Source organism: Hirundo rustica, chromosome 26 (assembly GCF_015227805.2).
Source record: "Hirundo rustica isolate bHirRus1 chromosome 26, bHirRus1.pri.v3, whole genome shotgun sequence".
Taxonomy (NCBI): Eukaryota; Metazoa; Chordata; class Aves; order Passeriformes; family Hirundinidae; genus Hirundo; species Hirundo rustica.
The window spans coordinates 604239-736877 of NC_053475.1; the positions used below are offsets into that span (position 1 = coordinate 604239).

Consider the following 132639-nt stretch of genomic DNA (forward strand, 5'->3'; position numbering starts at 1 on the left):
TTACTAATATTTCCCCTAATAATAATAACAACAATGGAATTAAGACGGGAGAAGCTCATTTGCTGTATTCCCATCCATAAATTCAGCAGGTTCTACCTTTAAGCTGATTTATTTCCTGGCCTTCAATATCTTCCCCTGCAAAACCTCCAGATTCTTGACCTCTGACAGTTGAAATTTCCCTAATTTGCAGCTCATGTTTAATCACGAGCAGCTAATTTTAGCACTTGGCCTTGGCCTGGTGGCTGAGAAGCAGAAACAGCTTTGAAGAGGAAAAAAAAATAACATTTTTATTTTTATTTTAGCTCAACGGACACAGCTGGGCTGAGGCAAAGGAGGTTTGAGGCCACAAACCTCTTCTTCATGCCTGAAAGAGAAAAATTCAATTTAAACACAGCTCAGGAGAAGGTCTGAATAAAAGTTAATGATGTCAAACACAATTTGAGGAAAAGTAGCCTGGAAATAATGGGGATATGAACAAGGAGTGGGAGGGTGCCATGAGGCAAAGGAGATGCCAGAACCTAATTGTTCTGGAGGATTCTGTATTTTATTAATTAGGAAATATCTGAATATATATATATATATATGTATGTATGTATGTATGTATATATATGTATATTCCTTCAAAGACTTCCCTTGAATACCTGAATATTTGGATTTTACACTGTAAAAGCTGAAGACCCCAAGGTAAAATATCAAACAGGACCCCAGACCCCCAAATTTGGTGTTTCTGGTTTCTTTACCATCACTTCACAAGCCACTGCAGGACAAGGAAACTTTGATACTTTTAACAGTGACATTTTAATCGCTGTGGTTTTATAAAAAGGTAGAACGAGGCAAGATATTATTTAAAAATGCACATTATAAACTTCAAAATATATTGTTGAAAAGGCTGACACAGCTCAGAGTACCCCAATTACGAAACATCTGGAATAATTCAAATTAAAGCACAGGTTCCACAAGGTGCTGAGTTAACTTACCTTAAAAAGCCTCATTTTATGTGAGTTAACTGGGGAGGAGGAGGCTCTCTGGAGAGATAATAGTTTAGGAATTTGTGTCTATTTACAAAAAATAAACAGCTCAATAAATTCCTCGTAAGGAGACATTCCGGTAAGATTCACTCCACATTCCTTTCTTTGAACAGCTTGACTGAAAAGGAAAAAAGGAAAAAAAAAATTCCTTTTCTTTTTCTTTTTTTTTTTGGTTTTTTTTGGTTTTTTTTCAGGAGTTTGGAGAAAAATCCCTTCCCGTGCCACTCCTGGACGAGTTTCAGGATAATTTCAGAATGATCAGATGGGAATTGGGGGAATAAAGCAAGGAACAAAATCCCGACTTAATTATATCCCCGCGCACCTCTGCGGCTCCCCGGGCTCCCGAGGGGCTGGTGGCGGCGGTGACATTTCCACCTGCCCCATGACTAATTTAGGAAAAGGAAAAGCCGGCCAAAAAGTTATTTTTGGCCACGACGGTGACGGCAGCGCACGGGGCCAGCGAGGGAGAGGGACAGGTGCAGGGCCAGAGTGTGACACGGGGGTGGAATGAGCCCCCAAAAATGTGACATTGTCCCTAAAACGGGACATTGTAGGGAGGAAATTCCCCCCAAAAATGTGAGACCGGGGGGTTGGATCCTCCCCCCAAAAAATGAGGCTTTAGAGGGTGGGAACTGCACAAAATGTGGCTGAACACCACCCCCGAAATTGTGATAAATGAGGGTTGGTGGAAACCCTTCTAAAATGGGACGTTGTGGGGTTAAACCCCAAAAATGTGATACTGGGGGTTGAAACCCCCCCAAAGTGTGACATTGTGGGGTTAAACCCCAAAAATGTGACACTGGGGGTTGAGACCCCCCCCCCAAGTGTGACATCAGGGGGTTAAACCCCCCAAAAATGTGACACTGGGGGTTGAGACTTTCCAAAATGTGACACTGTGGGGACTCAACCCCCCCAAATGTCACACTGGGGGGGGTTGAACCCCTTTAAAATATGACATTGGGAGGGTTGAAACCTCCCAAAATGTAACATTTGGGGGTTAAACCCCTCTAAAAGATGACATTGAGAGGTTGAAACTGCCCAAAATGCAACACTGCGGGGCTGAACCCCCCCAAAAGTTGCATTATGAACCCTTCCCCAAATGTTAAACCCCTCCAAAATGTAACATTTGGGGTTTGAAACCCCTCTAAAATGTAGTATTAGGAGGTTAAACCCGTCTAAAATATGACATTGAGGGGTTGAAACTGCCCAAAAGGAAACACTGCGGGGCTGAACCCCCCCAAAAATGAAACACTGGGGGGGTTGAAACCCCCCTAAAATGTGACATTGGGGATTAAACCCCCCACAAAATATGACATTGAGGGGGTTGAACACCCCTAAAATGTGGTGCTATTGGGTTGAATTCCCCCAAAAATGTAACATTTGGGGTTTGAAACCCCTCTAAAATGTAGTATTAGGAGGTTAAACCTGTCTAAAATATGACATTGAGGGGTTGAAACTGCCCAAAAATGGAACGTTGGGGGGGTTGAAACTCCCCAAAAATGTAACATTGGGGGGGTTGAACATCCCTAAAATGTGACATTGGGGATTAAACCCCCCACAAAATATGACATTAGGGGGGCTGAACCCCCCCTAAAATGTAATATTAGGGAGTTAAACCCCTCTAAAAGATGACATTGAGAGGCTGAAGCTGCCCAAAAGGAAACACCGTGGGGCTAAACCCCTCCAAAAAAGGAACATTGGGGGGGTTGAAACTCCCCTAAAATGTGACATTGGGGGGATGAAACCCCTCTAAAATGTTCCATTGGGGGTTGAACCCCCCCCAGGATGTGCCTCGGGAGGGTTTGGCCGAATCCCTCCGAAAAAGTGACATTGAGGCTTGGCCGGACCTGCCCAAAACGTGACATCGCGGCTCATGATGGTCACAGGGCTCCTCCGGGGCGGGGACACGGCCCTATAAATCCGCCCCGAAAGCGCCTTTTCCTCAATGAAAGGCTCGGGGAGGAAGAGCAGGATCCGGGGAGGAAGGGGATAGGGACAAGCGGGGGTTTTGTTCCGCTCAAAAGTTCTTTCAGCCTTCCCAATTTTTTTTTTTTTTTTTTTTTTTTTTTCCCCCTAACCCTCCTCTCTCCTCGCCACATTCCGGCTCAAGGGGCGACTCGGCAAAATGAAATATATTATAGGCATCGGAGGGTAAGTCCCCGCTATAATCTGGGATATTTTATGGTTTTTCCTGGTTTAATTTTTTGTACGGGAGATGGGGAATTATTTGTCTGGGCTATGAGAAAGTAATCGGGATACAGGGTTTGAGGGATGATGCAACTCGCTGAGTGTTAATTCGTGATGCTTCAATACGGAGAGCTCCGCAGGGTGCCACACACTTTTATATATCCTTTAATATTTAATGTAACATGTACTTTTATTTTATATATCCTTTTATATATTTTTATATGATTAAAAGGACGGATGCTGCTCTACAGAGTTTTGCAGGTCAGCAGATCCTTTCAGACTTATCTATATTTTAGATACATTTTGTGTATATTTTACATGCTTATTTGTGTAATATACATGTTTATATTTACACGTTTGTATATTTTTAGAGATTCTTTTATCCATAGTTTTTATGTATCCTTTTATAGGGTTAACAGGAGGGATGCTGAGATGGCAAAAACCCTCTCAAGTAAATTTAGAGGCCAGATAGACCAAACAAAATTATTTTAAAATTTTCTCTGAAAGACGAAGAGGGGGGGAAATCCCGTTTCTAATAAAATGGGGTGCTGGTGTATAAAGGGCACTGATTTTCATCTTAAAAAGCGGGATTTAAAGTGTGTTTGTGCTGGGACGGGGTGAAAAGTGTGGCGGGAGAGTTCCGGAAATGGAACAGTGAAGGGCAATATGGGTTATTGGAGTGATAATATATAAATAACATGCGGCCGAAGGATTTATACAGCCTCGGGGAAAAAAAAGGAGGAATAAGACGAGTGAGAGGAAAATTATTCAGGGCTTTTACATTAAGCGGGTTGTGAGGCGTATGAGGGACCGGCCGTGGCGGCTCCGTGCTCCCCTCAGGAGCCCGCGGCTGTGAGGGACCGGCCGTGGCGGCTCTGTGCTTCCCTCAGGAGCCCGCGGCTGTGAGGGACCGGCCGTGGCGGCTCCGTGCTTCCCTCAGGAGCCTGCGGCTGTGAGGGACCGGCCGTGGCGGCTCCGTGCTCCCTTCAGGAGACGGCGGCTGTGAGGGACCGGCCGTGGCGGCTCCGTGCTTCCCTCAGGAGCCCGCGGCTGTGAGGGACTGGCCGTGGCGGCCATGGCGGCCCCGCGCGCTCCCCTCAGCGCCGCCGCTGCTGGCGCGCGCGGGAACCGGAGCGGCCGTTATTACACGCGGCGCTGGGAAGGGGCGGGACCGGCACGTGGGGCGGCTACAGCCAATCAGCAGCCGGGGAAGGGGCGGGGCTGGGGTGTGTCCGCAGCCAATCGGCGGCCGGCGCTGGAGGGGCGGGAAATTCAAACGGGCGGGGTTGGGGTCCCTCAGGGTCAGCGCCCGGGGTCCCTCAGGGTCAGCGCCCGGGGTCCCTCAGGGGCTCCCGTTCCCTCAGGGGCTCCCGCTGCCGCTCGAAGTTCCGATCCCTCAGGGCTCGGCTCCTTCAGCGGTGTCTGTCCCGCCGGGGGTCCCAGAAGCTCCCAGACCCGGTTCTAATGCGGTTCTTTCACTTCTGTCTCGCCCTTCTCCGTGCAGGGTCACCAATGGTGGCAAAACCACCTTGACCAACAGGCTCGTCAAGGCGCTGCCCAACTGCTGCGTGGTCCATCAGGACGATTTCTTCAAGGTGAGTCCCCTCTTCCTTGCAGTGTTAATTGTACATGCAGGGCAAGTCAGTTTTGACACCTTAGGAGCCACAAGCTTCCTGGTTTTGTGGGGTTTTTTTAATATATATATATATATATATATATATATAATTTTTTAAACGACTGGACAGGTGGGGAGTTCCTGACCTTTACAAATGCCACAGGAGCTTGACATGACCCAGCTCAAAGCGGTCACAGCAAAGCCACCTTTAAGTGTTAACAACAGATTTAAATTTAGTACTGATTTCAGGCAGGGGTGATTTACTGTGCTCTGCATGAATGATTTTCTCCATATTGGGATTTCCCACGTTATTTTATTAAACTAAGAATGAGACTGCTAAACGATGCTTTAGAATTTAATAAATATGGAAAGGGGGTTTTATGGGGGAGCATTGATAGATCTGTATCAGAACCTGATCAAAATATTGCAGAGATTAATGCAGAAGACCTTCACTGCCTTCTGCCTGGGGTGCAGAATGTTCCTAAACCCTGCCCCATTTCGGGGGAATGATGATATCCCTGGGTCCCACCACACATGGAAGTCCAAGAGATGCAGGAATGGGTTGGAGCAGTCGTGGCTCATCCCCAAAACGTGAAGTGCTCCAGCCCCAGCATCGTGTGCTCAGTCTGTCCTGCCCAGATTTGATCACTTAGGAGCCCTTGGGGGAGGAATTCTGTTCGATTTTTTCTATAAAAATCTGTAACTTCTCTTCGGAGCGAAGGGCAGCATGAGGAAAGTGGTAACTGAGCAACCAAAGTGCTGCTGTGCCCACCTGCATTTTTATTAGAGGAGTTCAAATACCTATTCTTTAAAAAAAAAAAAACAACATTCCAGCACTTATTTAACTGCATCTACACTTTGAAATTCCTACCTATTGATTTATAAACAACGCCCTGTAGTATTTTGCCAGCTAACAAACAACGCGTCAAGCGATCAGCGTTAGAAGTCTTTATCCAGAGTGGTTTGAGTGAGCCAAGGGAACTTTCCAGAGCTCTTGGGGTTGGGGAGAGCTGGGAATGTGAATGTTCCTGCAGCCCCAGGGGTGGTTGTGTGTTGCAGTAGTGGCCAGGTGCCGATGGCATCGGAGGGAACTGATCCCGCTGAGGTTGCAGCAATGTTTTATTGCTCACTATATTTCAGCCACAAGATCAAATAGAAGTCGGGGAAGACGGCTTTAAACAATGGGATGGTAAGAGCAGTGTTCCCTATAGGATGCAGTAATGTATATTCTTTTCCTAAGTATTTATTTTTTTTTTTCATTATTAAAAGCTTTAACAGTAAATTTCTGTAATTGTAACTCTACCGAGCTCCATCTGTTTTATACTTTCGAGCCCGTGGTGTTTGATGGTGTTTGATGGTGTCCCTTTTTCCCCACCCACCCCCTTTCTCCTGACTAGTGTTGGATTCCTTGGATATGGAGGCAATGGTGAGCACAGTGCGGGCCTGGATTGAGAACCCAGTGAAGTTTGCCCGTTCGCACGGGGTGAATGTCACACCTGGCTCTAGGGAGCCAACCTCCCAAGATATCCATGTCTTGGTCATTGAAGGCTTCCTGCTTTATAATTACAAGTAAGGTTTGGAGAACTCTTCATGGTTTGCCAGGGAAGGTCATTAAATCCCTCGTGCCGGAGCTAAAAAAAGTCCTTTTTACTAATTCCCCCTTCCTGCCGTGTTCTGAATTCTCTCCCCAGAGAGTTTTCTGCTGTGAAATGTAAAATTAACTCCAAAAATGAAGAAGTGAGGGGAATTTAATGTTCTGATTTAGGACTCAGCCTTGAACTCCAGGGGAGTTTCAGAGCAGGATTTTTGCTGGCAGAGGGGTGCAGGCTTCCCCTCATCCCCCCAGCTTGCTGAGAACAATAATCCATTCGCTGCCTGGAATCTCCCCTGGAACTGAGGAGCAGTTCTCTCCCCTGCTTGTTTAACACTGACTGCCCTGAGCTTACTGAGAGGAGCAGAGACAACTCCCTGGCTTTTTGTGGAGGAACATGGAATCCCAGAATGGTTTGGAAGGGACCTTAGAGCCCTTCCAGCTCCAAGCCCCTGCCATGGGCAGGAACAACTTCCCACAAGGCAAAAATGCTCCCAGTCCCATCCAGCCTGGCCTCGGGCACTGCCGTGAACATGAGCTGAGGAGTTGCCATGTCCCAGATTTTGCTGCAAACTGATTTTGGAATGCTCTGGGAAGAGCCAGGGTTCCCAGCCTGATCCTCCACAGATCCCCTGTGATCCCCCTCAGGACCAGTGGCAGGTGTTTGGGTGGGGAAAGTCCCTGCTTGGGCCATTCTGACCTTCAGAAGGAAGTTTTGAGTTAAGGAACCCGTGAGGGAAGCACTTACCCTTGGGTTGTCCTCGACAGACACAAATCCCGCAGAGGCAGAGAGGTTTTTGCGGTGTCTGGGGTGACTTGATGCTTTTTTCCTGTCGCTAAAAGCGAGGTGTCCACGTTGTGTCCTTGTCCCCTCCCCAGACCTCTGATGGAGCTGTTCGACCTTCGCTACTACCTGGCAGTGCCCTACGACGAGTGCAAGAGGAGGAGGAGGTGAGAACATTCCTGGTGGGACCAGGAATCCCAGCCCTTCCCTCTGGTCCTTTACTTTCCTCTTAGCCCTGGGATCGTGGAATGCTTGGGTTTGGAAGGGCTTAAAGGTCATCTCCTCCCACCCCATGCCGTGGGCAGGGACACCTTCCCCTTCCCCAGGCTGCTCCGGCCCGGCCTTGGACGCTGCCAGGGATGGGAATTGGCAGTTTTGGGATGCACTGGTGTCCTGAGCGGGATTAGAGTGGAGGATTTAATACAAGGGGAAGGAAAGGAGTTTGATGTGGTGAACTTGGAGCCACAGCGGGGGGCTGGAGGAGACCTCTGAGGTGGAGCCCAGCCCTGACCACGTCCCCGAGCGCCACATCCATTGTTCCCAAACGCAGGGATGGGGACTCCACCACGCCCTGGGCAGCCTCTGCCCGTCCTTTCCAATCCTTTCCATGGGAAATTGGGTTTTTTTTTGTCCTCACGCCCCACCTAAACCCTCCTGACATTCCTTTTCCACGCCGTTATTGCCAGTACACGGAATTACACCGTCCCCGACCCCCCGGGCCTCTTCGACGGCCACGTGTGGCCCATGTACCTCAAACACAGGAAGGAGATGGAGGACTCCGGAGTGGATGTGGGTACGTCTTTTCCCCAAACACAAATCCTTCAGCCCTGGAGTGGGAATTTAAGGAATTGGGTGATTTCATTCGAGGCAACTTCCACTGTGGTGATGGAGGGTGCTATTTTTACTCCCAAGTTGTAATCCTGGCCTACTTCGGATAAATACAGGCAGTTTTAGAGCTAAGAAGTTATTCCCTTTGCTTTGTACTCTTAAGGACTTAAGAGGGGATAAAAAAAAAAAATTAAAAAGAAGGAATTTATGATGGAACAAGGATTTCACAGTTGTGTTTTCGGGATGGCTCTGTTTTTCCAACAGGCAAACAGGTCGCCCTTTGGATCAGTAAAATACGCAATGTTTAAAAACTAATCTCCCAAAATCTTGTTCTGACTCCCCCTTTTTTCCCCCCAGTTTATTTAGACGGCCTGAAGTCGAGGGACGAGCTCTACAACCAAGTCTTTGAAGATATTCACAACAAGCTCTTAAACTGCTCATAGGTAACTAAACCCCAGAGGGGCTGGAACGCGAGGGGCTGTGCTGGGAGCAGCCTGGATCTCACCCTTTGTCCCTTCCTGCTTTCCAGGGTCTGGGAAGATCTGGAAGATCCGTGTACAGCGCGATGTAAATAATACTCGGGAGTGGGAACGGGGGGTTATTTGTGTGAACTCCTCTCCCGCTGCCCTTTGGCAAGTCCCTTCTGTATATAATTGAAAATTGAGGATAACTTATTCCCACCACGCGGACAGGATCGCCTCGGTGGGGTTTTTGTTGGGTTTTTTTTGTTTTGTTTTGTTTTTTGTAATTATTTTATATTGCACTGGCTTACAGAGATGTTGGAAACGGCATTTTTATAGCAGAGCTGTGCTGAGAAAACGAGAGAGCTCCTGCTTGGATGCCTCTGTAGACAGGAAGGCTTCGTGCAAGGCTTGTTTGTAACATCATCAGTTCAGTAAAATTCCACTTCAGTCTCCTTCTGAGGTCCTGATTTAATTCATCCCTCAGCTTTACTGCAATAAAAGTGGCTGTGAAGCTCGTCCAAAACACAACAGCCCCTTTTTCCTGCCTGTCTGAAATTCCAGCCCAGGGTGGCTTCAAGGCTCCCTCCGCGCGTCACTGGTGGGGTTTGGGAATTTAAATCCATGAGGTGAACCGGGGGCATTCCTCAGGGAATGGGACACGAAAACTACACTTCCCTAGGAACTATTTCAGGCATTAAAGCTAAAACACCATCCAAAATCCAGCCTGGGAGAGAGCAGTGCCATAAAAACCCGTACAAAACCCGGGGCTGAGCACCGGCAGCCTCAGGCGCTGAAATAACTGGGCTGGGGTTGGGGGTTCCCTTCCCAAGATTTCGGGGCCTGAGTTAGAAGCAGTGCTCTGGAAAAGCAGCTGCCACAGATTAATGAGGAGTCGCCCAAAAACCCAGAGGGGAGCCAGATCCATCTCCTTGTCCTCGTCTTACTCCAATGATTTTCCAGTTGTCCTGAGCAGGGCTGCCACAGCCAAAAAGAGCTCTGGCTCCTGCTGCCCACCCCTGGCTTCTTCCCCGGGCGATAAAAAGGGAAATTTCCTGGTGTGCAGCACCCAAGGAGCCTGGGGACACCCTGCTGTGAGCTGTCACCCCTGGTTCCTGCACGGAGCATTCCCCACAGCCCCGCTCCCTTCAGGAGCAGGAGATCCCTGTGGAGTTTCCCTGTGCCTTCAGGAGCAGGAGATCCCTGTGGAGTTTCCCTGTGCCTTCACGGCTTGGCTGAAGCCACACAAAAAGCCTCTGGGGTTTGTGAAGACTTATAAGGGAAAAGCCCTCGCTCCCATCTCCTGCCAAACTCTGGGAAGCAGAAATCGAAGCCTAAAAAAGGCATTTTGGTGTCTGTCTGCAGAGAAGGGAACGTCACGGGGTGGGGGCAGCTCCAGCTGCAAAGAGGGGCTGGAGCAGCGCCGGAATCCCCCCGGACAGCACCTCCCCTTCATTCCCAACACCGGTTCCTGCAGGCTTCAGCATTAGATTCATGAAATCATGAACCAAACCCCAAACTCTGCCTTTTTACCGCTGTTTTGGTTCCATTCCGTGCACCCACGTGGGTGAGATCCCCTGCTGCTCCGGGACAGTGCAGCTCCTCGGCCGGGGTGAATGACCAGTGACTTCCAAGAGCTTTTTGGGAGTGTGAAACCCAAACCCTGGGCACGAGGAGAATCCAGGGAGGTTTCTCACTATGTGAACTTTGCCCGGCTCGGGAACAGCCGGGATCATAGGACTTCCATACATCCTTTCACCCACCCTCCACCCAGATCCTCACCCCACGGCCTCCCCGGGACGGGACGCGCCGAGGGCTCCGGTGTCCCCTGGCCGCGGCCAGAGCCCGTGGCTGTGCTGGACACAGGGACAGCCCCGGGTCACGCCACCTCCCGTGGGAGCCAAGTGCCCTGGCAGGGAACAGCGGGGCAGATTAAATTATCAGCACATTCACGTGTCCCACGGGACGGGGGTGAAACCTGCACCTGTCGGAACGTCAGCAGGGACAGGGACACGGGGCACGGCCCCCGGGCCCCCCGATCCCCAGGGAGCCGCAGCAGAGCCACAAATCAATCCTAAATGGAGCAAATCCCCTGAGGCCGGAGCTGAGCTGGAGGTGAACCCCCCCCGGCAGCCGGGGGGAACGCCTGCCATCCACTGGGATTTGGCTGGTGATTCCCCCGGATCAAATTCAGCTGGGTCTGGGCTCCACGGAGCCACGGGCGGTTGGGAAGCCCTCGGTGCTCCCAGGGGAAATCTGCTCTGGTGCTCTCGGGAATGTGGCGCTTTGGGACCCGGCTCCCGCTGTCCCCAGGAGCGAGGGATCTCAGGCAGGAGGGGCTGGGGGCTCCCCCAGCCTGGGAACACCCCACAAACCGTCTCCAGACCTCCCTCCACACCCACGGCAAGCTCACCCGCCAGCACGGGGTCTCATGAGGAAAAAAACCACATCTCCCCTTCCAAACTGAGGAAATCCCATGGGATGGGGGCACAGTGGGAGAGCTGCCACCACGGGGCACATCCCTCTCCCCCTCCCAAGCCCTGTCCCGCCGTGGCAGGAGCCAAGGCAGCCGCCCCAGTACACTGAAACCTTTATTGTGGGAAAAGGGGGAGCCAGGGCTGGGACAGGGGGACAAGGGGCGCGGCACCCAGCGGGGACTGGGGGCCACAGCGGGGCTGCGGAGCGTGAGGCCACGCAGGGATCAGTCCTTGGTCCCAGCCCGTGCGTGGCTGCTGCTGCAGTGTAGAGAGGGGGGGGGCTCTGCCCACCGACCCCCCCGTGGGGCGCTGGGGCAGCTCGGGGACCCGGGTGAGGGGGGACGAAGGTCCCGGAGCGCGGCGACGAGGGAGCGCGGGGACACGAGCCGGGCGGGAGCCGCGGGCAGGAAGCCAAAGCCCGGGGTGGCGCAGCCCCAGCCCCTGGAGGTGGGAGCTCCAGCGAGGCACAGGCACCCCTGGCACAGCGGGGACGCAGCCCGGGGGTTAGCGGATGCTGCCCTCGCCCTCGCTGCTCTGCAGCTTCTCCCGCTCGATGGACCACACCAGCTCCTGCACAAACTTCATCTCCGAGGCCACCTGCTTGGCCAGGGCCTCGTAGTGGTTCTCCAGCTTGCGGTAGCGCCGCTTGAGCCCGTTGGCCGCCTGCACCACGCTCTTGGTCTCCTCCTGCGCCTGCTTCTTCAGCGCCTCCGTCTTCTGCAGCTCCTGCCGGATCTGCCGCAGGTCCTGGCTGATGCTCTCGTTCTCCTCTTTGTACCACGACTCTTTCTCCTCGTAGATGGACAGCAGCGCCTCGATGTCCTCCTGGAAGGACTTCTTGTTCCTCTCCAGCTCGCGGAGGCTCTCCTCGGCCGCGGCCACCTCCTCCATGACCTTGGAGAAGCGCTCGAAGTTGATGTAGGTGTTGTTGGGGGGCATGCTGGAGTGGGATTTGATGGTGTACTCCTTCAGGCGCGTGGTCTTCAGCCGGCGCCGCTCGGGCTTCTTGCAGCTGTCCTCGTTGCGGACGTTCCTCCTCTTGATCACCTGCGGCAGGGACAGTTGTGGCTGCGGCCCCCACAGGGCTGGGGGAGCAGCAGAGCCCCGGCCTCGGGGGCTCAGACACCCGGAAAATGCCGGTTCTTTAACTTCTCACCTTAATCCAAGGGTGCTCCAGGCTCTGGGCGATGGTCATTCGCTTCCTGCACACACAGCAAGGCTGGAATCAGGGCAGAGGCTTTGCTCCTCTTTCCCTGTTAAAGCCCTGGGAAAGCAGCTTGGATCCTGTGATCACCTCCAGGGTCTGGCTGGGCCTGGACAGACCCAGGCAGGAGCTGCACTCGGACCCTGACTCCCCAAACCACCTCCCAAAAGAAACACAGGCAGGGGATCCCGAGGGAACCTCCCGACCCCACCGCTCCTTCCCAAACCCTGAGCCCTGGGGGCCCGGCTCCAACCCTCCCAAACCCCAGTGGATCCTCAGGGAACCTCAGGGGGATCCCAGAATTCATACAGGAGAGAGGGAGCTGTACACAGCGGGCTGGGCAGGGGGGACGGTTCCCTCTCCCAGAGAACCCCCGGCTCTGCTCCCTGTCCCTCACTTGGGGTCCTTGACGAGCAGGCGGCGGATGAAGTCCTTGGCCAGCTCGCTGGTGTTGCTGAAATATTCCTCATCGAAGTCGTAGTTGACAGCAGAGATGTTGGTCAGGGTCTCCTGCTTTGTCTCCCCCAGGAACGGGGAGGCTCCGCTCAGCCTGAGGAAAGAGAGGGTTGGGACACCCCAAAAAGGCTCCAGCACGAGGTGGGGGGCTCATCCCGCAGCCCCATCCCCTCCAGAGCTGCCGTGTACTCACAGGATGTAGGTGATGACCCCGATGCTCCTGGAAGAGAGAGGCAGAGGAGGATGAAGTCACACACAGGGGGGATCCAGCAGCACGAGGGGACTGGCTGCTGGAGCTGTGGGAAGGGGCTCACGAGGGGAATCACTCACCACATGTCGGCCTCCAGCCCCAGGGGTTCGTAGTTCACAATTTCTGGGGCTTTAGTGGGGGGAAAGGGGAGAAAATGGGTTTGTTGTGGGGGAAGGAAGCCCAGCCCCATGGGCACATCCTGGCAGCAGCACCGGAGCACAGTGTGTCTCTCCAGGATTAATCCCAAGCTTTCAGCACCCTGAGCAGCCCCCAGGAACGCTCACCTACAAACTCCGGGGTCCCAAAGATATTCTTGAACTCGTTCCCAGCCTCGATCTTGTGGGCAATCCCGAAGTCGATGAGTTTGATGCGAGGGTTTGGCACGTTCTTGTCCAGCAGCATGATGTTCTCTGGCTGTGGGGGGGGAGGAGCTGGGTCTGTCCCTACACACCAGCCCGTGGGAGCTGCCCTGGGCTCCTCTTTCCAGAGGAGAGGATGAGTGCCTCAAGCTGGGAAAGACCCCAAGCACCAGCCCTACTGCACTGCAGGAGTGCACTGACCCCCACTCCTCAGTGCTGATTTCCAGACCCCACCTGGGGACTCATCCCTGCTCCATGGGCTGTCTGCAGCTCCCAGACCCCACCTGGGGGCTCATCCCTGCTCCATGGGCTGTCTGCAGCTCCCAGACCCCACCTGGGGGCTCATCCCTGCTCCATGGGCTGTCTGCAGCTCCCAGACCCCACCTGGGAGCTCATCCCTGCTCCATGGGCTGTCTGCAGCCCCCAGAGCTCACCTTCAGGTCGAAGTGGGCGATGCGCTTGGAGTGCAGGTAGTGCACCCCGTCCAGGATCTGCTTGAGGAACTGCGTGGCCTCCTCCTCGGTCAGGGACTCCTTCTCGGCCAGGAAATCGAAGAGCTCCCCTCCGGACACCAGCTCCAGGATGAGCACCACGTCGGTCTTGTTCTCGAAGATGTCGTGCAGGGTGATGATGTTGGGGTGCTGGATCTCGCGCAGGATGTCCACCTCGCGCTCGATCTCCTCGCGGCTCACGCCCCTGCGGCTGGACGACAGCCGCCGCTTCTTGATGAACTTGGCCGCGTACTCCAGGCCCGTCTTCCTCTCCCGGCACTTCCGGACGATGGCGAATTGGCCGCTGCGGGGTGAGGGCGGGAGAAGAGCTGCTGCAGGATGGGGGACTGCAGGGTGCGGGTTCTCTCCCCCAGGAATGCCGTGAGTTGGGATCCGCTGATGCCCCGGGATTTACAGCAGCCAGTGGGGCGGAAGGGAATTCCTCCCAGGAGGAATTCCTCCCAGGAATGTGGCGGCTGCCAAACGTCCCCGGGCCGTTTGGGTGCTGCTGTGATCAGCCAGGAGCCCCAGGAGCAAATCCCAGAGCCCAGTGGTCCCAGGAGACCCCAAAGCCCTGATGGAGAAGGCAGGAGGAGGGGGGAAATGCCTGAAATCAGAGTGACTGCTCCTGGACCCGAGAATCCTTTAAACCTTTGCACAACCCTGGGGTGCAGAGTGGGATCCATCCCTGGGATCCATCCATGGGCACCACGTCCCTCCCCACAACTCACAAACAACTACGCCCACAGACGGGCAGGAGAACCTGGAATAACCCCTGGAAGCTCCTCTGCTTTGAAAAAAAAAATTTAAAAACCCACTTAAGCGACCCAAAACCGTCTTTGCTGCCCAAGCGGCCGAGGAGGAGCCACGGTGTGGGGCTGACGCGGCAGAGGCAGCGCTGGAGGATCCCGAGGCAGCTCCCCCCGCTGCCGCCTCTGCATCCCGGCTGATTAAATCCCATCTGCCGGCTCTGAGTCACCCTGGATCCCTCCCACAGGCGCCGGGCCAGGCGCAGTCACCGAGGAGGGCCGGAAGCCGGAGCCGGACGGGAGCTCCAGCGGGAGCAACGTTAATTAATACTTTTTTTTTAAAATAATCTCTATTCCGCCAGAGGTGACTGACTCTGCACAGCCCCGATCCTGCTGCCTACAGAAAGGACACAGGGACAGCACAGGGGATCCAGCAGCCCGATCCACCGAAGCGCCCGGTTGCGGGTGCAGCCTCCCGAGAAGGGAGCGGGATGTTCCTCACCTGCCCAGCTCCTCCCCCATCTCATAGAAGTCCTCCACGCTCTCCTGGCGGAAGGTGGACATGGCTGCGGGGCCCTCTGGAGCGGGAGCCGCCCCGGTGCTGCCAGCGCTGGGTGTGGGGAGCAGCCGGGGATCAGCACCTGTGGCACCGGAAAAAAGGGGGGGCTGTGTCCCGGGAGCTGACACCAACTGCAGCACGGGGATCCCGAGTGCCCGGGCGATGCAGAGCCCCGGGCTGCGCGGTGCCGAGGCACGGGGATGTCCCCCGATGTCACCACACCCCAAAACCCGGGGGACACAGAAGGGGAGGTGGGCACAGCCTTTCCCTGCTCCGCAGGCCCCACACCCGCCGTGCCCGCAATGCTCCGCAACCCTTTCCCGGCTCACTTCGCCCCCATCCCAGCCCTCCACTGACCCTCCCTGCCCCGCAGCCCCTCACACAATCCCCGCACGTCCCTTTCCTGCCCCACAGCCCCTCCCCATCCCAATTCCCCAGAGCCCCTCTCACACCCGCAGCCCCCCAGTCCCTGCCCATCCCTGCCCTTCTCCATATCCCCCCATCCTAATCCCTACTCCTCCTTTTCCAGCCCCACGGCCCCTCCCAATCTCGATCCCACGCTGCCCCTCCCTGCCCCACAGACCCACAGCACACCCCCCCCCACAGGCCTCAACCCCCACACACCCCTTCCAGCGCCATCCCTCTCTCCCCACCCCACCCCCCCTCCCTCCATCACCCCTCTCCCACCCTCACAGCGCCTCGCCTCCCCTCCCGGTGCCACATCGCCCTTCACAGACCCCTCATTTACACCCGACCCCTCCCCGTTCCCAACCTGGGCCGCCGCCGCCCGCGTCGCCGCCGCCACATTCCACCACAGCAGGCCACGCCCCCTCCCACACGGGCCCCGCCCACGCCGCATGGAGCCCCGCCCACACCGCATCGGGCCCTCACAAACCCCGCCCGCTCCTGGCCACGCCCACATCGCCTCACGCGCGGGGCGGGCGGGGCCAAAGGTGAGCGCGCGCTGGCGGCGCCACCCCCTCAGCGCCACCACAGGGCGCCGCCCTCACCCTCAAAAATCAGCCCCCAAAGATTTCACTTTTCGTCACCATTTATCCAATTTTATTAATTCCAGTGGCACTAATACAGGCGGCGATGGGCACGACGGACAGTCACGCTGCAGCTACGGCATCCTCACCCCCTCACCATCTCTTCCCCCCCACCGTTTTCCTCGTCCTCCTTTTCCGGGCCATTCTGCAGCAGGTATTTTTCTTTTTTTTTTTTTTTTTGAATCAAATAAATACAGAATTGGGCAGATCTAGTGGAAATGTTTTAGTTACAATGGCAAAGATGAGTCATGTGCAACACAGAAACCTATAAGGCTTGCTTTTTTTTTTTTTTTTTTTTTGTCTTTTTGTTTCATTTCCTCATTTTGAAGTTCTCGAAAATCGCTATGAAACCCATTTAATTAACAAGATGGCGGGTCACAAAGCATCCACCCCCCCTGGGCGGCATGGGCGATAACGCTAATTTAATTAATTTTTTTTTTTTTCCTGTTCTCCCACAGAGTTCCATGAGTTTCATTAGAGTTTGTCCAGGAAGTTGTCGAGGGCGGGGATTCCTTCCTTCAGCCCTTTGCGTTTGCGGGTCTCGGCCACCACCTGGCACGGCCGGCTGGCGCTGTCGAAGGGATCCCCGGGCAGGATCTGCCAGTGGTCAAAGACGCACTGGGGGAAGGCCTGGCCCCCCGTGTTGGACCTCAAATCCGCTGTGAAACCTGCGAGGAACAAGAGAAAAAAAGGTGAGGTGGGAACAGGAGGGGTCGTAGTTCAATGTCGCTTCCATGGATAGACCAGAGGAAGCCAAAGCAGCTCCTGAGATCCAAACCAGTATGAGGGGAATGGAAAAAAGGCCCCAGGAAAAACTCGCAGCCCCTGGAGAGGGACTTTGGACAAGCACATGGAGGGACAGGACACAGGGAATGGCTTCTCACTGCCAGAGAGCAGGGATAGGTGGGATATTGGGAAGGAATTCCCGGCTGGGATGGAATTCCAGAGCAGCTGTGGCTGCCCCTGGATCCCTAGAGGTGTCCCAGGCCAGGCTGGAGCAGCCTGGGACAGTGGAAGCTGTCAGCTGTCCCGGCCCATGGCAGGGGTGGCACTGGAAGACTTTGAGAAGTCCCTTCCAACCCAGAATGTTCTGCAACCTCGGCCTCTTCTCCCAAGCAGCAAGTGTCAGGATGAGAGGAAACACCCCTAGGCTGTGCCAGGGGAGGGCTGGAGACCAGAATTTTCTCCTCCAGAGGGATGGTCAAGCACTGGCACAGCTGCCCAGAGCAGGGCTAGAGTCCCCATCCCTGGAGGGATCTCAAAGCCGTGTGCACGTGGCACTTGGGGACACGGTTCAGCCAACAGCTCATTTCAAGGATCTCTGGAGGTCCCTCCCAAGGCTCTCCCTTCCCAGCACAGCTCCAGGACTCACCAAAGGACTCGTTGACAGGCAGGTAGGCCTTGACCACGAACATGGGGGTCCCGGCCACCTGGGTCTCCTCAAACACGTGGCCACGCTTCCTGTTCAGCACCCCGTAGATGCCTCCCACCACCTGCTCCGGGCACTGCAAGGGAGAGCGGGGTCAGCGCCGCGCCCTCCTGCCGTGCCCCGCTCCCCTGAGCGCCGGCAGGGGCTGCTCACCTGGATCTCCACCAGGTAGATGGGCTCCATGAGGCGCGGCTGGGCGGTGAGCACGCAGGCGTAGAGGCAGCGCCGCGCCGTGGGGATGATCTGGCCGCCGCCGCGGTGGATGGCGTCGGCGTGCAGGGTCACGTCGTGCACGTCGAAACGCACGGCTCGCATGTTCTCCTCGCACAGCACGCCCTGCCCGGGGGCACAGCGGGGTCACACGCAGGCTCCCCGGACAAGGGGGCTGCTGCCTCGGCTCGCACGAGCTCCGTGGAAGCAGCTCCTTGAGCACAAAGTGCAAGGGCCTGCCCAGGAGCCACTGATGCTCGCTGAGAGATGAACCTTCAAACCTACAGAGGTTGGATTCTTGGAGGGCTTTCCCAAACTAAGGGCTCTGTGGAGCGCCTCTGCAGCATGCTCATGGTCAGCTCTGAGGTTCAAGCCTCGAGAGCTGTCACATGTTTATGGTGCTGAAAGCCAAGTGTGTTCGGCCAAGGGAAATGGGTTTTTTTTGTCCCAGTAATGTCATAGACATTGGTGGCTTGGAATCTCCTTCAGACTGAAACTAAGTGGTATAGAGAAAAATGAACCCTTCCTGGTGCCATTCCCAGTCTGTCAGCCTATCCTGCAATGCTCCGCTGTCTAATCCTGAAAATAACTGGAAGCCAAGGCCAGATCCCCAACAAGCCTCAATCCCTTCTGATTCCAACTGTGTTAATTCACCTGGACAGTCCAGATGTCGCATTTTGCTCCGTGAGAAGCACCAACAAAACAAGGCCATGCAGAGCACCAGATGCCACCCAGACCGAGACCCCATCACCACCCCTCACCTCCTTGGTGGCCCACTGGAAGCCAGCCACCACGCTGTCCTTGATCTCGTTGAGGTATTGCACTCCCTTGGTGATGTCGGTGAGGATGTTGGGGCCGGTGCCGTCGGGCCCGAAGCACCAGATCTTCCTGGCCTCGGTGACGTCCCACTCGTACTTCTCGGCCAGGTACCGCGCCCGCTGCTTCAGCTCCTGCCGCGCCGACACCTCGCCCTTGTCGATGTCCTCGGCCAGGCCGTCGGGGAAGGGCCGCGCCTTCATGTACAGCCGGTTGTGTTTGTTGGGGGACTTGGAAAGGCACATCACGTTGGACTCCTCACTGACCGTCTCGCGGTAGGACACCACGGGATCTGATTTCTGCGGGGACAGAAATGGGAATTCTGCGGTGTGAGGCACCAAACGCGGCCAAACCCTGAGCTCAGGCAGCGCTCGGCCTCTCTCTCTACCTTGATGGGGATGCAGGCGTGGTCCTCCTCCAGGTCCTTCAGGCAGATCTCCAGGTGCAGCTCCCCAGCGCCAGCGATGATGTGCTCCCCAGACTCCTCGATGATGCACTGGAAAACAGCAGGAACAGCGGGTCAGGCTTCAGAACGAGCCACAGCCACCAACACCAGCAACTCTCTACGGGATTTCTGTGTTCGACCCATGGAGCTACTTCTAGGTGCTCTCCCCACCGACCTGAGGGTGTCACAGCGCCAAGCCAGGGCGCAAGGCAGGGACCGACACTCCACAGAAAGGCTTTCCCAGGACTGGAGGCAGCACCCCTGGATCCATTCTGGCCGCTCACCTGCACCATGGGGTCAGACTTGGCCAGGCGCTTCAGCCCCTCCACCAGCTTGGGCAGGTCGGCCGGGTTCTTGGCCTCCACGGCCACGCGCACCACGGGGCTGACGCTGAACTTCATCACCCTCATGTTGTGAGCGTGCTCGAAGGTGGTGATGGTTCCGGTCTTCACGAGGAACTGGTCCACGCCCACCAGCCCCACGATGTTCCCACAAGGCACGTCCTCGATGGGCTCCACGTAGCGGCCCATCATGAGGATGGTCCTAAAGGGAAAGTTGGGTTAGTGAGGTTGGGAAGGAGAGGAGAGCACACTCGGCCCATAACCAAGCACCCTGACAGGCCTGAGACAGCAGCAGAACCCCAAACCTGAACCCTTCAACACCCCAGGCAGGACACACCTTTGAATTGGCTTCAGGTACAGATCCTCCTTCTTGCCAGGTGTGTAGTTTGGTCCCATGATTCTGACTTTCAAGCCAGTTGAGACGAGACCAGAGAAGACACGGCCAAAAGCGTAGAAACGTCCCTTGTCAGAGGTTGGCACCATTTTGGAGATGTACATCATCAGGGGGCCTTTGGGGTCACAGTTCTTAATGCCTGGGAGGGGGAGACAGACCAGCTCAGCCCAGAGCTATTGATGTATCTGGCAGCCACCCTAAAACCCAACTCAAGGCCTGCAGCCACTGTCCCACCCAAGGGCTTCTGTCAGGTCAAGAGGAAATGGAGAATGGCTTCCCACTGCCAGAGGGCAGAGATGGATGGGATATTGGGAAGGGATTGTTCCCTGGGAAGGAGGTGAGGCCCTGGCACAGGATCCCAGAGAAGCCCTGGATCCCTGGAAGCGTCCAAGGCCAGGCTGGACAGGGCTTGGAGCAGCCTGGGACAGTGGAAGGTGTCACTGCAGGGGATGGGGCTGGATGCACTTCAAGATCCCTTCCAACCCAAACTATTCTGTCATTCCATGGAAGATCACATCACCAAGAAACATTTTCAACAAATCCAAGTTCAGATGGACCCTCTGGCTACTCTGAGGTTACTCAACCAGCTCAATGCTCTGAACAGCGCTCTCAGAAACTAAAACCCTTTGACCCACGCTAGAAAAGCTACAGACTCGACTCCTGAGCCGTGCACGTGGAGAACAAACTGGCTGCAGGCGCGTTGGAGCCGAGGGCTGGCAGCAAAGCAGCAGCTCGTCCTACCTATGGCAGCCTCATCGTCGGGGGGGCCCTCGTAGAGCAGCTCGCAGCGATACTTCTGGGCTGTGACGGGGGAAGGCAGGTGGATGGTGATCATCTGCAGCAGGGCATCTCCAGCTGGCAGCCACCGCCTCATCACGGCCTGGGCAGAGCAGCAGGACCCCGTCAGAGTGTTCCCTACAGGGATTCGCCTCCCCGCCTCCCGAGCAGGTTTGATGTCAGCACAGCTGCTCCCCCAGAGGGCTCAGACCAGCCTCACCTTCAGCAGGGGTTTGCCCTCCTTGTCCTTGTCCTCGCTGTCCAGCTTGATGTCCAGTTTCTCAATCAGTTTTGCCGCCTCCTCCTTCTTGAAGTTCATGATGGCGTCGAAAACCTGCGACAAGAGCAGCCGTCGGCGGTGCTGCCGTGACCCAGTTTGGAGCAGCTGCACCACTGCGCCTGCAGAGAATTCCTGCCCCTCCCCAGCACCCAGCCTCCCTCCAGGAGACACAGCCCATCTGCCCCCAGAGCGGCCAGATGTGTCAGACAGCAGAATTTCTTCAATCAAACAAGTCAGGTCAAAGTGAAGAAATTTTCCATCATCACGCACGGAACACAAGCGCAGAGCAGGAGGCGCCGGCCAAGGAGGAACCCTGAGGAACTCACCTTGAAGATGGGGTCAAGGATGAGCTGGCAGAAGGTCCTGGGCAGTTTCTTTCCATCAGGGCTGGTAGCAGATTTGCTGAACTTGCCAGTAGCAGGGTCAAAGTATCTGCAGAGAGAAGGAAATTGGACAAATGTCCATGCTCAGGTCAGGTACAGACACACAGCTTGTTCTGCCTGCTCAGGGCACAGCCAAGGGCTGCTGAGGAAGAGCCATTTCTTGCTTTCCCCCTCATTCCAGCACTCAGCAAAATGTAATTAACTCCTGTTAAATCAAGCACAACCACACCCTTTATCCGTTCTCTGCAGCGTCAGGCTGCAGCCATGCGGAGCTGATCTGGAATTCCAACCACCACCATCCCCTCCTCACCTGTCTCCCCACAGCTTCTTCATCATGTCCTCAACTTTCTTGGCACGCTCGGCTGGGCTGAGCTGGGCATCTCCCTTGGCAGCAAACTTTGCCACGTACATCTCAGCAAACTGCTTGAGGGTGAAGGCCCAGCCGTGCAGGCCCGAGCCAAAGCCCACGGTCCCGAGCACCGGGTCAATCTGAGAGGGAACAGCAGAGCTGGGTCAACGGAGCAGCCCTCAGCCCCCTCCGTCACAAAACGGAGCTTCAGGACACTGAGATTCTGAAGTAGTTCTGTCCCAGTGCCCACCTCTGAGGTCTGGGCACAGGCACCACTTTAGCTTTGTACCACAGAACTGGGTTGGTTTTCCTCCACTCCAACCAGGTGTGGGCTCAGGTTCACGTGCAGGTAAGATTCCCATCTTTCCCAGAAGGACCAGGAAGGCACAGACACCTCCAGCATTGCAGTTCAGCACAAGCTTCCCCTCAGAACCTGTGGCCCACCACCCTGCTCCCTTCCCAGGGACCCAGCAAGAGCAGAGCAGGTGGGAAGGGACCTTAAAGACCACCTAATTCCACCCCTGCCATGAGCAGGGAACACCTTCCACCATCCCAGGGTGCTCCGAGCCCTGTCCAGCCTGGCCTTGGACACATCCAGAGACTGGGCAAGCACAGCTGCTCTGGGCAACAACCCCAGCCTTTATTTGCTCAGGGCCTTGAACAGGAAATTTAGGAGGGAGCCAGCAAGAGCCCCAAGCCAGCCCAACCCCGAGAGTTCAGGCACCTTTGAGATCCCCCTGTCCTCCACCTGGGATAAGGAACTTCCACCGAGGAGGGAGCTGCTCCCTCCCAGCGGAGCGGCTCAGCCCCAGCCCGGCTCTCACCATGATGTTGCCCATGGGGCCGCTCTCTCCCTCTCCGTAGGTGGAGATGATGACGTTGACGTTCTCCACGATGCGCTGGAAGGTCTGGTACAGCTCCTCTGGCTCCAGCTGCAGCTCCAGCAGCGCTCGGTCCATCTTGTTCATCATCAGCACGGGCTTGATCCTCTCGGCGATGGCCTGACGCAGCACAGTCTCTGTCTGCACGCACACGCCTGCCAAACACAGGATCAGTTAGGAATGAGTTATCCCCCGCTCCAAACTCCCCAAAATATGCTCCAGCTGCAGAAAACCTCACCAGAGACACAGTCCACCACGACCAGCGCACCGTCAGTGACTCGCAGAGCTGCAGTGACCTCTGAGGAGAAGTCGACGTGCCCAGGGGAGTCAATGAGGTTGATCAAGAAACCAGAACCATCCTTGCTCTGCTTGATGAAGGCCAAGTCATTCTCAGAGAGCTCATAAAACAGAGAAATGGCTCTGAAAGAAGAGAGGAGCTATTAAAACGATGACCTGTGCTATTCCTCCCTAAAGCTCAGGAACATTTTTCCCCCACACAAACAGCTGGAGGTGGCACCCAGTGCCCTGCTCTGGTTGACAGGGTTGATGACCTTGGAGATCTTTTCCAACTTAAATGCTGTGCTCCAGGATTTCCTGAAGTGTGTTCCTGGGAGGCCAGTGCGGGAGATAACAGGGGCACAAGCTACAATCTGCCCTTCCTAAACCATAACATCTTCCAGAAGCCTAATCTCCTCCAAATTCCTGCAGCTCTCCAGCACCCATTAAGGGTTCCATTCCCAAATGAGGGATTTAGGCTTTTCCTACTAATCCCAACCACATTCTCCACCCCTTTTCAGGCCACTCGGCACAGCCACCAGGAACATCCCCAGAGATGCTCCCAGGAGTCTCCGCATCCACAGGACATCCAACAATCCTGGTGCTGAACTGGGAGGGTGAAGCTCCTGCTTCCTCAGTGCCCACCAAGAAATTAACTCGATGACTGAGCAGAAGCCAATCAACGCTTTCTCCATCATTCCAGACCCTCAGCAGCACGAGATGAGCTTCTGGAGTAAACCAGAGCCCAACAGCATCTTCTCTCACCTCCTGGAGGAGTCCAATCCCCCCCAGAGCTCAGCCCAGGGAACGGCACTCACGTGGATTTGATGGTGATGCACCGCTCCTGCTCGTCCTTGCGGGTGTCGGTGAAGCGTGTCTCCCCGGCACGCGCCGAGGCGATGATCCCGGCCTTGCACACCAGGGAATCCGTCAGCGTGGATTTGCCGTGGTCCACGTGGGCGATCACGGACATGTTCCTGATGTTGGCCTTTTTGTCCATGATGGCCCGTATCTGGTCTACCGTGAAGTTCACCTTGAGGGAGAAGGGGGGGGACTCAGCGCACATGGAAAAAGCTCTGGCAATCCCGAGGAATCCCAATCTCCCATAAATACCTGCCATAACCGCCGCGACACCAACTCTGCGCGGGTGACAACACAACCCGCAGCAAGGGCACCGCAGCGGGGATACAGCACCAACCCTTCCTTCCTTCCCTGCCCCAACGTCCCTCAAACCGCGGTGTCAGCGGGTGCTGGGCGCAAAAAGCCTCCAAAACCGAGCCGGTGACAGCCCACACCGCAGCGTTACATAAGGCACGACCGGCACCGCAGCGCCCCGTGCCCGGCGCCACCAGCGCGCTGCCACATCAGCGCGGCCGCTCCCGCGGGGCCAACGGCAGCCCCGGTACCGACACCGGCGGGTGCTGCCGGCTCCAGGGGTGTCACGGCCGCGCGGGCCGGCCCCCTCTGGCCGCCCCACCCTCTCCCCGCAGCCGCGGCCCGGCCCGGCAGCACAGGCCGCAGCCGACGCCGTGTAACCGGCGGCGCTCGCGGAACCGCCATCCCCGGCCATACGGGAAGCGCGACGGCCGCTCGTCCCGCCGGCAGCGGCGGCGGGCGGCGGGGGCTCACCATGGTGGCGGATGGCGGCGGATGCTGCGGGGCGGGGGGGTCGCGGCAATGGCGGCGGCTCGGCCCTGTCTCGCTGGCGAGCGCAGAGCGGGCGGAAGAGAGCGCTGACGTCAGCCGGAGCGCACTTATAGGGCGGCGGCGCCGAGGGGCGGGGCCCGCGCCGAGCGCGTGCGCGCCCGCACCGCTCCGTCCCGCGGACTCTATAGTCGGGAGGCTGTTCCGCCTCGCCGGCACCACGTGGGTGTCACCGCGGCTGCACCGGGACTACAGCGAGGCGACACCGGGGGGACAGCGACCGGCAACGACAGCCCCGCCCGGGCTGCAGCGGGGGGAAAAGCCCGCCCCTGCGGCTGCCGGTGTGGGAAACGGCCCAGGGTAGCGGGGTCGGTGAGGCCGCCCTCGGAGCGGTATCGCCGAGCGGCGGGCGAGCACGGGAGCTCGGCCACTAGGAGAAGGCGGGAGGGCCGAGCCCGGGGGAGGCAGCGGTCCCGGGCACCGGTGGGTCCGGCCCGCCCCGCCCCGGTCCCGCAGGGTGCCCGCACTGCGCATGTCCCGGAGGAGGGGTGCTGCAGCGCCCCGTGCTGGCGGGGAGGAGCGCGGGGGCACCGGGACCGGCCTGACCCCCCCCAGCCGGTGTCACCGGAGCTGTCACGGAGCCGCAGAGCTCGGGCTTCGAGCCGTCCCTGTGCGCCCTCATCGGCGTTAGAAAGATGAAATCACGGAGTCGTGAAATGGTGTTGGTCGGAAGGGACATGGAGGAACACCCAGTGCCACCCCTGCCATGGGCAGGGACAAATTCCACTGTCCACGGTGCTCCAAACCCCGTCCAGCCTGGCCTTGGGCACTGTCAGGGATTCAGGGGCAGCCACAGCTGCTCTGGACACCCTGTGCCAGGGCCTGCCCACCCTCACAGCCAGGAATTCCATCCCAAAATCCCATCCATCCCTGCCCTCTGGCAGTGGCAAGCCATTCCCTGTGTCCCTCCATCCCTTATCCAAGGTCCCTCTCCATGTTTCTTGTGGGGTCCCTTCAGGTCCTGAAGGCCACAATGTGGTCACCCCAAAGCTTCACTTCTCCCGGCTGAACAATCCCAGTTCTCTCAGCCTTGATCCTCACATCACCTCACCGGCAGCTCCCAAATTCCCAGCACATTCCCAGCCTGCCTGTGTGAGGCAGGGACAGGCAGGACGGTGATGGAGCTACACCCAGGAGGGATTTGGGCCCAGCTCTCCCACCGTGACAGGATGAATTATCGGCCTTTGGGGTTTCCATAGCAATCCAGTGGATTTTTAGCACCAACCCTGGCTTTTGCCAGCCTAGAAGGGAAAACTGGGAAACCTGATTAACATCCTGCTCTTCCTGAGAAGCTGTTAATTGCCTTTTTGTTCAATTAGTACGTGGCGTTGTTGGCAAAGAGAGGAAAGTGCTGGAAAACCTCTCCCAGTTTCACCCCAAACACTGGAGTCACCCCAAAGATCATCCAGAACAACTCCTGGGCCTGCACAGACACCCAAAAAATCCCAGCCTGTCCCACAGCGCTGTCCAAAGGCTCCAGGAGCTCTGGCAGGGTTGGGGCCATTCCCATTCCCGGAGGAGCCTGGGCAGTGCCCAGCACCCTCAGAGGAAGAACCTTTCCCTGATCTCCATCCCAAATCCCTGGCACAACCCTTCCCTGGCTCCTGTCCCTGCTGCCAGAGCAGAGATCGCAACTGCCTATCGTGAGAAACCCGCAAACTACAATATAATTATTATTACTATAATTATATAAAAGGTGTTTTTACTAAGCAATGGGTTAAGTTGCAGAGGGGGATACAAACACTGACCAGGGTAGGAGGGCTGAGGGGTCCCTTGGACGTCGCTGCCACGGAGCAAATTTTGGCCAGGAGATTTCCCTTCCCTGGGAACGGGGGCACCGGGACCCATCCCCATCCCTATCCCATCCCCATCCCTCCTCTCTTAAAACACACAGCCTCCTCCGGGACCCCCTCACGGCTCCCCTCCTCACCGGGGACGGCCCGCAGGGCTCCGGGACGGCGGCGGAGTCTCGGGCCTAGCCCACCGGGCCCTGCCCTGCCCCGGGGCACCCACCTGCCGCCATCTTGGGGGCAGCACCCACCGCCTGCCCACTCACTCTCCCTCCCGCATTGCTCGCGGGGCCGCCTCCATCCCCGCCCCGGCCGCCGTTCCCCCGGTGCTCCCCCCGGTTTGAGCAGCGCGGCCCCTTTAAGGCTCCCGGGGAGGCGTGGCCTGGCGGGGCGTGGCTCCAGGGCGTGGCCGGGGCGCGGGGAGCGCGCGCGCCGATTGGGCGGTACTGGCGGCGCGGCCCCGCCCTTCCCCCCGGCGCGAGGGCGTCACGTGACTCGGCGGCGGCGCCCGGCGCGGTGGACGCTGGAGGCCCAAGATGGCGGCGGAGCTGGTGGAGGCGAAGGTGAGGGAAGCGGCGCCGCCGCCCCGCCCGCGGGGCCCGGCCGGCACCGGGCGGCTCCCGGCGCGAGGAGACGGCGGGGGGCGGCGCTGTGAACCGCGGGGGCGGTCCTCCGGGGCCGCCCTCTCCGATTTTTACCTCAGAGACTGCCCCGCCCCGGCCTCAGGGCCGCAGCCCCCGCCGGACCTCCCGGGGCCGAACCGACCCCCGGTGCTGCCTTTCTCCTCGGGGCTGCCCCCGCGCCGGCCGTCCCCCGCTAATTCCCGGGATTAAGGATCGCTGGTGCTGCCCCCGTGCCCCCCGCCGCGGGTCCCGCTGCCCGCTCCGGGGGTGGGGCGGCTCGGTGTGGAGCTGTCCGGCGGGCGGGGGTCGGGGGAGCCGCTGGGACGGGCACTGCCGGGGGCACGGGCGGCCCCAGGGCCCCTCCGGGATGAGGTGAAGCATATCCGTGCTTTGGGGGTTGTGTTTCCAAGGCGGTTTGTGCCTCGCTCCGGGACCGGGAGGTTTTCCCGTTCCCCTCGGGATCCCGGTTCTCTGGTGCCTGTGTGGGAGCCGGGGAGCGGCCGGTGCTGAGGGCGGTTAAGGAGCAACGGCGGCGGCCGGGGAGCGTTCCCTGGAAGTGTTCCCAAGGAAGTGATCCCTGGGAAGCGTTCCCCGCCCGCTGGAGCAGCTCCTCGGCAGGGATGAGGCTGGATGCCCGCAGGAATCCCAGCGGGAAAGGCTTTTTGGGGGGGGTGCTCTGCCCTCCCCCTGCAATTCCAGAGGGGAGAATGAGCTTCCCAGCCATCGTGGTCGCCCCAGAGGTTTTCCGTGGGGTCTGAGCCGTCCCACACGGAGGTTCCTGAGAGGAGGAACACCCAGGAGTGTCGGGAATCTCGGCAGTCCATGTGCTCTCTCCCTGCTCACACGAGCCCTCTGTTTGCTTTGTCTGGGGTTTCTTGTTGTGTTGCTGCTCAAATCTCATCATCCTGGCTGGGCCATAATTCCTTCAAAATGGAAACTCTGGGCTCCAGCTCCACTTCCCACTCTCAGGGTCCTGGGTGAGGTGCTCTAGGAGCGATTCCCACAGGAGGAATTCCTCTCTCCCGTGCTCTTGGGATGCCCTGGTGCCTCCTGCTGCTGTGCCTTGATGAATTTATCTTTCCAAATACCCCTTTTATCCTCAAATCCCTCGGGGAGAGCAACGCGCGCTCTCTCTCCATTTCGTAACACGGCTTAATGATCCTGGTGGGATTTGATCAGGCTTGATGATCTTGGAGGTCTTTTCCAACCTTAATGACCCTGATTCTGTTTTTTCTGTTGAAGAAAACTGAGGCACAAAGTGGATTTCTCCAGGGTTTCACAGGTGGTGTCTGGTGGAACAGCACCGTGAATCCAGAGCTCTGAAATCCTCACTTTCTGGCAATTAGACATCTTTTCTCTGCTCTCTAGTCATCAGTCCTTTTTTTCCCCTTATCAGGGATATTTTGGGACTCATCACGACTCCCAGAAGTTCTAACTGCAGACAGTGACATAACAGCTTTTGGGTTTTCAGATTAAATGACATATGTAAGGGAAAAGGAGAAAATCAAATGGCATTTTCTCTGTCATCTAATTCCCACACATCCAAAAGTGGCTGTGAAATGCTTCTGGAAACAGTTGTAGCTTTCTTAATTAAAAAAAATATAATCTGTAGCTGGTTTATTCGAGGAAATTATGTGATTGCTACACTATCTTTTATGCTTTCTTTTTAATTACTAATTCAAGAGTGGAGCAGAGGTTGGGGAAGATCTGCTGGACCTTTGCTGTTGGATTTTTTTGTTGTTGATTTCTTCTTGAATTCCCCACAAACCAGGAAGGATGTGGGGTGAATATGTGTGAACATCTACCAAGTTTATTTTCAGGGCAACTTGAATTTTCCAATGTACTTTATAAGCTGTTGTTTTGTTTTGTTTTGTTTTTGGTTTTTTTGCAATTTTAAGGCTGTTTGGTGTTTAGGGAGCTCAAATGCCAACATGGAGCTGTGGGTTTAACAGGAGGAATTCCTGGGTTCTGATGGGAGGTTGCCTTGTGGCCTTTGACTCTGCTGACAGTTACAGGCCTGAATTGCCGCAGAGAGGGAATTTTGGAAGACTGAGCTGGGTTTTGCTGCTTATCAGACACTGGAATTGATAATTCCAGTGTGACACCGAGGCAGCTCCTGGCTGGGATCACAGGGAAGTGCTTGCCTTTGTTCTCCAGGGAACACACTGCTCTCTTTAGTAACCTGAATATCCTTCCATGCTCTAAAATGTGTCGGTTTTTAAAGATCCCGTGGATGTAGGGAGGATTCTGGAGGGGTTTTCCCATCCAGAAATCCAGGGCTGGTGGCCCCAGTTCACCTCAGCCTCACCCAGCTCAGTGATTTTCTTCCTGACACCATTTGGGACGGAGTTTTCCACGTTTCTCTGGGAATTTTGGATGCCTCAGGCCGGTGAAGGAGTTCAGGAGCTCTTTCACCTGTGAGGCCTCTTGGTTTAGATCTTTGAGGTCGCTCCTGCTTCCAGCTGAGCTGTCTTGAGGATGCTTAGCATCTGTCAAAGTGATTTTTGAGTCATTTGATGACTGCGCCGGTGGTTTTGTCATTTAGGTGATATTTCAGTGGGCGATCTCTGCGTTTGTGGCACTCTGATAGGAAATGGGAACCAAAATCAGGTGACAGCAGCGGGTTTGGACAGTTTTGGGGTCTTTCTCTGAGGGGGAATTTTTAACATCTTGCCTTGTAGTTATAAAGTGAGAACTGAACCTTTGCCTTTTATAACTATGAGAACATCTTTTAATTTTTTATCCCCCAGAACATGGTGATGAGTTTCCGAGTCTCAGATCTTCAGATGTTGCTGGGTTTTGTTGGCAGGAGTAAAAGCGGACTAAAACACGAACTAGTGACCCGAGCTTTGCAGCTGGTCCAGTTTGACTGCAGCCCCGAGGTGTTCAAGAAGATCAAGGAGCTCTACGAGACTCGCTACAACAAGAAGGGCTCGGACGTGGCCGCGGCGCCGGCGCCGCACCGGGCGGAAGCTCTGCCCCTGCACTCGTCCTACGACCGCGGCAGCGCCGTGCCCCGGACTCTGCCCGCCACCAACATCGACTACCCTGCCCTCTACGGGAAATACCTGAACGGACTGGGCAGGTTGCCCCCCAAAGTGGCCAAGCCCGAGGTTCGCTTGGTGAAGCTGCCCTTTTACACCACCCTGGACGAGCTGTTGAAGCCGACAGAGTTGGGTGAGTTTCGGGGGGGGGGTTGTTCGTGACCCCCTCCTTTTCTTTCCAAGGTTTTCTTAAGCGCAGATTATCCAATAACGAGATGGCGCCCACGTTGTTTTTAGTTTTAGCCCGGTGACCAAATAGCCAAAGGTCTGCAATGTGGACCTTTTCACCCAGTTAGGGGAAAAAAAACCACCTAAAACCATGAAGAGGAAGGATTGAGCCTACACCCTAAGTTCCTCCATGTTGCCCTGCCCATATCACCAATATGGTAACGTTACTACATTACCCTAGTCTAAAGCCTTTAAATCTGTGTTTCCAGGGTTTCACCATTCTTGTTGATAAAATTCCCTGTGTTTTCTCTAAAGTCGTGTGGCAGGAGAGGCTGATGGATGCGGTGGTGAGACCTCTCCTCTCCCCACCTCTCTCTCCCCTCATGCTCAGGATTTACAGAGGAATATTTATCTCTGGGCTTGCCGGTGCTTAGAGGTGGCTGATAAAAGAGGGAGACAGAGAGAGAGAGAGCGCTGGGAAAGGGGGAATGGCTTTAAACTAAAAGAGGAGAGTTTGAGATGGGATATTGGGGAGCAGTTCTTCCCCGTGAGGGTGGGGAGGCCCTGGCACAGGGAAGGAGGAGCTGTGGCTGCCCTGGAAGTGTCCAAGGCCAGGTGGAAGGTGTCCCTGCCTGTGGGGTGGAATGGGATGATCCTTCAGGTCCCTCCCAATCCAAACCCTGTGCTCCTGGGATTTCCCTCACACTTGGAATGTGTTCGCTTTGGGATGTGACTCGGAAGCCCGCCTTGTTCAGTTCCTGTGGATTATGGAGCCACATTCGACACTAAGGCTGGTTTCCAGCAGGAAAAATCCCTGACCTGGAGCATCCTACGGATAAAAGAGGGTGGCAGCACCTCAAGCTGTATTTTTGACTGGGTTTTTTTGTGCTTGTCACGGTTATTTGTGTGTGGTGCTGTGTGTTTTGAGGGGTAACCAGTAAAACTGGAAGAAGAGCTTTTTCCCTGGGGCGTGGAGACCGACTTTTCATTATCTTAGTTTAGAGAAACAGAGAATGTTGTTAACTGATGGTAAATAGAATGTTCTGGTAGCGATTCAGCGTTGTGTTGTGTTCTGCTGAGTGTCTCATAAATTCATGTGGTAATGTCAGAATTCCCTACCAAATGATTCTACAGCTTGAGCTGGTCTGGCTTTGCTGAAAAGATATTTGTTGTGGCTTGGAGGAAAAAAAAATAGATGGAGATGTGATTGTGCAGAAGCAAAAAGAAAAAGGACTAATTAGTCAGATTTTATTTAATTTCTTCTTCATTTGAAGGCATTAATGCTGTGACAAAACAGCTGAGTGGTGACAGAGTCAAGCTCAAACATTATAATTGTGTGGGGAACGGTTTGTTCGGTGTTGAGTGTGTGTCAGTCAGCAATTCCAACGTGGGAATTTGAAGGAAAACAACTTTCCAAGAGGTGGAAGCATCCAGAGACAGAAGAGCCTGGATGCACTCGCTGGGATTACCAGATTTTGTTCCGAGTTGCCATTAAATCTCCCCTGCAGCAGCTCAGAACCGCGGGCTCATTAAACGCAGCCTCTGCCCGTGGTAGGTGACACCTCCCCTGGGCCAGCCTGGTCCCTGCGGGTTCCTGGCTGATTTTCCTGCTGTGGGAGAGGTTTCTGTGGAGCCAGGAGGAGCTGGGCACCAGCAGATGTTCAGGTCTCACACCTGATCGGGCGCTTGCACCTCCCAGCTTTTGGGTTTCTTTTCCGGCAGCGATTTGGTTTTTGTACAAAGCAAGAGCGAGCTGATATAAATGCAAAATAAACCATGGGCAGCTCCTCACTTTTCCTAATCGGGTTTGCTTTGTCTTTGTGCGGCTGAGCAATCAGCAGGACTGGGTTTATGGGCAGTTTCTTAATCAGAAAACGTTAAAATTACTTTTTGTTATTGTCCTTGTCAATCATCGCTTGCTAAAAATACCTCATGAAATGCTTTATTTTCTGCCGGCTGTTTTTGTCAGGAGATATTTGGACGGAAACTGGAATTAAACAAAAGTTGCGCGAGGATATCTTAATTCTTACTTTTTCAATTTATTTTTGCAAGCTCCATTTGCATTTTTAAAGCAGAAAAGGGACCAAAGGGAAGCACCTGGGGTGACTCATGTTGTCACCAGGTCTTCCAAGAGCTGCCGAGGTTTTATCCTTCCCTCATCTCCTCTTTTTCATACAAAAGTGCACTTTCCTACTTCTGCAATCCTCTTGGCTTTGAATAACCGTGCAATGGAAGTGAGGCAGAGCAAAACACCCAATTCTCGATAAATAATTTTTAAAAAAGCTGTTTTAGCACTTCCTCTTTGTGTTCCTCCCGTGACTTTCAGCAGCTCGGGGTCTGAGCTTTGCTTAGAGACGCAAAACTGAAAATAAAACATGTTTGGGTTGAAGTAAAGGTTGCAACAAAGTTTCCCACGTCTCAAGCTTCGTTTTCCCCGCATTAAATGCACTTGATCTTAAAATTATCAGCGTGAAAAGGCCACAGTTAATGCTGGGTTCTCGTTAAGCCTCTCTGAGGGTGAGCTGCTGTCCCACCCTCAAGGTCAGGGGGTTGGAAGTCCTGTTTTGTCTCTTCCAGCTGCTTTTTGTGTTGCTTTTTTATCATCTGAGCTAATCTTTTTTGTTGCTGGGTTTGTTTTCTTTCTTTTCCAGAACCCGCCTGCTCGCTCTGGTTGGTTTTGGGCTTTTGGGTCAGGCTCAGGTCTCCTCTTGGGCTTCTGGAGGATGTGGTCACACTGTGACACCACTGGTGGCGTGAACTGATGGCTCTTGAATTGTTTGAGGGGAGGAAAAATAATTAAAAAAAAAAAAAGAAAAAGAAAAATCAATTCCAAAGCCTGTGTTGGTTGTGCTGAACAGTGAGCAATAAATGAGCAAAGCTCTAATCAAAGCAGAATCACCGAAACAGGTGAAAACTGGAATTCCGGGGTGTGGGAGAAAACAAAACTTGTGGATAAACAGAGCGCAGCAATCACCTCGTGCTCAGAGCCGCTGTTCTCAGTTTGATGGACACTCTTCTTCTTCCCTCCTCAGTTCCACAGAATAATGAGAAGCTTCAGGAAAGTCCGTGCATTTTTGCATTAACACCAAGACAGGTGGAGCTGATCAGAAATTCCAGGTACTCCTCACTGGGTATTAACACTCGGAGAAAATGCAGCTGCATGATTCCCTAATTCCTCCGTGTTCCCTGCCTGTGGAAGCTTTTGTTCTCTGCAAGGAAGCGGGATTTGCGTGGAGACATCGGGCTGCTCCTCCTCGTGTAAAGCGAAGAGCTCTGGGGGGAGTGGGAGCTGCAAATTCACCCGTTCAGGTCCTTAGGTTTCGCTGGTGCTGCTCTAATCTCCCTCTGGAATGGTGCATTTGGGCAGGGATGAAATCATCATCGATGACCTAAATTCTCTGCCGAGCTGGTGGTGTGAGTGTCTGCAGCCTCTCCTTTGCGTGCCAGGTTCAAAAGGCACAGTTCGAGGCTGTTTGCATCTGAAAGGAAACTTCCTTGGTGGGGAGGAGGCTGCAGGAACTGCCCGAGGAAACATCTCGGGATTAGGATTTACCCTGACCTCTGTCAGATGCAACTTTTGAATCAAAACAAAGCCTCTCCTCAGAGGTGGCGGTGCAGGCAGGGAGGTTTCCTCTTGGTTGACCTGCTCCCTTCATGCAGAAAAATTCCTCCAAAAAAAAAAAAAAAAAAATTCAACATAAAACCTTTAAATATTTCTCTTTATCATAAAATAAAGAGACGGAGAAAGAATATCTTCTGGTTATTTTTCCCTCCTGGTGAAATATCCTTGTTGTGTCTTCTGTTGCTTTCCTGATTCCAGTTAAAATCCTGTCAGGAACAGCCCTGGTGGAGGTTGCAATATTCACAGTGGGGCCTTAATATTCATTCCCCTGGTTTGCACGAACAGCTTCAGCTGAATAATTAAACACAGAGAGTCTTGAACGACTGTCAGGTAAACCTGACCTTAAAACCCAGTTTTCATCAATTCTCACGAATCACCAGAAGGCACCCGAGCAGTTTTAAAAACCCAGAGAAAAGCTGTAGGTTGGTGCATCAGGAAAAAGAATAATAATTACAGGACCACTGGTATTTGCAGGGGGAATTGTACGATTTAAATAAAGTTCTGTGAGGTAATTTTTTTAAAGGTCTATTAAAAAATTTGGAACAGTTCTTGGAAAAAAAGAAAAAAAAATTTAAGTTCTTGAGTCTGGCAGCTGGTTTGGGTGATTTTTTTGGAGGGGTAGGGATTGTTTTTAGCATAATTAATTTGAAGTTTCTGTTCTTTCATTTACCAGGGAGTTGCAACCTGGTGTGAAATCGGTTCAGGTGGTGCTCAGGTAGGTCTGGGCTGGGCTCATTGAACATCAGGGGCAGAGCAGGGGAGGAGGGAATGTTCCAGCAAAACCCAGGAAGCTCCAACGTGGATTTCATGGCTCCAGAGAGAATTTCCAGTGAACCTTTTGTTCCTGGGCCTCTCAGGAGCATCTTAAACTCCGCTTTTGAACCACGAGCAGAAAGAGCAGCGTCCCACCTGGACGGGGTCTGCTGGGGGAGCAGGGATTGGGAAGGGGATTGGGAAGGGGCCTGTGGGAGCTGGGGGTGTGCAGAGTGTTGGGATATTATGGGATGTGTTCTTTGTGCCCAGAATCTGCTACACAGACACCAGTTCCCCTCAGGAGGATCAGTACCCTCCCAACATCGCCGTCAAGGTGAACCACAGCTACTGCTCCGTGCCGGTAAGGACAGGGAGGAAAATCTGGGGAAGCCGGGGGGAAAACTTGTGGAATTTGGAAGGAAATCGCTCTCCTGATGAATGCCAGACTATAGAAGTGCACTGCTTAGTTTAAAGCTATTTTTTTTTTAAATGGATTAGCCGTGTTGTTAATGAACTGTTCTGTATAAAGGCTCGATCCTGTTTATTTTGTGCTCCAGCACAATTCAGCTCCTTCCCCCCTTTCCTGAGTCCTGGGGCTGAGCGCTATTTAATGGAGCTGATCAACCTTGAGTAAAAAATAAGTAATCTGTGTTTGATCTTCCTGCCCTAGGGCTACTACCCCTCCAACAAACCCGGGGTGGAACCCAAGAGGCCCTGCAGGCCCATCAACCTCACCCACCTCATGTACCTGTCGGCGGCCACCAACCGCATCACGGTCACCTGGGGCAACTACGGCAAGGTGAGAGCCCAGCGAGCCCCCAGAGCTCCTCAGGCAGCCCTGGGGAGCAGCCTCCTCATCCTCCCCTCCCTCTCTCCCCAGAGCTACTCGGTGGGGCTGTACCTGGTGCGGCAGATGACCTCAGCAGAGCTGCTGCAGAGGTTGAAAACCATCGGCATCAAACACCCGGAGCTCTGCAAAGCGCTGGGTGAGTGGCTCGGGAGTGGGGGGCCTTAATCTGCAGGATTAAACACCACCATTCACACCTCTGCTTCCCTCCAGCTGTGTAAACCCCACTTTTTATCTGAACAGACTCGCTGAGCTGTGCGTGAGTCGTGGGAGGTCACCCCCAAACCCGTGGTTCTGGTGGCTCTGCGGCAGCTCTGTAGTTGGATTTAGGATTTGTGCCGGTGTCGTTGTGACTGGAAGGGCTTCATGCCTTCACCTGAGTCAGTATGAGCAGCACTGACCCCTCGGGATTTCCAAAGGAGATTTCTGGAGCGAGGGATCCTGGTGACAATGTCCTGCTGCCCCAAATCCCTGGGAGTCTTTGGGGTGGCAGTGGGACGTCACCAGCAGCACTTTGATATGCCTTGAGAGCTTCAGAGAAGAGATGGTCCCCAGAGATGCTTATCCCAAACCACTCAGGTAAATCCTCCTGGTATGAGGCACGTGTGTAAAACGTTACTGGAAATGAGGGGAAATTACCTTTCCAAGGTGGAATCTGACCTGGAGCTCACCAGTGTGGAGGATTCCCAGTTTTTTATATTGCTGGACAAAACCTTCTCGCTGTTTAGTTCTGCGTGGGAGAACTGATCTCGTGATCCTGACAGTCTTTAGAACTGTCCAGACCGTGGAAAACTTCCCAAGGATAAGAGACTGTCAGGGAATCCCAGGATGGCTTGGGTTGGAGGGACCTTAAAGCTCACCCAGTCCCACCCTGCCATGGCAGGGACACTTCCCACTGTCCCAGGCTGCTCCAAGCCCTGTCCAGGCTGGCCTGGGACACTGCCAGGGATCCAGGGGCACCCACAGCTGCTCTGGGCACCCTGTGCCAGGGCCTCCCCACCCTGCCAGAGTTTCTCCTGCCCATCTTAACCTCAATTTCCCCACTTCAAGCCATTCCCCCTTATCCTATCACTGCAGTTCCTGATGAAGAGCCCCTTTCCAGATCCCTGGAGCCCCTCCAGGGACTGGAACGCTGCTGGGAGTTCTCCACTGAACCTTCTCTTCTCCAGGCTGAACTTCCTCAGCCTGTCAGTCTTGGAGGTGGATTGTAGCTCACAGGGAAGGTGATGATGATTCCAGGTGTAGCCACCTGGATTTTGGGCAGGGATCAGTTGTATTTGGTGCCTTTAAATAAAACCAAATAAGAGCAGTGCCTCATTTCAGCTCCTTTGTGTTTTAGTGCTTGGAAGTTGTTTGGATGTCCAGAGCTGGCCAACCTGAGGAGCTGCTAAACTTTGCTTTTCTAGCTTTGGTCTGCTCTGCAAATAATTCCCTGTCACTGAAGCTGCCCTTTGACTTCAGTCACATCTCACTGCTGACTCATCCTCCTTTGCACAGAATTCTGTACGAGTTCGTACAGGAACATTGTCTGAGGACAGATCATGGCTCTGGATCCCAAATCCTGATAGGAGATCCTAGGAAATTCTCCTTCCCGTGTCTCCCAGTAATTGATGCACAGAGAAGGCTCTTACAAAGAACTTCGTAAAAAATTAAGCTTGGATGAAAAGACTCCTAATGTGAGGAAAACAAGCCCAAATCTTGCAATCTCCTGGGAATTTCACATCTGAGAAGTCACTCTCTAATTAAAGCTGGGTGTTGCAGAGCTGCGTGTAGCCTCATTGTCTGGAGACATCTTGTTATGATCTGAAAAGGTCAAAAGAAATGGTTGACTTGCTCCAAAGAAAAACAGTGATGGAAGTGTCAGAGGCAGCTGCAGACAGCAGTGGGAGCAGCAGCTCCTCCTCAGGACTTGGGGAGCAGTTCAAAGCTCGTTCTGTTGATGTTTGCACCTTGGTGTGGGACCTGCCCATCTGCTGCTTGCTTTGATTTCCCTGCTGCTCCTCTGGGTTTTCCTTTCAGGCTGCAGCAGCAGGGGCAGGATTCCTCCTTTCCTAACATCTGATTCTTCCCAGATCTGTGCTGGGTGGCTGCTGTGCTCTGAGCTCTCTGCCTGGGTACTTCTGGGCCTGTTGGTGGTTCCTGTGGAATGTTCTGGAATAAAGGAGGTGGCCAGCCTAGAGGCTGAGGAGTGGCAGCCCTGCAGTGCTGAGGGGAGGCTTGATAACCTGATGGGAAAAGGATGGGATGTGTTCTCCCTCTCGGTTTGACTGTTTGCTCACAACTGGAAGTGCCAGGGGGAGGCATTTCCCCTCATCCTGCTGCCACAGAGCTCAGGAGGGAATAAACCCCACCGTGCCCAGGCTGGAGCTGAATCCATGTGCTCATTCCCTCCCTGGCAGGGAAAATGATCCATACACACCCCAGGGCCGGGGTGAGCTGCTCCCCCTGTGCTGCACAGCGTTACCAAGGGCCGAGTTTTGTTAAATGTTGTGACCTCTGCTCTCCCTGCAGTGAAAGAGAAGCTACGCCTGGACCCGGACAGCGAAATCGCCACCACCGGTGTCCGAGTGTCCCTCATCTGTCCGGTGAGTCCCTGAGGCTGCTCATGGAACTGGAGACTGGGACTTAAAACCATCCACTGTCCACACCTTCCACTATCCCTTGGGCACTGCCAGGGATCCAGGGGCAGCCAGAGCTGCTCTGGGCACCCTGTGCCAGGGCCTGCCCGCCCTCCCAGCCAGGAATTCCTTCCCAATATTCCCTCTGGCAGTGGGAAGCCGTTCCCTGTGCCCTGTCCCTCTCCAGCTCTCCTGGAGCCCCTTTAGGCACTGGAATGCCCAAAGCTCTCCCAGTTTGCCCCAGAACCGAGGAGCTCCAGCTCTGCTTTACTCTTGGTTTTGTCAGGAGCCCAATCTGTACTCCCAAGGCAGCTTTGCAAACCCACAGGTGTTTTTCCTTGTGAGGGGATCCGGGGGCTCCCTGCCCGGGTGTCCTGGCTGACGCTCTGCTCTCTGGTCCCACAGCTGGTGAAGATGCGCCTGTCGGTGCCGTGCCGGGCCGAGACCTGCGCACACCTGCAGTGCTTTGATGCCGTCTTCTACCTACAGATGAATGAGAAAAAGCCCACATGGATGTGCCCTGTGTGTGACAAACCTGCCCCCTACGACCAGCTCATCATCGATGGGTGAGTCCTGCACCTCGCCGCCCTCTGCCCTTCCCCACTGGGTGCAGCATCCGGCTCTTGGTTGGAGTTCGCTTTTAAAACTATCGAGAGTTTATTCTTCTGGTGCATAATGCTCTGGTTTCAGCGTTTTGGTGTCTTAGAGAAACTGGGAATGTGCTGGGAGGGAGCAGGCTTGTGCTGCAGCACTTTTGGGGTGAGTTTGGAGGCAGCTTTGTTCCCCAAATTCTGGGAGCCTTTGGTGGGCTGGGACCACCGACAGTGGTTCCTGCCTGCTGGGAGGTGATCTCCACCCTTGTGGCTGTGGCTGGCCTCCAGTGCAGATCCCCTCAAGAGCAGGGAGCGTTTGGAGCGATGTTTGGGGTGCCTGCAGCTGCCCTGGCACAGGGAACTGAGCAGACCAGTCTGGTCCCAGCCTCAGCGAGGGTTCCTGCAGCGTCGCTGCTTTTGTGGGCCCTGGGCAGATGCAGGAGCTGCGGCTTTGCAGGCAGCCTGGAGCAGCCCCAGCACAGATAACCTGTTTGCTTTGTCCCCTGGCCAGCCCTGACAGGAAAATCCAGTTCCTTGGAGAGCTCTGGCAGGGGAGAGATGAAGGGGAAGCTGCGAGGGGTTGGGTTGTGGAGCCCCCACAGGTCCAGGCTGTCCCTGGGGAAGGCTCAGCAGACTTTTGTCCCTGCTCAGGGCTGGGGTTGATGCCAGTTCTGTTGGGTGAAGTCCTCCCCAGATTCCCTGGAAGTGAGAGAGGGAAGCTGGCACTCAGCTGAGTGCTGGGAGTCAAGAAAGAGCCAGAGGCTCCTGAGCAGGGAGGAAGGTGGTTGGTCAGGTCTGGGATCCTCAGGGATTTTTGAGAGCTGCAGCTCAGCGATTGCTGTGCTGGTGATGGGATTGGCTGTGGGAGCAATTCCTACAGGGGCTGGGGAAAGCTGAAACTCTCCCACTGGGGTGCCACAAAGTTTTCCCAACCTTGGAAGTCTTTCCACTAGAGTTCTCCTTCCTCCTGAAGGGAAATGCTCAAGTCCAGGAGGGGGCGAGGCCTGGCAGAGCAGCATTTCCAAATAAGCGGTGGGAGACAGGGAATAAAGAGGGAAGAAAGCCAGTCCCCAGTTTCTCTGGAATCACTCCAGCTGCATTTTCATGGTGCTCCTGTTGCAGGAATGTTCTTCTGGTGGCTACTGTGAGGATTTGGGAACTAACACTAGGAAGGAAGGGAAGTGCTGCTGGTTGGATGGCTGATTTCCTAACGCCAAATCCAAATTCCCTGTCTCACCTTTCGCTAAAGCCTGGCTGGGAATGTCCCAAGGGATGGGGCAGCAGCTGCCTGCCTGGAAGCAGTGCCTGGGAAACTGGGTGAAGAGGCAAAACTTTTAATTGCAGCTAATTAAGCTGGTAGTTGATGGTTTGGGCTCACGGACAGGAAGGGCTGGGATGGATTTGCACTGTCACAGCCTGCACTGGTTTTATGGGGAATGAAGTCAGTGGCTCCGAGGGCTGTCAGCTCAGGAGATTCCGTTTAAATCCGGGCTCGCTGCACACACCCTGCTGCTTGCCAGGAGTGTGACAGCTCCTCCTGTGCCCTCTGCAGGCTCCTGTCCAAGATCCTGACAGAATGTGAAGATGCAGATGAGATCGAGTACCTGGTGGATGGCTCCTGGTGCCCCATCCGAGCCGAGAAGGAGCGGAGCTGCAGCCCCCAGTGTCCAATCCTGGTTCTAGGTGAGTCTGCCTGGGGGGAATCACAGAATTCCAGGATGGCTTGGGTTGGAAGGGACCTGCAAGATCATCCAGTGCCATGGGCAGGGACTCCTTCCACTATCCCAGGCTGCTCCAAGCCCTGTCCAGCCTGGCCTTGGATACTTCCAGGGATCCAGAGGCAGGCACAGCTGTTCTGGGCACCCTGTGCCAGGGCCTCAGCACCCTCACAAGGAGGAATTTCTCCCCAGTATTCCCTCTGGCAGTGGGGAGCCACTCCCCGTGTCCTGTCCCTCCATCCCTTGTCCCAAGTCCCTCTCCAGCTCCCCTTTCGGCTCTGCCAGCGGCTCTGCAGTCTCCCTGCAGCCTTCCCTTGTCCAGGCTGCGCAGGCAGGAGTGTTGGGTCCTTCCTGAGCTGGACCAGGAGCGTTTTCATCTCCTGCTCCCCCGTGCCAGGTTCCTCGGACGTGAACGGGCTCCTGGCCGCTCCCAACGGCGCCGGCGAGAACGGCAAAGCCCCGGCCGATGTCGTGGATTTAACACTGGACAGCTCATCCTCGGAGGAGGACGAGGAGGAGGACGAGGAGGAGGATGATGACGATGAGGGACCCCAGCCCAAACGGCGCTGCTCTTACGAGAAAGGTTTAGTCTCTGCCTGCTGACTGCAGCCACGGCTCGGAATTCCCAACGGACAGACTTGAATACTCTGGTGCTTATTAAACTGGAGGAGGGGGAGAACGTCTTCTCCCACCTCATCTCCCTCCCTCCCTCATCTCCTGTGACTTTCCTATTCCGAATTACTCATTAAAACGAGAGAGAAAAAAAAGAGAAAAAAAAAAACCACAAAAGAAAACAAAAGAAAAAAAAACGACACAAACAAAACAAAAACCATTGAGCTGCTTCTTGGTTGGAAAACGACCCCACTCAGAGCCTGACCCTGAACTGGAGCCTGAAGTAAAGAAAGTGTCTTAAGCCAGGCAGGATCCTCCCTCACCTGGATCCCGGGATCGGGGGAGCTCCCCTGCACACCTCCAGGACACCCACCCCTGCATCTCCAAAGCCGTGTGCAGTTTGATCCTCTTGTTAATTAACCATTCCTTAATTAATCTAAAGGTTTTGCTGGACGTGTGAGTCCGGGGCGGGGCGGGAGGGGGGAGCGGGGAGGGCTCTGGGGGGGTTTGGGGGGGCGGGACGGGGGCAGGGGGTGCCGGGGGTGAGATGTCCGCTTGGAAGCGCACTGTTCTAGCTCGGAGCTCCAGCAGCTCTGCACCTCATGTAAAGAGACACGTTTGGAATTTTAACCTAATCCCGAGGGAAGTGTAGAGGTTTGTGCAGTAGTGACTCGTTTTAGTTGAGCAGAAGCCATGGGGGGGGCGGGGGGCGGGAGGGGGGGCTCGAACCACAGATCTGTTGTATTTTTGAAGTGCAATAACTTTGGTGTTTTTGAAGACTGACAAGGGCTGCGCATTCCCTTTTCGTTGAGGTTGGTTCTGGAGGCGGCGGCCGTGACCTGCAGGACACCCCTGGGCCTGGGGACACTGCCAGTGACCTGCAGGACACCCCCAGGCCTGGGGACAGTGACAGTGACCTGCAGGACACCCCTGGGCCTGGGGACACTGGCAGTGACCTGCAGGCCACCCCCAGGCCTGGGGACAGTGACAGTGACCTGCAGGCCACCCCTGGGCCTGGGGACAATGACAGTGACCTGCAGGACACTCCCAGGCTTGGGGACAATGACAGTGACCTGCAGGCCACCCCCAGGCCTGGGGACAGTGACAGTGACCTGCAGGCCACCCCCAGGCCTGGGGACAGTGACAGTGACCTGCAGGCCACCCCCAGGCCTGGGGACAGTGACAGTGACCTGCAGGACACCCCTGGGCCTGGGGACAGTGACCTGCAGGACACTCCCCAGGCCTGGGGACAATGACAGTGACCTGCAGGCCACCCCCAGGCCTAGGGACACTGGCGGTGACCTGCAGGCCACCCCCGCCCCTGGGCACACCTGGCACGTGAGCAGGAGCAGGGCAGGGGGATCCTTCCAGAAAATGCCGGGTGGGGGAATCTCAGTTTTTAGCCAACTACCTCGGTAACTCCAATTCAGGTTTCTTTGAGTCCCGAGCCCGTCGCGGGCGGGTGCGAGGGCAGGGCTCGGGCGCCGCCGCCGCCCCGGCCCCTCCACTTCTCTGTCCCAGCCTTTGGCCCCAGAGCCGAAGCTCCTCCTGTGCTCTTTGGTGGCAAAACGTTGTTGCTTTTGAGTTTGCGAAGCGTCACCTTTTGTTGACTTTGTCTTGGAGAGTTTCTGTCCCGGCTTTTGCTGTTCCCACTGGCTCCTCCCGGCTCTGGTTTGCTCTGGACCTCGCTGGCTTTTCCCCCTGGAGCTCAGGATCACCCCGGGAGGGAGCTGGCCCTGCCCCTGGGGTGAGTGAGGAGCGGGGGGCTGTCCCTGTGCCCGCTGCTGGCCTGAGACCCCCGAGGGTCTTGGTGTTGCTGGGCACTGCCAGACCCCAAACCCTCCTTCCTTCCTTGATCCCGCCACTCTGTGTCCCCAAACCCTCCTTCCTTCCTCAATCCCTCCCCTCTGAGTTCCCCCAAACCCTCCTTCCTTCCTCGATCTCCCTCCTCTGTGTCCCCAAACCCTCCTTCCTTCCTCGATCTCTCACCTCTGTGTCCTCAAACCCTCCTTCCTTCCTTGATCCCCCCCCTCTGGGCACCCCAAACCCTTCCTTCCCTCCTTCAGCCCCAGCTCTGGGCACCCCAAACCCTCCCTCCTCCCTCCATCCCTCACCCCAGCAGCCAGGGGAGCACAGACAGGGCTGTTGGTGCCTTTCCCAGCACTTCCCCCTCACTCCAGAAAATTCCACACCTGGCCATTCCCACCTGGAGGGAAAAGCCCCCGAGGTCCAGCCAGAGCCGCCCTAAATCCTCGTTGGCCACTTGCCCAAGAGCAAAGTCCCCTCTCCACGCTGAGGAGGGGTCCCCTGCCAGCTCGGGGGCTCCTCTCCCAAACCCCCCGTCTCCCAGGCGGGGTGGGGGTCCCTGAGCCCCTGTGGGAGGGGGATTCTCCCTCCCCTCCCCGCCTGGGCTTTGTCTCCAGAGCTGGAATGTGAAGGGGGTGAGGCTCAAGCCGCCCCCGTTCCCCAGGTGTGGCAGGGGGGACCCCGAGCAGCTCCCGGTCCCGTTCCCACGGGGACACGGCGCTGCCCGGCCCCAGGCTTTGCTCTTCCTTCTCTTTCCTGGCTGTAAGCAATATGTTTTCAGGTTGAAACCGGGGTGGGGGTGGGAAAAGGGGGATGAAAACAACTGAAAAATAAAAAAAATAATTAAAAAAAAAAAAAAAAAACACAACCCGGGTAGAGCTCCCAACTGAATTTTACTGTACAAAGTTCTGTGCTTGTGGCCCTGGCTGCACAGTAGCTTTAGAGTCCAGTTGTTTTCCTAATATTTTTATTCTAATTTAATTGCTTTTGAATTTTCCAGGCCAAGCAACTGTTTGGAAACACCATGCTTGTTTTAGTGCTTTCTGTTGGAGTTGGCCAGCTCTTCCTGTACATATGTTGGGTTTATTTTTTTTTTTCTTATATCCTGTTTTTTTTTTCTTCTTTGTTTTGTAAAGAGAAGAGAAAAAAAAAAAAAAAAAAAAAACAACGAAACAAACAAAAAAAAAAAAAAAGAAAATTATTTTTCTTTCCCTCAGTACACATTCTTCAAATTATAGTGTTTGTTAAATAAAATGAAAGATTTACATTTAATTCTGTGTTGGCTTGTTGGGATTTCTTATCCTGGGGTCTCCAGGCTCTTCTCCCAGGGCCTCCCATGGATCTTACCAGGGAAAATCTTCCCACAGGCCCTCCCCAATCTTCCTGGGGTCACCGGAGCTTCCCAGGATCTCCAGAGGGGCCCAGGATCACTCCCAGCTCACCCCAAAACGGGACCAGGGGATTTTCACGCACAGCAGCAGGGTCCTGGGGCAATCCCAGGATTTCCCTGGACATCCCAGGATCTCCAGGATCCCCCCAGATGGAGCCTGGAGGGTTCTGGGCCAGTCCTGGCCCCCTCCGGGTCCCCCCCGGCTTTTGGGGGGCAGCCGGACCCCCGGGCCCCTCCTCGGTGCCACTTTGAATTCCTCCACCTCCAGCGGATTAATCATTTTATTTATGAGGCTTAAGGGCCCAAATCCCGTTAAAGCCGGGGCTTTGCCAGATAAACAGCCCGCTTTGGGGGCAGCGCGTTTGTGAAAACACAATTAGCAAACCCTGTAATCTGCACTAATTACCGGCCCATGAGCGCCGGCACTTGCCGGCAGCACCTGCAGCTCGGGGGACGCGGGGATGAGCCGGGACACCGGGATGAGCCGGGACACCGGGATGAGCTGGGATACCGGGATGAGCCGGGACACCGGGATGAGCCGGGATACCGGGATGAGCAGGGACACCGGGATGAGCCGGGACACCGGGACGAGCCGGGACACCGGGACGAGCCGGGACACCGGGATGAGCCGGGATACCGGGATGAACCGGGACACCGGGATGAACCGGGACACCGGGATGAATCGGGACACCGGGATGAGCCGGGACACCGGGATGAGCCGGGACACCGGGATGAACCGGGACACCGGGATGAATCGGGACACCGGGATGAGCCGGGACACCGGGATGAACCGAGACACCGGGATGAACCGAGACACCGGGATGAGCAGGGACACCGGGATGAGCCGGGATACCGGGATGAGCCGGGACACCAGGATGAACCGGGATACCGGGATGAGCCGGGACACCGGGATGAGCCGGGACACCGGGATGAACCGGGACACCGGGACGAGCCGGGACACCGGGACGAGCCGGGATACCGGGATGAACCGGGATACCGGGATGAGCCGGGACACGGCGGCTGCGCCCCGGCGCCCACCCGGAGCCTCCTTCACCATCGAGTCCCTGCTGTCGGGGCGGGGGGACGCAGCCGCCCCCGGCCCGGAGCCCCCCGGCCGCAGCCCCCCGGCCGCCCCCCGGCCCCCGCCGGAGCCCGGGGACAAACCGGCCCAGTCCTACATCGCCCTCATCTCCACCGCCATCCTCTCCAGCCCTGAGAAGAAGCTGCTGCTCTCCGACATCTACCAGTGGATCATGGACAACTACCCCTACTTCAAGAACAAGGTGAAGGAGGGGCTGGGAGCATTTTCCGGGAATTTCCATTGATTTCCAGGGTTCGGGGAGAGCCGAGCCCGCGGCGCTGCTGTGGGGTGGGGACTGGGCTGAGGAAGTGGCTGAGCTCCGCTGAGCCCAATCCATGGGGAAATCCATTGGGAAATCCATCGGGAAATCCATGGGGAGATCCAGCCGTGGCGTCCAGCCCTCACTGCTGATGGGGTCGGTGTCTCCAGGCTCATTTTGGAGCCTGCCGCTGTTGGCTGTTCCCAATCCATCTGGAAAACGCCGGTGGCCGGAACGCGGGGCCGCTTTCTGCAGGGAGTGGGGTGGGCGCCATGGGGCGGGGGGTGGGCTCGGCCTGAGTGACCCCTCTAGGCCTGACTGACCCCTCTAGGCCTGACTGACCCCCTCAGGCCTGACTGACCCCTCAGGTCTGACTGACACCTCAGGCCTGCCTAACCCCTCAGATTTGACTGACCTGTCCAGGCCTGACTGACCCCTCTAGGCCCTACCTGACCCCTCTAGGCCCTGCCTGACCCCTCTAGGCCCTACCTGACCCCTCCCCTCAGGCCCTGCCTGACCCCTCAGGCCCTACCTGACCCCTCTAGGCCCTACCTGACCCCTCTAGGCCCTACCTGACCCCTCTAGGCCCTACCTGACCCCTCAGGCCCTACCTGACCCCTCAGGCCCTACCTGACCCCTCAGGCCCTACCTAACCCCTCTAGGCCCTACCTGACCCCTCAGACCCTACCTGACCCCTCAGGCCCTGCCTGACCCCTCATACCTGACTGACCCCTCAGGCCCTGCCTGACCCCTCATACCTGACTGACCCCTCTGGACACAGGAGAAGAGCTGGCGCAACAGCATCCGCCACAACCTGTCCCTTAACGAGTGCTTCGTCAAGGCCGGGCGCAGCGACAACGGCAAAGGTCACTTCTGGGCCATCCACCCCGCCAACCTGGAGGACTTCTCCAAGGGCGATTACCACCGGCGGCGAGCCCGGCGCCGCGTCCGCAGGTCCGGGGGGCTCCGGGGGGCTCCGGGGTGGATCACCAGGGAGGGCTTTGGGTCCCGGCAGCGCTGACCCCGTGCTCTGTTTCCCCTCGCAGGGTGAACGTCGGCTACTTCCACCCCTACGCCCTGTACGGCCTGGGCTGCTGCTGCCCCTGCTGCCCGCCGGCTCCCCCCGCGCCCGCCCTGGCCCTGCCCGGAGCCCCCCAGTGCCCCCCGCGCTGGGGCTGGGGGCGGCTCCCGGTGCCCTCCCGGGGCTCTGTGCCCCTCCTGCCCCGGCTCCCCTTCCTGTGACCCCCCTCCCCTGCCCCTCCCGGCAGCGTGGGGACAGCTCTGGGTGTGTCACCCGCTCCGGGTCACCCCGGGGTCCCCCCCGTCAGCGGCGCCCCAGGGTGGGGGCTCGTTCCTTGGGGTCTGCACGTCCCCAGCCCGTGTCCCCCACAGGACACCCCGGGGTGGCACCCAGAGCCCGCTGCACCCCCCTGGAGCAGCACTGGGGACCCCCCACCCTCCGCCTTCACTCCCACTGCGGGGAAACCGAGGCACGGCCCAAACCGGGGACTGAGCCCCCCTCCTCCTCCTCGGCACTCTCAGGCACATATGGGGCTTAAACCCTGCAGCGGCTGCCCCTGCCCTAATTATTCCCTTACTAATTGTCCCTGACGCCCCTAATGAAAATCGCGGCTCCCAGGTGTTAAGTGGCATTAGGGCGTCTCGCTAAGAAAGACGAGCCGGGCACTAAATCCCGGGATAAACCCCCCCAAATCCCGGCCCGCGCCCCCGAGCAAGGCAGCTTATGACACAAATTAATCCCCCTTTTTAGGGGGGGCAGCCGCGGGGACATCGGGATTTTGGGGGGGATTTTTTTTGTGGGGGATTTTTGTTGGGGGTGGGGAGGATTTTTTGGGGGGTGCGCCCCTCCCTGCTGCGGTTTGCGGTGCTCGCCCTGGGCTGGGGGGGGGGTTTTGGGGAGAGGAGGGGGGACACCCCCAAACTTGGCCCCGGAGGATCTTTAAACCGCCGCCATCTGTCCCCAAACGCGATTAGGGTCTTGAGACCCCCCCCCAAAGCGGCTTAATGGGGCCGGGGGCACTGGGGGGGCACTGGGGGGGCACTGGGCAGACTGGGGGGACCCCCCGGTGCTGAGCTGGGGGGGTGGGACACCCCCCGACCCCCCCGACCCCCCCTTTGCTCTTGCTGTGTAATGGGGGGAGGCTTTGTTCCGTCTGGGGAAACTGAGGCACGGCCGCAGCTTGAGCCTGGGCACCCCAAAATGGGGGGGAACAGCCCCAAAAATCTCTTTGTGCAGTCCCGGAGATCCCCAAAATAAGGGGAACCCTGGCCAAAAAAATCCCCAGGGCAGTTTAAAATAGGGGAAACTCCCCTCCCCCCCCGCAAAAAACCAAACCCAACAGTCCTGGACACCCCGAAATAGGGGAAAAAAATCCAAAATATTCCCTCACAACCTCAAAAATCCCCTGTGTAACCCTGGACATCCCTAAAATAGAGGAAATCCCCCCCAAAACCCCGGGGAAACCCCAGCCCCAAAAGCAGCAAAATAAAAACCCCCCAAAATCATTAAAACCCCACCAACGCCCCCCCAAAAATTTAGGGGGACACCCCCAAAAAGAGCCGGTGCCGTCCGTCCTCTCCTCCCCCAAGAAATCCAGTGGGTTCCGGGTGTATTTTTAATATATAGTTTATTTCTCTCTTTTTTTTTTTTTTTTTAATTTTTTTATTTTTATTTTAAAGCCCCCCCCCCCCCAAAGTGCAATTTTTATTATTTTAAATTTTTTTTGTCTTTTTGTCATCTTTTTTTTTTTTTTTTTTTCCTCATCTCCCCCCCCCCCGCTTTATAAAGAACTATCAAAGTTACAATCTATGGAATGTCTTTTCTGTGCTTTATTTATTTGTCTGTTTGTTTGAATATATTTCTTTATATTTTATTTTTTTTGTTGTTGCTTTCACTCTCTCTTCCTTTCCTCGCTCCTCTTCCTCCCCACCCACCCCCGTGAAAAATCCTCACCGAAACAAAACGAAAAATTTCGGAAAAAAAAAAAAAAAACCCACATAAAAACCGCTGCAACCTTTGCGAGTGCTTGAAGATAAAGAATCTCTTTAATAGATTATATAGAAAGACGCAGGAAAAAAAACAAAACAAAACAAAACGAAACGAAAAAAGGGAAAAAAAAAATGAAAATAAAATTAATATTTATAATAAAGTGGCCCCACCTCGAGCGTCCTTTGGGGTCCCCGGGCCGAGCTCGGTGTCCCCCCCGTCCCTGGGGACATTTCAGCTCTTGCTGTGTATATATATATATATATATAGATAGATATAGATAATTTTATTATATAAAACACAATTTAACGCAGCATTTTGCCCCATCCCCACCCCAACATTTCCGTCCCGTTTTTGCTCTTTTTTTTTTTGTTTTGTTTCTCTTGATCGTAAATTTTTTTTTTTTTTTTTCCCCTTGTCGTGAATCAAGGGAAAAAAAAAAAAAATTAGAAAATTTAGAGAGAGAAATTCAGGGGGTTTTGTCTCGGTTTATAATTAAATGGTTAAATTTTGGGGGGGGGGCCGGGGTTGGGGGGGGGGGGGGATGAAGGAGAATTTTGGGGTGGGGAGGGGGAATCAGCCCTTTCCTGTGGAAAAATGAGAATTCAAACCCCTCCTGCTCCGTCTGGAGGGCAGGACCCGCCCCGAGCCGATCTGGGGGAGAAAAACCCAAATTTGTGTCTTCCCCCAGCCCAGCAGGGGGTGAAGCCCCTCCCATGGCACCCCCAGACCCCAAAGCCAGGACTCAGCCCCCTAAACCTGGGCTGAGCCCCCCAAAACCCAGATTAATCCCAGAAATTTGAATTGAGAGACCCCCAAAACCCAAATTAATCCCATAAATTTGGATTGAGACCCCCAAAACCAGGATTAATCCCACAAATTTGAATTGAGACCCTCAAAACCTGGATTAACCCCACAAATTTGAACTGAGACCCCCAAAACCTGGATTAATCACCCAAATTTGAACTGAGACCCCCAAAACCTGGATTAATCACCCAAATTTGAACTGAGACCCCCAAAACCTGGATTAATCACCCAAATTTGTGCTGAGCCCCCCCCAAAACCCGGATTAATCCCACAAATTTGGGCTGAGCCCCCTCGGGACACTGGGAGTGGAGGGATGGGGGGAAAGGGGGGGGGGGGACACATAAATTTTTTCCTCTTTTAAATTAAAAAAAATTTTAAAAAAAATTTTTTTTTCCTCTCTATTTCCCCTGCTCGGCTTCGATCCAAATGTTGCTATTTAATCATTTATTATTATTAGCAATAACTTTAATTATTATCACTCTCTCTCTCTCCCTCTCTTTTCCCACCGTAACTCAGCACTTTCTTTGGCAACACTTTCATCCCGACCCGGGTTCAAAAAATAAAAGAAAATCCAAACCCCAACACCCCCCCCCCCTAAAATTAAATTAAAATTCATCAGAATAAAGACCAAAAAAAAAAAAATCTCGATGCTGAGCTACGGGTGAGGGATTTTGGGGCGGGGAGTTAAGGCGGCGGGACGGGGACAATCCTGGGGGATTTGGAGCTTTTTTTTTGGGTGTTATTTTATTTTATTTTTTTGCTTTCTTTTTAGTGCAAATTTCACCTTGTGCTAAAGTGTTGCCAGTGGGGGGGACGCGGGGACATCGCTGGGGGAATCCTGAGTCTGCTCCTCTCTCCTCTTCCTCCTTTGTGCTCTTTTTCCTTTGTATTTTGCCTTTTTTTCCTTCTTTCTTTCCTTGTTTTTTTCCTCCCTTTGTCCCCCCCCTCCCCAATTTATTCCTTCTTTTCTCAATTCCCCCCCTTTTTTTTCCCCTCCCTTTTTTCATTTCTCATTTTTCCTTCTCCCCCCTCTCTCCTTTCCCTTATTTTCCCTCTTTTATTTCTCCCCTCCAGTTTCCTTTCCCCCCCGTTTTTTTTTTTTCCTTCTTTTTTTAATCATTCCCCGGTTTTTTCCCTGCTTTTTCTTTTTTTTTTTCTTTTCCTTCCCCCACCTTTTTTCCCCCCCCCTTTTCTCTCCACACCTGGAAAATCCCACCCACTTCTGCTTCCCCAGAGCCCCCAAACCTCCCAAAATCCCTCCGGGATTGGGAAGGGGGAAGGAAAAGCAGCAGCTTGGGAAAATCCCAAGGGAAAATAAAATAAAAAAACCCCCAAAAAAACGGGACAAGAGGAGTCACCACAACCCGGAACCTCCACAAGTCTCTATTTACAAATCCACACGGAATTTTCTTTGCTTATTCCCAAAAAAAAAAAAAAAAAAAAATCATTTAAGCCAGTGCCGCCAGAGGTTCGGCCGTGCCCGGAGCCCCGAAATTCCAGCTGGGATCCGGCTCCTTCCCCCGGGGATTCGCTGCCCAGATCCCAAATCCCCTGCTCAGGGAGGGATCCCAGCGGACCCAGGGGATCTGGGATGTTCCTGCCCCTGGAGGGACGCAAACCCCTGGGAACGGCCGGAGCCCCGTGGGGCTGGGGTCCGGGACCCCTCCGGCCCCCGCCCAGGAATCCGCTGCCACATCCCTGGGGGGACCCAAATCCATGGGGAGCGCTGCAGAGCCCCACGGCAACGGGATCGGGGTGCCTCCAGCGCCGCCGGGGGGATCCCCTGCCCTGATCCCGATTTCTGAGCTCAGATCCCGATTCCCAGCCCTGATCCCGATTCCCTGCCCTGATCCCGATTCCCTGCCCTGATCCCGATTTCTGAGCTCAGATCCTGATTCCCTGCCCAGATCCCGATTCCCTGCCCAGATCCTGATTCCCTGCCCAGATCCTGATTCCCTGCCCAGATCTCAATTTCCCTCCCCAGATCCCAATTTCTTGTTCAGATCCCAATTTCCCAGCTCAGATCCCAATTTCTGAGCTCAGATCCCAATTTCCCAGCTCAGATCCCAATTTCTGAGCTCAGATCCTGATTCCCAGCCCAGATCCCAATTTCCCTCCCCAGATCCCAATTTCCCAGCTCAGATCCTGATTCCCAGCTCAGATCCCAATTTCCCTCCCCAGATCCCAATTTCCCAGCTCAGATCCCAATTTCCCAGCTCAGATCCTGATTCCCAGCTCAGATCCCAATTTCTGAGCTCAGATCCCAATTTCCCTCCCCAGATCCCAATTTCCCTCCCCAGATCCAATTCCCTGCCCCAGGATCCAAATCCACAGGGATCCCGACACCTCTGCACCGGCACTGGCTAAAAAAAAAATAAAAAATAATAATAAAAAAATTATTTCTACCAAAAAAAACCCACCCCCATAATCCCCAAACCAAACGAAAAACCTCCCCAAGGCTGCGGGGAGCAGCGAGCGAGCCACAGCCCCAGGATTCCTGCCTCAAATTCAAGCTTCCATGGATTTTAAAATTCTTTTTCTATTTAAAATTCCCGAGGGTCACAGAACCTAATTAGCATCTTCCTCCCATCCTCCAATCTCGCTTGGATTCTGCATCTATTTCTATTTTTTTCTAGTTTTTTTTCTTTTTTTTTTTTTTTCTTAAATATATATATATATATACACATTTTTTTTCTTACAAAAATAAATTTAGGCTTTTTTTTTTTTTAATAATATTTTTTTTTCTCCGTAGAAGTATTTTTTTTTAAGTTTTTTTTTTTTGACTTGTAAACATCTTGAATTTTGCTTTTTTTTCTTTTTAAATTAAGATAAAGTGAGCTCAAAGTACCCGTTCCATCGCAAAGTGCTAAGACTTCTTTGTTTTCTTTTTTTTTTATTATTATTATTATTTTTAAGCTTTTTTTTTTTTTTTTTGGAATTTTTTATTGCTTTTTTTTTTGTTTGTTTGTTTGTTTTTCTGCATTAAATAAACATCCATCTCTTCCCACAGCCCCACCACTCATCCCACCCCCAGCACACACTCCCCTCTCACTCCCTCTCCAAAATACATTCGGCCAAAACCTGCTCTTTGCTTTTTCTTTTCTTTTTGAAAGTAAAAACACCGGGGGGAAAAAAAAAAGAAAAGGAAAAAAAAAAAACAAAAACCAAACCAAACCAAACAAAAAAAATTAGAATTAAAAGGAAGAAAATCTAAAAAGTGCTTTGAAAATAAAAGGGCTTAAAATCTCTCTGTATTTTTTTTTTTTTTTACTATTTTTTTTTTCTTCTTTTTCTAGTATATATTTTTCTTCTTTTTTTAGCATTTAAAAATGTGCATTTTAGAAAACAGGTGACCAACTCAAAGGTGCCTTTTTTCCCCCCGAGGGTCGGGACCCGCCTCTCCAGCCATAGAGCATCTCTAGATAGATATATTTTTATATATATATATATATATATATATTTGAATTTTTGGGAATGGGGCTGAGGGGGGGCCAGGCTGCTCCCCCCCTTCCCAAAGGCCTCCTGCTCCTTTAGGGGAGACCCCAAAAAAACCTTTTTTTTTTTTTTGTTTTTTTTTCTGTCCAAAAAGGAAATTTGGAGGCGTTTTCGGGGCCGTGCTGGGCGGAGCTTGGTGGGGAGGGAAAAATAAAAAATTCCCTGTTGGATTGGGGTGGGGGGGAGAAGGAAAAATTCCCTGGGGTGAGGAAAAAACCAGTTCCTTGGGAGGGGATTTGGGAACCCCCAGCCCCAAATTCTGCCGGCAGCGGGGGCTGGGCTGACTCAGGCACTTCCCGGGCACTGCGGGGGGGGGACGGATGTGGGGACCTGGGAGGGACAGGGACGGACAGAGGGACGGACAGAGGGATGGACAGAGGGATGGACACGGGGATGGACAGAGGGACAGGGATGGACAGAGGGATGGACACGGGGATGGACAGAGGGACAGGGATGGACAGAGGGATGGACACGGGGATGGACACGGGGACAGGGACGGACACGGGGATGGACAGAGGGACAGGGACGGACAGAGGGATGGACACGGGGACACGGATGGACAGAGGGATGGACACGGGGATGGACACAGGGACGGACACAGGGACAGGGATGGACACGGGGATGGATGTGGGGACCTGGGAGGGACAGGGATGGACAGAGGGACGGACACAGGGACAGGGATGGACACAGGGATGGACAGAGGGACGGACACAGGGATGGACATGGGATGGACATGGGAGGGACAGGGATGGACAGAGGGATGGACAAAGGGTGGACAGAGGGATGGACACAGGGATGGACACAGGGATGGATAGGGATGGACACAGGGATGGACACAGGGATGGACACAGGGATGGATAGGGATGGACACAGGGATGGACAGAGGGATGGACAGAGGGATGGACACAGGGATGGGCACAGGGACGGACACACCAGCACGGGATCCATGGATGGCTGAGCCATCGCTGTGTCCATCCCTGTGCCCACCCCTGTGCCCACCCCTGTGCCCACCCCCGTGTCCCCATCTCCCGTGTCCCCATCTCCCGTGTCCCCAGCCCCGGGTGCCCGACACAAACCCTGCCGAACTGCTGCCCTCTCTCACATGATTTTTTTTTTTTTTTTTTAGGCAATTTCCAGCAATTTCCAGCAATTTTTTTTTTCCCCGGCCGCTCCCCACCCTGAGCCTTCGCTGCCCGACTGAGCCTCGCACGGGGCTGGGGGGAAACGGCCCCAAAATCCTGACCCCAATCTCCTGGGAAGGAGCTCCCGGCCCCCAAAATCCCAAAATCCCGCCCTGCCACACACAGCCCTTCCAACTCCTACCGCTCCTTTTACATTTTTTTTTTTCTATTTTTTCCTTTTTTTCTTTTTTTTTTCCTTAAATAGATCTCTCTCTGAAATAAGTATTTTTTTTCTTTTCTTTTTTTTTTTTTTTAAACACGTGTTTGGACACAAAATAAAGCTTTGGATTTACATGGAAGCTCTTTTCCATGCGACAGAGCCACTTTCCATCCCCACCTCGTGCTTCCCTAGCGTCCTTGCCTTTCCAAAAAAAGGTCCTTGGCTATGAGGGATCCTCAGGGGAGAGCCCCGCTTACGATGGGAAGATTGGAAAAACGTTAATATAATATCTCTCTTTTTTTTTTTTTTTTTTTGCCTTTTTTGTCGTCGTCGTCTTTTTTTTTTTTTTTCCTTAAAAAAAAGGGAGAGAAACATCTTTTAAAGAGAAAAATCAGAGGAAAAGTACTAACTAGATCTTGTGACTCGTTTTTTTTTTTTTCTGTTTTCAGGTGGTTGTTTCGTCGCTTGGGGGGTTGCTTGTATATATAATATAATTTCTTTTTTTTTTTTTGGTTTAGGAGAGTCCTTGCGCGTTACCCTCATCCGACCCTCCTGCTACATTCAATCCCGGCGCTTCGTTATTGGAATTCTCCTCAAAGTGCTGCTGCTGCTGCTGCTGCTGCTGCTCCTGCTCCGTGCCCTGCGCCGCATCCTCCGACTCCTGGCTCTCGGCTCCGGCCGCGTCCTCGGCGCTGCCCGTGGGCGTGGGCGGCATCGCCCCGGCCTCCCTCACCCTGGGCTTGCGGCCCCGCCGCGACGGGATCCCGTTGCATCCATCTTTTTTAAGGTGCCTGTGCAGGTGGTCGGAGCGGACGAAAGTCTTGCAGCAGCTGTCGCACTGGTACGGCCGCAGCCCCGTGTGCACCCGCATGTGGTTCTTCAAGTCGTAGTTGTGGGCGAAGGCGGCGCCGCACTGCTGGCACAGGTAGGGCTTCTCGCCCGTGTGCTTCCGCATGTGCACCTTCAGCTTGTCCTGCCTGCCGGAGAGAGCGCGGCGGCGTCAGGAGAGAGAGGGGCTGGCGGCAGGGGAGGAGGGGAACGGGGGCGTGGGGGGGGAATTGGGGCTGGGAGCGGCCGGTGTGGGGCTGGGAGAGGCCAGTGTGGGGCTGGGAGCAGCTGGTGTGGGGCTGGGCACAGCTGGTGTGGGGCTGGGAGCGGCCGGTGTGGGGCTGGGAGCGGCCGGTGTGGGGCTGGGCACAGCTGGTGTGGGGCTGGGAGCGGCCGGTGTGGGGCTGGGAGCAGCTGGTGTGGGGCTGGGAGTGGCCGGTGTGGGGCTGGGCACAGCTGGTGTGGGGCTGTGCACAGCTGGTGTGGGGCTGGGAGCGGCTGGTGTGGGGCTGTGCACAGCTGGTGTGGGGCTGGGCACAGCTGGTGTGGGGCTGGGCACAGCTGGTGTGGGGCTGGGCACAGCTGGTGCGGGGCTGGGCACAGCTGGTGTGGGGCTGGGCACAGCTGGTGTGGGGCTGGGAGCAGCTGGTGTGGGGCTGGGCACAGCTGGTGTGGGGCTGGGAGCAGCTGGTATGGGGCTGGGCGCTGCAACGGGGCTGGGCACAGCTGGTGTGGGGCTGGGAGCAGCTGGTGTGGGGCTGGGCATTACAACAGGGTGTGGGCACTGGAATGGTGCTGGGCACAGCTGGTGTGGGGCTGAGCACTGCTATGGGGCTGTACACAGCTGGTGTGGGGCACAACAGCACCTGGTGTGGGGCTGGACACCGAAACGGGGCTGGACTGCACCTGGTGTGGGGCTGGGCACTGGCATGGGGCACAGCAGCACCTGGTGTGGGGCTGAGCATCGCCCGGCGCAGGGTGTGAGGGTGGAGTCCCACACTGTCACATGTGGGGTCACACACTGCCCCACAGGGGGTCTGAGCAGGGTTATGGGGTCACACATTGCCCCATTTGGGGTCTGAGCAGGGTTATGGGGTCACACATTGCCCCACAGGGGTCTGAGCAGGGCTGTGGGGTCACACATTGCCCCATAAGGGGTCTGAGCAGGGTTATGGGGTCACACATTGCCCCATTTGGGGTCTGAGCAGGGCTGTGGGGTCACACATTGCCCCATTTGGGGTCTGAGCAGGGCTGTGGGGTCACACATTGCCCCATTTGGGGTCTGAGCAGGGTTATGGGGTCACACCCCGCCCAGCCCAGGGCTGACCACAGCTGTGGGGTCGCACGTGGCTCATTTGGGGCCACGTGAGCCGCAGCCATCGCTGCTTCCCGCAGGAAAATCCCGGCCCCGAGCACGGGGCCGGGCACTGGGAGCCCCTCCTGCCCTCCCCGACCCTTCCCAAGCGGATGGAACACTCAGATCCCGGCCCTGAACTCAGATCCCTTTGCCCACAGCATCCCAAAAAATCCCAAAAGCTCCAGGGAAGGATCGAAACCCCAAGGTCGTGTCCGGCTCCGAGGGGCACACACAAGAACGGGGCTCGTGAAATTAAAAACTGTCATTTTTTTGTAACCACCCGCTCTCTCCTTCCTCATCGGAGCTGCTGCTCCTCCTCCTGCGGCCGCGGAGGAACCAGGAAGAACCAGGGAGCAAAAATCCCTGGGAAGGGCCGGGCCGGGGCCGCACCCGGCCGGGAACACGCGGCTGGAGCAGCCCAAACGCCCTCCCGGAGCCGGCAGCCCGCGTCCAGCCCCGCCAGCGCCACGAGGAACGGCCGAGGGAGCTGGGATTCGGGGAAAGGAAAGCCAAGGAATAATAAAATCGGGGGGAAATGGAGCTCGGGGCACGGCAGGGAAGAGCGATGCCAAGGAGAGCTCCCGTTCCCTGTCCGGGCTTCTCCAGGCCCAAACCCTGCTGTGGGAGGAAGCTGGAGGATGGAATTTGGCTGGGATCTGGTGGTTTAGGAAAGCAGCTGGTTTTACAGGTGCCAGGCCCTCCTGGGAGCCAACAGGGAGCAGGGTCCAAATCCCAGGGAAAGGGAGCAGGGTCCAAATCCCACAGAACGGGAGCAGAAGGGAAAAGCGCTGAGGTGGCACGGCCCCACCAACTCCCCCTCCCCAAAAATCCCTGTGCCTCCGCTCCTCTCGCAGTGCCAGGGAACCCTGTGGCATTTCCAGGTCCTGCAGCGCCGTGGATCGTGCCCAGGGGGGTGGGATCGGTCGGGATCACTGTGGGATCGGTCGGGATCACTGTGGGATCACTGGGATCACTGTGGGATCGGTCGGGATCGCTGTGGGATCACTGTGGGATCACTGTGGGATCACTGGGATCACTGTGGGATCACTGTGGGATCACTGGGATCGCCATGGGGTCTGTGGGGATCACAATGGGATCACAGTGGGGTCACAATGGGATCACTGTGGGGTCACAATGGGATCACTGTGGGATCACTGTGGGGTCAGTGGGGATCACAGTGGGATCACGGGGATCGCTGTGGGGTCACCGTGGGGATCACCCCCGGCCCCGAGCAGGGAGGTGCCGCGTGGCAGGGCCGGGGGAGCGGGGCGGGAGGGAGGCAGCGAGGGCTGGCACCCTGCCCCTGCCATTATCTGCATTCCTCAGCTCTCCAACGTGGGCTGGGCGCGGCCGGGACCAGGGGAAGGGGCAGGACACGGCCTGCTGCCCACGGCCCGGCCCCTCCGGCTGCCCCGGGCACCCCACAGCGATCCCACAGCGATCCCACACGGAGCAGCCCCACGGGATGGAGCCCCCAAAGCACGAGGGGCCTGGAAGGGCCGGCCTGGGCTGTGGGAAATGGCACAGTGGGAATATCTGGGCAGGCAGCGAAAGGGAACAGGGAAAGGGAACAGGGAACAGGGAAAGGGAACAGGGAAAGGCACGGGAGCAGCCCTCAGGCCAGCAGGGAGCAGGCAGGGAACAGGCAGGGGAAGGGAAAGAGAAGGGAAAGGGAGCAAGGAAAGAAGGGAGAAGGTCCCAGGCCCAGCAAGGAGCAGGCAGGGAACAAGCAGAGGAAGGGAAAGAGAAGGGAAAGGAGCAGGGAAAGGGGAGGGAGCAGGCCCCAGGCCGGGACCCCTGCCCGGCACAGCCCCGGCGGGGGAGAGGAGGCGGCACCCGGCCGCGGACTGGAGTGAACCGGAGCAATCCAAACAATATCCCCTTTCTTTGGTGCTCCCGTGGCCCAGGCAAGGAGCAGAGCAGCCCTGATTAGGAACAGGGCCGTGGCAAACGCCCCCGGGAGCCGCGCCGGGGCTGCAGCGCTCGGTGTGCCAAGGACACGAGTGGGCTCCAGCCTCCTTCCAACCCAACCACCACCACCTCAGCCCAGCCACGGAGCCACTCCCAAACCATTCCCTGGCTCCAGCCTCCTTCCAACCCAACCTCAGCCCTGCCACGGAGCCATTCCTGAACCATTCCCTGGCTCCAAGCTCCTTCCAACCCAACCACCACCACCTCAGCCCTGCCACGGAGCCATTCCTGAACCATTCCCTGGCTCCAGCCTCCTTCCAACCCAACCTCAGCCCTGCCACGAAGCCATTCCCAAACCATTCCCCGGCTCCTGCCTTGGCCACGATGGAGGACCAAGAGCTGCAGCTGTTCCCCCATCACTTGGGGTTTCCAGCAGAGCTCAGGGCAGCGGGATGGCAGCGCTGGCCATGGAGCCAGGTGCCTTGAGATAGAGCTCAAGTGTCACACCCCCAAAACGCTCATCCCTCTGGAAAGCTTTGGCCTCCAGCCCCAACTCGCCTGTTAGGATGGAAGTGAGTTGAGCAGAGAGATAAAATCACTCAGGACCATCCTGAGGTGAGGGGAGGGCTGGATTTGTGCGCAGCTCCGGGTTTGTGTGAGCTCCCTGGATTTGCGTGAAACCCCCAGGTTCGTGTGAAACCCCCAGATTCGTGTGAACCCCCCGGGTTTGTGTGAACCCCCCGGGTTTGCGTGAACTCCCCGGGTTTGCGTGCAGCCCCCGTGCCCAGCCCGTACCTGGTGAATCGGACGTTGCAGATGTTGCACTCGTAGGGTTTCTCCCCGGTGTGGGTGCGGATGTGGCGCGGCAGCTTCCCGGCGCCCTGGATCACCTTCTCGCAGATGGGGCACTTCTGGAATGCTTTCGCCCTGATCTTCTTCTCCACCTTCTGGGACCAGGACGGGTACACGTCGCCCTCGCTGGAACTGCCGAAATATTTCAAGTAATAATCCATGACCCCGTCCTCGTCCTTGCGGTCGTCGTCGCCGAGCTGCTGCCGCCCCACCGAGCTGATCATCTGCTGGAGCAGGGTGCTGGCGGCCAGGTCATCCACCTCCCTGGCATCGTCCTCCGTCTCCGTGCCCGTGGGGATGAAGCTGGGCGAGTCCCCGGCTTCCTGCGGGTCCAGAGGGCCCCTGGGGGTTCCCCCCTCCTCTTCTCCGGGAGTGGCCAAGCCACGGCTGCTGTAATGTCCGTTCTGGGAAGGGGAGAACATCCCGCCGCTGACCGGCTCCTCGTCCTCGCGGTCCAGCCACATGGCCGGGTTGCTGTCGGGGTCACAGTCACTTGCCTTTGGTCTTTCGGTTGGGGTGGCTTGCGAGTAGAAGTCCAGGCCGTTGCAGTTCGACTCCTCCTCCTCCTCTTGGCCTCGGAAGTTCAGTCTCTGAAGGTCTCTCAACTCTGTGTTGGTCCACGGAAAGCTGCCTTGGTGGCCGTTCACGGGGTTGCTCTGGAAGAACTCCAGGTACTCTTTTGCTCTGAGATGGTTCCTCTGATCAATTTGATCTACTGTATCCATCTGGTCGTTTTTGGCCAGAATCTTCCTCTCCAGGAGATCCGTGCAGACATCCCTGACGGCCGGGATCTCCAGCAGCGTGGCGGCGTTGAGGATGTCGTTGACGTTGGAAGTGCTGACGGTGAGGGTCGCGGTGTAGGCGAACTCCAGCAGCGCCGACAGGGCGTCCGCACTCACAAAGTCTATCTCATACACGTTCTGCTGGTCCACCACTAACCCTGAGGTGAAGAGCTTCTTGAAGTACTGGCTGCACGCCGCCAGGACGGAGCGGTGGGTGGGGAACTCCTGGCCTTCCACCAGGATGACCACGTCGCACAGCAGCCCGTTGTTCCTCTGCTCGTTCAGGCTGCTGAGGATGTCGCTGCTGTGATCCGGGAACGGGATCCCTATGGGGCCGTCCACGCCACCCGCCATTCTTCCACGCTAAAGGCTGTGGGGAAGGAGGGGAAGGCCGTGAGTCAGAGCTTGGAGACATGGGGAGAATTCCCAAATTCCTCAGGGACGCGCCCGGCGGCACCAAGCGTGTCCCCTGCGCCTCTCCCATCGTCCTGCCCGGCCTGTGCTTACCTGGGGAGGAGGAGGAGGAGGAGGAGGAGGAGGAGGAGGAGGAGGAGGAGGAGGAGCAGAGCCCAGGTGCTCTCAAGTGAGAACAGCTGAATTAGCGCGGATCCGGGCCAGAGCAGCAAGCCTTGGCAGGGAGCTGGGATCACCCGGCCAGGCGGCGGCTGCAGCAGGCACAGCTGTGCCCAGCGTGGGGCTGCGGCGGCCTGAGGCTCCCCAGTGCATCCCAGTCCACCTCTGGGAGCTTTTCCCATTCCCACTCCCACTGGGAAGGTCCCTGGCTCACCGAGAGCGGCCAACACGACGATGTCATCGCCGGGAACACCGTTCCCATCACCCATCCCTGGCTGCCAGAACACCTGGAGAGGTGCAGGGCAGGGAATATCCTCTGGGAAGGGCAGGGAGAGGGGAGCCCCAAGCACCCCAAGCTCCTGCTGCAGGTGTTTGACAGAGCAGAGCCGATCCCTGCAGCCCGAGGCAGCTCCTGCTCCTTTCCCGGGAGGAAAGGACACCGGGATCACCAAGTGCCAGCGCCAGACCCGGATCTTGGACGGGTTCCAGCAGAAGCAGCAGCTCCTCCCAATGCCAAGGGTTTGTTTGGGACAAGATAAATAAATAAAGTCGCTTCTGACAGATCCACTTGACTCCAAAGGCTGGAAAAACCCAGAGGGAACCCCTCTGCTAGGAAAGGGGCACTGGGGCCCAGCTGCGAGCCTGATTCTCCCACAATCCCAGCCTTCTGATCCCCCAAAATTAGGAATAACATTTCCCTCCCGTCCACCTCAAGCAGCGAATCCACACGCTCCTTGAAGCAGCGATGCCTTTGCTGGAAAAATCAATGTAATTCCCCGCACCCCAAGCACCGGGGATCAGCAGGAGCCAAGAAATCCAGGCACAGAGCGATCCACAAAGCTGGAGCATCCAAATTCCCGATTTCCACACGGGGAAACTGAGGCACGGCGGGACGTGGCCTGTCCCACGCCACGGGGAGGGGGGGACGGATGAGTCAGGATGGATCCAGAACAGGAATAATTATCCAGGAAGCAACTGCCAGCCCCGGGTCCCAGCACGGAGCTGGAGCCCAGGTTGCACAACTCCGGCTTCCCCCACCCACCCCCGGCCTCCTCAGTAGTTTTCCATATTTACTTATTTTTGAAAAGTTTCGTTAGGCCCAGAAAATAAGTTTCACTTCGGCACCTTCCTGTTTTAGACAGAGAAAAGGCGGGAGGAGGCAGGTCTGAGGCTGTGGAAAAGCGATCTGGAGCAAATCCCTGGATAATCGACAGCGGGAGGAGAGCAGCGTTCAGCTCCCAGCAGGAACGGGATGAGGAGGGGGAGAAGGAGGAGGAGGAGGAGGAGGAGGAGGAGGGAGGATCCAGGGGAGCTGGATGTGCAGGGCAGGCACCGGTCCTGCCACCAAAACCAACCACCAAAGCCAGGTGACTTCCTGAGACAGCCGGGATCAACTCCAGAGCCAACTCCTGAGGGTTCGACCTTTAAGCCCTCATCTCAGGGATTTTGACATCAGGGAGGAAAGGGCTGTGTGGTGGCTCCAGGTGTGACCTTGGGCAAGGTCACCCCAGGCCAGCATCCCCAGCTGGGATCCAGGGAGCCTTTGGTGCCTCAGTTTCTCCCGTTCCCACCGGAGCAGCTCCAGAGCTCCCAAACCTCCCGATCAGCGCCGCCGCGCACAGCGAAGCGGATCCCACATCCCTGCCCCAAAAACGCCACCGGAGCTTCCCCCTCTCCCTCCTCTCCACAGGAGATGCTCTACAAAGCTTTCTTCTCCCCAAAACCAGCGAATCGGAGCTGCATGCAGCGTTTGGGAGCTCCGGATCCCGAGGGAGCCGTGTCCATCCCCGGCACAGCTCTGGGGACCACGGGGAGCAGCCGGAGCATCCAGGCAGGAGCACCCTGCCAGCCTGGGAATATCATCATCCCAACACTGTGGGAATATCCTCATCCATCCCGACACTGGGAATATCCTCATCCATCCCAACACTGGGAATATCCTCATCCATCCCAACAGTGTGGGAATATCCTCATCCATCCCGACACTGTGGGAATATCCTCATCCATCCCGACACTGTGGGAATATCCTCATCCATCCCGACACTGTGGGAATATCCTCATCCATCCCAACAGTGTGGGAATATCCTCATCCATCCCGACACTGTGGGAATATCCTCATCCATCCCGACACTGTGGGAATATCCTCATCCATCCCGACAGTGTGGGATTATCCCCATCCATCCCGACACTGGGAATATCCTCATCCATCCCGACAGTGTGGGAATATCCTCATCCATCCCGACAGTGTGGGAATATCCTCATCCATCCCGACAGTGTGGGATTATCCCCATCCATCCCGACAGTGTGGGATTATCCCCATCCATCCCGACAGTGTGGGAATGGCTGCAGGGTCACGGGACTGCCGAGGGCCGGCCCGGACACAACACAGCCTTTGTGTCCCGGCGTGGCCGAGGACGGCGGGGGGCAAAGGCGCTGTCCCGAGCCCCCCAGGAATGGATTCAGGGCCTGGATGCTCCAGCCACATCCAGAGATTTGAGTCCTTAAAACGTCACCCCCGTTCCCTTTCCGAAGGGCTGAACGGCCAAGGAATTATCAGCGGGAAAGGGAGGAGTGTTCCGAAGCATGGGTCTGGGAATTCGGGAACTTCCCGAGCCTTCGTAAGGTGAGAGACTCAAAAGAAATTACAAAAAAAACCCCAAATCGGCTGTTTCACCCCAAATCTTGGCAACAGGGCTCAATGCCACAAGGGAATGGGCAAAATCCACTTGGCAGTGTCCTGGAGCCTGGTGACAAGTGACAAACGGCGCTGGCACAGCCACAGCTCCCGGGTAAGGAACGGTCTGAAAGGGGGAGCTTCAACCACTTCAGCCGAAATTTCCCAGCAGCTCCATTCTCTCCCTGCCCGCCCGGCCACTCCTGAGGTGTGTCAGGTCCCTGTCCCACAGCGGGCGGCTCTGGAGCCGACACATTTCACCCCAAAAGCGGCTCTGGGGGAAATTTGGGAATGGCCCTCGCAGACACCTGAGGGGGAACCATCACACAGCCGGTGGGGAAGGAGGGAACAACTGCAGAGCTCTCCAGGTGATTTAGGAACATCATTTACAGCCCTGGTGCGGCACCCTGTGCAGCCCCAACCCCGCTCTGGGCGTTTCCAAAATCCCACAGAACACAAGGGAGCTGCGGCTCTGTCAGCCCGGCACGCACAGCCCGACTCCAGGCAGGAAAAATGTCATTTTCTGGGCGCTGAACGGGAGTCGGGGAAGTTCTCCACCTCCCTGAGCTGAGGTTCCACATCCAGCCGATTGCTGACGGCCTTTGGACGCTGCTGCCCAACGCTAAGATGGGATCACTGAGGCTGGAAAAGCCCTCCAGGATCACCGAGTCCCAGCTGTGCCCAATCCTCCCCTTGTCCCCAGCCCCGAGCTCTCAGTGTCACCTCCAGGCGTTCCCGGGACACCTGCAGGGGTGGGAACTCCGAACCTCCCTGGGCAGCCCCTGCCACCGTCTCATCATTCCTTTCACGGAGAACTTTTCCCAATATCCAACCTGAACCCGCCCTGGTACGAGTCAAGGCCGCTCCCTCTTGTCCCCTGGGAGCAGAAGCTGAGCTCCTGCCCTGTCAGGGAGGCACGCAGAGCCACAAGGTCACTCCTGAGCCTCCCCAGCTCCCTCAAGACATTTTTCCAGGCTCTTCCCAGCTCCTTTCCCTTCTCTGGGCTCACTCCAGCCCCTCCGTGTCCTTCCCACAGCGAGGGGCCACGCCAGGACACAGCACCCGAGCCGTGACCTCACCACTGCCCTTTTATTTTCCTTTTTTTTTTAAACTCGATTTCTCCTCCCTTTCCTCCCAGACCCCCCCAGCCCAAGAGCAGCACCCAGAGCTCAGTGAAACCCCGGAGCTTGTGCTTCCCTCAGCTCCATGTCACCCAATCCCTCTCCTCCAGGAGCTCTGGAATTTGACATTTACATTCAAATGAGACGACCACATCAAGATGGGATCACAACCAAAAGAGCTGACAAAACACCTCTTTAATTACCAGCTTTCCATAGAACCCCAGTGGGGTTTTTTGGGTTTTTTCTGTTTTTTTCCCTTCACTTCTTTGCCTTTAAATTCAGAGGAACCTGAGCAGTTTGGGAGGGCTCAGGTGGAAGAGCTCGCTCACACTTGGGGAAACAGGAACAAGCCAATGTCTTTTTTTTTCCTCCGTGCTCTAATCCGGAAAAGATCCCAAAACTCTTCCCAAGGGCAGGGGTTCCGCCCACTGCAGCAGCACAGGTGAGAACTTGAGCAACACCTGGCACCTGCTCCGGGCAGGAAGGGAGAACCAGCATCACCCCCTCCACGGAGCACGAGGCAAAATGGCTTCAGGGAACCCTGCGACCCACAGAGGAACGTTTCCTGGGAATGGCTGAGCTCCGGGAGATGGTGCAGAGCCTGGAGGAGGGAGAGGGACTTTGGACACGGGTATGGAGTGACAGGGTGGGACGGGAAATTGGGGTGGAATTCCCAGAGAAGCTGTGGCTGCCCCTGGATCCTTGGAAGTCACAGAATGTCTGGGTTGGAAGAGACCTTCAAGACCATCGAGTCCAACCCAAGTGTCCAAGGCCAGGCTGGAGCACCCTGGGACACTGGAGGACGTCCCTGCCCACGGCAGGAACGTTTAAGGTCCGTCCAACCCAAACCATTCCAGAATTTGGGACACTCAGCCTCCTGCTCAAGGTGCCCAAGGATCCCAAGCTGCTCCAGGATTTCTCAGAGCAAACACACGTGACCGAGGCAGGGCAGCCTCAGCAGCAGGGAAGAATTATTAAAATTATGGGGTTTTAGTACAAAAAATTAAACCAAAAAACACCCAGTGGAGGCTGCCCAAGGCCCGAAGGTGATCCCAGCATCCCCCCAGCACCACCCGCAGTGAATTTTCCCCTCACCTCTGTGTTTCAGGAGGGACCATCCCGGTCCTCGTGCGGGCGCAGGGCTGAGGCAGCGCCAGTGCTGCCAAGCCAGCCCAGGACAGGCCCCAGCAGGTCTCCCTCTGCCCAGGATCCACCCGAAACCCCGCCGAGGCCTCGGGACACGCACGGAGCAGCCGGGGAGGTGGGAAGGGGAGGCAGCGGGAGGTGCTCTGCCTGCCCCACAAACCCAACCGCTCCGCAGAGCCGTGGAAGAGTCAGCTGCTCCCAACGAGGAATGCGCTGCCGGGGCTTTAGGGCCAAAATATCCTGATTATTTGGGCCTGGAGAAGAGCTGGATGTTCCTGAGAGGAAGATCCTGCACATCGACAGGAGGAACTGCACGGTGGGGGGAAAAAAACCAAGATAAAAAAAAAAAACAACCCTCAGCACGCTTTTATTTTAAATAAAACTATGTTTGCAATGATGCAGTGGGAAGAAAGCCTTGGTCTTGAGAAGGCAACGGGAGCCATCAGTGGGAAAGAGTGAATTCCAGCTTTCTTCTGTCCTGACCGGACATCCCATCCGGGGTAACATGACCGAGATCATGCAGCCCTTGAAGTGAGGAGATGGGAGCAGAACCAGCGCCCCGCAAATATCCGTGGGCTGCTTTGGACAATCTGGCTCTGTTCTCCCAGCATCCATCCCCTCCAGCCCCTGCCCAGCCGGGGAAAAGCGACTGCAGCTCTGGGTTTGCGACATGAGGAATGAGACTGGAGCACACAAGGAGGGCTCAGACGGCTCCCAAAGAGGCTCCAGATGACACTCCTGACCAAACCCTGCTCCAGGGATTCCCCAGAGTGCTTGGATTGTTGTGGTCCTTCCAAAGATCAGAGCATCCCACTTCTCATAGGTGCTTTGGATGCTGGAATGCTGCTGCAAGAGCCCTGGAGACCTTCCAGGGACTAAAGGGGCTCCCGGAGACATGGGGAGGGACTTTGGACGGGGGGGAATGGATTCAAACTGAGAGGAGGTTTAGATGGGATATTGGGGAGGAATTCTTCCCTGCGAGGGTGGGGAGGGACTGGAATGGAATTCCAAGAGAAGCTGTGGCTGCTCCATCCCTGGCAGTGTCCCAGGCTGGGCTGGACGGGGCTTGGAGCAGCCTGGGACAGCGGGAGCTGTCCCTGCCCACGGCAGGGGTGGCACTGGATGGGCTTTGAGGTCCCTTCCAACCCAAACCTTGCTGGGATGAGTCAAAGTCTCAGGTTCAAGGTGAAGTGGAAGAACATCCGAGATGTTCCAGCAGCCTCCCCCCATCCCAGCCCAACCCACGTAACCAAAGCAGCCGGGCTGTCCTCGCCAGGTCCGACCTGCCAGGGAGGTTTTCCTCTCCCTGCTCGGCAAAGATGTGCCTGGGCAGCACAGGAAGCTCCAGCACAGCCAACCCCCCTCCTACGGCCCCTCCACACCAAGCAGCTGCTCTCCAAGGGAAAGGAAATCTGCCCCAAACCCTGCGGATTTGGGGAAATACATCCCTGAAATCCCAGAATCCCAGGCTGGTGTGGGGTGGGAGGGACCTCGAAGCTCGTCCCGTTCCATCCCATGGGCAGGGAAACCTCCCACTGTGCCAGGCTGCTCCAACCTGGCCTTGGACACTGCCAGGGATCCAGGGACAGCCACAGCTGCTCTGGGAATTCCATCCCAGGGCCTCCCCACTCTCACAGGGAGGAATTCCATCCCAGGGTATCCCCACCCTCACAGGGAGGAATTCCATCCCAGGGCCTCCCCACTCTCACAGGGAGGAATTCCATCCCAGGGTCTCTCCACTCTCACAGGGAGGAATTCCATCCCAGGGTCCCATCCATGGCTGCTCTCATTTTGAAGCCATTCCCCCTTCCCCTGGCACTCCAGGCCCTTGGGAAGAGAGGAGCCCAAGCTCCCCACGAGCCATTTACACCCAAAGCACCGCAGGATGCCAGGACACAGCGCCGAGGCTCAGCCAGGAACCCCACATCCCGCAGCTGCTGCCAGGGGAACTCTGGCAGGAGGAGCAATTGCTCCCACCGAAGTCTGGATGGGGGCACTGGATCTGAACATCCCTCAGACCCTCCAGGAGCATCCCGGGAACTTCAATGGAATAAAGATCCTTTAAAGCGGGAATCACGGAGGGACCACGATGGAGCAGAGACCACCCAGGGCAGAGGTCTGGGATTCCTCATCCTCACCGACACGGAGTTGTTGGGAACGCCGCTATGGAGCCACCAGGAAGAAAGGTGCTCGTTCCCCTTGGCTTTCCCAAACTGCCTGAATTCCAGTGGTTTTCGCACGCTGGCCCAGCTGTGGGATTGTTCCAGTGGAAGGACAGGCATCACCAAGGACCAGGCTCCCTCCGACTCATCCCCAAAGCCTGGGGAAGACCCTGCATCTCCCAGGAAGCCTGACAGCATTCCCAGAGACACGGCTCCCTCTCCAAGGATCCACTTCCACAGCCCAGGCAGACGAGGGATGCCCCAACGTCACACCCCGCAGCTCCCTGGGATGGGATTTCCTGGCAGGGCACGGCACAACTCCCGGGAAACTTCGGTTTCCAGCTGCTGGCCAAAGGCAGGACCCCGAGGAGCCAAACACCGGCGCTGTTCCGGAGGATCCCGAATCCGCACCGAGGCACGGAGCCTCCCTGAGCTGCCACCCTCATCCCTGACAGCACCAAACTCCCCTCGTGTTGCAAGGGGAGCCTGAACTGGTTCCTCCACCCAGCCCTCCTCGCCAATTCTCTCCTTTGTCGGCAGAGGCCGGATTTAATCCGGCAGGAATGCGCCTTGGTTTGAGTGTCCCACCCGAGCGCGAGGGGCGATTTGGGGGTGAGCGGCTCCTCCATCCCCAGCACTGTCGCTCTGCCTCAACGCTAAAGTCCGTGGCACCAACTGCGTGCGCTGGGATTGTCCCCGACAGCGCCGAGAGGTCACAGGAATTCCAGTGCACTGAGATGAAACAAACCTCGGACCGCTGAGAGCTGCTCCAAGACCCTCAACCCCTGCTCCAAAGCCGCCTCTGTTCCAGCAATTCCCGGGCCTCCCTCAATCCTCAGGCTAAGCTGAGCCCACCTGAGCTCAGCCCAGAGTCCGGACTCCCCGGCAGCGATGGGAACTCCCGGTTTTGCTGCTCAAACAAACGCTTTTCACCAAACCCAAGCGTGCCCACGCTGCTGCAGTCCTGCCCCTCCAACAGGTTTCACTCCCACGTGGCTCCTGGGGGAAAGCTGCCCGGTTCTGGGAGATTCTGGACAGCACCAGGCCACGGCTGAGCCAGCCACAGCTCTCCAAAATGCTTTAAAATCTCAGGAGTTACAAGGAAAAAAGGGGGGAAACTGCACAAACCACGGGGCTGTGCGTGCTCCAGTGCTGGCTGCAGGAGCAGCTCTCTCCCAGGGGGGTTCTTTTCCAACCTGGGAGCTTGGAGGCATCAGGATCCAGGCAGGATAAGCAGCTGCAATTCCAAAAAGGCAACGTGGGGCCCCTTTGCTAAGGGAGCGATTGAGGACTCGAAGCTTTAACTTCCAGCTGCTGCAGGTGGAGGACACTCAGAGCAGGTCACGCTTGGACACCCTTTGGAGGCCAAAGCCTGTCCCTAACTCCAGCCAAAATCCCCCCAAAGTCACTCCAGCATTTCCCTGAGAAAAGCCAGGCCCATCTGCCCCCTCACCCCACACTCCCCCAACCCTGTCACAGCTCTTCTGAACTGAGAGAACCATAAAAAACTGCTCCAAACCCCAAATCCCCCCATTCCCAGAGAACATTTACCCCTTCACTCCGTGTTCCCCCTCCCTGTCACATCTGACTCCTAAGCAGAGAGCCCCAAGAACTGCTCAAACCCCAAACTCCCCGTTCCCACAGGTCCCAGCTGGTGTTTACCCCTTCACCCCACATTCCTGTCGCCTGTCACATCTCTCCTGACTCCTAAACAGAGCCCTAAGAACGGCTCAAACCCCAAATCCCCCCGTTCCAGCGGCCCCCTGTTCGCTGCAGGAGCCCCCAAAGTCCCTGTGCCAGGATCCCCTCTGCAGCCCCGTGTCCTGCCCGAGGCTCTGGCATCAATCTAAATAAATGACACCTCACAGGCTGGCTGCTCTTTTCCACACCAGAAAACAGGAGAGGAAAATTAAAATAATAATAATAAAAAAAATTAAAAAAAAAAAAGGGGGGGGGGAAATAAAACAAAAGAACAAGAGTGGAGTTCGGTGAGAGAGCAGGGCAGGGCAGCCCCTTATGTAATTCCCAGTTTGTGGATTAACAGACAGCTCGTCCCGCCATTCCCGACTCCGGGTGATGATGACGAGCAAAAGCGAATCCCCGGAGCCAGTTTTCATCCCTGGAAACGCTCTCCTGCCAGCGAGCTCCTTCCTCCCCGCCGGGAGCACGGGGATGCGGGGAGGGAGCGCTGAGCCCTGCGCTCTGCCTGTCGGGGCAGGAGGCTCCCAGGAAATGCTCAGCACCAACCTGTAGCTACAAGCCCACCTCGGGCTCCTTCCCAGCTGCACCAAACAACGGGGGGGGAAAAAAAAAAAAAAAAAAAAAAAAAGAAAAATAAATAAAAAAGACATTTACTCGCTGTTTCCCAGCGTGCAGGTGGGAAACGAGGTGAACGACCCAGGAAGGAAATGGGAGCAGGAATGGGGTGAAGGGCGGGGAGGAGGGAGTTAAAACCCAGCACCGGCACGGGCAGGGAGCATCCTCCGATGCACAGAAACGCCAGGCAGCAGGGACAGGGCGGCGGAGAGGGACAGAGGCACGGGCTCCGGGCGGGCACAGGGGTGGGGAGCGGCAGGAGAGCGATCCCCAGGGAGCCTGAGCGCCGGGAGCAGGACGCGGCTGAGCGGGGAGCAGCGCTCCGGGTCACGCTGCCGACGCTCCGGCCGCACATTTCTTCCAGGGATGGGCGAAGCCAGGCTCTTTGGGAAAGCCGCCGATTGCCAGGGGATCTGCGGCTCATCCCCACCGACGTGCCCTTGGCTCCCACCCGCGGCCCCGGGGCGGCTCACGCCCGTTTCCAGTTTCTCGCACCCCGTCGCATTAAGAGCTGAGCGCTCCGGTTCCCTTCCCACCTGCGAGCCGGGGCCGCGCTCGGGGACAACCCCAAAGCTCCGGGGGAAGGATGGAGCCCCGCCGGGATCCGAGCTGCGCCCCGGCTCTGCCACCGGAGCCGGCGGGGTCTGAAAACCGAAACCCAGGCGAGGGAAGGAGATACGGGCAGGGGGCTGGGCCGGGAACAGTCGTCCCTGGATACTCGCAGAGGATCCCAGCGCTTGCCTGACCTCGTTTACTCCCGCTGACGTCCTCCCAGAGCTCCTCTGGGACGCTGCGCAGGTACCGGGATGGACGCAGCGAGAGTTTGGATCAAAGAGCACAAGGGGTTGGGGGAGAAACGCTTCCCTTATCCCAGACACTGCCTGTCTTCCTCCCTTTTCCATGAGCTCTGCTCGTCAAAGAGGCTTTTAATTACAGACTGGCACCGGGCTGCTCAAATTTGAGGTTCAGGCTGGCTGAGAGCGTAGTTAAAGCAACTGTTTATTGCCTGGACTAGGAGAGATAACGAGTCGGCTTCTAATTGTTCGCCACACGAGTTTCATCTTCCAAAAAACCCAGCATCCCGAGACGGGGAGAAAACCCTCAAGTGTCAGTTTTAATCGAGATTAAAACCACAGTTCTCAAGCATTTAGACTCTGTCCCAAAGGCAGACCCGGGATTTCAGAGTTTTTAGGTGGGGACACCTGCGTGGGGCTCGATCCTGCAGTTAAACCCCAGCACTCGATCCCAAAATAAACTCCCGAAGGGAGACAGGAGCACCCAAACCACCAGAGAGCCTCGATGGCAGCATAAATTTCACCCCTCATTTGCGTCCCGTGCCCACATCCAAATTCCCACGCTGGGAGAACAACTGGATTTTTAAATTCTGCTTCCAAAAGTCACCAAACACGAAGGGAACCCGGCACCCTCATCGTGCCAAATTAATTCCACCCAGCTCCTCGTAAAGCCACAGCTAAAGATCTTCACCAGACCCACGGCCACGAGATGAAATACGAGCGAAAAACGATTAATAATTAAAAAAAAAAAACAAAAGGAAAAAAAAAAAAAAAGGGGCAGAGGAAGAGTTGCAGAGCAGCAAAGTGAGGAACTGCTTTCATTCACCACCACATTTATTAAAGAGCTCCTGCCTTGCAAAACCGTCCCTGGAGTTACTGAAGCAATTAAGGCTTGGTGGAAAAATCCCACCATCTCACCCGTGTTTGGGTTGCGCCTCTTCACTCCCTCTTTCACCAGAACAAGCCTAAACAGGGGCCAGAATGAATATTAAACAAGAAAGGCTCCTCTCTAATAAACTCCTCAGTTTCTCTCAGTCTCTTTTATTTTTTTTTTTTTAAAGTAGTTGAAATCCAACAACTCCAGCAAAACCATCGGAATTAAAGCCAGCCCGGCTCTTCCTGCTCAGCCTCCAGAAGAGCCCACACGCTGCAACTTCCACCCAGGACCGCCAGAACCCTTGAGAAATCACACAATTCCTTGAAAAAATACCGCCAACAACCACCCCAAACACTTTTGGAAAGCGCCACGGTGACCTTTTAGCTCTGCTGCTACGCCGAGCGCAACTTCAACCCTCATTAGGTTGTAAATTCTTCCAGGCAGAACCTTTCTCTCCCCGTGTCCATAAAACAGTTATTATATAAGTTATGGTTTCGATAGCCGGGACAATTAACAGTCCTGGGGAGCACGGCTGCTCTTGAACTGGGACCGGCAGCAAACTCTCACCAAGAGTCCTTGAGCCCAAACAAACTTTGGCTGCCCAAACTCGCCCTGCCCTGCAGCCGAGGGTCTGCAGGAGCCGGGAACACGGAGAGCCAGGCAGGGGCCAGGCAGTCACGTCGCCTGGGGTTGTACAACAGGAACTGTTGCTTTCACCATAGGAACGCCGGGGTTCACACGTTCTGGTGGTGCTGCCGGAGTCCCAGGGCTTTCCACGGAACAACCTCAGCTGGAAGGGACCCACAGGGATCGTCCAGCCCGGCTCCCGGCCCTGCACGGACACCACCCCAATAATCCCACCCCGTGAGCGCTGTCCAGGGGTTCCTGGAGCTCTGGCAGCCTCGGGGCCAGGACCATTCCCTGGGGAATCCGCCCAGTGCCTCACCGTGCTCCGTAAAAAGAACCTCTTCCTGATATCCAACCTCAACCTCTCCCCATACAGCTTCATAAAACAACTTTCCCCACACTCCTGGGACAACACAGCCAAGGAACCCTTTCCTGGCGCTGCCCGGCGATGTGCCCGTGACTTTGTCCCGTCTCCAGCCCCACCAAGCACCGCTCCAAGGGGAGGAGGACAGGGACCTTTGCCTGTGTCACGGGGGACTCAGCACGGCGCTTTCGGGCACCTGACCCGAGCCACCGCTTCCAAGCCCGAGCCCCGCGGTGGGGGAATGACGACGACAACGCCGATGATGAGGAGGCAGTGCCAGGCCCCCGAGCACGCAGGGAATGTTTTGGCAGGACGAAGGGGATGCTGCCCCTTCACGCCGAGCTCTCGCCGGCCTCGCCGCTGCGCAGTCCCGCGGGGGGGAGAAGCTTATCCCCGCCGGCCTCCTCCGGGCAGCAGCGCCCCAGCCCCGCGGGGGGGATTATCGCCGCGGCCCCCCCCCTGCCCGCAGCCGGCCGGGGGGAGATAAGGGACGGCCAAAGGGGGGTAAAAACAACCCCGGACGCGCAGGGCCGGAGCGGGGAGGGCAGGGCCGGGCCGGCGCCCCCCGGCCGGCAACGACCTTGGGGTGCGCGGGGACGGCGCGGCCCGACTCCCCCGCACGGGGCGGCCCCGGGGGACCCCACCCATGACCGGCCTACCTCCCCCCGCCGGCCCGGGCCGCCCCCCCCCGCGGGGCCCACAGGGAGCCTTGGCCGGGCGCCACGACCCCACCCCTTCCCCCGGGCGGGCGGGCGGGCGCCGCAATGGAGGCCGGGGGGAGGCGGGGGCGGGGGGCGCCGGGGGGAGGAGGAGGGGTGGTGAGGAGCGGGGTGGGGGGGGGGGAAGGTATCGGCGGCGGCCCCGCGGGGGCGGCGGGGCGGGCGGGGGTCGCGGCGGGGCCGGGCCCGGGCGGGGGTCGCGGGTGAGGGCTGGGGAGCGGCGCAGGCCCCGCCGCGCCCGTCCCCGGCCACCCCGCGCGGCGCCCGCCATTGGGCCGGGCGGCGGCGGGCGGGGCGGGCGCGCGGGGCGGAGGGCGCGCCCCGATTGGCCCCGCCCGCTGCCCATCAACACGCCTCCCGCTCGCCGGCCGCGCGGGGGCCGCAGGGAAGCGCAGTCCGCGCGCCCACCGGCACCTGCGGCGCGGCGCCGCCGGGGGACTACGGCTCCCAGCAACCCCCGCGCCGCGCTTTTCACCCCCCCCACCCCTCCCCGCTCCCAACCCTTCCCCCCCCCACCCCCCCCCCCTCCGCGACCCCCCCCCAGCACGGCCCGGCCAAGTACAACGTATACGGAGGGGGGGGGGGGGGGGGCGGAGTGGGGGGGGGGACAGCCCCCACCCCCCCCGCAACGGACCCAACCGACCCCTCCCCACCCCCGCACTCCCCCCCACTACCCCTGCGGGGGGGAGGGAGGGGGGGTCAGGCTCCAACCACCCCCCCCATGCGCGACCACCCCCCTCCCTTTCCGCGCCCCCCCCCCCTCAGTTCCGTACCGGGCGGGGGCCGAGCGGTCCGGGCGAGCGGAGCGGGCCGCGCCGTGCCGAGGCGGGCGGGCCGGGCCGTGCGGGCGGGCGGAGCAGGCTCTGGCCGCCCCGCGGGAGCTGCTCGCCGAGGCCCGTATGCGGCTCCTTCCTGCTCCGGCCGGGGCCGCCCCGCTCTTAAAGGGGCCGCGCGCCGCCCCCCCCGCCCGCCGCCCCCCCCCCCCCCCCGCGGGGCGCAGCCGCCGCCGGCCCCCGGGGGGGCGCAGCGAGGAGCGGCCGCGGGGGGGGGGGGAGAGGGGGGCTCGGGGGGGGCGCGAACGGGGGAGCCCCGGAAGGGACCCCGCAGAGCCCCCCCACACCCCACCCGCGTGACGGCACGAGGCGGAGACACGCGTGTGGCACGGTGTCACCTCCCCCCTGCCGGGAGTGACACACGTGTGCAAAGACCCCAGACCCACGTGTGTCGCGCGGTGTCACCTTTCCCTCTCCCGGGAGGGTCACACGGACCCCAGACCCACGCGTGTCGCACGGTGTCGCCTCTCTCAGGAGTGTCACACGGACCCCAGACTCACAAGTGCCACACGGTGACACCTCCCCTCTCCCAGGAGTGTCACACGGACCCCAGACCCACGCGTGTCGCACGGTGTCGCCTCTCTCAGGAGTGTCACACACACAGACCCCTGACCCACACGTGTCACCTCTCTCAGGAGTGTCACACAGAACCCAGACCCACGCGTGTGTCCGCACAGTGTCACCGCTCCCAGGAGTGTCACCCAGACCTACACATGTCACATCATGGGGTCACCTCCTGCCGCCTGTCACACGACCCCAGACCCACTCGTGTCCCCTCGGGGCAACCCCCAGGTGCCTTCTGTGTCACCCTCCCCACGTGTCACCCCACGGGTCCCTCGTGTCATCCCACGGGGCACCTCCGCCAGCCCCAAACCCACTCGCGTCCCCCCCGGGCGCCTCTTTGAGCCCGTTTGTGTCACCCTGCCCACCTCTGTCACCCCACGGGGGACATCCCTCGGGCTCTCCGGGTCACCCTCTACTCTCCTCACTCCCTACACCCCCCAAAGCCACTCGTGTCACCCCTCGTGTCCCCTCCCGGGGCTCCTCTGTGTCACCCCAGGACACCTCCCCGTCCCCTCAAACCCACTCGGGTCCCACCTCCCCGGAGTCACCCCACCCGGACTGTCACCTCCCCACGCCCCCCAACACCCACTCGTGGTGCCTCCCTCCCTCACCCCCCCCCCAGATGTCACCTCCACGTGCCACCCTCGGTGTCCCCAACGTCCCCCAGCCCCGGGCGCCCCCTTGCCCACGCCGGGGAGGGGACACGGAGCCCAAGGTCGCGGTGGGCTGGGAGCCAGCGCGGCAAGGACGGGCCGAGCCCGGGCTCCGGGACTGCCCGGGGGGGACACGGGGACACGGGGACACCACGGCGGGCTGTCCCCACCCTCGGCACCCCCGGCTGGGAACAGCTCCCGCTCCCACCCAGCGCCTTTCCCCGCGTGGAAAAGCGGCTGTAAGGGAGATTTTGGGGTGGATGATGAATTAATGATCATTAAGGGGGGGGTGCGGGGGGGGGGGGGGGGGCGGTGTTTGGGTTAATTAAAGGAAGAGAAAGCGAGAAAAGCAAAGCTTTGATCAGCAGCTCTCCTCCCTCCCTCCGCGGCTCGGGGGGTCTCGTTCCAGCCTCGGGTTTTCTCTTTTCCCCTCTTTTTTTTTTTTTTTTTTTTTTTTTTTCCCTTAAATAACCCCGGCTCAGCTCCTCGCCCCCTCCTCACTCTTCTCCCCCCCCCCCTCCCCATTTTGGGGAGGTTTTAGGGGGGTTTGGGGTCATTTAAACCCCGTTTGAGCAGGTGGGGAAACTGAGGCAGGGCGGCTGTGGGGTGGGGATTGAGGGGTCCCTGAACCCCCAGACAGAGTGGGGGGGGGCAGAGGAGGGGGGGTTCGGGAGGTTTTGGGGTGGGGTTTTGGGGTCCCTGCCGTGCCCCAGCAGCCCCAGCTCCCGACTGCTTTCGTTTTCCCCCAGCACGCCCGGGGCACGCCCAGGGTGCCCCCCCAAAAAAAACCGAACCCCCAGAGTGCCCACCCCCCCACACTGGGACCCCCCCAAAATCAGCTGTAGAACCCCCCCCCCTCCCCCTGTGAGGTTGGGTGAGGGGAGGACCCCAAACTTCCCCCCCCCACACCCCCATCGTGCCCTACAAACTGAACAGGGGTTCGGGGTTCCCCTTTTCCAGCCTGGCTGGGCTCCCCCCTTTCCACCCCCAAAATCCCGCTGTGGCACGAGGGCCGTGGTCACCCCCACCCTGGGGACCCCACGGGACCCCCCCCAATTCCCAGCTGGCACCACCAAAAGCTGGCACAGCTCCCAGGGAGGGCACCCCAGAGCCGTGGGGGACCCCAAAACACCAGGAAAAAACCAAACCCGGACCCCTCAGAGCAGCGCCACGGGAGCCTGGAGTCAAAAACCACAGCAGGGGAACCCCAAAAACATCCCAGGAGGAGCCTGGAATTCGGGATGGCCACAAAGGGAACCCCAAAAACGTCCCAGGAGGAGCCTGGAATTCAGGATGGCCACAAAGGGAACCCCAAAAACGTCCCAGGAGGAGCCTGGAATTCGGGATGGCCACAAAGGGAACCCCAAAAACATCCCAGGAGGAGCCTGGAATTCGCGATGGCACCACGGGAACCCCAAAAACATCCCAGGAGGAGCCTGGAATTCGGGATGGCACCACGGGAACCCCAAAAACATCCCAGGAGGAGCCTGGAATTCGGTATGGCCACAAAGGGAACCCCAAAAAACATCCCAGGAGGAGCCTGGAATTCGGTATGGCCACAAAGGGAACCCCAAAAACATCCCAGGAGGAGCCTGGAATTCGGGATGGCCACAAAGGGAACCCCAAAAACATCCCAGGAGGAGCCTGGAATTCGCGATGGCACCGTGCTGGCATCACCCCCTGATCCCCCGCATCGTTCACAGCACAAAAACTGCAAAACATTTCCCCATTTTGGGCGCAATTCGGATTTTTTTTTTTTTTCCAGCTCCGCCCAGCTCCCGCTCACCCCAAATATTAAACACCCCTAAATATTAAACACCCTTAAATATTTTTTCCCTGCCCCCAAATATTTCCAACTGATTTTAGGTCCTTAGATTCCACATCCGTCCCAGTCCGGGGCTGCCTCGTGCCGGGATAATTCCGGCGTCTCCCGTTTCCACTGGAGGCAGCTGCGGCCAGAGCATCCCAGAGCTCCGGGCCGGAATTCCGGCTCCAAAGGGGTTAAACCCCCCCGGGGCACAACCGAGGAGAGAAAGCGCCTGGAAATGTAAAGTGCCGTTTATTTATTATTTTTTTTCCCCCCCCACCTCCCTCCCCCCACCCATGATGAAAATATCGAGTTTAAAAAAAAAAAAGAAAAAAAAGAAAAAAAAAAAAAGAAATTAATTGCACCACCGAACTGCTCTCATCCACGCTCTCCTCCTCCTTTTCCTCCTCTTCCTCCTCCTAAACCCAGCACCAAAACTTACGGAAAATAGCCCGAAACTTGAGGAACCTTCCCCGCTTCCCACATAAAAATAAGAGGCAAAATCCATCACATCGAGCACCCCACGGCTCCAGGGTGGCCAGCAAGCACAGACCCCTCACATCTGGGGTGTTCCCCCCAAAACTGGGGTGTTCTCCCCAAAATTGGGGTGTTCTCCCCAAAATTGGGGTGTTCTCCCTCCCTCCCCCCAAGAAAATTGGGGTGTCCCCCCTTTGGGGATGTGGCTGCCCTGGGGGCTGGCCCCAGGCGGGGCAGTGCCTTTGTCCTGTGCTGGAAAACAGGAAAGGGAAAAAAAATAAAAAAGGGATGAGGGATTTGGGGGTTACCCAGCCCTGGGAGTTAATTTTGGGTGGGGGGCTCCATGGTGGGAGCCAGGACGGGCAGAGGGTGGCAGCTGCCAGCCTGACTGGGTGAAAAACGGCCAAAAAAAAAAAAAGAAAAAAAAAAAGGAAAACACCGAAAGATTCCCACCCAACTTCCCAAATCCTCACAGGAGGGGGGCTCGGGGGGTTTGCCAAGCCCACGGTTCACCCCAAAATCCACGTGGTGGGAAGGGAGGGGGGTCGGGGCATGGGGGGCTGCAATGTCCTCGATGGGAGGGACAACGCGGGGACAACGTGGGCTGGATGAGGCGGCTCGGGGTGGCTTCATCCCCGGCCAGGGGGCTCCGATGGGGAATCCTGGAGCTCCGCCACATCCACAAGGGCTGAGGCCACCCCTGGGATGGGCCCGAGGCGGCTGGAGAGGGGAAAACCTCAGCCTGGAGGGTTCCCTGTGCCCCCGAGGGGATCAGGACAGGGACCCCGACCCCGGCACGGCCACCGGGAACGGCCGGGCTCGGCCTCCGCCGCTCCAGGGAAGGGAAAGCCACGCTCCCCCCTCACCTGGACGCTGAAAAGTGGGAGGCACCTGCATCCCCATCCCCATCCCCATCCCCATCCCCATCCCCATCCCCATTATTCCCAGCTCCAGCCCTGCTCGGCCCCCATGGATCCGGCCCCTCCCCTGAACATCCAGCTCGGGACAAGGCCAGGCTTTGAAAGAACCGTTTAAAAAGCACACCAGGCACACACGGATCTCTGCTCTGCCCCCACGCCCAGCTGTGTCCCCAGGCAGGGCGGTGACACCGCTCTGGGCCACCCTAGGCAGCGTTTTCTCCGTTCCTGATCCCAGATTCTCCATCCCAGAGAGAAAACCCGGCAGGAGGTGAAGCACCAGCTGCCAGCTCCTCATCCCCACACCTCACACCCCCTCGTTACCTTCTTTTTTAACCCGAGTGCACACATCCCCCCCCCCCCCGCCAAAAAAAAAAAAACCCCAAAAAACCAAACCGAAACAAACCAACCCAAAACAAAGAAAAAACCAACATAAGCAGCACCACAATTCCCAAGTGTCAGGAGCTCCAGAGCTTGGAGCAGAGGCCTGGAACAGCCCCACAGCCGAAGGGACCGAGCCCTCCGGGCAGCCCCGGAGGATGGAGACGCTGCCGGGGCCCGGAGCTTTGTGGCTCGGAGCGTTGGGGCTCGGAGGGAGGAAGGAGGGGCAGTTCTGCCGTGGAAGGAGCAGAGGAAGCGGTGCCAGAGGCAGCAGCGCCGGGCCGGGCTCACATGGCAGCTCGGGTGGGAGTGCTGGGCTGGTTCAGCCGCAGCGTCCGGCACAGCCAGCCCGCAAAATCCACCTCCTCCACCTCGGAGCGCTTGATGAACGTGTGGCTCTGCAAGCGCAGGGAAAACGCGGTCAGGAGCTACCCCCGAGGAGAAGCCCAGATCCCAAAAAGCCAGCCCTGTGCTGTGGGATACGCCCTGGAGAGGGGGGAGATCCCAATCCGGGGGGAAAAGGAATTGGGGAAAACGTTTTTTGTTCTTTGCAGCCCTCTGTCCTTCACAGGCAGGAATTCCTTCCCAAATTCCCATCCAGCGCTGCCCTCTGGCAGTGGGAGCCATTCCCTGTGTCCTGTCCCTCCAGCCCTTGTCCCCAGTCCCTCTCCAGCTCTCCTGGAGCCCCTTTGTGCCCTGGAAGGGCTCGGAGCTCTCCCTGGATCCTGCTCCTCTCCAGGGGAGCACCCCCAGCTCTCCCAGCCTGGCTCCAGAGGGGCTCCAGCCCTGGAGCAGCTCCAGCCCCTCCTCTGGACCATCTCCAGCAGCTCCAGGTCCTCCTGCTGTTGGACCAGAGCTGGAGGCAGCTCTGCAGGTGGGGGTCTCAGCTGGGTGGGCAGAATCCCCCCTTTCCTGCTGCCCAGGACTCAGCTCTGGGATCTCTGGGGATCTCTGGGATCCAGCCCTCAGTGCCACCCAGCTTGTCCCAGGCAGAATTCCCAGCAGAAATCCACCACGGCCCCTGGATAAAGGGGGTCAGCCCCTCCCATCTGCCTCGCCCTGGGCAGGAGAAAAATCCTCCCCCCACTCACCATCAGCATCTTCAGATCTGCTCGTTCCGCTGGGTTTTTAATTAAGCTGGAATGAGAAGAACAAGAGAGCGAAGCCAAGGTGAGATTCCTTGTGGGAACGTGGGGATCAGGCTGGAGAAGCTCCAGCTTCACCCAAAACCCCTCAGGATCCCGGGAGAGGCCCCAGCCCTGCCAGGGAGGGCTGCAGGATCCATCTCTTCCACGCTGTGGGGACAAACAAACGGAGAAGGGGCCCTGAAGCTGGGCAGGAATCGGGGATTTTTGTCACATCCGATCTCTGGGAGCTCTGGCAGCACCTCCAGGTGTCCCTGTGCCCACGGGGTGACTCAGCCCCAGGATCTGCTCCACCACTCCCCCTCGCCAGGCTCAGATTTGGAAGGAGCTGGGATCCTGCTCAGCAGCCCCAAAGATAAACTGCTTTTATTCCAACCCTTCCCAAGGCAGGAGCTCCCAGCACAGGGTGGGATCAGGCAGGGAGACAGAGGGTGAAGCTCTCAGGGAGCACGTCCAGGCCTCCACCTCCGGCCAGCAGATGAAATCCTCACCATTTATTTACAAACTCCTGGAAATCTTGCGTGAAGACTCCACTTGGCAGCTTGGGGGGCGGCTGCGGAGAGAAGGGAAAGGGGTTCCTGCACCGCTGCTGCGCCAAAAATCAGCGGCAGCTGCAGTGTCAGGGAGCTCTGCCCCACAGCCACTCTCGTCCTCCTCATCCTCGCTGCTCTTCCAGCCAGGAAAACCCTTCCCTGCCATTCCTTCCCCTGCTGCTCCAGCTGGCTCTGCACCTGGGGGACCCCACACCGAACCCCAGCCAAAGCATCCCAATCCTAAATCCAGCCTCACAAATCCCAGCTCTGGCCGTGCCTATGGCTGATGAAACAATCCCAAAATGAGAATTTTCCAGCACCCTTTTGGAAAGGGAAGCTGCCCTTTGTTTGTCAGAGCTGTCCTTGCAAGCTGTGGCACAAGGGGGATGGCCTTAAGCTGAAGGAGGGAAGGTTTAGACGGGATTTTGGGATAAAATTCCTTCCTGTGAGGGTGGGGAGGCCCTGGGATGAATTCCCAGAGCAGCTGGGGCTGCCCCTGGATCCCTGGAATGTCCAAGGCCAGGCTGGAGCCCCCAGGGACGGGGGAAGGCGTCCCTGCCATGGCAGGGGTGGCACTGGACGGGATTTAAGGTCCTCCCCACCCAAACCGCCCTGGGATTCCACGACTGACCAAACGTGCCAGGCCCATCCCTGCGGAACCTCCGGGAAAACAAAGCCCCCACCTCGTTAACGATGTAATCCAGCAGCTCGAAGATGGCCATGGCAGGCCTGGCGTCCATCCCGTGGCCTGGGGGGTGACACGACACAAGCGGTGCTGAGAGGCTGCTCAGGGCTCAGTTTGGGGCGAAAAACACGGCTTTGGGGGAGTTCTGCTGGGAGAGGCTGAGGCAGCTCCCAGGGGAACCAAGTCACGGTTCAAGAGAAATCCAGCTGGTTGCCAAAATTCGGATTTCTTTCGCCAGCCCAGATTTATTTCCCAGCTCGGAATATTTGGACAGCACCAGACCGTCTACTCCACCTGGCTGGCGGCGCTTCCAGAGCCTTCTGCTCCCAAGGAAACGGCTCCAGCAGAGCCTCCCTGGAATCCTGGTGCTGCCTGTGAGAGCTCCCAGCAAAGCTCTTCCCAAAAAGCTGCCTCAGGGGAACGGGGGGGAAACAGAGGAACCTGCTGGCAAAGCCTGAGGAGCACGAGGGGCTGCGACAAAACCGGGGGAGCCCCATCCCGGCTGCGCCCACAGCTTGGGGGTCTGAGCCTTTCCACGGGACACGGGAGGGTCTGAGGAGCCCAGCAGATCCCAAATCCATCCCGAGAAACCCCTCCCCGAGCTCCCCAAACCTGCGGCGGGGCTGGGGCCGTGCCTTCCCTACGAACGCTCCCGCCGCAGCCCGCTCCGGAGCGGCTCCCCCGGCCCCGTCCCGGCCCCGCTCGTCCCCCGTGGAAGCGTTGCTGCCGATGCACACCACAGCCCCTACCACTGACGGGGCGTCCTGGGGGCCTGGCCCGCGGCGAGATGCTGGGGGATTCTCCCTCCGCCCCGTCCACCACAGGACGGCCAAAAATTGCTTCCAGTTCCTTGGAGTCTGGCGGGGGGATTGGGTACCTTCCGATCGACAGCTCCACTAGGGACAGCCCCATGCTCCAGATGTCCGACTGCACCGAGTAGTGCGTGCCCTGCAGGCGCTCGGGCTGCGGGGAGAGCACCGGGAGAGGCGTGAGAGGGGACAGGGCGCGGGGAGAACGGGGCTGGGAATGGGACTGGGAATGGGGAGAATGGCACCCAGAGCACCGGGAGAGGCGTGAGAGGGGACAGGGCGCGGGGAGAACGGGGCTGGGAATGGGGAGAATGGCACCCAGAGCACCGGGAGAGGCGTGAGAGGGGACGGGGCGCGGGGAGAACGGGGCTGGGAATGGGGAGAATGGCACCCAGAGCACCGGGAGAGGCGTGAGAGGGGACGGGGCGCGGGGAGAACGGGGGAACGGGGCTGGGAATGGGGCTGGGAATGGGGATAATGGCACCCAGAGCACCGGGAGAGGCGTGAGCAGGGACGGGGCGCGGGGAGAACGGGGCTGGGAATGGGGATAATGGCATGGGGAACGGGGACTGGGAATGGGGATAATGGCACCCAGAGCACCGGGAGAGGCGTGAGCAGGGACGGGGCGCGGGGAGAACGGGGCTGGGAATGGGGATAATGGCATGGGGAACGGGGACTGGGAATGGGGATAATGGCACCCAGAGCACCGGGAGAGGCGTGAAAGGGGATGGGGCGCGGGGAGAATGGGGGATCGGGGCTGGGAATGGGGAGAATGGCACTGGGAATGGGGATAATGGCATGGGGAACGGGGCTGGGAATGGCATGGGGAATGGGGATAATGGCACGGGGAATGGGGGGAACGGGGACTGGGAATGGGGAGATAATGGCACCCACAGCACTGGGAGAACTGTGAGCAGGGACAGGGATAATGGGGAGAACGGGGACTGGGAATGGGGATAATGGCATGGGGAATGGGGAGAACGGGGCTGGGAATGGGGAGAATGGCACTGGGAATGGGGATAATGGCATGGGGAACGGGGGAAATGGGGCTGGAAATGGGGATAATGGCACCCAGAGCACTGGGAGAGGTGTGAGCAGGGATGGGAATAATGGGGAGAACGGGGCTGGGAATGGGGGATAATGGCACCCAGAGAACTGGGAGAGCCGTGAGCAGGGACAGGGCAGGGGGATAATGGGGAGAATGGGGCTGGGAATGGGGGGAACAGGACTGGGAATGGGGAGAACAGGACTGGGAATGGGGGGATAGTGGCACCCAGAGCTCTGGGAATGGGGATAACAGCACTGGGAATGGGGGAGAATGGCACCCATGGCACAGGGAATGGGGAGAATGGAAAAGAAGGATGATGCGCAGAAAAAAGCCCTTGCAGCATCTCATCCGCACTCCCAGCCCAGCAGCATTCCCAGCTACTTGTGTTTGGGAGACTGGAACACCCAGCAGGAATTTATTTCCCTGTGTGCTGAAATCTGAGGAACTCAGCTGATCCATAAAAATGTGTTTTCCTGCTCACTCCTCTTAACACCCAAGAGGAACCAGAGGAGCAGAAAATCCACTCGAGGTTATGGAGATTAAAAGAAAAAAATTAGAAATAAATCAATCCGTGCAAGTCATCCCCACTGGCAGCTCCGAGGCAGCTTGGAGCCAGGGCCTGGGAGCAGAGGGGACAGGATTTTTAAATAGCCCCTGTCTAACTATAACTGCACTTGAATAACCATTCCCAAAATACAGGAGCAGCTCAGACCTCAGGATCCCTCCCTGGGAGGGTGGGGAGGCCCTGGCACAGGTTCCCAGAGAAGCTGTGGCTGCCCCTGGATCCCTGGAAGTGTCCAAGGCCAGGCTGGATGGGGCTTGGAGCAGCCTGGGGCAGTGGGAAGTGTCCCTGTGAACCGGATGGGGATGGAAACAGAGCTGAGGTGATCCCAAAATACCCCAAAAACCCCACCTGGAAGGAACTTACAGACATGTAGGACCGAGTTCCCACAAAGGAGTTGGCCATGGAGTCAATGAGCTGCCCGCTGACCCCGAAATCACAGAGCTTAATCTCCCCTCGGGAATTCACCAGGATGTTGGAGGGTTTCACATCTGGGAACAGCGAGAGAGAGGGGAGCGTGAAGGTGGCTCTGGGTGACACCTGGCCCTGCAGGCTGGGACTTCCCTGCTCTCACCTCTGTGCATGATCTGGTGCTTCTCCCGCAGATAGGCCAGGCCCCGCAGAACCTGGGGGGAATCCAAGGGAGGGATGAGAGCAGGGCTGAGGGACGAGCTCTGCCCTCAGCTCAGAGGGAGCTGTGGTGTCCACATCCCTCAGGGTTTGCCCTTTATCCCCAGTGCCATCGCAGGTTTTGGGTGAACCACCCCAAAAAGCTTCTCCCAAACCTCCTGGAGGTGAAGGCAACGTTATCCAGAGGGGCTGGAGGTGGGGAAAGGGGTTGGGAATATTTCCCCTCTGCTCTGGCCTCTTGGCCCAGGAAAGTGCAGTTCCCAGGATTGGGAAACACAAAAAGCATCCCAGGGCAGGCCAGGCATTATTCCCAATCCCTGCCCAGCAAATCCCCCCTGGAAGCCTGAGCAGCCCCATCACTCACCGCTATACTGACTTTGCCCAGGATTTCCTCAGGAATTCTTTTGGCTTCTTTCAACACTTGATCCAAAGAGCCACCATCCTGAAATAAAGACCGTGGGCATGAGCAACACAGCAATTCCCAGCAGGAAAACAGAGCAGCTGGATCAGCAGGGGAGCAGGTGCCAGGTGAACAGCACTGAGCACTCTCCTTTCCCAGCCCAAAAAAAAAGGGGGAGATCTGGTGATCTGAGCTCAGGTTTATCACCGAAAACTGGTTTTGGTTTGTGTTTTTAACCAGCTCTGCTTCTTGCTGTTGGTTCTTTGCCTCCTTCCACCAGTGGGAATGCCAAGGTGGCGCCGAGTCGGAGGAGAAATAACATCATTCCCCACCAGAAACAAGAGAGTTTTGCTCACTGAGCCCTCTCAGCAGGCTCTGCAGAGCAGTGGGTTGGCAACATTTCCGTTTGGCCAAGCCCCAAACCTCTGCTTCCTCTTCCCAAAAAGTCGCTGTCTCCCTCATCCCGAGGCAGGAACGTGCGGCTCCCAGCAGGAGCGGAGCGGCCAGAGCTTGCCCGGAGGCACTCAGCTGGCAGGGAGAGGGCACCGGGAGAGGGCAGGGCCTCACCATGTGCTCCATGCAGATGGAGATCTCCCCGTCGCTGTAGAAGGCCCCGTAAAACCCCACGATGTAGGGGGAGTTGCACTCGTGCAGCACCTGCAGCTCCCGGATGATCTGGTTCCTGATGGCGGGCTTGATTTCCAAATGGATCAGCTGCCAGGAGAGAGAACAGGCGAGGGGTGACTGCTGGGAAACAAAGGAACCCACCACGGGGAGCAGCCCTGAGCGCTGCCAAGGAGAGAGGTCTTCAAGGGAGGCGCTGCTCTGGAGCAGAATTTTTCCCATTTGCAGATTAATATTAAAGTGCCAGGACACGGGGAATGGCTCCCAATGCCAAAGGATGGGATATTGGGAATAAACCCCAGGAGGATGGGCAGGCCCTGGCACGGGGTGCCCAGAGCAGCTGTGGCTGCCCCCGGATCCCTGGAATGTCCAAGGCCAGGCTGGACACTGGGGCTTGGAGCAGCCTGGGACAGAGGGAGGTGTCCCTGCCACGGCAGGGGTGGCACTGGGTGGGATTTGAGGTCTCTCCAAGCCCATCCAGAGTGGGAATTCCATGCTGAGGGCAGAGGGAGAGCCCTGCGCTGCCTCAGCCACGGAAGGCGCCGGGATTGCAGCGGACAGGGGCGGAAGGACGAGTCAGGAGTTTGATCTCAGCTCCTCTGAGTCAGCAGCCAGGAACATTTTCACAAGCTCTGGAGGTGTTGTAAGAAGGTGCTCTGAGATCAAGGAAACCACAGAAAAGAAAAAGCCCCTGTGAAGGTTCTGGACGAGAACCAGCGGCGGCTTCTGGGGCTCCACGTGGAGCAGGGGCAGAGCGGGGAGGGAAAAACCCTGAGTGGGCTGGAACTGGATGATCTGTGAGGCCCCTTCCAAGCCAAACCATTCCATGATTCCATGATCCCAAGGGCAGGAGAGACTCTGGAGGAGGCAGAGCGGTGACTGTGCTGCTCCTGCCTCTCCCAGAGGAAGCAGCTCCTGGTTTTCTACTCCGCTGTTCCCAATGTTCCCGATGAAGCCAGGCCTGAGGGGAACCTCTGACCTTGCTTGGGATGACCTTGGGATGTGTTAAACGGGGCTGAGGGATGAGGGGTGTGTGTGCCAAGCCCACCCTTCCCACTGCCACTGCCAGCCCTCCTCAGCCCACATCCCACAGTCCTCAGGAGATCCAATTCCAGTCACTTTGTCCATCAGAACCGGGAAAACAATAAACTCCTGTTTTCCAGAGCCCAGGGATCTGTCACCGGCAGTGCAGCCTCTCCCAAAGGAAACAGCTCCACGCAGAACCCATCTGGGAGCAGCCAGGACCCTGCTCCTGACCCAGGTGAGGTGATGAAGGTGCAAATGCAGAGAGAATCCATCCCAATCCATCCCTCCCAGGGCCAGGAGAGCTCCAGATGCTCCCCAGCCCCTCGTTACCTTCCGTGCCATGACGAGCCCCGAGGGTTTGTGCTGCACTTTGGTGACCACCCCGCCATTGCCAGCACCCAGCTCGGAGATCCTCTCAAAGTCATCGTCCTTCAGCTCCCCTACTTTGGCTTTCTGCGTCAGGAAAGCTTCCAGGCGCTTCTTCTGCTGCTCATCCAGCTCCAGCTCCTCCAGCTTCTTCTGCAGGTCCACCAGGTTAGCCCTGGAGAGGGGAGGAGGCGATGGGAGATGGTCAGCACCATGGGAAGGAGGCTTTGGTTTTTAGGGAAGTGGAGGGAAGTGATGGAAAAGCATCCCCTGACATGTCCTGAGCCCCTGGCAGTGGGATCACCTGGACAGGGAGACCTGGAGAAGTCCCTGCCAACACACACGGCCCCGCTGGAGAGGAGCTTTGGAGCAGTCAGGTGTTTTTGGGAGAGCCAAGGAACAGGAGAAATCCCTCAGCCCTTAAAGAGGCAGCAGCAGAGGCCGCTCCCTGTCCCGGGGAGCCAAGCTTGGCTCGTGTGTAACGTGAGAAGGGCTTTCCATGGGGTCCAGCAGCTCCATTACAGCCCCTGCCCCAAATCCTGAGCACAAAGGGGGTCTGTGCTCCCCCAGCACCTGCTGTCGAGCCCCCACCGCCCGGGCCAGCTCCAGCTGCTCCGTCCCAGCTGCTGCCCACCGCCTTGTCCCCCCTCACCCACACCCAGGGGGACGTGTGGGGAGGGTCTCACTCCATCCCTCCTGCCCAGCACCCCCACGTACCTCCCTGCACCCCCTCTCACCCCACACGTCCCATCTGCAGAGCCCCCACCAGAGCACAGCCTGGCTCTCCAGGCCTGGGCCCGGCACCCCCCAGGCCTCAGCTGCCCCCTGCAAACCGGGGGGGCCCAGAGCAGCCTCTCCCATCCCATCCCAACCCATCCCAACGCCTTCCAACCCCCAACCTCCTCTCCTGGCTCTGCCTCCCTGACCCCTCACCTGCCCCACACTGCCCGGACTGCGCCCATCCAGCCCCCCGGGCCTGTCCCAGCTCCCCCGGACCTGTCCCGGTTCCCCCAAGCCTTCCCCGGTTCCCCCCGAGCCTGTCCCAGGTCCCTGCTCACACCTTCCCAGGCCTCCCCAAACCTGTCCCGGCTCCTCCAGGCCTCCCCTGGCCCTCCCCACGCCCCGTGCCCGCCGTGCCCCGACCCTCAGGCCCGCTGCCCGCTGTGTCCCGGCCTCCCCGGTCCGCTCAGGCCCGGTGTCCCCGAGGCCCGGTGTGTCCCCCCCTTAGGCCCGCGTCCCCCCCAGGCCCAGCCCCGCTGCCGGGGCGGTCCCGGCCGGGCCTGACTCACTCGGCGGAGCCGTCGGGGCTGGGCCCCTCGGCGGCGCTCGGGGCGATGTTGAGGGCGGGCAGCACCGGCTTCCTCTTGGCCGGCATGGCCGGGCCGGGCCGCGCCTGCGGGGCCGGGGGGGCGCGGCCGGGCGCGGGGGCGCGCGGGGGCGGGGCCGGGGCGGGGCCAGCGCCGGCCAATCGGGGGCGGGGTCGGGTCTGGGGGCGGAGCCGCGGCCGGTACCGGGGAGGGGGCCGGAACCGGGGCGGAGTCGAAGGGCGGGGCCACGGTCGGGGCTATGGAGGCGGGATCGGGAGCTCCGTGGGGCGGGATCGGGAGCTCCATGGGGCGGGATCGGGAGATCCCTGGGGCGGGATCGGGAGATCCATGGGGCGGGATCGGTAGCTCCGTGGGGCGGGATCGGGAGCTCCATGGGGCGGGATCGGTAGCTCCATGGGGCGGGATCGGAGGCTCCGTGGGGCGGGATCGGAGGCTCCGTGGGGCGGGGGCAGGACGCCCTGGGGGCGGAGCCCCGTACCGGCACAGGGGCGGGGCCCGGGGGAGGCGGTGCCTGAGCGCTCCGGGAAGAGCGCGCGGCGGGGCGGAGTCTCGCGAGATCTCGCTGAGGGGAGAAGGGCGTGGGTCCTGTGGCTCCGTGCTTCCCCCCCCCGCCCGAGGGGTACCGGCTGTGTGGCCGGAGCGTTAATTAAATAAACACTAATTAGCGACCCAGCAACGGGCAGCACCCCCTCAGCCCCTGCCTGCTCTGCTCATCCCGTTCCATGCCCGATCTCAGGCCCCGGGACCCCCGAGGCTCCTCAGGAGGGGCCCCGAGCAGCGGCGGGTGGCGGCACCGGGCGGGCGCCCTTTGCCCGGTCCCGGCGGGGCCATAAAGCGGGGAGCAGCCGCCGCCCGCTCGGGCAGAGGCCGTGGGGCGGCCGATAAGGGGCCGTGGCCTTGTCCCCGCGCCACGCCTGGGACACACGCAGCCTTAGTCACATCTGTCCCCTCCCTGTGTGTGATCACGGTTTCCCGGGATCCGGTGGGGTGGGATTCACTGAGGGAACGCAGGTGCTGCTGCTGTGCTGGTGCCCCTCATTGCAGGGGGACGAGGGTTTGGCACAGCGACCACCCCGTGTGCGGCCCGAGAGCCATGAGGGGCTTGTGGAATAATCTCAGGATGCTCTGGGTTGGGGTGGATTTTAAACACATCCCATTCCCATCAGGGACGCCTTCCACTGCCCCAGGCTTCTCCCAAGCCCTGTCCAGCCTGGCCTTGGACACTGCCAGGGATCCAGGGCTTCTCTGGGCACGCTGTGCCAGGTCCTGCCCACCCTCCCAGGGAACAATCCCTTCCCAATATCCCACCCATCCCTGCCCTCTGTCCGTGGGAAGCGATTCCCTTTCTCCTGTCCCTGCATCCCATGTCAATGGTCTCCCTCCAGGGAGAGCCACGGGGCACCAAAGTTTTTTCTGATAAGCCATAAGTGGTAGAGTCCAAGCCAATGTCCCCAGATATTGCCCTCAGCGCATATCGAATGTGATTAACGCCGAGACATCTGAAAAAAGGGAAACTGTCCCCAAAAGTGGGTGAAGGTTCATGGACAATTATAGCACCTGGACTTCGCCCGGCCCCTTCTGCCCTGCTTGGCAGAGGAGCACAAAAACATTTGGCTAATGAGTTACGGGTCCAGCCCTGGGGCGGCCTTGCCATCGCAGCCCGACGGCCCCAATCAGGGCTGGGACATTTTGCAATCTAGGATATTATTTCTGTGCAGTTGGAGTTTAAACTTTGCCACTCGGGTCAGGGAATCGCAAGGGAGGAGGAAGAGGAGGAGAGTGAAGGCCGGGCTTGTTGTCCACTGTGCTCAGAGAGAGTTGAGAGGACAATCCATGGCATCTCACGCAGGTATGTCCTGGCTGCCACGGCTCAATGAGATCCCATGGGGACATCAGGATTCACTGAGAGGGCTGAGGGTGAAGGACAGGGCGCAATAAAGCCCCGCGTCCACCTTGGCCAGGCAAATGTCAAGTAATGACAACTGTCCCCAGCTGGCCTGGAGGACGTTTGAGTCGGTCGGCTGGGTGGTGAGTTGGTCGGTCGGTCAGTCAGGGACTGGTCAGTCCTTTGGTCAGTGGGTTGGTTGTTCGGTCAGTCCATCCGTTGGTCACTTGGCCAATGGGTTGACTATTTGGTATCTTGGTCAGTTCATTGATTGACTGGTCAACCAGCTGGTCAGTGGGTCAGCTGCTCGGGGAGCTGCCATGTCAGCTGGCTGATTGGCCACTTGGGCTCGTGGTCAGCTGGCCATGCTCTCTCTGAGTTTGGGGTCTCAGCGGTGCCTGGGGTAGCAGTGAGGGGCCGAGTCCCCTCCCTGGGGTGACCGGTGGCCGCAGTCCCCTCCCCTCCACTTATCACCCCCTGGCTGGGCTGCTCTGGGTGGAAAACTGGAGGATTTGGCAATTTCAGCTGCTGGAAAGAGAGGGGGGGCACTGCCGTTGCCTGGAGCCCCCACATCCCATCCCACACCTGTAGGGCTTCTCCAGGGGGTGGCTGTGGGGGACACCAGGGGGCCTGGGCTGGGCAATGACCCTGCCGCCCCACAGCCATGGCCTCCAGCGCGGGCAGCCTCGAGAGCCTGGACCTGCTGGATCTCCTCTTCGACCACCAGGACGGGATCCTGCGCGGGGTGGAGCTGGGGACTCCGCAGGAAGCCTGGCCCCAGGACAGGGTGAGCCCCGGGCCGGACCCCGCCCCAGCTCGGCCCCGCCGGGTGCCAGCCCTGGGGTGTCACACCCCGGCGGCTCCCGGTGACGCTGCCGTGTCCTCGCAGCGTGCCCCGGACAGCGAGGACTTCCTGAGCTCCATCCTGGGCTCCGGGGACTCGGTGTCGGACTCGCCCAGCTGGTCCCCGGCCACCAGTGACAGCGGGGTGTCTGAGGACCCCCCCTCTGACCAGCACGACAGCCCCCCCCGGAGCTGTGACGGGGGTCCCCAAGAGGTCCTGTACCCCTACACAGAGCCCTGCCAGCCCCAGCCCCTCCCGGCGGGGTCTGGGGCTCTGCACCCCGAGGTCTCCATCGACCTGGGTGAGCCACACTGGGTGGGAGCCAGGCTGGGGGGCACTGGAGAGACTGGGGACACTGGGGAGCTGAGAGCGGTGGGGGATCGTGAGGAAATTAAGGGAGCTGGGGGAAACGAAAGAACTGGGAGGTGTGGTGGGCTGGGAGGAGATAGGGAGAGTGTGGAGAGCCTGGGAACTGGGGTGAACTGGGCAGACTGGTTTTGGGGAGGGGGCTAGGGCAGGACCAGAGGGACAGAGTCAGGGGCACTGGACTGGGCAAGTCACCCTGGTTCTGGGGCCACGGCAGAACCAGAAGCAGCAGGGGGAGGGTGCTGCAGTGGGGACACCGGGGATGCAGCACTGCTGTGAGCCCCGCTCTGCCCTCACCCAGACGTGTGGCACCCCGGGTTCTTCCTGGAGGAGAGCCAGGACCTGCCCGTGGTCCCCCCGCCTGCATCCTGTGCCCTCACTGTCAAGGACCTGCTGCTTTCGGGCAGCTCTGACAATGTGAGTCCCTGTCCCTGTGTGCCCAGCACTCCCTGTCCCCAGCCTTGTCCCTTCCTGGGCCCTGATCACCCCCATTCCCATTCCCATTCCCATTCCCATTCCCATTCCCATTCCCATTCCCATTCCCACACTTGTTCCCTTTCCCTTCCTGGTCCTTGTCGATGATCCCTGTCCCTTCCTGGCACTTTCACCCTGCTCCCAGCCAGGCTCCCTGGGGCCAGGTGGAGGTGACCCCCACCCAGGGGTGTCACCATTCCCTGTTCCTGCAGCAGCCACAGGCTCCTGGCTCCCTGCTCCGGCCCAGCCAGGGCCACTTCCAGGAGCTGGTGCTGACGGAGGATGAGAAGAAGCTGCTGCTGAAGGAGGGGGTGACCCTGCCCACGCAGCTGCCCCTCACCAAGGTGTGTGCCAGGACACCCGGGCAGGGTGTGGAGCGGGGGTCCCAGCCCTGGCGGCCCTGACCACCCCCCGTGTCTCCCCCAGTACGAGGAGCGGGTGCTGAAGAAGATCCGGAGGAAGATCCGGAACAAGCAGTCGGCTCAGGAGAGCCGCAAGAAAAAAAAGGAATACATTGACGGGCTGGAGAGCAGGTACAGAGCCCAGCCTCAGCTGGGCACGGTGACACCCCGAGCCCGGGGTGCTGCCATCGCCCTGGCTGTGCCCTGACCCCACCCTGCTCTCCCCGTGCCAGGATGTCGGCGTGCACGGCCCAGAACCAGGAGCTGCAGAGGAAAGTCCTGCACCTGGAGAAGCAGAACTCGTAGGTGTTTCCTGGGGTGGGATGGGCACGAGGTGGGGTGGGAAGCGTTGGGATGGCGGCTCACGGGCTCTCCTTGTTCCCAGATCCCTCCTGGAGCAGCTGAAGAAGCTCCAGGCCATGGTGGTTCAGTCGAGCAACAAGGCAGCACAGACGGGGACCTGCCTGGCGGTGCGTGGGGCCTGGGAGACGCGGAGATGGGCTGGGAGGGAGGGAGGGATGATGGAGGGATGGATGGATGATGGCTGGGTGGAGGTGCACTGGTAGGATATGAACCAGAAAGGGAGGGATGGAGGAATAGATGCACTCCTGGTTCTGCCAGCAGCTGTGACCCAGCTCCTGGTCCCTCTCCCCTGCTGTGCTCAGTGATGTCCCCTCTGTCCCCAGGTCCTGCTGCTCTCCTTCACCCTCATCGTCTTCCCCTCCATCAGCCCCTTTGCCCCTGGCAAGGCAGAGGCAGATGGTGACTTCAGGCCTGTGCGAGGTGAGGGCCGTGCTGGGCTGTCCTGGGCTGTGCTGAGCCACGTTGGGGCTTTGCTGGGGCTGTGTTGGGCTGTGCTGAGCTGTGCTGGGCTATCCTGGGCTGTGTTGGGCTGTGCTGGGCTGTGCTGGGGCTGTGCTGGGCTATCCTGGGCTGTGTTGGGCTGTGCTGGGGCTTTGTTGGGGCTGTCCTGCGCTGTGCTGGGCTGTGTTGGGCTATCCTGGGCTGTGCTGGGCTGTGCTGGGCTTGTGGGCTGTGCTGGGGCTGTGCTGGGCTGTGTTGGGCTATCCTGGGCTGTGCTGGGCTGTGCTGGGGCTTTGTTGGGGCTGTCCTGAGCTGTGCTGAGCTGAGCCAGAGCTGTGCCAGACCCTCAGGACCCCGGCGCAGACCCTGACCCTCGGTGGGGTTCAGTTTTCTCCAGGTCCCTGCACAACGCCGCCGCCTCCCGCGTGGTTCACACGCAGCCCCAGGCCGGGGAGGAGAAGCCCCCGGAGCCGCTGTTGTCGGAGCCGCTGTTGTCGGAGCCCCCCGAGATCCTACACGAGCCTTTCCAGGGCACGTTCCCGACGCTGCCGGACGAAGGGGCCCTGCGGAACCACACGCGGGCACCGCCCGGCGAGGGGCTGAGCCGCGAGGACCGGGACAGCGCCGAGGCCGTGCCAGGGGACGGCACCGTGCCGCAGCCGGGGCTGGCATCCCTGGCGTGGTCCGAGCCCGGGCACGGCCGGCCCGCGGGGCTGGAGCCGGCGGAGGAGCTTTAGGCAGAGCGGGGAGCACGGGGGTGCCATGGGGTGACAGCACCTCATCCCCTACAGGACAAGCCCTCGGGGGGCCCCTCCGGGACCTGCCTCCGGATGCTGGACGTGCTTGGCTTTGCTTGGATTCTGTCGACTGGGAAGAGGAGAGCGGTTCCCACTGGCCTAACTGGGAGAGAAGGGGCTGCTCCTGCCCCCCCCGGCACAGTGGGAGTTGTGGAAGGGACATGGGGCCGCTCAGGATGGGGCTGAGGAAGCGGGAGGGGCCCCGGCCTGATTGGCCGCTGATGGTGCAACTGGTTGGTTTTTGTTCTTGTTTTAGTTTTTGGGTTTTTTTTTTTTTTAATTTTATTTTCATCTCTAAATATATTTTGGAAAAAAATCCACCTGCTGTACTTTAAGAGAATATGATCCACAAGGAGCCCTGGGCCAGGGGGACCTCAAGCCCAGGTGCCATGAGGAGCTCAGGAGAGAGGGGAGCCTGGAGCTGGGGCCAGGACACCCTCACTGCTCCCAGCCCCGAGTCCAGCTGGGATCCAGCCAGCACCAGTCCCCTTCCACGACCAAGTGACGTGGAATTACAGAGTCATGGAATGGTTTGGGTTGGAAGGGACTCAAACCCACCCAGTGCCACCCCTGCCATGGCACTTCCCACTGTCCCAGGCTGCTCCAAGTCCCATCCAGCCTGGCCTTGGACATTCCAGCAATCCAGGGGCAGCCCCAGCTTCTCTGGGAATCCCATTCCCGGGCCTCAGCACCCTCACAGGGAGGAATTTCCCCGTGCAAGGCCCTCCCCAGGCCCGTGGGTGCAGCTGCTCCGCCAGCCGCAATTCAAGTGTGTTTAATACTGACATAAAAAAAGGGACAATATTTAAGGGTATAAAAAAAACCTCGGTAGGAAAAATCAGCCCAGGCGAGACAGGGACAGTCCAGGTCAGGTGAGGAGAGGCTCCACCTTCATCTTCTTCAGTGGCGTCGGCGCCGTGTCGGGGCTGGGACGCTCGTGCTTGAGCCCGTTCCCGTTCGCTGCCGTGCCGTTGTGCTGCGCCAGCGGCTCCTCCTTCAGCCGCCCCTGCGCCTGCTCGGCCTTGGCCGGCTCGGAGCTCTCCACCACCACCGGCCCCGTCCACTCGGGCACCTCCAGCCCCAGGGCCTTCATCAGCTTGGTCATCACCTCATCCACGTAGCCGTGGATGCGCAGGTCGGCCTGGCGGTCCTGGACAGCGGGGACACGGCTCAGGGACACGGCTCAGGGACACGGCGATGTCCCCGCCGTGTCATTCATTCATTCCCAGTGGGACATGAGCTGGAGCCGCGCCTGGGGATGGGGACACGGGCACAGAGCCAGGGACAGAGCAGGGACGGGCACAAGGGAGCTATGGAACATCCCAGGAACCCTCAGCTCTGGGTATTAAAGAGTTTGGACAAGAGGGGCACCAACACCTGAGCAGGGAGTAGCATGGAGTGAGCAGGGAGTGAGCAGGGAGTGAGCAGGGAGTGAGCAGGGAGTGAGTATGGAGTGAGCATGGAGTGAGCAGGGAGTGAGCAGGGAGTGAGCATGGAGTGAGCATGGAGTGAGCAGGGAGTGAGCAGGGAGTGAGCAGGGAGTGAGAATGCCCGACACCGGCTCCGTGTACGTGGCCATTCCTTCATGCTGTAAAGCCTGAGAGGACACAGCAGGCTCCAGGCTGAGCTTTTACTCTGCTCCTAAGACTTGCTTGGATAAGGCTGGACAGGGCTTGCAGCAGCCTGGGGTAGTGGAAGGTGTCCCTGCCCATGGGAGAGGGAATGGGATGAGCTTTAAGGCCCCTTCCAACCCAGCCCTTCGCATGATTCTAATATTTACCTGCCATCTCTACGTGTTTAGCAGGAGTTGCAGGTTTAAACCCTCCAACCCAGGACTCCCAGCCTGTTTGCCTGCTAAGAGAGGCCACCTGGGAGGGGACAACGTGCAGGGACAACCTTGGGATGGGCCTGGAAGGGGGGACAGGAGGGGAAAGGAGCAGTGCAGAGCTGCAGGACGCTCACTCACGTGTTTGGTTGCTTGGAGGTTGACAATGACCAACTTCCCTCCTCTCTTCTTGGTGATCAGCGGGAGGTTCCCGCTGGGTTTGATCTGCAGAGAGGTCCCCAGGGTGACGGAGAGATCGGCTTTCCTGCAGGGAGGAGGACAAATCCACAATCAGGGCACGGATGGGTGGGAAGGGCCCGTTCCCCTGCTGAGCAGGGCGTCAGTACCTGCAGGCTTCATCTGCCAGCGTCAGGTCACGGTCGGGCAGGGAATCTTCCCAGTCCAGAATAGTGTCTCGTAACTTCCCTCTGGAAAACACACACAGGGACCGCGGTTTTCCCTGGAAAAGGCAGGAGAACAGGCAGCAGAGCTGCCCTGGCAGAGGGGACAACGACCAGAGCCTGGCCCACCCTCTCTGTGAAGGGACAGAGAGCACCCAGAGAGATCTTCCTGCACCTTGGGCTGCTTCTCCCGGATCCGAGGCGCTGCTGGGTGATCCCCCCATCCCGCACCCCAGGAGGGATCCCTACCTGCAGGCCCGCAGCCCCCGGGCCTTGGTGACGCTGCAGAGGCGCCCCGTGGGCTTGAGCCCCATGCTGCCCACGACGGCATCGCGCACGTACTGCCTGGAGAGAGAGAGAGACACAGAGCTGCTCAGGGGGGCTGCAGTGCCCCCCGACACTGCCTGGCACGGAAATCCCAGCCCAGCTTTTCCCAGGATGGAAATCCCAGCCCAGCTTCCCCTCCAGGGCTCACGTACTTCCCGCATTTCACGCACTCTTCCACAAACATGTTCCCGTGGAGCTCGGCCAACTTGTCCCTGTGGGAGAAAGGCACAGGTGAGCTGGGGAAGGGTGGGGAGCCCTGGGGAAACTCTCCCTCCACCCCAGGAACCTCGAGGGCTTCCCTGCATTCCAGCTCTGCCAGGTGATGGCCCCAGCAGGGGCTGAGGGAGGGACAGGAGGTTTTTAATTGTAATCGGCCTTTTAATTGTAATGTTTCCGTCCGCAGCACTGATTGCAGCTCCGGATGCGCTCAAATCTCTGCTCCTGGGAGCATCCAGATCTTTCCTTTTCCAGCACCCAACATTCCTGTCTGTCCCCGTGCTGTTCCAGCCCTCTGACACCTGTTTTTCCTAAAATTCCCCTCAGGCTCAGAGCAGAAGCCAGAGGAAAACACGGCCGCGCTCTCCCTATTTTCCTCAGAGACCCACGCTCACTGGGAACTTCCCCCAGGCTGTGTGAGACAGGACTGACTTGATTTCCCCCAGTCTGGCCCCAGTTCAGCTTACTCAAGCACAGGCTTCGTTTGGGAGGCAGAGCTGGGCTGAACTGGAACAGGAGCCAGCGGCTCCGGGCTGTGGGAGCACCATGGAATTCTATCATCATCATCATCATCATCGTCATCATCATCATCATCATCATCATCATCATTCCCTACTGCTTTTCCCATGGTTGTTTAGTTTAAACAGACAAACACGGGGCTGGGAGCAGGACCCAGGACTTGGGGCAGGAAATGTCCTGGAGGCAGCTCTGAAGGTGTTTGTGAGAGGCACCTTCTGCAAGGACACATCCTTGGCCACGTCCTGACTCAGGGAATCACAGAATGGGTTGGAAAGGACCTTAGAAGATCAACCCCATGCCATGGGCAGGACACATCCCACTGTCCCCGGCTGCCCCGAGCCCCGTCCAGCCTGGCCTTGGCTGTTCCCAGGGATCCCAGAATATCCTGAGCTGGAAGGGATCCACGAGGATCACCGAGTTCAACTCCTGGCCCTGCACAGGACACCCCAACAATCCCACCCTGTGCCTGAGAGCGTTGTCCAAGGCCCATTCCTGTTTCCATCCTCATTTTCAGGGATGAGCCATCCCATTTTTCTCTGGGATCCTGTGCCAGGGCCCTCAGCATAAAACACCGGAGGTATCAGCGTCACACTCAGCATCTTTCAAGCCTCAGTGACTCCCTTCATTTTGTTTTCCTCCTTGAACTCTCCCCTCCCCTTTCCCAGCAGCTCGGAGCACTTTTCCCTCCCAAGACAATCGCTGGCTGCTCTCAAGTGCTGGGAATGGGTTTTGTAACGGGCTGGGGGCCGCGAAGGACAAAGCTCCGGCTGTCACGAGGCTCAGGAGAGGCTCAGGTTCCTCTGAGGACAGCTCTGCCACGGCCACTGCAGTCCCCTCCACGCAGGGAGTGGAGCTCTGCCACCCTCGGCTCCCGTCGCAGCTCCCTGCAGCGGGAATCCCTCGGATCCTCGGGAATCTTACGTGGGATCCCATCCTGGCCGTGAGGGAAGCAGAGCCCAGGTAAGTCAGAGCAGCTCCAGCTGTGGGACTCTCCCTGGTTTGGTTCTTTAAGGGTTTTTTGGGCCCAGCGCTGATTTTTCTGCTCCCTCAAGGGATTCAACTGAAGCAAATTGAAGCGGCCCAAGCTCCGGCAGTGCCGTGACCAGGGTGAGACTCAGCCCTGGGAGCAGCTCGGGGCTCCCGCCCTCCCTCCATCCAGAGGGATGGGGATGGAGGGGATGGAAAGGACCAGGAAGCACAGCTCCAGGTCATTCCCAGGAGCACAGGTCCTGCTTGCATCCAACTCCTCAGCCCCAGGTGGCACCGAGAGCCACAACCAGCAGGACCTGGATGGGGACGAGTGTTGGATGGGGCTTGGAGCAACCTGAGACAGTGGAAGGTGGCAGGGGGAATGAGATGGGTTTAAAGGACCCTCCCAACCCAAACCATTCTGGGATTCCATGATTCCATAATCTGTTTTTCCTGTGCACAAACACCACCTGGAAGCATTTCTAGGCAGCAACATCCAAGGCTGATTTCATTCCGTGACCCTCTGGATCAGAACCAGAACCTCCCTCCTCTAAATTCCAGCTGGTTTATCCCCTTCCAGCTTCCACTCCCCTTATCAGCCAGGACAGAGATTCCTTGGGAATCGAAGCGCCTGCGTGGGGCTGGGAAAGTACCGTGGGAATCCTGACCGCACGTGCAGGCCGTCCACGTTCTGGCTGACCAGGAATTTCAGGATTCCCACCCTCTGCAGCCCCAGCAGCGCCATGTGAGTCTTGGAGGGCCTGGCGTTCTCAAAGGTGGTGTCGAATTTCGGGGAGAGCCCTTTCTCTTCCATAGTCCAGACACCATTGGGGCCCCTGGAAAGAGCAGGAAGGGAGAGCTCAGGCTCCAGGTGCCCCAGCCGGGGGAGCAGAGCTCACGGATCAGCAGGATTCCTGGGGGTTGATGCAAGCACAGCACGCGTGGGGATCCCGTGGGAACAGCTGAGCCGGTGTCTGCAGCTGGATCCGGGATGGGCGGCAGGGATGGGTTCGATCAGAGCTCTCCACGAAGGAAGGTGGACTCGGAGGAGGTGCCACCCGCCAGCCCTGGGACTTACCTGAAGTCAGGGATCCCTGAGGCCGTGCTGATCCCTGCCCCCGTGTGAAAAACCACATTGGAGGAGCTCCGGATCAGCTCTGCCAGCTCCTGCACCTTCCGCTCCAGCTCCTCCGGAGGGTCAAAAATCTGGGGAAAGACAAAAACCAGCGTGGGATGGAGAGACGTGGATTATATGGGGAAGGAATCCTTCCCTGTGAGGCTGGGGAGGCCCTGGGATGGATCTCCCAGGGCGGCTGTGGCTGCTCCTGGATCCCTGGAATGTCCAAGGCCAGGCTGGACAGGGCTTGGAGCAGCCTGGAATAGTGGAAGGTGTCCCTGCCATGGCAGAGGTGGCACTGGACGATCCTTCAGGTCCCTTCAACCCAAACCATTCTGGGATTGCATGGTTCTAGAACCCCAATAACCCACAATTCTTCCTTATCTGTGAAGGATTTCGCATCCCGTAACGACAGAAACATTTAATGGGAGAGACTCTGCATTGTCTGGAGCATCTCCATGCAGAGACAGGGCTCCAACACCAACAGGGACTTTGTTCTCTGACAGGCAGCTGGCCCAGGCTGGGCTCCAGGAGCAACCCCGGCCACCCCATGTGTGCTCAGCCCCAGCTGTCACCAGCAGTGCCACCGCCTCTGGGGACAGACAGGGCCCAGGGACAGTGAGGCACACAGGAGCCACGCAGGTGGGGACCCCATACGCTGGTTTGGGCATGGGATTTAATTCCTGAGATGCTTCTTCAGCCCATTCTCCCGGGGACAGGGACGAGGACAGGACCCTGCGTGTCCCTGTCCTCTCAGCATCCCCTTGGCTCAGGACAGCCTACTCTGAGTGTCCCTGTGCCCCCAAACCCTGTTTTAAGCTTCCCAGGAACTGCTGGGGCTCAGGGGGGACACGGACAGAGCCATGGGGGGAAGAAGAAGAGAGCTGCTGGGTGCAGCCAGGGAGGCCATGGAAAGGGACAGGGAGGGGGACAAGGAGGGAGCTGGGGGTGGGCTGAGATGGACATGAGGGGAATCAGGGAGCTGTGGAGTGTCGGGGCACAGACACCCACGGCAGGGGAACAAGGAGGGAGCCGCGGGATGTGCTGGGGACACACAAAGGGCTCGGTCCCTCCGGTGCTGCGCTCCCCAGGGCTGTCGCCGCGGGGCACAGGCCGCGGTTGCCATGGGAACGCGCCGGGCCGCGCCAGGGCCCGCGGAGGGCGGGGGTTCAAGCGGACGGGCGGGGGTTCACCCGGGCGGGCGGGGGTTCACCCGGCGGTGCCGCGCTCACCTCGGGGAGGCCGCACTTGCCCTTGTCCGAGTACGGGGACAGCCCGGCCGCGTAATTCACCGCCATCGGCGCGGCCGCGGCGCGGCCGGAAGAGCCGGGCGGGGCCGGGGCCGCGGGACACGCCCCGAGGCCGCCGCCGCCATTTTGGAGCCGGGCAAGGCGGGGCTGCCCTCAGTGCGTGCCGCCATCTTGGAGCCGGGCAAGGTGGGGATGCCCCCGGCTTGTGCCGCCATCTTGGAGCCGGGCAGGGTGGGGATGCCCGCAGCTTGTGCCGCCATCTTGGAGGCGGGCAAGGCGGAGCTGCCCTCAGCGTGTGCTCACAGCGCCCAGACACTGCCGGGACACTGTCCTCAGCCAGCCTGGCACTGCCCAGACACTGCCCTGATACTGCCCTGATACTGCCCTGATACTGCCCTCACCGAGGGTGACACGGTCCCGACATTGCCCGGACACTGCTGTGACACTGCCCTCACCCTGCCCTCACACTACACCGACACTGCTCTGACACTGTCCCGACACTGCCCCGACACTGCCCCACCTGCACTGAACCCCCGTCCCGGGGGAAAACAGGAATGGGCAGAGGGTGCTGGCAAGGACGGGGGTGCCAGGGATGGCCAAGAGGTGCCACCAAGGGCAAGGGGCGCCAGGGGAGGGCAGAGATGCCAAGGAAGGGAGGAGGGACACGAGGAGCTGACAGGGACACGGGATGCTGACAGGGACACGGGATGATGACAGGGACACGAGGAGCGGACAGGGACACGGGATGCTGACAGGGACACGAGGATGCGGACAGGGACACGAGGAGCGGACAGGGACACGGGATGCTGACATGGACAGGGGGTGCTGACAAGGACAGGGGTGGTTGGCAAGGGCAGGAGTGCCAGGGCAGAGCGGTGGATACCAGGGAAGGACACGAGATGCTGACAAATGCAGGGGATACCAGGGAAGGACGCGGGTGCCAGGGAGGAGCAGGGGATGCTGACAAGAACAAGAGGTGCTGGCAAAACCAGGGGCTGCCAGGGCAGGGAAGGGGATGTCAGGTCACAAGAGGTGCCACCAAGGGCGGGGGGTGTTTGGGATGGGCAAGGGGTGCCAACCATCAGCGCCCAGCCCTCCCCGGTCACCCCCAGCACCCCCGGGCCGTGTCTCCTGTCCCCGGGCATGGCCGGTGCCCGCAGATCCCTTTCCAAACACGGCTCGGCCCGGCCCCCCCGGCTGCCCGGGGCTGTAACCGCAGCCGCGGCCGTAACCCAATCCCCGGCTCCGGTTCCCGGCTCCGGGCGCTGCGCTGGGAGCGCCGGGACGCTCTGGGAGCAGCGGGATCGGGGCCCGAGCTGTCCCCAGGCAGGGACAGACCCTCGAGCGTGGCCATCTCCCCCCCGAGCAGGTGCCGCAGGGCTGAGGCTGAGCCACCATGAAGAGCCTGAGAGCCAAGTTCAAGAAGGCAGATGTGAGTGCCATCCCTGGGGACACGGGGACCTGCTCCAGCATGTCCGTGGGGACACGGGGACCTGCCCTGGGATGTTCACTGGGACGTGAGGAGCTGGGGATTTCCCCCGGGGTGCCCCCAGCGTCACAGGGACACGGGGACCTGCCCCGGGACACGGGGTGGTCACTCACAACGGGGACAGCAGCCCCACGGAGGTTGGCACTGCCACCCTGGCCAGTGCCCCAGTGCTCCCCCAGTGCTCCCGGAGCCATGGCTGGGAGTGGGGCAGAGCAAAGGAGAGGGAAGCGGGTCCCAGGTCCCCTCCCTGTCCCCTACGTGGGGACAAGTGCCGCTTTGCCAGCTGCCACAGCCCGTGGAACCAGCCTGTCGGTGCTCCTCAATTATTCAGCAGCAGCCTGGCACGGGGCTGCAGAGGGCAGAGGGGGACAGTGCTGTCCCCAGTGCACTGCGAGGGACACAGCTGGGGACACGGGGACACAGGGTGAAGCCCCTCACCTGGAGTCTGGGAGGATCATCCTGCTCGGGGCGCTCGGTGCCTCCGTTTCCCCACACTGCCCTGGACACATCCCTGAGGCTCACGATGTCCTGACGCCACCGGGACTGCCCGGACAGCGTCTGGGGACCCTCTGCGTTTTGGGGTTCCTCCCTGAGGGGTGTTTGGGGGGGCCGTGAGGTGCAGGCGGGGGGATCCGCCCCTCCCTTGGCCCCGGGGCAGCGCTGGGAGGTCACTCTGTGCCCCAGGGCAGGGCGGGGGGTGCCGGGTCCCCCCTCCTCGGGGGCCAGGAGGATGCTCAGCCCTGGTTTGGGGGTGCTTTTGAGCACGAGGTGGGACAGCTGCCCCCTCCCCCGCAACCTCTCCCGCTTTAACTGGGACCAGTCTGGGTGCCGCTCCCTGCCTGGGAGCTGCTCCCCGCTCCGAGGCGGGATGCAGGGACGCAGGGATGCAGGGACGCAGGGATGCAGGGATGCAGGGATGCAGGGATGCAGGGATGCGCCGAGCGGGGGGTGCTGAGGGAGGGAAGGAGGGAGGGACGGGGGTGGAGGAGGCGGGTCCGGCTCCCACTGCCGCAGCCCCGGACCCCGCCCGGGCGGCGATGCCGGAGCGCTTCGGGCTCGGGGGTGCCCGTGCCGGCCGGGGCGGGGGGCGAGGGGCGCATGGCGTCCTCCCGCCGCCTCCTGCTCAGCACCATGAAGCAGATCTGCCTTTGTGCCGCCGCCTCCTTCGCGGTACGTCCCGGCTCCTCTCCCGGCTCCCCTCCGGTCGCGTCCTGCGGTTTGAGCCGCGTCCCTCCTGCCTCACCTGCACCCTCCACTCCCGTCCCCATCCCCATCCCGGGGCTCCCCCGCGTCCTCCCCATCCTGCTTTGTCCTTGCCTCGCAAGGGAGTGGGGGGAGCGGGCACCACCCTCCCAGTTTGCCCAGTTTGCCCTGGGAGACCGGTTTGTTCCCTGACCCTGGTCCCACTGGGCTGGAGGGGCTCGGGGGGCACCCGGCGGGCACTGGCGGCTTTGGGACAGGTGCCAGCGGCTCCCGAAAGGTGACATCCATTTCCTGCCGCCGCCACCGCAGCCAGCGCTGCTTTGTCGTCACCGGCTGCGGGGTGAACTCAGGACTTGCGGTCCTTGTCCTGGTCCCGTCCCGCTGCGGGTCGCTCCTTCGGGACAGGGATGTGCGGGAGCACCGCGAGAGAAAATCCCCGTCCAGCCGCGGTCCTGTTTTGGGGAGGGGCTCAGCGCTGTGCCCCGTTATCCCGGGAGGCTGGAGCATCCCCAGGGATCTGCTCTGGCTGCCAGCTGTGCTCGCGCTGCTTTGATCCCTTCCTCCTCCGGGAGCAAAGCAGGGCTGGGAATGGGATCAGGGGGAGAATGGGCAGGGTTGGGGCTCCCATGGGTGCTGGCTGGGTTTCGTGCTGCGATTTTGGGGTGGCAGGGGCAAACCCCGGGGCAGATGGGCTCGCTCCCAAATCTCAGCCTGGCGCAGCTAAACTGGGCTGTGTCTGTAAATCCCCCGCTCTGTGAGCTGCAAACTGAGAGGGCTGGAGGGGATTTTCATCCCAATCCCAGCTGAACTCTCGTACCTGGGGATGAGCTCCCAGGAGAGGGGCGCAGACACGGCCGCCCCTGGGGACAGGGCTGGGGACAAGGACAGCCCAGCCCTGCCCACCCTGGGGACAGCGCTGTCACAGCTGACACTGCCACAGCCTCCTCTGGGCCCCGTTGCAGAGTCAGGACTGGACCAAGAACGACGAGAAGCTGCTGCAGGCCGTGGACTACAACGATGCCGGGCGGGTCACGTCGCTGCTGCTCCGCAAGGGCCTGGTGCCCACCAAGCTGGACTCGGAGGGCAAATCCGCGTGAGTGCCGAGCCCCGGCCTGGGGACACGGCTGGGGACGGGGGACACGAGTCCCACGGCCCCTGGTCTCGCTGCAGGTTCCACCTGGCCGCCACGCGGGGCAATGTGGACTGCCTGGAAGCAATGCTGGCCCACGGCGTGGATGCCATGACCAAGGACAGCTCGGGTGAGGGCACGGCCACCACGTGCCCCTGCCTAATGCCACGGGCCACACAGGGACACTGGTTGTCCCCAGGTGTTGAGGCTGAGGGGACAGACTGGGTGGTGGCCACACCTGAGGGTCTGTAAATTGTCCCAGTTTCCTAAAGGAGCTCAAGGAGTGCCCGATGAGCTCCTGGAGTTGTCCCCTTCCTGTTCAGCCCTGCTCCAGCAGATCCTGCTGTGCGCCCGTCTCCCTGTCTGTCCCCCCAGCTGTCCCCTCTGGCACGGCCGTGCTCTGACCTGTTTGTCCCTTCCCAGGTTACACTGCCCTGCACTTGGCCTCCAAGCACGGCCACCCTCAGTGTGTCAGCAAACTGCTGCAGGTACAGGGAGAGGGAGGAGGGACGGAGGGAGGGAGGGAGGGAGGGAGGTGCTGTGCCAGCGCGGTGTCCTGCCTGTCCTTGAACCCCCTTCCCTCACCAGTGCCTTGGCGTGGTGCTTCCCGGCTCTGTGCGCTGCCGCCTGGCACCAGGGAGCCACAGGGGGTCTGTCCCTTGTCCTTCACGGCATGGAGCCGGAGGGGGTTTGTCTGCCTGTCCCCCTCCTTCACCACACCACGGAGTCTGTCAGCCCCCCGTCCCTCACCGTCCTCACGAGCAGTCCGTCCCTCTGTCCCGCTCCTCCCGTGACCCAGGCTCTCCCCCCAGGCCTCCTGCCCCGTGGACGTGGCCGATGGCAGCGGCCGGACTGCGCTGCACCTGGCGGGTGAGTGGGGACAGTGCCAGCCCTGTCCTGCTCGTGTCCCCGTGGGGACAGCGCTCAGCCTCAGTCCTTGCCCGCAGCTGCCAGCGGCTGCATCTCCTGCTCCGAGATCCTCTGTGACTTCAAGGCTCCCTTGAACAGCAAGGACAAGGTGAGGTCCCTCTGCTCCTGCTCCTGCCGTGCCAGGCTGGGGCTGTCCCGAAACACAGCACAGCTTGGGGTGGGACATGGAAATCGGGGTGGGACATGGAAATCGGGATGGGACATGGAAATTGGGGTGGGACATGGAAATCGGGATGGGATATAGAAATCGGGATGGGACATGGAAATCGGGATGAGACATGGAAGTCGGGATGGGATATGGAAATCGGGGTGGGACATGGACATCAGGATGATGTGGGGGGATCTGAGCCTCCTCTGCTCATCCTCCCCGCTGCCGCGGCCAGGACGGCTCCACGCCGCTGATCCTGGCTGCCAAGATGAGCCACCCGGAGCTGTGCCGGTACCTCCTGCACCGCGGCGCCGCCGTCAACTGCCGGGACCTGCAGGGCAGGTGGGGCTGCAGCGCCGGGGGCCGGGAGCTGCCGCGGGGACTGTCGCCTCACCCGCGCTCTCCCCGTGCCCAGGACGGCCCTGATGCTGGCCTGCGAGAGCGGCAGCGTGGACACCGTGGAGGTGCTGGTCAGCGCCGGCGCTCGCGTGGCCGTGGTGGATGCCACCGGCCACGACGCCGCTCACTACGGGCTGGCCACGGGCAACGTCCTCATCCAGCACCTCCTGCAGGAAGCGGCCCAGCGCCGCTCCTGGGCCAGCGGTGAGGCTGCCGGGGCACCCCGGGCTCCCTGCCACCAGCACCGGCAGGACAGGGCGGGCAGAGGCTGAGGGGGGGGATTTGTCCTCTTTTCCTGGCTGGTTGGGGCCGCCCTTGGCTGTGGTGTCCCCAGCCCAAGCGCTCCTGCACGCACCTGAGCTCTGAGCTCCTAAATATCCCCGATTTCTCTTCCCTGCCGCTCTGCCCCACAGAGGAGGAGTCAACCGAGCAGACGTCGCAGGTGAGGGGCTGGTGCCCGTCCCTGGAGGGTCGCCTGGCTCAGGAAGGGGGGAGGACGCTGTGGGTGTGACGTCCCCTCCGCCCTGGGGTGTCCACAGACGTCTTCGCCCAGCCAGTCGTCCGTCAGGGAGAAGAGCAGCACCCCGAGGAAGAGGAAGGCTCCTCTGCCTCCCCTGGGCACCCCCAGCCAGGTGAGGAATGGGTCCCCAGGTCCCCACCTGGCCTGGCAGGTGCAGAGCGGCCCAAAACACTCCTCGGTGAGGGGTCCCCTCATTGCGGGGGTCTTGTGCCAAGAAGCCCCCTCGGGCACACAGTGGGATTTTTGGGATTTCCCGTGCCGGGAGCTGGATTCCATGCTTTCCGTGATTCCCTGCAGGAGGACCGGGACGCCTACGAGGAGATCGTGCGGCTGCGGCAGGAGAGGGCGCAGTTCCTGCAGAAAATCCGGGGCTTGGAGCAGCAGGAGAAGCAGAGACGGGAGGTACCGGCTGCAGGGTCCCGGGGAGCAGAGCGGGGACAGGGGAGATGGGGACAGCGCTCATCCCTCCCTGTTTTCTCCCTGGGTCCTGCCAGCGGGCAGAGCTGGATGAGGCCTCCCTGCGCTCCATGGAGAAGCAGGTGAGGCCAGGGAAGAGCCTGGAGGTGACCTCAGCTCTCTGAGGGGTCCTGGTGCTGGGAATGCCACCAGGACTCTTCCAAGAGCCAAGGGGACCCTATTCCCGTGTCCCGCCCTGCAGATCCAGGAGCTGGAGGAGCGGCTGGTGGCACGGGATGGGGAGAAGGAGAAGCTGGGCAAGGAGGTGGAGGCTCTGCGGAGCCGCCTGTCCTCGATGGAGGTGGGTGCGGGCAGGATGCAGCTGGCAGTGCCCAGGGCTGGGCACAGGGGGGGTCACCTCCACCCTGCACCCGCAGAACGAGAAGGAGAACACAAGCTATGACATCGAGACGCTGCAGGACGAGGAGGGAGACGCGCTCGAGTTCCCAGGTAGGTCGGTCAGCCTCCCAGGGACACCTCGGGGAGAGTGAGCACTGGGCAGTGGGGGCACAGCCCCATGTCCCTGTGCCCTGCAGGAGCAGAGATGCTGCTCTCCAAGAAGACGCTGAGCCCCTCGGCTGAGGAGCTGCTGGCCACGCTCCAGGGGCAGGTGCAGTCCCTGACCGTGCAGAACAAGGAGCTGAGGGAGAAAATCCAGGCACGTCCCTCTCTGTCCGTCCATCTGTCCCTCTGTTCCTCGTCCCCTGGCCCACGGTGGCCTCACGGTCTCTGGGCAGGTGCTGGAGAACTACGAGCGGGACGAGAGCAGCCCCCCTGCCCCGGGGGACGTGGTGCCCGCCAGTCTGTACCAGGCCCTGCAGCGGGAGCTGGAGCGGCTGCGGGCGCAGGGCACGGCGCGGGCCGCAGGGGACGGGCGCCGCGGGGCCTCGGAGCCCATCCCGGAGGGAACCGCGGGGCCGCGTCCCGAGGATCCGGCCTGGGCCTGGGGCGAGTGCAAGGCAGCGCTGGGCGAGCTGGGGGTGCAGACATCCTCCTCCTCCTCACCCTCGGGCGAGCGGGAGCCGAGCGCGGAGCTGGCGGAGGCGCGGGAGGCCCTGAAGCGAGCGCAGACCGAGCTGGAGGAGCGGGAGCGGCGGCTGAAGGAGCTGCAGGCCCGGCTGGAGGCTGCGGAGGCCGCGGCCTCTCCGGGAGCCTCCGTGGAGGAGGCGTCGCGGGAGAAGGAAGCGCTGCTGGAGCGCTGCGGGCGCGCCGAGGCCGAGGCCGAGGCGCTGCGGCGGGAGCTGGCGGCGAGGCCGCGGGACGCTCCGGAGCCGGCGCGGCGGCACGCCGAGGCCGAGGCGCAGCTGGCGGAGCTCCGGGCAGCCCTGGCGCGCGGGGAGGCCGAGCTGGGAGCGCTGCGGCAGCGGCTGCGGGAGCACGAGGAGGAGGCGCCGGCGTGGCCGCAGCGGGCGCGGGCCGAGGGCTGGGTGCCCCGGGACGAGCACGCCCGCGCCACGGCCGCGCTGCAGGAGCAGGCGCGGGCGCTGCGGGAGCGCCTGGAGCAGCTGGAGGCCGCGGCCGACGCCAAGGCCCGCGAGGCCGCGCGGCTGCAGGCGGAGCTGGCGGCCGCCGTGCCGCGGGCGCAGCACGAGGCGGCCGAGGCCGGGCTGCGGGCGGAGGCGGCGGCGCTGGCGCAGCGGCTGCGGGAGCTGGAGCGGCGGCACGAGAAGACGTGCGAGGAGGTGTTCCGCGTGCAGCGGCAGGCGCTGTTCATGAAGAGCGAGCGGCAGGCGGCCGAGGACAGGCTGGGCGCCGCGCAGAAGCAGCTGGAGCAGGCCCAGGACGAGGCGCGGCGGCTGCGGGAGCTCCACGGCCACGCCGAGGATGCGGCACGGCTGGTCAGGGACAGGGACAGGAAGGTAAGGGACGGGGAATGGTGAGGGGAATGATGGAGGGGAATGGTGGCCTTGGAGCAGCACATGTGGAGTCACTGAATTTGGGTTGGAAGGGACCTTAAAGCTCATCCCATCCCACCCCAGCCGTGCGCAGGGACATCTCCCACTGCCCCAGGCTGCTCCAGGCCCTGTCCAGCCTGGCCTGGGACACTGCCAGGGATCCAGGGGCAGCCACAGCTGCTCTGGGTAATGTCACCCCTGTGCCCTGTGCAGATCACGGAGCTCTCCAAGGAGGTTTTCAGGCTGAAGGAAGCCCTGAACGCCCTCCCCGAGTCAGGAGGGCCCCCACAATCCCCGCCCAACACGGCCACGCTCCAGGCCCGGATCCGGGCGCTGGAGGAGAAGCTGGAGGTGGGTCACCTGGTGGGTTCGGGGCTCCCCCGAGCCCCCAGCCCTGTGGCCAAACCCCCTCCCTGTGCTGCAGGAGACAGAGACGAGGCACAGCAAGGTGGTGACGCTGTACCGGAGCCACCTGCTCTATGCCGTGCAGGTGAGCGGGGAACAGGGCTGGGGACAGCTGGGGACACGGGGCTGGGGACAGCTGGGGACACGGGGCTGGGGGCAGCTGGGGACACAGGGCTGGGGACACGGGGCTGGGGACACGGGGCTGGGGACAGGGCTGGGGACAGGGCTGGGGACACAGGGCTGGGGGCAGCTGGGGACACAGGGCTGGGGGCTGGGCCACCTGCCATCCACATGACGGGGACTGAGCCAGGTGCCAGCCCAGGGACACGCACGGAGCCTCGCTGATGTCCCCACTCCAGTGTGCCCACCAATGCCCCCTCCACCCCAGGGCCACATGGACGAGGACGTGCAGAGACTCCTGTGCCAGATCCTGAGGATGCAGCGGCTGCAGGAGCAGGGCAGATGAGCCCCTGCCAGCACGGGTGGCACGGGGACGGGGGGACAGGTCTGTCACAGCACCCTGTGTGTCCCCTCGCTTGTCCCGGCACCCAGCCCACCCCCAGCACAGCAGCAATAAAGTTATTTATAGTCACACTAATGGGGTGGCTCCTCTCTGGGGGCACCGGGGTGGGCATGGGGGGCTCTGGGAATCTGGGGACAGCAGGAGATCGGTGCCACCGTCCCCAGGCCTCCCTCGAGGGGAGGGGTGACCCTGAAGGGACGGAGTGGTGGCAGGGGACAGGTGGGAGCTCTCTACCCAGGGCTGCAATCCCTTTCCCAAGGCGCGGGGAGTGCGGATCCCGGTGGCAGCACGCTGGGAAGCGGCTCCGTCCCCACGGGCTCGGCCCTTCCTGCGAGGAAATGGGCTGGGAAGCGCCGGGATCCGGCGGGGACAGCGCGGTCCCAGCTGGCCCTGCTGCGGTGAGCGTCGGGGGGCACTGGGATCCCCACGGGCACTGCGGGAGGTGCTGGAGCTCTGGGGTGACCCCACAGCGCCGGGTTTGGGGCACCCCCAAATCCAGGGAAAGCGGAGGGTGTCCCCTGCGGGGCTGAGCCAGCCCGTGGCTGTGGTGGGTGGGAGGTGACAAGGGCAGGACGTGTCGCTGTGCTGCTGGGCTTGGGGACAGCACGGAGCTCCGCTCGGCCCCCAGGCCGGGCTTTGGGGGTCTCTGCGAGGGACAGTCCTGCCCTGGATGGAGCCAGGAACCCACCCGAGGGATACAAACCCCTGACTGCAGGTGTGGGAATGCAGGGGTGGCTGCGGGCCCCCCCGGAAACCGTGGGAATAGCGGGAAGTTTAACCCTGGCTGTAGGGTCTGACCCCTTTGGAAATCCATCCCTCTGCAAGGTGTGTGGCAGGGCCAGGGGGGGGAAACTGAGGCACGGCAGTGTGGGCTGGCGCCAGGGTGATGTCCCTGGGGACCGGTGGTGGCTGGGCTGTCCCCGGTGCTGGGGTTTGACCATCCTGCCTGTCCCCACAGGCGCCCCTCTGAGTGTCCTGGCATGAGGTGGCTTTGGGTCGTGGCTTTGGTGGCACCCGCCTGCAGTGTCCCCTACAACGGCACGGCGGGGAGCACCGGGGACGGGGACAGCGGGGACAGAGGTATGGGGCACTGGGGGGATCTGGGGATCCTGGATACAGCAGGACTGGGCAGACTGGGAGCACTGGGGTCGGAGGGGATTCGGGACAATGAGGGGATGGGGGACAGTGACAGATTCTCTGGGGATAGAAGTGTGGGGACACTGGAGGGACTGTGGGATACAGAGGATGGGCACGGAGGGATTGATGAGGGAGGAATAGGGACCTGGGGCTCTGGGGACACTGGGAATGGCACTGGGGGCCCAGCGAGGCCCAGACCCTTCCTGACGCAGTGTCCCCGCTCCTGCTGTGTCCCCCCGTGTCCCCCAGACCCCTGCACCCCTCAGCACGGCCCCCTGGGCACCGAGGTGCTGCTGCCATGCCCGGGTGGGGCGGCCGAGTGGCGCCGTGGGGACACGGTCCTGGGCACGTCCCCGGCCCCGGGGCTGGCCCTGCCCAACGCCAGCCTGGCCCACGAGGGCCACTACAGCTGCCACCACCCTGTCACCGGCGAGACCCGGGCCACCATCTGCCTGCGGCTGGGCTGTGAGTGCCGCCCCAGCCCTGCCGCGACCCCGCCGCTGGCCGGGGGTCCCCGGGGGTGCTGGCAGTGGGGTGACCGCTGTCCCCTGCCCCAGACCCGCCCTCGCCACCAGCCATCGAGTGCTGGGCCAGCAGCTACCCGCAGGCCGTGAACTGCTCCTGGGGTCTGAGCCCCGACCCTCTGCTGGACACCGACTTCGTGGCCACCTACAGGTCAGTGGGGGTCCCCAAAGCCTCTCCCGGTGTCACCCGGCCCTTGGCAGCTGTCCCTGTGTCCCCAGGCACGGCTCGGACGCGGGTGAGTGCGCCCTGACGGGCCCGCGGAGCTGCTCCTTCGGGGAGCTGCAGGTGTTTTCCCTCGCTCCCTACGAGCTCAACGTGACAGCCCGGAACGCCCTGGGAGCTGCCTCGGGAACGCTGTCCTTCCTCCTGGAGAACGTCGGTGCGTGCTGCGGGGCTGGGGGACACCGGGGCGCCCCGCAGGACCCTCGTGTCACCCTGGGGTGTCCCTTGGGGCTTGGGATGTGGGATCATCAGCGCAACGATCGCCGGATCCCTGCACGGATCACAGGGGGACGCGAGGACCCTGTCCCCAATGATCCCACGCTGGATCCCGCAGCCACAATGTCCCCCTTCACCTAAAAATGAGGGAAAGAGACTTTTCCGTGCAGTGGTTGTTACAAGGGGGGTTGGTTTTAATCTAAAGGAGGATTTAGATGGGATATCGGAAGGAATTCTTGGCTGTGAGGGTGGTGAGGCCCTGGAGTGGAATTCCCAGAGAAGCTGTGGCTGCCCCTGCATCCTTGAGTATCCAAGGCCAGGCTGGACAGGGCTTGGAACACCCTGGGATAGTGGAAGGTGTCCCTGGTGGGATGAGATGATCCTCAATGTCCCTTCCCACCCAAACTATCCTGGAATTCCCTCATTCCTTCTCTCCCCAGTAAAGCCGGACCCCCCTGAGGCTCTGCGGGTCTCCCCCATCCCTGGGGAGCCCCAGAAGCTGCTGCTGGAGTGGAGCCCTCCCTCATCCTGGCCATTCCCAGAGTATTTCCCGCTCCAGTACCGCATCCGCTATTCCCGGGACAACGACTCCGTCCCCACCATGGTACTGCCACCCCTCGGGGTAAACCGAGGCACGGCCGTGGCTGTGCCCGGCGTGTCCCTGTCCCTGACCCCGCTGTCCCCAGGTGGGGCCGTACGAGGTGACATCGCACACCCTGACGGACCTGGAGCCCGGGAGCCTCCACCACATCCAGGTGGCTGCCAAGGACCTCACGGATTCCGGGGAATTCAGCGCCTGGAGCCCGCCGGCCTCGGGGACGCCCTGGGTGGGACTGTGACGGCCAGGCAGAGCCGCCGTCCCCATCCCACACCTGCTCCCGTCCCTTCTCCCACCCCAGCAGCGCGGAGCCACCAGTGCTGCCAGGAATGGGCAATAAATGGGCTTGAGGCTCCATCCCTGTTGTAATTTTGGGATGTTTGTGACGGCTGGGCTGCCCCTGGGGTCGATCCCTTCACTGCGCCCAGGGCCAGTCCCTTTGCTGTCCCAGGACGGTCCCTTTGCTGTTCCAGAACAATCCCTTTGTTTCGCTGTCTTTGACCCTTCTTTTGCCCTTGGGCTCGGTCTCTTCTGCCCCAGGCCCGTCCCTTCGCCCTCTGCCCCACCCCGGCCCTCAGCGTCCACCGGCGCGCAGCTGTCACGGAAGCCGCGGGCTTGAGGGGTGGGCGGCCATGACGGACGTGGGCTGAGGGGAGGAGTGCCGTGATTAACGGGGGGCGCCTCTTCCCTGCGGCGGCGAACCGGATCCCCGGGGCGTCACAGGCCTCACAGCGGAGCCCCGGGGAGTTCCAGACCTCACAGCGGAGCCCCGCGGCCATTACAGACTCCCCCCGCCCCGTGCCCCCGGTGGTCCCGCCCATCTCTGCCTTCCCGCGCTCCGGCGGGCGGCGCTGTGCGCATGCGCAGCGGGGCCCGCGGGCGGTGGCGCCCCCGCCTGGTCCCGGCGCGTCCCGCAGCCCCTGCGCGCGGGGCCGGGAGACCCCGGGGGGCCGTCGCTGAGGGCGGGGGCGATGGCGGAGAGCGGGAGCGGACGTGGGGAGGTTTGGGTGGGAGCGCGGCATTAAAGCTCGCCCTGGGTCACCCCTGCCAACGGCAGGGACACCTTCCGCCATCCCAGGGTGCTCTAAGCCCTGTCCAGTCTGGCCTTGGGCACTGCCAGGGATCCAGAGCTTCTCTGGGCACCCTGTGCCAGGGCCTCACCACCCTCACAAAGAGGAATTCCTTCCCAATACCCCATCTCTGGGATTTTATGGGGACCTAGGCAGAGATCCGCCACCTTCCAGAGGGCACTGAGACCTTTCCCAAGCTTTGCCAGGCTTTGTGCCCTCCGGATTTTCTTCCCTGAGCTTTCCTGGGCGTCCCATCCTGTGAAGTTCCACCTCGCTCCAGCTGATGGCACGATTGGGAGCGTGTGGAGCCGAGCTTTTTCCCAGGAAGACAGACAGCCTTTTGGACAAGATCCCAGTTTTCCATCTCGGGTATCCGAGACGGAGCGGCCTCACACCCGCCCAATGTTCGTTCCCACCAGGAACGAGAGCAAGGAAGAACCTGGTTCTTATAAAACGAGAAAATAAATACGAGTCACAAGGTCGGGGTTGGGACCGGAGTTATCTGCGGGATGAGCAGGCGGCAGTTGGAGGCTCCAAAGGATTTCCAGCCCCAGGAACAGGCTCCCACCAGCAGGAATTAATGGGATGTCAGTCCGCAGGAGCGCTTCCTTCCATGGGACATGTGGGATGGAGGCAATGATCCCTGCAGGCTTCCAGCTCCTCCTGTGTCTGCCTTACAGCTGTGTAACCTTGCAAACACACAGCAAAGGGAAAATCCCTGGGAAAGCGGCGGCTGCCTTCGGCCTCACGCTGACAGTGGGCTCTGCTGTGTCCATTCCACGATCCCAAACCGGCTGGGACCAGCGCACCTGGGCTGTCCTGGGGTGATCCTATAACCCAAACAGCCTCGGGGGTGTCTGGAGTGAAATGGGGGGTCTGGGATCGGCCCTTTGGAGCAGCTGCTGCCTCGGGAACGCAGCTTTACAAGGCAGAAATGGATTTACATGAGGGGACAAATTCCCCCCTCCCGGTTGTCCTGGCAGTTTGTGGATTTTGCTGTGTGAGCAAGAAAAAAACAATAAATTTTGCTGCTTATTTCAGGGAGGCAGAATTGCTTAACACTTAAAACCAGGAACAATTATTTTTTTCTTCCTGGCTCCATCTCATCACGTCTGACCTTAGGAAGGACGTCAGCTCTCCTGCAAAATTCCCATATTTTAGCGTGACAATAATCACTAAACCCTCCCAGGGAGTGGGACTGGTTAATATTCAAAAAGGTCTTTAAGCTTTGTGTTGGTTCAGATTTTCCTGAAGCCGCTGCTGCAATGCCGGGTTTGCGCTGTAAAATCAGTTTAAAGCGGCAGAAATTCCGCATTCTTTCTAAAACATGATGGCAGATTCCTGAGAGCTTTTCCAGGATGGTTCCCGTGTCATTTGTGTCTGTTTTGTCCTTTTGATTTTGGGTTCTGATTCATAAATGGCCTTGGCAGGACCGGTTTAATCGGTGCCTGGCAGCTCTCGGATCTATCTCACAGATGTTTCTCCATCATTTATGTTCAGATTCTGGAGCTGTCGCTGTAAACCAAAAGCCACCGCTTTTGATGAATTTATTTCCTTATTAATTTGCATCTCTGGGACAAGATGGGAGCTCTCTGGGAACGTGGGAACAGACACAAGTGAACCCCAAATCCTCTCGGCCAGGGAAACCCTGGAGCAGCGTCCTGGGAGCCTTTTCCAGCCGGTATCCCTGATCCCTGGGCAGGCTGGGAAGGGAATCTCTGACAGCACAGGAGCTTTTTCACTCCTCTGATGTGACTTCCCTGGGCTTCCTGCGCCAGCAGCACAGGGGTGTGTAACTCAAGCCACGATTTGGGAAGAAAGGAGCCTGCACACCCTGACTTTTCATGGGTGGAGAGCTTGGCAATGCTCACGGAGACCCTTTCCAGCCTGGGGTTTTGGCCTCGGGAGAAGGGGCCTCCTACAAACCTGCTCTGGATCTTCTCGCACCTTCCCAAGGCTCCTGGGTTTACTCTGGGGCTTGTTCTACCTCGGCATTGGGGAATTTCACAATTCCAGAGCTCCTGGGTGCCCGTCCTGTGCCAGGAAAAGGGGCTCTGCTGCTCCCGGGCGCTGCCCCTTCCCTGCTTCCCTTTTACAGCCGCTCCGAGTGCAGTAAAACTGCTGATTCCCGTTTCAGGGATAATGCTGGGCACTGACAAGCTCACCTCCCTTTGGAAAGCCGGTGCTGCTCTCAGGAGTTCTAATTTAGGAACACCAGGGTGTCCTCCGGGCTGGGAGCTGCTCCGTGAGGCGCTCCTGCCTGGTTGGCTGCCAGAGCCTGGAGTGTTTTTATCCATATCCAAGCTGTCAGGGGCCCCACCTGAGCGTGGTGCAGGACAGACTCACCTCTGCAGCCGGCAGATTTGATCTCCCAGGGACTGGCAGCGGGATTCCGTGGGAGTTCCCATTCGTCCTTTGCCACGGGCTTGAGCTCCCACCTGCTTTTCCAAAGGTTTTGGGAGAGGAGAGGGTGGCAGAGCTCTCCAGAGCTCGTCCCACGATGTCAGACTGGCCCAGCGGAGACAAGGAAGAATTCACGAGAGCAAAGCAGAAAGATTCTGCTGAAATACAACGGGAAAAGACCTCATTCCCAATGTGTGACAGTGCTTGGATGTGGGAAGGTGTTTCTCGGATATAAAGAAATAAATATTGGAGAGGGACTTTGGACAAGGGCCTGGAGGGACGGGACACCGGGAATGGATTTCCACTGCCAGAGGGACAGATGGGATTTTGGGAAGGAATTCCTCCCTGGGAGGGTGGGGAGGCCCTGGGATGGAATTCCCAGAGCAGCTGTGGCTGCCCCTGGATCCCTGGAAGTGCCCAAGGCTGGGCTGGACAGGGCTTGGAGCAGCCTGGGGCAGCGGGAGGTGTCCCTGCCATGGCAGGAGTGGCACTGGATGGGATTTAAGGTCCCTTCCAAACCGTCCTGGGATTCTTGATTCTATAAGCCTGTGTTCCCAACAAGGACAGAGCCCTCCGAAGTCAGAGCCCCCCGAAACGGTGACATCCAGCCCCAGGAATGCCATGGTGATGGGAGTGACAGGAAACGAATGGGGTCCTGGGTGTCCAGAGACAAGCAGGAGACATGAAAGCAGCCAGCTTCACCCTGGTCAATATGGTCTGCTTTAAACTCTGTTTTTACTTCAGATTTGGGCTGCCAATAACTCCTTCAAACAATGATCTAATGCCTGTGTGAATGTTTGTAAAACCTCACTGCTCTGGCAGGCTGAGCTCTTGCCAAGAAGCAATCGCTTGTAATTAGGGGGACGGAGTTGGAATCTCCTGGCCTTGCAGTGCAGCACATTTTCCAGTTGTGTTTGTCCCATTTGGACCATCTCGTTCCTGGGGGTGTGCTCCCGGCTGGGGTTTGTGGGACACGCTCCCGTCCCCAGGGGAATCTCTGTGGGAAGTACTGCTGGAGAACACGGGGTACCTGTGCTGGGCAGGGTGGCAAGGACAGGACCAGAGCACAAATGGCATCTGGGGTTCTCAATTCTCTCCACCCTTCCTGCTCTGCAGGAGATTCCTGAGGTGGCTTTTCAGGCACGTTGAGTCTTGAGTGGGAACTGGGAGCATGGAGAAGCTCCAGGCTTTTGGGGACGCCTGGAAAAACCCTGGAGAAGAGGGGCAGCCCCCATCTGCTGTGGGACTGGAGAAGTACAATTGTTCAAAGAGCTCTGGAACGGTTTGGGTTGGCAGGAATCTTTAAAGTGCAGCCCCTGTTAAATGGTTGCTGCTCACACAACAAGAAGTTCCCAGTGGGAAATTAGAGCCTGTCCAGGACGGTAGATCCCAGGAAAAGGAATGAGGCATCCTTTGCCCACACAGAGTTTAAACCTCAGTCCCCACTCTCTCACCTGGCTCCTGAGGCCCCAATGGACATTTTCAAGCAAGTTGGGAATTTCGACATGGAAAGTTCAATGAGAAAACCTTTCTTGAAATTCCTGGAGCATCCTGAAATTCCCTTCACTGCCTTTTCCAGCTCTGAAGAACCAGGGCTGTTGTGCAGTTCCTGGGGTGTTGTCCTGAAACAACAGGAGGTCAGGGACACACAGGTCAGGTCCTGTGGGACAAGGAGCTGTTATTTATGGAAGGAATTTTTTCCTGAATGTGAGAGAGGAGCGGTGGATTCTGCTCTCCAGTGGGGTTTGAAATCCTAAATCCCAGCCAAGAGTCATCACATAAACTCGTGTTGAAGAACCTGACCTAGTTGGAATAATTGGAGGTAATTGTCAGCTCTTTCCAGATGACAAAACCCTTAATCACCAGCAGATGCTCAGCCAACCTCACAAAAGAGGCTGGAAACCCAGGGTGAATGGGAGGAATTGCTGCCCCAGAGGCACCGAGTTTCAGGAATGGGCAGAGATCTTCCTTAGGCGTTTTTCCAATACATGGTCAGACGCCGGGACTGGGGCAGTGGTTTGTGCTCACGGCCTGGGCATCTCTGCAGAAATCTGGAACTGTGCCATGAGCACACAGCTGAGTGACGCTGAAATATCCGGGAATGGTCGGGGATGGAGCAACTCTGGGATGAGGAGCTGTAAGGCTGGGCTGCTCCAGGGGTTCCTGATCCTTGAATCCAGACTCTCAGATCCCTGAAGTAGCCTGGACTTTCCTAAAGCTTGGGTTGGGCTGGATGTGAGTGCACTCCCACAGAGCTGCGGGAGTTGCCCCGGATTTCACCTGGGAGTTCCTTGCAAATTGGCAAAGCCCTGAAGAGAGGAGATGGGATCTGGTGAGGACGAGGATGCTGACAGAAGAGTGGGATACCTGGCACTGCCTGGGATATCCCAGTGGAGACGTTGTACAAGCAGAAACAATCCTGTTAGAAGGCTCTGACCCCACCAGACAATTAACCTGGGCTGCTAATTAATCACGGAATTGTAGAACCGTGGGATGTCCTGAGCTGGGAGAGATCCACAAGGATCAGAGCCCAGCTCCTGGCCCTGCACAGACACCCCAACCATCCCACCCTCTGCCTGAATCACTGTCCAAATGCTCCCGGAGCTCTGGCAGCCTTGGGATGTGACCATCCCCTGGCCAGAGCACTTGCAAATTCCAGGAACCAAGGTTTCCAGAGGTGTTTTTCCTTGTACAATGAGATGGCAAAAGCAGAGGAAAACTGGGAACCCCTGGGAGTGGTCGGAGCAAGGAGCTGCCCTTGTGCCCAGGCAGAGGCTGCGGCAGCTGGACTTTAATTACCCGGCGCTGTAATGAGGTTTTCGGAGGCTCTGGAGCGGCTCTCAGCACGTTTGGTGTTTTACAGCCACGGGGATTCATCCCTTCCCGTACAACCTCCTGCAGTGAGACCAATAACCAGGGATCCTGCCTGGAAACCAACGGCTCCCCGGGGGGATGTCTGGGACAAGACTCACTGCGGGCCCTTTGAAGCGGGCAGTAATGTGGAAACAGTGACAGCAGCACCGTTCCTGTGAACCAGGGGGCTCCCGTGGGGGCAGGGGGCCAAAAAAAGGGGGGGGGAAATGGAACCGCCACACCTTTGGGAAGAGCTCGGTGTGCCCAGGATGGGTGTGCAAGGCTGGGCTGTGCTCCCTTTCCTGGGATGGAGCTGCTGGCTCCCTCCAGGGGAGGCTGGATTGGACTTTGTGGTCCAGGGGAGGCTGGGATGGAGTTTGAGGGCCCAGGGGAGGCTGAGGTGGAGCTGCCGTCCCAGAGAATGGAGCTGCTGGCCCAGGGGATGGAGCTTCTGGCCCTGGGGATGGAGCTGCTGGCCCAGGGGATGGAGCTGCTGACCCAGGGGATGGAGCTGCTGGCCCAGGGGATGGAGCTGCTGGCCCTGGGGATGGAGCTGCTGACCCAGGGGATGGAGCTGCTGGCCCTGGGGATGGAGCTGTGGCCCAGGGGATGGAGCTTCTGGCCCTGGGGATGGAGCTGCTGGCCCAGGGGATGGAGCTGCTGGCCCAGGGGATGGAGCTGCCGGCCCAGGGGATGGAGCTGCCGGCCCAGGGGATGGAGCTGCTGGCCCAGGGGATGGAGCTGCTGGCTCTGGGGATGGAGCTGTGGCACAGGGGATGGAGCTGCTGGCCCTGGGGATGGAGCTGTGGCCCAGGGGATGGAGCTGCTGGCCCAGGGGATGGAGCTGCTGGCCCTGGGGATGGAGCTGCTGGCCCAGGGGATGGAGCTGCTGGCTCTGGGGATGGAGCTGCTGGCCCAGGGGATGGAGCTGCTGGTCCAGGGGATGAAGCTTCTGGCCCAGGGGATGGAGCTGCTGGCCCAGGGGATGGAGCTGCTGGCCCAGGGGATGGAGCTTCCAGCCCTGGGGTTGAATCTGCTGACCCAGGGGAAGGAGCTGCTGGCCCAGGGGATGGAGCTGCTGGCCCAGAGAATGGAGCTGCTGGCCCAGGGGATGGAGTTGCCGGCCCAGGGGATGGAGCTGCTGGCCCAGGGGAGGCTGGTTGGGGGCCATGACCTCCTGTTGGAGCACTCCAGCCCGACAGAACTCAGCAGCTGCATGAACTGGTTGTGGCCTCAAGCAAAGGCCATTCCTCCGCCGCTGGCTCGTGCCAGATGGTCCCAGCCCAGGCTCAGGGCCTCACGTCCCCTCTCAGCTCTGCTTTTCTTGTGTCTCTCCCCAAAAAAAGGGCCTGGGCCAGTGCCAGGCTCCAGCAAACCCTTCGGAGCAGTCCCCCAGCTCTGGCAGGTCACCGGCGCTGGAACCAGCCCCATGTCCTGCCTCTGCAGCCCAGACATCCTCCTCGGCTCTCCCTGCCAGCTCTGGAATGAGAAATGGCTCTGCTCTTCTGTCTGCTTCCATTCGAATCCCTCTAGGAAAGAGCTCGTGTTCTCCAGCTCCGTGCTGCTGAAATTAGCACTGGCATCCTGCAGGATTCCAGCCTCGACTCGCGCCTCCAGGAGTGGGAAGAGCTGCCGAGACTGCGGAGACAAGCTGGATGTGAGAGCCAAGCGTCCAAAAGAACACGTTCAGGAACAGCGCAGAGAGCAGGAGGTGCTCCAGCACGGCAGGGAAATCGTCCTGCTGAGGATAAAACTCCCCCCCAAAAAAAGTGTCCTTGGGCAGCCGGGAAGGGTTAAACCACGGCACGAGGTTTGGGACAGCTGCAGGATGCTGGAGTGGGCACCAGGGCTGGAACCGGGATGACGGTTTTAGGCCACTCACAAAGCTTTCGAATTGCGCCTCTTTTTTAAAATATTAAAAAAAATAAAATAAAAATGGTGTGTTTGATTCTGTAAGTGCTGAACATTCCACAATTGCTGTGTTTAATAAATACAGCGGGGGCTCCTAGGAGACTGAATGGGGCTGAATGAATGAAGTATGTGAGACATCTGAAACCTATTAGCTGGAGCAAACTGGTGGAGGGGGCAGGAATTCTTCTCTTTTTAAAAATATTTATACATTTTACTTTCATGTCAGGCCAACATCTTATTTGGGGTTATGTTCCAGTGGAAGGAAAGGTGTGTCGGGGGGAAATGCAGGGGGAGGTGCAGATTTGGGTCAGGCCCAAAAGGAGCAGAAGGGCTGGGTGGCTTAAATCCACATTTTCCTTTTGGAATCGAAGCCAGCACGTTGGTCCGTCAGGGGATTTCGCCCCAGCCTCGATGGGGAGGGATGTTTTGGGGTTTGGTTCATTTTAAGGTGTTTTGGGGAGCTCGTCCCACCTGGAGCCGCTCGCTTGGGGCACCAGAACTCCCCAGCTCCCTCCAAATGAGGTTTGTGGAGCCACGGGTGGGGTTTAACCTGGTTTGGATATTTGGGATTAATTAGAACACACATCCAGTGTCTTCCCCACCGCATGGACAGCTCCAGGAGATCCCACCAGTGTCCAGCAGCAGCAGGAATGATGCCACATCCTGGAGGTTTCCACCCAGGCTTCTCCTTCTCGTGCAGAGTTACCTCACTGGGGAGAACAGGGAAAAATAGGGAGGATGGATGGGAGGGACACAGAACGTTCCCCCAGAGAATAAACAGAGCCAACAACTCTTCAGGAGACATTTCACCTGTGGGGAAGGGCTGGCAACACCCTGCTCCAGCCCGGGCAGATCATTCCAAATGGAGCCTGAATTCCTGCTGGAAGCTGTGGCTATTTCCTGCTGGAAGCTGTTGTAGTTTCCTGCTGGAAGCTTTGATTATTTCCTGCTGGAAGCTGTGGTTGTTTCCTGCTGGAAGCTTTGATTATTTCCTGCTGGAAGCTGTGGCTATTTCCTGCTGGAAGCTTTGATTATTTCCTGCTGGAAGCTTTGATTATTTCCTGCTGGAAGCTGTGGTTATTTCCTGCTGGAAGCTGTGGCTGTTTCCTGCTGGAAGTTACACAAATCTGGGACAAGTCTCCCGCTTTTGTTCCTTCCCTCTGTGTCTCGGGAGCTCACCCAAGGCTTGCAGTGACATCTGAGCTCACCTCTCCTTGTGCAGGAGCTCTGGATCAAAGCTCAGGATGGTGTCAGAGAGTCCTGGATGTTGCAGTGTTTTCCAGCTGATAAGAGATATGTAAATTATCCCTGCTTTCCCCGTGAGCCCTAATGAGCTTTGTTCAGCCCGCTTTTACTGCCGCACACACTCGACCCTTTTCCCTTCAGGCTTCCTGAAATGAAAATGAGAAGTTTTAGGAAACTTTGGAATTTGCAAATGTCTCCCATTATCCTTCTAATCTCCCCAGCCTGATTAAATCAGAGGATATCTCCCTACTCCATAGGAAACAGATGTTCCTCTTGCAGCAGGGACATGCAGGAGGCATCATGAAATTTGTTTAATTTAGAGTCTCCTGGAGATGGGAATTTTTGGGGGGTTACAACCTTCGATGTCCGAGCTCGGATCTGGCTGAATTTGGAGCCGTGCCAGTAAGGAATTTCTGTGGAGTTTCTTTCCATCGTTAGTGCAGAGAAACGCAAAATCCCTGAGCTGAGAGCTTGGAAAATAACTCTGGAGTGGTTTCTGATGGCGTCTTTCAGTCAGTTTAGAGGTGAAAACATGACTGGGACATGGAATGAGGCTGGGTCTCATTTCGTGAGGGAATAGTGGAACCCATTCCAAGAGTCCATGCATGGATTTAACTCTTTCTGGAGCCGCAGGGAATGAGGCACTCGGGAACCATCCTTCTCCATCCCTCTGACTGCTCTTTCTCCGTGGCATCTGTTCCCCATCAGTGGGAGGATCTCGGTGGATTTCGGTCTCATCGTTTTTGTCCACCTGTAACTCTTGGGTTTTCAGATCCCTCCCTTATATATATATATATATATATATATATAAAATTTTTTTTTTTTTTTCCCCCACCAGGTTCAAACAAAATCCTGGTTTTGCTGAAGACATGGAGGGAAATTGCCCAGAGAATCTGTGGCTGCTCCATCCCTGGAAGTGTCCAAGGCTGGACAGGGCTTGGAGCAGCCTGGGGCAGTGGAAGGTGTCCCTGCCCATGGCAGGGGGTAGAATGGGATAATCCTTAAGGTCTTTCCAACCCAAACCATTCTGGGATTCTAAATGTCAGTGCTGTTTCTAAAATACCTCGATTTTCCCCTGCGCTGGAGGTTCTCAGTGTGTGTCCATCTGTGCGTGTGTGGGTGGTGGTTGCGTTTCAGAATTTCCAGGACTGTTATAGCTCTTGTGTTTTTTTTCCGAACAACTTCCTCCGGTGTGAGTTCTCCCTCCTGACGGATCTGGACCCCGCTTGGAAGGGTTCTCCGTGGATGAGGGAAGCTGGGTAAAGAGGCTGAATTAAAGCCTCTCTCACTGGAGGTGATTTAAGGGTTCCTCCGGAGCAGGACCATGGAACAACAATGCAGATTTGTTTCAGGTATTGGACACATTTTCCGCCCTCCACGTGTTGATGGTGCCAGTGACAAACTGTGGAAAAAACTCCTGCAGTGTGAGCCAAGAATTCCCTTCATCAGCCCTTTGCTAAGGTGCACAATTTATGCCGATTTATCCTGATTTATCCTGATTTATCCCGATTTATCACAGCCTCTGCCTTGCTCAGACACATTCCCAAGGCGTGTCTCCTCCGAGCCTCTTGGGAGCACCATTTCCACGTCTGTTTGGAATGGCTGGACACGTCACCATCCCTGTCCCTGTCCCTGGAGGGGGACCAGCGTCTCCGGCCAGGAACGGGCCCCGAGGGGGGAAGTGACCCCTGGAATGTGAGGAGGAGGAGGAGCTGGAGCCCAGAGGATGGATGGGGCAGCCCTGGCAGGTGCTGAGCTGTTCCTGAATTAAACACAACTCTGGTTAATTAAAGTGACTTAGGGCAGAGCTCTGGGGTGGGGAGCGGCGATGGAGTGGGAGCGGCGATGGATTGGGAGAGGAGATGGATTGGGAGAGGCGATGGATTGGGAGAGGCGATGGATTGGGAGAGGAGATGGATTGGGAGAGGCGATGGATTGGGAGCGGCAGTGGATTGGGAGAGGAGATGGATTGGGAGAGGAGATGGATTGGGAGCGGCGATGGATTGGGAGAGGCGATGGATTGGGAGAGGCGATGGATTGGGAGCGGCGATGGATTGGGGGTGGCAATGGATTGGGAGCAGCAATGGATTGGGAGAGGCGATGGATTGGGAGAGGCGATGGATTGGGAGCGGCGATGGATTGGGAATGGCGATGGATTGGGAGAGGAGATGGATTGGGAGCGGCGGTGGATTGGGAGAGGCGATGGATTGGGAGCGGCGATGGATTGGGAGCGGCGATGGATTGGGAGCGGCGATGGATTGGGAGCAGCGGTGGATTGGGAGAGGCGATGGATTGGGAGCGGCGATGGATTGGGAGCGGCGATGGATTGGGAGCGGCGATGGATTGGGAGCGGCGATGGATTGGGAGAGGCGATGGATTGGGAGAGGAGATGGATTGGGAGAGGAGATGGATTGGGAACATTCCCAGAGTCCCGTCTGGGGACAGAGAGCGACAGCAGCAGCGACAGAAGGGGTGGCTGGGACCTTGCACAAGGTGTTTGATAACATCCCCTTCCTCCTGAGGAAGGCACTGGTCTCTTCCCTGTGGGAGCAGGACCCGGGGAACGGCCGGAGCTGTGTCGGGATGGATCTCAGGGAATGGTTCACCCTCTCATGGGATGCTCCTGGAAGTGGGCAGGATTTTCCCGGCGCTCCTGGGCTCCAGCTCCCCCGTTTCCCTGCTGTGCCTCAGGGGGCTTTCGGTGTTTGTGTCCTCAGTGCCATCCCCGAGCCTGAGCGCCGCCTCTCCCTCGGGGAATGGCCGAGCACGGTAGCTGGGATGGATAATTTGCATCACAATAAAGAGTCCAAAAACTGGGATCAGCTTTGACCAGAAACGCAGCGTCCTTGGGCTGTGAAAAACTGCTACGAAAACAGCAAGTTCAGGCTCCCTGGCTGCTGAGTTCTGTCTGAACACGGAGGCTGAATACCATCAGAGTAGTTTGTTTTATTTCCAGCTTGCCTGAAACCAGAGATTCCTGGGAGGTTTCCAAGCCAGTCGCTGAATCCAACTGGATTTTGATTGCTCTATCGCCTGTGAACCCGAAATTCTGGAGCTGCTCTGACCCCTGCAGCACTTTGGTTGTCCCAGCTCCCTCTCCTGCCATCCCAGTGGCGCTTTCACAATCTCTTTGTGTCAGGCTGTGGTTTGTATTTGTCCTATTTTTCACATTCCTGATTTATCATGGAATGGGCTGGGTTGCAAGGATCTTGAAGGAGCATCCAGTGCATGGCAGGGACACCTCCCGCTGTCCCAGGCTGCTCCAACCTGGCCTTGGACACCTCCAGGGATCCAGGGGCAGCCACAGCTGCTCTGGGAATCCCATCCCAGCCCCTCCCCACCCTCCCAGCCAGGAATTCCTTCCCAATATCCCACCTATCCCTGCTCGCTGGCACTGGAAGCCATCCCCTGTGTCCTGTCCCTCCATCCCTTGTCCCCAGTCCCTCTTTGCCTCTGCTGTTGCAAGACCAGCAGGATTCCTGTGTTTAGTCCCAAGCACGGAGGGAGCAGAGCCGAGCCCGACTCCGGCTCATCCAAAGGTGGGGAAGCAGCCAAGCCTTGGAATCCGTCCTGGGCTGGGAGCGGAGCAGAGCCCTGAGCTCAGCGCCGGGGCAGCTCCGCACATGGAACGTGACGGCTTTGGAGAGCGGCACCTCTGCGCTCCTCAGTTCCAGGAATGTTCTAGGAAGTGGGCAGGAGCCTCCTGCTTTGGTGAGAGCGGGAGCAGCCCGGTTTCCCTGGAGTTTGCGCTCTCAGGTTGCCGCTGTGGCACGGCAGCCCTCGGTGCCCGGGTGGTGTTTGGAGCCCCCTGCCCCACATTCCCCTCCCTTTATCCCCTTCCCTCTCATCCCACCAAACCTTGTCCCTGCCGCCGGCAGAAAATGGGATTTTCTAGTTAATACCAAAATAAACACAGCAGTGTCCAGCACAGGAGGGAAGGGGGAGAGCCAGGGGCTGGGGTGGACAAGGAGCCGGAGGTGCTGCAGGACAGGAAAATCCTGCGGGATCAGCAGAGCTGGGATGGGATCTGAGCCCTTTCTCCAGCTCCTGCAGCCTTAGCAGTGCTCATTATGGGATTTCTCTCCCTTTTCCCAGGCAGTGCTGAGCGTTTGAGGTTTGCTCCAGGGCTCTTTGTAGTGATGGGGAAAACATGAGCAGAGTCACTTCCCCGCTCCCTGTAACAGGAATAAAACAGGAGCAGGGAAAACGGCCTTTGGTGGGGGCCAAAGGTCTTGCAGGAGTTGCCTCTGTGGAATGGCAGCGAGCAGAAATCGCCAAGGATTCTCCAGGTGCTTGGATGTTCTCCCTCTGTTGGTGCAGGCTCCATCCTCCCTCTGGGAAGGGTTCAGGCCCTGGCGTTGTTTTGACTTTGTGCCCGATTTGATTCCTTTCCCTGGGGAACGCGCGCGCACAAAGGAGCGGTCGGAAAAAGTGGATCCAGCCTTTGCCGTGAGGGAGGAACTTGTGATCCCCTCCAAAGCCCTGGCAGTCCCAAAGCCCCGGGATTGGATCTTGCTTGGATTTTCCTCCTTCCTTCCCTCCTCCACTTCACCAAGCAGCTGGAATCCAGCACCCGGCAGGAGCCCGGCTGTGAGCAAGGAATGGGAGGAGGGATGCTCGGGAATCTCTAGGATAATCCTTAAGGTCCTTCCCACCCAAACCATGCTGGGATCCTGTGATTTAAGATCCAAATTTGCCTTTATGCCCCACATCCCCTTCCTCTGCCCCAGCCAGGCAAACTCCTTTCCCTGCACCCAAATCCCTCCAGAAACAAAACCCCACAAAGCCAGCATGGAAAAATCTGACTGAGGGGCTGGAATCGGTTAAGGAGCAAGATTAGATCAAATATTTCCAAGCATCTGGGGGCTTCTTGACCACCCCACTGTGGCCCATCCCCGGCTGTCAGACCCTGAGCATTCCCAGAAGGAGTTAAGGGAGACCTGGGCGGGAGCCGAGAGCTTTTTCCGGAAGTTTTATCTCCCCCTCTCCAAAAAAAAAAAATCTGATGTCTGGAGCTCTGGACAAGGCATTGTCCTCATAAAACACAACAAGAACAACAAAACAAGCCCTGCTATTCCCAGCCCTGTAACAAGCCATAAAATGGGGGGAAAAAAGGAAAAAAAAAATAAAAGAGAGAAAGAAGAAGAAAAAAAAAAGTCTCTGGAAATGTAAGAGTTTTATTAAACTGGAACCATGTGTTTCCCATAGTCCCGTCTCCATAAGCTGTGCACATCCCGTCCATGTTTATGTTCTCCTCGGGGGTGTGAGGGGGTTTTTTCCATGCCTGGGAATGATTAGAAGGAGGGAGCCTGGATGAACTCATGTCTCCTGTGAGCAGCACCAGGAAACCTGCACACACCGGGAGAGGCACAAATCCTGCGGGAATCCGGCCGTGGAAACGCGGGAGAAGGGGAAGGGGCAAAGGCACGGCAAAAGGAAAAAGGGAAAAGGAAAATTCCGGAGTGGGGAAAAAGAGAAGGTTGTCCCGTGTGGTTCACTGTGGGAAGTGTGTATTGAAGTGGCGGATCGAGGATATTCCCTGGATATTCCTGAGGGCCTGGAGCGATCCTGCCTCACCCAGGGAGACTCGGAGGAGCCCTGGGCATTGCGTGGCTTAAACACCCCCCACTCCCCTTCTGGGGTCTCCAGCACCCACCAGGCATTCCTTAAATGAGATTGTCCTGGAAACGAGTGTGGAGCTGCCTGCAGACTTCCCAGGAAAGAGAAGGGCCAGGTCTGGGATTTGCCAGGAGCCCCCGGCCTGGCTGGAGACGTTTGGGCACAAGGAGTGGCCGCGGCGTCCGTGGGGAGCTGAAGTTTGAATTCAAATTTGGGCAGGAATGCCCCGGGAAGAAGGCTCAGAGGAGGAGTCTCGGGGGAAATGGGTAATGGGATATTTTTAGCTGGAACTGGCAGCGCTGTGGTTGTTGTTTCCACGTGGGTGAACGGCCCCGGGGAGGACTGGGAAGGACTGGGAATGGTTCCCTGTACAGTGAGCAGGTGTGGTGACACCTGCGTGGTGACAGAGCCGCAGAGAGGGGACATTACATCATGGAGAGTGACCTCAGAAATCCCAGAGATTACCCAATGGAGTTTCACCCATTTTTCCTGGTCCTGAGCCCATTCCCTCCCTCTCCTGGTGCCTCTCCTCCTGCAGGACATCCAGGCGTGCCCCAGGACTGGGGATCCGGGATTTCCTGGGCACCTGGTTGCAAATCCCAGGCTGCTTTAGGTCGGAAGTGCCCTCAAAGCTGCTCCCATTCCATGGGCAGGGGCACCTTCCACAGACCAGGTCCTGTCAAATCTTCCCTCCGTATTCCTCATTTGGAATCTTTGGACTTGGCATCCAGCTGATCATGGGGTTTTTCTCCCAATGATAAAGGGTTTTTCCCTATCCCACATCTCCTTCTCCGGTGATATCCACGCCTGGCGATCGAGTTATCCCTCAGACTTCCTTTAGTTTGGATAAGGTGGCTCCCTCAGCTTTGCCAGCCCTGGGACCAGGGACTTTCTCCAGGTCTTTGATCCCTTCTGGAGCTGTTTTACACCTTCTGGGCCTCAGCTCATTCCCTCTGATGGCCCTGTCCTTATCCCTGTGGAAAACCCGTCCAGTTTGGGGCCTGAAAATGTCCCCAGCAGTACCTGGAGATTTTTTGCTGCATTGCTCCAAGCCCTGGCCTTGGACACTTCCAGGGATGGGGCAGCCACAGCTTCTCTGGGAATTCCATTCCGGGGCATCCCCACCCTCACAGGGAAAAATTCCCTCCCAGCTCCCACCTCATGCTGCCCTGTGTCCGTGTGAATTCCCTGTGTCCGTGTGAATTCCCTGTTTCCATGTGAATTCCCTGTGTCCATGTGAGTTCCCTGTGTCCATGTGAATTCCCTGTTTCCATGTGAATTCCCTGTGTCCATGTGAATTCCCTGTGTCCGTGTGAGTTCCCTGTGTCCGTGTGAATTCCCTGTGTCCGTGTGAGTTCCCTGTGTCCATGTGAGTTCCCTGTGTCCGTGTGAGTTCCCTGTGTCCGTGTGAGTTCCCTGTGTCCGTGTGAATTCCCTGTGTCCATGTGAGTTCCCTGTGTCCATGTGAATTCCCTGTTTCCATGTGAATTCCCTGTGTCCGTGTGAGTTCCCTGTTTCCGTGTGAATTCCCTGTGTCCGTGTGAATTCCCTGTGTCCGTGTGAGTTCCCTGTGTCCATGTGAGTTCCCTGTGTCCGTGTGAGTTCCCTGTGTCCGTGTGAGTTCCCTGTGTCCGTGTGAATTCCCTGTGTCCGTGTGAGTTCCCTGTGTCCATGTGAGTTCCCTGTGTCCGTGTGAATTCCCTGTGTCCATGTGAGTTCCCTGTGTCCGTGTGAATTCCCTGTGTCCATGTGAGTTCCCTGTGTCCGTGTGAATTCCCTGTGTCCGTGTGAATTCCATGAACTCCAGGGCAGTTTGGGATCCTCAGTGTGTTGGGGTTTGATGGTCGCCCTGCTCCTTCAGCCTTTTCATTCCTCCTCCTGGTGAGCGCCTTGAACACATCCCAAAAATAAGGATTTGTAGGAGCGGAGCCAACCAACACCAGCACCTTTCCTGGCAGAATTCCTGCTCCCCCCGCAGCCCTGCCAGGACAAATCCACCTCCTGCTCCGTGTCAGCCGCCAGCCGGGAGCGGCCTTTTCCAGGGAGTGACTCCTGGAGGTGTTGGCACCGAGGGAAATCTGCTCCTGCTGCCGGCTCCTGGCTGGCAGTGGGCAGAGGGAGCAGGAGAAGAAGGGTTTGCACCTCCCGGGGTTAGGCAGAGCTGAACCGTTCCCTCCAGTCTGCAAATATTCCAAGGAAACGGATTTTCTGCGGGCTCTGGGTTTGCTCCCTCATCGCCCTGAGCTGGGAAAGGGACCCTGCAGGACGGGCTGGGGACACTGCGGGTGTCCTGGCCAAGGGTGACATCACCCAGGGGTGACTCCGGCTCGCACACGACCCTGACAGGCAGAGCCAAAGGATTCCGAGGGAAAATCTCCTTCCCCGGACCTTGGAATATTAATAATGCCTGCAAGGCAACAAAATAATGATGCAACTCCCCGGGGACCCTGGAAGGGTCTCTGCCAAGCAGCTCAGACACAAAGGCTCTGCTGTGCTGTGCTTCCTGCTGCACGGATCTCATGGAATGACGGGAATCGTGGAATCCCGGACTCCCAGGATGGTTTGGGTCGGAAGGGACCTTAAGGCTCAAACCCCACGCCTCCATCCCGGTGCCGTGAGTGGCCAGCGGATCCCAGGGATCGCTGACGCAAATTTCTCCCCGTCCCTTTTTGGGGTCTTGCTGTGGTTTTTTTTTTTTTTTTTTTTTTTTTTTTTTTTTTTTTTTTTTTTTCCCCAGAGATTCCTTTCAAATGTATCCCAAAGGTTTTGGATTCTTCCTGGACCGGTTGGACCAGTACCCATCCAGACCCTCAGGGTTTGGGATAGACTGATAAAAACCTCTGGGAGGCAGGTTTGGAGCAAGAGTCCTCCAGCCCTCCATGGCCTGCTCGGGCTAGGTGAGGCAGGAAGAGGGAGTCTGGGATCTGGATATCATCCCTGAGGTGATGTTTGCAGGGCAGGACAGCTCTCCTTGCCTCCATTTGGATGGAGTTTGTTCCCCTCTTCCTTTGGGTGGCTCTGCTCCTGCGTTTGGGATGTCCCAGGGCTGGATTTGCTGCTGGGGAGCAAAATCCGGTGTTTTTGTGGGCCTGGGCTGCAGCTGTGCCATGGCCAAGCTGCTCCACGCAGGCTGAGCTGGGGCAGCTCCAGCCTTGCCTGGGTGGTCTGGCAGCTCTGGAGCTCCCTGTGGAGCCCCTTCCGAGGGGAGAACCCCGGGACAGCGAGGGAAGGGAGGGATGCCCGGGCAGGAGGGGAGCTGGGAGGGTTGGCATTTCCCGGCTGATCCTGCACGAGGAGCAAACCAAACCCTCTGGATGTCCTCGGAGCAGGATCAGATCCACGCTTGGGGGAGAGTTAAAGAGGGTCCACGCACCCCGAGCAGCCGGCCGTGGCTGGTGAACCATGGAATCACGGAGTATTCCGGGTTGGAAGGGACCCACAAGGACCATCCAGCCTGATCCTGAATTAAATGGCTCCTTGAGCCTGGAATTCCAGGGTGGTTTGGGTTCGAGGGGACCCTAAAGCACATCCAGTGTCATGGGACACCCTCAGCTCTGTGTGACCGCGGTGGTCAGAGGGATGGAGCCCCTGTCCCATGAGGAAAAGCTGGGGGAATCGGGGTGAGCCAGACCTCAGGAACCCTGACAGGACACAGATTTTCATTTCACCATCCCCCTGCCAGCAGCTCCTCAGCCTTTGCTCACAGCTGTTCTCCCGTCCTGCTGAAATCCCATCAGCTTTTCCCGTGGAGGATCCAGCACATCTTTGTCTCTTTGCTTCCATGTTCCTCTTTGTCCCTCCGTTTCCATGTTCCTCTTTGTCCCTCCATTTCCGTGTTCCTCTTTGTCCCTCCGTTTCCATGTTCCTCTTTGTCCCTCCGTTTCCGTGTTCCTCTTTGTCCCTCCGTTTCCATGTTCCTCTTTGTCCCTCTGTTTCCATGTTCCTCTTTGTCCCTCCATTCCCATGTTCCTCTTTGTCTCTCCATTTCCGTGTTCCTCTTTGTCCCTCCATTTCCGTGTTCCTCTTTGTCCCTCCATTTCCATGTTCCTCTTCCTGCCTGAATTCCTGAGCTGGGAACCCACCTGCTTTTCAAAGGAAGGGCTCTCCACACACGGTTTGCTCCAATATTTTTCCTTTTTTCCCCATTTTTACTTCACCACAGAGCCCTGCCCAGCCGAGGGTGACGAGGAGGAACCCCGGAGCATCATCCTTGCCCTCCGCTCTGCTCCAGGACCTCTCCAATCCCTGTGGATTCATTCCTTTGCTCCTTGTGCCGCCTGATGCTCTGGGCTGGGATTGGGCACCACGTTCCTGGGCGTGGACGTGGTTTTCCCTCATCTGTTGGTGCTGGGAGACAAAAGAAGGATCTTTTCCATGAGGAATGGCTCCGGCCTGTGCCTGCTCATGCCTTGGATGTGCTTGGAAGGCAATTGCAGAGCTCTGCCCCATCCTCACCTCCAGGAGGATCCGGTGTGGATTCACCATCCCGGGGCTCCTCCAAACTGAGCTGTAGGAAGGGGCAGCAATATTCCAGCTTTCCCTGAAATCACCCTCTTGTTTTCTCTTGGAATCAGCTCACGTGGAATTCTCACCTTCCACGGGGGAAGGGTGCTCGTGTGGTCGCTTGTCCTAAAGAAAATTCCAGCTCCTCTACCTGAAAGTGGGGTTTTTTTGGGTTTTTTTTTTTAGGCTCTGCCTTGGCAGATCCAGGCAGTGAGTGGCTGGAAATCCTGCCCACGGCTCCGAGCAGGAGTTCCTGGGATCTGGAGAGCTGCGCCAGGGCTCTCCATCTGTTCCAGCCCCGCTGCCAAGTTAAACTTCTGTGCTGCAGATCGCACAAAGGGGAGAAAAGAGCCGGGAGAAAAAGGAAAAAAAAAAAAAAAAAAAGGTTGGAAAAACGGGAAACTCGGAATTCAACCGAAGGCAAAGGGAGCAAGGTGGGGCTGGAGCAGACAGATGTGGTGGGGAGAGTCACATCTGCCCAGGGGTGACCACTCCCGACTCCAGGAAGAAGGGCTGGATGTGCCTGCAGCCCACCTGAGGGCAACAAGAAAGGTGTTTGTATCCCTGCTTGGAATTTCACAGGAAATGGGGGGATCGCCTTACTGCTGGCAGGAGAAAGAGGCAATTTTCCTTCTAAATCAGGCAGCTCCCGTGTCAAAAGTTCCACAGCGAAATCCCACCGCACTCCGAGCGGGGCTTTTTATGAATAAAATCTTAATAAATGTCCAGGGTTTGATTTTTCGCAGCAGCCTCGCCTGGCTTTGATCTCCCCTTGCCTGGGCTCAGCCCCTGCCAAGCCAAAGAGGGAAAAAGTCCCTTTCCCCGGGTTTAAAGCGAAGGGTGTTTTTTTTAAAGCTCTTGGCCGTGGAGCCGCGTGTGATACATCATCCCTCGGCCCCATCCCTCCTCTCCCCGAATCCAGAGCGCACACACTGAAACAATTTCCCTGTGGTTTCCCTCCTTGGTGGAGTCGAATTCCTAGAAAACAAAAGGAATGTTGCAACCGTGGTCACAAGCTCGGGAGGTTGGAAATGTTACACACGGCCGGGAGCCTCGGCGGGGACCTGGGACCGGCCCTGGCTGGTGGCACCTCGGTCCCGACCCCGCATCCCTGGAGCGGAATTCCTCCCGCCTGTGTGTGTGTGTGGAACTGGGGGGTTTCTGCTGCCCCGGGAATTGCAGGAGGCAGGGAGGGTTTAGGGAATTC

At 58.5% G+C, this 132639-nt stretch overlaps 10 protein-coding genes and 1 non-coding gene across 17 annotated transcripts; 5 read left to right on the plus strand and 6 right to left on the minus strand.

Annotated features, from left to right (window-relative positions):
* Positions 1 to 3038: 3038 nt before the first annotated feature.
* Positions 3039 to 8949, plus strand: NMRK2 (nicotinamide riboside kinase 2). Its single transcript, XM_040086988.2, has 8 exons — positions 3039 to 3179; positions 4720 to 4810; positions 5971 to 6019; positions 6228 to 6399; positions 7301 to 7372; positions 7892 to 7998; positions 8391 to 8476; positions 8563 to 8949. Exons 1-7 carry the CDS (start codon positions 3154 to 3156, stop codon positions 8474 to 8476), a joined length of 603 nt encoding a protein of 200 aa, XP_039942922.1. The 5' UTR covers positions 3039 to 3153; the 3' UTR covers positions 8563 to 8949.
* A 2118-nt stretch (positions 8950 to 11067) lies between these two features.
* On the minus strand, positions 11068 to 15883 carry DAPK3 (death associated protein kinase 3). Its single transcript, XM_040086641.1, has 9 exons — positions 15812 to 15883; positions 14983 to 15121; positions 13675 to 14035; positions 13166 to 13295; positions 12962 to 13010; positions 12825 to 12851; positions 12573 to 12725; positions 12128 to 12173; positions 11068 to 12018 (listed from the first exon to the last, which is right to left on the minus strand). Exons 2-9 carry the CDS (start codon positions 15042 to 15044, stop codon positions 11476 to 11478), a joined length of 1371 nt encoding a protein of 456 aa, XP_039942575.1. The 5' UTR covers positions 15045 to 15121; positions 15812 to 15883; the 3' UTR covers positions 11068 to 11475.
* A 451-nt stretch (positions 15884 to 16334) lies between these two features.
* On the minus strand, positions 16335 to 24415 carry EEF2 (eukaryotic translation elongation factor 2). The gene is made up of 15 exons (XM_040086507.1): positions 24299 to 24415; positions 23488 to 23702; positions 22632 to 22813; positions 22337 to 22548; positions 21474 to 21652; positions 21107 to 21212; positions 20721 to 20834; positions 20465 to 20603; positions 19667 to 19862; positions 19273 to 19531; positions 18932 to 19039; positions 18489 to 18842; positions 17671 to 17853; positions 17461 to 17593; positions 16335 to 16756 (listed from the first exon to the last, which is right to left on the minus strand). The coding sequence occupies exons 1-15, from the start codon at positions 24299 to 24301 to the stop codon at positions 16563 to 16565; spliced, it is 2577 nt and encodes an 858-aa protein (XP_039942441.1). The 5' UTR covers positions 24302 to 24415; the 3' UTR covers positions 16335 to 16562.
* Positions 20981 to 21049, minus strand: LOC120763577 (small nucleolar RNA SNORD37). The gene has a single exon (XR_005704110.1). It is a non-coding gene; the product is annotated as a small nucleolar RNA SNORD37 (small nucleolar RNA).
* Positions 24416 to 26634: 2219 nt separating the features above from the next.
* PIAS4 (protein inhibitor of activated STAT 4) lies at positions 26635 to 41228 on the plus strand. 3 transcript variants are annotated; one of them, XM_040086969.2, is made up of 11 exons: positions 26635 to 26726; positions 29537 to 29963; positions 33031 to 33115; positions 34294 to 34335; positions 34644 to 34734; positions 35044 to 35172; positions 35254 to 35359; positions 37732 to 37805; positions 38244 to 38404; positions 39984 to 40114; positions 40547 to 41228. In XM_040086969.2, the coding sequence occupies exons 1-11, from the start codon at positions 26700 to 26702 to the stop codon at positions 40750 to 40752; spliced, it is 1479 nt and encodes a 492-aa protein (XP_039942903.1). In that variant the 5' UTR covers positions 26635 to 26699; the 3' UTR covers positions 40753 to 41228. The 3 variants fall into 3 exon arrangements, with proteins under 3 accessions (XP_039942903.1, XP_039942904.1, XP_039942905.1); XM_040086970.2 differs by lacking the exon at positions 26635 to 26726 and adding an exon at positions 27034 to 27158; XM_040086971.1 differs by lacking the exon at positions 26635 to 26726 and adding an exon at positions 27117 to 27158 and having other exon boundaries at positions 29596 to 29963.
* Positions 41229 to 54286: 13058 nt separating this feature from the next.
* Positions 54287 to 73892, minus strand: ZBTB7A (zinc finger and BTB domain containing 7A). Of its 2 annotated transcripts, none has more exons than XM_040086809.2 (3): positions 73824 to 73892; positions 58839 to 60047; positions 54287 to 54924 (listed from the first exon to the last, which is right to left on the minus strand). In XM_040086809.2, the coding sequence occupies exons 2-3, from the start codon at positions 60029 to 60031 to the stop codon at positions 54462 to 54464; spliced, it is 1656 nt and encodes a 551-aa protein (XP_039942743.1). In that variant the 5' UTR covers positions 60032 to 60047; positions 73824 to 73892; the 3' UTR covers positions 54287 to 54461. The 2 variants fall into 2 exon arrangements, with proteins under 2 accessions (XP_039942743.1, XP_039942744.1); XM_040086810.2 differs by lacking the exon at positions 73824 to 73892 and adding an exon at positions 65141 to 65265.
* A 4432-nt stretch (positions 73893 to 78324) lies between these two features.
* On the minus strand, positions 78325 to 87912 carry MAP2K2 (mitogen-activated protein kinase kinase 2). The gene is made up of 11 exons (XM_040086981.1): positions 87800 to 87912; positions 86475 to 86685; positions 85062 to 85208; positions 84459 to 84536; positions 84039 to 84090; positions 83831 to 83955; positions 81795 to 82008; positions 81044 to 81108; positions 80319 to 80380; positions 79774 to 79819; positions 78325 to 79080 (listed from the first exon to the last, which is right to left on the minus strand). The coding sequence occupies exons 1-11, from the start codon at positions 87883 to 87885 to the stop codon at positions 78970 to 78972; spliced, it is 1197 nt and encodes a 398-aa protein (XP_039942915.1). The 5' UTR covers positions 87886 to 87912; the 3' UTR covers positions 78325 to 78969.
* Positions 87913 to 89490: 1578 nt separating this feature from the next.
* On the plus strand, positions 89491 to 93642 carry CREB3L3 (cAMP responsive element binding protein 3 like 3). 2 transcript variants are annotated; one of them, XM_040086776.1, is made up of 10 exons: positions 89491 to 89687; positions 90386 to 90510; positions 90613 to 90868; positions 91235 to 91350; positions 91620 to 91751; positions 91834 to 91940; positions 92042 to 92110; positions 92194 to 92278; positions 92495 to 92591; positions 93000 to 93642. In XM_040086776.1, the coding sequence occupies exons 1-10, from the start codon at positions 89672 to 89674 to the stop codon at positions 93347 to 93349; spliced, it is 1353 nt and encodes a 450-aa protein (XP_039942710.1). In that variant the 5' UTR covers positions 89491 to 89671; the 3' UTR covers positions 93350 to 93642. The 2 variants fall into 2 exon arrangements, with proteins under 2 accessions (XP_039942710.1, XP_039942711.1); XM_040086777.1 differs by having other exon boundaries at positions 91623 to 91751.
* A 65-nt stretch (positions 93643 to 93707) lies between these two features.
* Positions 93708 to 100116, minus strand: SIRT6 (sirtuin 6). Of its 2 annotated transcripts, XM_040086644.2 has the most exons (9): positions 100016 to 100116; positions 98745 to 98872; positions 98320 to 98502; positions 96115 to 96174; positions 95885 to 95980; positions 95582 to 95662; positions 95376 to 95499; positions 95190 to 95277; positions 94593 to 95113 (listed from the first exon to the last, which is right to left on the minus strand). In XM_040086644.2, exons 1-9 carry the CDS (start codon positions 100079 to 100081, stop codon positions 95040 to 95042), a joined length of 900 nt encoding a protein of 299 aa, XP_039942578.1. In that variant the 5' UTR covers positions 100082 to 100116; the 3' UTR covers positions 94593 to 95039. The 2 variants fall into 2 exon arrangements, with proteins under 2 accessions (XP_039942577.1, XP_039942578.1); XM_040086643.1 differs by lacking the exons at positions 94593 to 95113; positions 95190 to 95277 and adding an exon at positions 93708 to 94559.
* A 2440-nt stretch (positions 100117 to 102556) lies between these two features.
* ANKRD24 (ankyrin repeat domain 24) lies at positions 102557 to 109205 on the plus strand. 2 transcript variants are annotated; one of them, XM_058423593.1, is made up of 19 exons: positions 102557 to 102692; positions 103688 to 103818; positions 103896 to 103984; positions 104278 to 104342; positions 104667 to 104724; positions 104802 to 104872; positions 105168 to 105274; positions 105348 to 105535; positions 105745 to 105773; positions 105871 to 105963; positions 106149 to 106253; positions 106346 to 106390; positions 106510 to 106608; positions 106685 to 106757; positions 106844 to 106965; positions 107045 to 108166; positions 108416 to 108553; positions 108627 to 108692; positions 108967 to 109205. In XM_058423593.1, exons 1-19 carry the CDS (start codon positions 102621 to 102623, stop codon positions 109039 to 109041), a joined length of 2748 nt encoding a protein of 915 aa, XP_058279576.1. In that variant the 5' UTR covers positions 102557 to 102620; the 3' UTR covers positions 109042 to 109205. The 2 variants fall into 2 exon arrangements, with proteins under 2 accessions (XP_058279576.1, XP_039942639.1); XM_040086705.1 differs by having other exon boundaries at positions 108996 to 109205.
* A 268-nt stretch (positions 109206 to 109473) lies between these two features.
* EBI3 (Epstein-Barr virus induced 3) lies at positions 109474 to 112173 on the plus strand. Its single transcript, XM_040086774.1, has 7 exons — positions 109474 to 109528; positions 110089 to 110210; positions 110517 to 110732; positions 110825 to 110942; positions 111011 to 111171; positions 111671 to 111834; positions 111917 to 112173. Exons 2-7 carry the CDS (start codon positions 110111 to 110113, stop codon positions 112067 to 112069), a joined length of 912 nt encoding a protein of 303 aa, XP_039942708.1. The 5' UTR covers positions 109474 to 109528; positions 110089 to 110110; the 3' UTR covers positions 112070 to 112173.
* The last annotated feature ends 20466 nt before the right edge of the window (positions 112174 to 132639 follow it).

What these genes read in the sequence shown, in the direction of transcription:
- DAPK3 (XM_040086641.1), bottom strand. Translation starts at nt 15,044, where the DNA reads ATGTCCACCTTCCGCCAGGAGAGCGTGGAGGACTTCTATGAGATGGGG. An exon ending in TGGGACCCCGGAGTTTGTAG is followed by an intron (nt 13,011 to 13,165) that starts GTGAGCGTTCCT and finishes CCCCCACTAAAG; the next exon opens with CCCCAGAAATTGTGAACTAC. An exon ending in CTGCTCGTCAAGGACCCCAA is followed by an intron (nt 12,174 to 12,572) that starts GTGAGGGACAGG and finishes CTGTGTGTGCAG; the next exon opens with GAAGCGAATGACCATCGCCC.
- EBI3 (XM_040086774.1), top strand. Translation starts at nt 110,111, where the DNA reads ATGAGGTGGCTTTGGGTCGTGGCTTTGGTGGCACCCGCCTGCAGTGTC. An exon ending in CGGGGACAGCGGGGACAGAG is followed by an intron (nt 110,211 to 110,516) that starts GTATGGGGCACT and finishes CGTGTCCCCCAG; the next exon opens with ACCCCTGCACCCCTCAGCAC. An exon ending in GACTTCGTGGCCACCTACAG is followed by an intron (nt 110,943 to 111,010) that starts GTCAGTGGGGGT and finishes CTGTGTCCCCAG; the next exon opens with GCACGGCTCGGACGCGGGTG.
- SIRT6 (XM_040086643.1), bottom strand. Translation starts at nt 100,081, where the DNA reads ATGGCGGTGAATTACGCGGCCGGGCTGTCCCCGTACTCGGACAAGGGC. An exon ending in GAGTGCGTGAAATGCGGGAA is followed by an intron (nt 95,981 to 96,114) that starts GTACGTGAGCCC and finishes CTCTCTCTCCAG; the next exon opens with GCAGTACGTGCGCGATGCCG. An exon ending in ACCTCCAAGCAACCAAACAC is followed by an intron (nt 94,560 to 95,375) that starts GTGAGTGAGCGT and finishes CCCGCTGTCCAG; the next exon opens with GACCGCCAGGCCGACCTGCG.
- NMRK2 (XM_040086988.2), top strand. Translation starts at nt 3,154, where the DNA reads ATGAAATATATTATAGGCATCGGAGG. An exon ending in ATCAGGACGATTTCTTCAAG is followed by an intron (nt 4,811 to 5,970) that starts GTGAGTCCCCTC and finishes ACTATATTTCAG; the next exon opens with CCACAAGATCAAATAGAAGT. An exon ending in CGGCTTTAAACAATGGGATG is followed by an intron (nt 6,020 to 6,227) that starts GTAAGAGCAGTG and finishes TCTCCTGACTAG; the next exon opens with TGTTGGATTCCTTGGATATG.
- PIAS4 (XM_040086969.2), top strand. Translation starts at nt 26,700, where the DNA reads ATGGCGGCGGAGCTGGTGGAGGCGAAG. An exon ending in GGAGCTCTGCAAAGCGCTGG is followed by an intron (nt 35,360 to 37,731) that starts GTGAGTGGCTCG and finishes CTCTCCCTGCAG; the next exon opens with TGAAAGAGAAGCTACGCCTG. An exon ending in GAGTGTCCCTCATCTGTCCG is followed by an intron (nt 37,806 to 38,243) that starts GTGAGTCCCTGA and finishes CTGGTCCCACAG; the next exon opens with CTGGTGAAGATGCGCCTGTC.
- ZBTB7A (XM_040086809.2), bottom strand. Translation starts at nt 60,031, where the DNA reads ATGGCGGGTGGCGTGGACGGCCCCATAGGGATCCCGTTCCCGGATCAC. An exon ending in TGCAACGTCCGATTCACCAG is followed by an intron (nt 54,925 to 58,838) that starts GTACGGGCTGGG and finishes TCTCTCCGGCAG; the next exon opens with GCAGGACAAGCTGAAGGTGC.
- CREB3L3 (XM_040086776.1), top strand. An exon ending in AAGCCTGGCCCCAGGACAGG is followed by an intron (nt 90,511 to 90,612) that starts GTGAGCCCCGGG and finishes GTGTCCTCGCAG; the next exon opens with CGTGCCCCGGACAGCGAGGA. An exon ending in CACCTGGAGAAGCAGAACTC is followed by an intron (nt 92,111 to 92,193) that starts GTAGGTGTTTCC and finishes CCTTGTTCCCAG; the next exon opens with ATCCCTCCTGGAGCAGCTGA.
- EEF2 (XM_040086507.1), bottom strand. An exon ending in TGCATCACCATCAAATCCAC is followed by an intron (nt 22,814 to 23,487) that starts GTGAGTGCCGTT and finishes CTCTTCTTTCAG; the next exon opens with AGCCATTTCTCTGTTTTATG. An exon ending in GCCCCATGGGCAACATCATG is followed by an intron (nt 21,653 to 22,336) that starts GTGAGAGCCGGG and finishes GTTCCCTCTCAG; the next exon opens with ATTGACCCGGTGCTCGGGAC.
- ANKRD24 (XM_040086705.1), top strand. Translation starts at nt 102,621, where the DNA reads ATGGCGTCCTCCCGCCGCCTCCTGCTCAGCACCATGAAGCAGATCTGC. An exon ending in GCCGCCTGTCCTCGATGGAG is followed by an intron (nt 106,609 to 106,684) that starts GTGGGTGCGGGC and finishes CTGCACCCGCAG; the next exon opens with AACGAGAAGGAGAACACAAG. An exon ending in TCAGGGACAGGGACAGGAAG is followed by an intron (nt 108,167 to 108,415) that starts GTAAGGGACGGG and finishes TGCCCTGTGCAG; the next exon opens with ATCACGGAGCTCTCCAAGGA.
- MAP2K2 (XM_040086981.1), bottom strand. Translation starts at nt 87,885, where the DNA reads ATGCCGGCCAAGAGGAAGCCGGTGCTGCCCGCCCTCAACATCGCCCCG. An exon ending in AGCCCCGACGGCTCCGCCGA is followed by an intron (nt 86,686 to 87,799) that starts GTGAGTCAGGCC and finishes TCCCCTCTCCAG; the next exon opens with GGCTAACCTGGTGGACCTGC. An exon ending in CAGGAGTTTGTAAATAAATG is followed by an intron (nt 79,820 to 80,318) that starts GTGAGGATTTCA and finishes TTCTCATTCCAG; the next exon opens with CTTAATTAAAAACCCAGCGG.